At 44.1% G+C, this 144,179-nt stretch overlaps 2 protein-coding genes and 1 pseudogene across 3 annotated transcripts in view; all 3 read left to right on the top strand.

Annotated features, from left to right (window-relative positions):
* The first annotated feature begins 44,980 nt into the window (after positions 1–44,980).
* Positions 44,981–45,141, top strand: LOC149440395 (U2 spliceosomal RNA; annotated as a pseudogene).
* Positions 45,142–47,919: 2,778 nt separating this feature from the next.
* Positions 47,920–101,935, top strand: PPP2R2A (protein phosphatase 2 regulatory subunit Balpha). Of its 2 annotated transcripts, none has more exons than XM_089658736.1 (10): positions 47,920–48,062; positions 69,372–69,446; positions 81,579–81,670; positions 88,515–88,677; positions 91,793–91,905; positions 92,055–92,232; positions 94,587–94,751; positions 97,363–97,532; positions 97,855–97,946; positions 100,844–101,935. In XM_089658736.1, exons 1-10 carry the CDS (start codon positions 48,056–48,058, stop codon positions 101,121–101,123), a joined length of 1,335 nt encoding a protein of 444 aa, XP_089514862.1. In that variant the 5' UTR covers positions 47,920–48,055; the 3' UTR covers positions 101,124–101,935. The 2 variants fall into 2 exon arrangements, with proteins under 2 accessions (XP_089514862.1, XP_089514861.1); XM_089658735.1 differs by lacking the exon at positions 47,920–48,062 and adding an exon at positions 63,171–63,246.
* Positions 101,936–120,942: 19,007 nt separating this feature from the next.
* The window catches only part of BNIP3L (BCL2 interacting protein 3 like), a 74,405-nt gene continuing 51,168 nt past the window's right edge, over positions 120,943–144,179 (top strand). Inside the window, exon 1 of the mRNA XM_089658734.1 lies at positions 120,943–121,068. Within this exon, the coding sequence (XP_089514860.1) occupies positions 121,029–121,068 (40 nt within the window). The 5' untranslated portion in view covers positions 120,943–121,028. The remainder of the gene's footprint in view (positions 121,069–144,179) is intronic.

The raw sequence follows: 144,179 nt of genomic DNA, 5'->3' as shown, positions 1-144,179 counted from the left end.
GGAGGCCAAAATAACGTACTATAAAAACCACCTATGTAGTCAGTTGGTCTCTGCCTTTGTGCGCCAACGTCCATCCTCAGACACTGTGGGCCCTGTGCGCTCGCGTTCCGCTGCCATGGCAGCAGGGGAGGGGTGGGGTGGTAGGAGCAGTGGCAGCTCCACCAGCAGCGGCTGCCTCAGTCTGCAGTCGATGATGAGTAGCTTTCTTCACCAGCGCAGTGAGGAAACTACTAACCAGCCGCAGCAGCAGCAGCAGCAGCAGCAGCAGCATCAGGTGGACCTGGAGCAGGACCTCAAACAACAGGCTTGGGCCTACTTGGACAGCACCCTGCCAACCGAGGTAGACAATCCCCTTGACTACTGGGCAACGAAACTTGACCTTTGGCCCCAACTAGCTGAATTTGCCCTTGAAAGGCTGTCATGCCCGGCCAGTAGCGTGGCATCGGAGCGCGTGTTTAGTGCGGCAGGAGGTATTGTAACTCCGCGGAGGACACGACTGTCCACCCAAAGTGTGGAGAGACTCACGTTTGTGAAAATGAATCAGGCGTGGATTAGTCTGGATTTCAAACCACCAGTTCCTGACACAACTGACTAAATCCGCCATGAATCATGCCTCAAACATGTGCCACTTTCAGGTCTCCTCACACACTGCTGGTGTGTTCCATTTTTTGTCATAGGGTGCTGGCAGATTACGGGCCTCCCATAGCTGCTGCCAGGCCCCTAATCTGCCATGGGCCCCTATACCGCCTCCTCATGCTGCTGCCAGGTCCACAGTCTCTTATGCCATGTGCCACTTTCAGGTCTCCTCACACTGCTGGTGTGTTCAATTTTTTGACATAGGGTGCTGGCAGATTACGGGCCTCCCATAGCTGCTGCCAGGCCCCTAATCTGCCATGGGCCCCTATATACCGCCTCCTCATGCTTCTGCCAAGTCCAGAGTCTGTCATGGGTCCCTGTACGGCCTCCCATTGCTGCTGTCTCCATCGCCACACTCTGCCATGTACCACTTTCAGGTCTCCTCACACACTGCTGGTGTGTTTAATTTTTTGACATAGGGTGCTGGCAGATTACGGGCCTCCCATAGCTGCTGCCAGGCCCCTAATCTGCCATGGGCTCCTATATACCGCCTCCTCATGCTGCTGCCAAGTCCAGAGTCTGTCATGGGTCCCTGTACGGCCTCCCATTGCTGCTGTCTCCATCGCCACACTCTGCCATGTGCCACTTTCAGGTCTCCTCACACACTGCTGGTGTGTTCAATTTTTTGACATAGGGTGCTGGCAGATTACGGGCCTCCTATAGCTGCTGCCAGGCCCCTAATCTGCCATAGGCCCCTATATACCGCCTCCTCATGCTGCTGCCAGGTCCAGAGTCTCTCATGGGTCCCTGTACGGCCTCCCATTGCTGCTGTCTCCATCGCCACACTCTGCCATGTGCCACTTTCAGGTCTCCTCACACACTGCTGGTGTGTTGAATTTTTTGACATAGGGTGCTGGCAGATTACGGGCCTCCCATAGCTGCTGCCAGGCCCCTAATCTGCCATGGGCCCCTATATACCGCCTCCTCATGCTGCTGCCAAGTCCAGAGTCTGTCATGGGTCCCTGTACGGCCTCCCATTGCTGCTGTCTCCATCGCCACACTCTGCCATGTGCCACTTTCAGGTCTCCTCACACTGCTGGTGTGTTGAATTTTTTGACATAGGGTGCTGGCAGATTACGGGCCTCCTATAGCTGCTGCCAGGCCCCTAATCTGCCATAGGCCCCTATATACCGCCTCCTCATGCTGCTGCCAGGTCCAGAGTCTCTCATGGGTCCTTGTACGGCCTCCCATTGCTGCTGTCTCCATCGCCACACTCTGCCATGTGTCACTTTCAGGTCTCCTCACACTGCTGGTGTGTTGAATTTTTTGACATAGGGTGCTGGCAGATTACGGGCCTCCTATAGCTGCTGCCAGGCCCCTAATCTGCCATAGGCCCCTATATACCGCCTCCTCATGCTGCTGCCAGGTCCAGAGTCTGTCATGGGTCCCTGTACGGCCTCCCATTGCTGCTGTCTCCATCGCCACACTCTGCCATGTGCCACTTTCAGGTCTCCTCACACACTGCTGGTGTGTTCAATTTTTTGACATAGGGTGCTGGCAGATTACGGGCCTCCTATAGCTGCTGCCAGGCCCCTAATCTGCCATAGGCCCCTATATACCGCCTCCTCATGCTGCTGCCAGGTCCAGAGTCTCTCATGGGTCCCTGTACGGCCTCCCATTGCTGCTGTCTCCATCGCCACACTCTGCCATGTGCCACTTTCAGGTCTCCTCACACTGCTGGTGTGTTGAATTTTTTGACATAGGGTGCTGGCAGATTACGGGCCTCCTATAGCTGCTGCCAGGCCCCTAATCTGCCATAGGCCCCTATATACCGCCTCCTCATGCTGCTGCCAAGTCCAGAGTCTGTCATGGGTCCCTGTACGGCCTCCCATTGCTGCTGTCTCCATCGCCACACTCTGCCATGTGCCACTTTCAGGTCTCCTCACACACTGCTGGTGTGTTGAATTTTTTGACATAGGGTGCTGGCAGATTACGGGCCTCCTATAGCTGCTGCCAGGCCCCTAATCTGCCATAGGCCCCTATATACCGCCTCCTCATGCTGCTGCCAAGTCCAGAGTCTGTCATGGGTCCCTGTACGGCCTCCCATTGCTGCTGTCTCCATCGCCACACTCTGCCATGTGCCACTTTCAGGTCTCCTCACACTGCTGGTGTGTTGAATTTTTTGACATAGGGTGCTGGCAGATTACGGGCCTCCTATAGCTGCTGCCAGGCCCCTAATCTGCCATAGGCCCCTATATACCACCTCCTCATGCTGCTGCCAAGTCCAGAGTCTGTCATGGGTCCCTGTACGGCCTCCCATTGCTGCTGTCTCCATCGCCACACTCTGCCATGTGCCACTTTCAGGTCTCCTCACACTGCTGGTGTGTTGAATTTTTTGACATAGGGTGCTGGCAGATTACGGGCCTCCTATAGCTGCTGCCAGGCCCCTAATCTGCCATGGGCCCCTATATACCGCCTCCTCATGCTGCTGCCAAGTCCAGAGTCTGTCATGGGTCCCTGTACGGCCTCCCATTGCTGCTGTCTCCATCGCCACACTCTGCCATGTGCCACTTTCAGGTCTCCTCACACTGCTGGTGTGTTGAATTTTTTGACATAGGGTGCTGGCAGATTACGGGCCTCCTATAGCTGCTGCCAGGCCCCTAATCTGCCATAGGCCCCTATATACCGCCTCCTCATGCTGCTGCCAAGTCCAGGGTCTGTCATGGGTCCCTGTACGGCCTTCCATTGCTGCTGTCTCCATCACCACACTCTGCCATGTGCCACTTTCAGGTCTCCTCACACTGCTGGTGTGTTGAATTTTTTGACATAGGGTGCTGGCAGATTACGGGCCTCCTATAGCTGCTGCCAGGCCCCTAATCTGCCATAGGCCCCTATATACCGCCTCCTCATGCTGCTGCCAAGTCCAGAGTCTGTCATGGGTCCCTGTACGGCCTCCCATTGCTGCTGTCTCCATCGCCACACTCTGCCATGTGCCACTTTCAGGTCTCCTCACACACTGCTGGTGTGTTGAATTTTTTGACATAGGGTGCTGGCAGATTACGGGCCTCCTATAGCTGCTGCCAGGCCCCTAATCTGCCATGGGCCCCTATATACCGCCTCCTCATGCTGCTGCCAAGTCCAGAGTCTGTCATGGGTCCCTGTACGGCCTCCCATTGCTGCTGTCTCCATCGCCACACTCTGCCATGTGCCACTTTCAGGTCTCCTCACACTGCTGGTGTGTTCCATTTTTTGTCATAGGGTGCTGGCAGATTACGGGCCTCCCATAGCTGCTGCCAGGCCCCTAATCTGCCATGGGCCCCTATACCGCCTCCTCATGCTGCTGCCAGGTCCAGAGTCTCTCATGGGTCCCTGTACGGCCTCCCATTGCTGCTGTCTCCATCGCCACACTCTGCCATGTGCCACTTTCAGGTCTCCTCACACTGCCGGTGTGTTCCATTTTTTGTCATAGGGTGCTGGCAGATTACGGGCCTCCCATAGCTGCTGCCAGGCCCCTAATCTGCCATGGGCCCCTGTACCGCCTCCTCATGCTGCTGCCAGGTCCAGAGTCTCTCATGGGTCCCTGTACGGCCTCCCATTGCTGCTGTCTCCATCGCCACACTCTGCCATGTGCCACTTTCAGGTCTCCTCACACTGCTGGTGTGTTCCATTTTTTGTCATAGGGTGCTGGCAGATTACGGGCCTCCCATAGCTGCTGCCAGGCCCCTAATCTGCCATAGGCCCCTATATACCGCCTCCTCATGCTGCTGCCAAGTCCAGAGTCTGTCATGGGTCCCTGTACGGCCTCCCATTGCTGCTGTCTCCATCGCCACACTCTGCCATGTGCCACTTTCAGGTCTCCTCACACTGCTGGTGTGTTGAATTTTTTGACATAGGGTGCTGGCAGATTACGGGCCTCCTATAGCTGCTGCCAGGCCCCTAATCTGCCATAGGCCCCTATATACCGCCTCCTCATGCTGCTGCCAAGTCCAGAGTCTGTCATGGGTCCCTGTACGGCCTCCCATTGCTGCTGTCTCCATCGCCACACTCTGCCATGTGCCACTTTCAGGTCTCTTCACACTGCTGGTGTGTTGAATTTTTTGACATAGGGTGCTGGCAGATTACGGGCCTCCTATAGCTGCTGCCAGGCCCCTAATCTGCCATGGGCCCCTATACTGCCTCCTCATGCTGCTGCCAAGTCCAGAGTCTCTCATGGGTCCCTGTACGGCTTCCCATTGCTGCTGTCTCCATCGCCACACTCTGCCATGTGCCACTTTCAGGTCTCCTCACACTGCTGGTGTGTTCCATTTTTTGTCATAGGGTGCTGGCAGATTACGGGCCTACCATAGCTGCTGCCAGGCCCCTAATCTGCCATGGGCCCCTATACCGCCTCCTCATGCTGCTGCCAGGTCCAGAGTCTCTCATGGGTCCCTGTACGGCCTCCCATTGCTGCTGTCTCCATCGCCACACTCTGCCATGTGCCACTTTCAGGTCTCCTCACACTGCTGGTGTGTTCCATTTTTTGTCATAGGGTGCTGGCAGATTACGGGCCTCCCATAGCTGCTGCCAGGCCCCTAATCTGCCATGGGCCCCTATACCGCCTCCTCATGCTGCTGCCAGGTCCAGAGTCTCTCATGGGTCCCTGTACGGCCTCCCATTGCTGCTGTCTCCATCGCCACACTCTGCCATCTGCCACTTTCAGGTATCCTCACACTGCTGGTGGGTTCCATTTTTTGTCATAGGGTGCTGGCAGATTACGGGCCTCCCATAGCTGCTGCCAGGCCCCTAATCTGCCATGGGCCCCCGTACCGACTCCTCATGCTGCTGCCAGGCCCGTAATCTGTCATGGGCCCCTGTTGTCGCTTGTTGGCATATTCCGCTCGTTCAGATGCTCCTTCTCCTGCTACTCCTCTTCACGGATTCCGTCAGCAGTCTTTCTTGGAATCCGTTTCCAAGAGACAACAGTTTGCGAGCACGCACCCGACGGTGCAGAAGCTGAACGTCCTCCTGTCCAAGTTGCTGCTGCCAGGCTCGGAATCTGTCATGCGCCCCTGTACCGCCTCCTCATGCTGCTGCCAGGTCCAGAGTGTGTCATGGGCCCCCGTACCGACTCCTCATGCTGCTGCAAGGCCCGTAATCTGTCATGGGCCCCTGTACCGCCTCCCCATGCTGCTGCCAGGTCCAGAGTGTGTCATGGGTCCCTGTACGGCCTCCCATTGCTGCTGCCAGGCCCGTAATCTGCCATGGGCCCCCGTACCGACTCCTCATGCTGCTGCCAGGCCCGTAATCTGTCATGGGCCCCTGTACCGCCTCCTCATGCTGCTGCCAGGTCCAGAGTGTGTCATGGGTCCCTGTACGGCCTCCCATTGCTGCTGTCTCTATCGCCACACTCTGCCATGTGCCACTTTCAGGTCTCCTCACACTGCTGGTGGTTTCCATTTTTGTCATAGGGTGCTGTATGGCCTCCCATTGCTGCTGCCTCCACCGCCACACTGTGGCTCCACACTCTGGTTTTGGCCCCGTGACTGCCCAAATGAGTGAAGTGTGCGGCGATTCTAAGATCGACGGCATTCATCTGCATGTCATACTGACTGACAGTATTATTTCTCTTCCCCAGCAGACTCCAAGGGCATTTAAATTAAAGGTACAGTGTTCTGCACTAATATTAAGTCTCTCTGAAGCCTAGAAACACCCTTTTTTAAGTTAAATTCACAGCGAATATATTCGACTCGAATCGAAATTTTTCCACGAATTCGCCGAATCAGTCGAATCGAATTTTTGAATACTTCGCTCATCTCTACTCAGAATTATGAGCATGCACATAAGTATGAGCATGTGCCAGCCTTCTTGTTCCAACATACACTGAGGTTTTTGTACAAGATGGCTCCCTACTCAACACAATGATGATATACAGAACAATGGTGAGCTAGGCTGCTTTACTTTTCATACTGGATTTTCTGAGTAAACAGTAGTATAAAAAACAGTGGAGTCTTGATAAAAAATGCAAACAATATTTGGAAATTAAGGTCAACTGGCATCTATGCAAATCTTGCAATGACATTTGCAAAAGCAAACTTTTCAGAAATATTAAAGCAGACCTATGCTGCATCTGAACATCACAAACCAAAAACACTATTTAATTCATTTTTAATATTCAGAGAAAACTCAACAATCCATCCATACCTGTCTCCATGTTTTATTTTGCTGAGAAATAACTTTGAAATACATCCCCCTAGCATTTCTGGCCATGGCCATCTTGAGCAAGGGCATTCATGTAGCATTTACGTCCTGGACTCCATCTGCCCTTAGCTCATGCATACAGACAGGAGGGTGTGCTTAGCTGAGAAAACCCCTCCTCCCTCTTGAAAACCCCTGGGATGTATGAAATAATTTGCCTAGATCAGGAAGTAACTTGAGAAAAGTAAAAAAAAAAAAATCTTTAAAACATGTAAACATAATTTACGTTCCTATTTATTTATTAATGCTCTTAGCATAAAGATTACAAATAGTCAAAATAGTAAAAGTTGATTGAGAGAGTGCAGTTCCGCTTAAAACTGGAGCCCAGACTCTACAGGAGCCATCTGTGTGCAGCTTTAGTTTTTTTCAAAGATACACTGGAACCCTCAAATCTATTATACAGAGCTCAGAAGTTTGGGCAATGATCCACCCCTTAGCTCTCTATCAAGGTCGGACTGACAACTCATGGGGCCCCCGGGCAATAGGGGATCATGGGGCCCGTGTCCTTGCCCAAACTCAAAAAAGCCTATGAAAAAGGTACCAGGGGCATCTCATGGGGCCCCCTACTGACCCCGGGCCCTCAGGCAGTGCCAGAGTTTCCAAATGGTCAGTCCGCCCCTGCTCTCTATCGATTAGTAAGCTTCCGAGTTGTCATTACAATTTGCATAATAGAGCACACCAGGTTCACTACAGTATTTGTAAACTAAGGAGCTTACTTTATAATCCCGGGACCTTCTCTGAAGGAGCATAACTACAGATCATGGGGCTCTATGGCAAAATTTTGATGGAACCTTAAGTGACCTCTCTCTGGCAACTGGCAATGTGAACTGAGACAATACTGTCACTGACCCTAGCATAAAGTATACCTAAATCAGGGAAAGGCAGGAGGACAGCTATCAGCATAGTCAGTACAACATTAGGGAGTAGTGCTGCGAATAGAATTGGTAAGAGAACAACAACAGTGTATGGCATTCACTTTTTATATTTTATTAGTAGCAATAATAACCATCAGGATATTTCATATGATTACACAATTGTCAGGTCTCCTGCGCATATTGCTTTCATACCCTAATACAAACATGTTTGCAGAGCTACAAACCTCAGCTGTCGTTTAAGGCTTTAAAGTGGTTCAAAAGCAGAAAGTATTTTACTTTAATTCATTCTATTAAGAATAGGAGGATTGGAGATATTCTGTGCAATATCATTGCACAGAGCAGGTAAGCTTGTCTGTCACGTACCTGGTTAGTAAGCATGACGTGAAGAAGGCCTCTTGTACAGCTCCAGCTCGGGGCCACTGATAGTGGAATAGTAGTTGCGAGAGCACGGCGAGGTATGAGTGCCCATGGTCAGTCCAGTAGTCTGTGCTGGTATTATTATTATTAATATTCTTATACAGGATTTATATAGCGCCAAGCCAACAGTTTGTGCAGCGCTTTCCAAAATGAAGGCAGACATTACAGTTACAATACAATTTGGTACAAGAGGAAACAGAGGGCCCTGCTCGTTAGAGCTTACAATCTAGGAGGAAGGGTTGAGTGATACAAAAGGTAATAGCTGTGGGGGGATGAGCTGAGGGAGCAAATAAATGGCGGTTTATTAGGTAGAAGCAGGATAGACTTCTTTAAAGAGAAAGGTTTTCAGGGATCGTCTAAAGGTGGATAGATTAGGAGACAGCTAGACAGATTGGGGTAGGGAGTTCCATAGGATGGGAGAAGCTTGTAAGAAGTCTTGGAGGCGAGCATGGGAGGAGGTGACATGGGAACTAGAGAGCAAAAGGTCTTCAGAGGATTGAAGAGAGCGGTTTGGTTGCTATTTTGAGACCAGGTTGGTGATGTAGCTGGGGGCAGAATTGTGGATGGCTTTGTAAGTTGTTGTTAGTATTTTGAATTTTATTCGTTGAGCGAGTTGAAGCCAATGGAGGGATTGGCAGAGAGGGGTAGCAGACACTGAACGGTTTGTAAGGTGGATCAGCCTGGCAGCAGTATTCATGAAGGACTGGAGGGGGGATAGCCTATGTAAAGGTAAGCCAATGAGGAGGGAGTTGCCGTAGTCGAGGCGAGAGATTACCAGGAAGTGAATTAGGAGCTTTTCATTGGTTAAAAAGGGGCGTATTCTGGAGATGTTGCGGAGCTTGAGTTGGCATGATTTGGAAAGGGATTGGATGTGGGCCAATACTTCACTGGGAGGATACCAGGAAACTGGAGCAGCTGACAGCAGCCAGATGAAGCAGGCGGGACAAGCTAGTAACAGACAGGCTGGAATATTGCTTTGCTGGCGAAGCAGAAGCCAGATGAAAGCATGCTGGACTGGAGGAACTGTAGCAGGCTGGATGAGTAGGATGCAGAGTCAGACAAGCTGGGTCATAACAGGCGGGCAGATCAGGCATAAACAGCAGGCAGAAGAGTAGTTGAGTCACAGGCTAGTGTCAGCAATGGTGAAGCAGATCAGGCAAGAACAGCCTCATAAATTCTAGACTGCAAACTTTGCCTCAAAAACCTCCCTTATGGGGCCCTCTCCCTCCCCTGGACCCCATAGCAGTTGGGTGGGCTGCCATAGCTATAGTTACTTTGCTGGTTCTTTTGTTTGGGTCTCATAAAGAAGTTCAAACTCATCCAAAAGCCTGTACCCACTGCATTTAATCAGGCCTTCTCTTCAATTCGACACTGCATTATCAGACTTCTCTGACCAGAGATGACCAAGCACGCCACTTCCTTGCAGCTATGATGTGACTATTAACCAAATCAAAGCTCTGTGATCGAAATGAGACTGCTTCTCTTCATGTAAAAAAAAAGCTTTATTTCCTAAAAGCAGCTTAAAATTGCAATTATGACATAGAAATATGGGGGTAACAGGGGTTAAAAGGCACCATTCTCTGCTTATTTTGGATATCCACTTGAAGACCGCAATACGTTCATTGGAACTTCAAGTGGTTACATCGGGATGATGCCTGCAGCTACAGGCAGCATCCCGGTATTGTTTTTTTTCAGCCAGTGACCGGCTTTTATGTAAAACCTATCCTAGTGGCTAATTAGCCACTGAATTGCTTTTACAGGTGGCAGGAGGGGTCATTCCCCCACTTCCTGTAGCCCGCCACTGCCTCTCCAGGTTCTCCATTCCACTGAAAAACCTGGAATTGATGGCGCCGCTTCTGCCGGCTTATCGTCCCCGATCATCTCTATGGTCTAGGACAGGGGTCTCCAAAATTTCTAAACAAAGGGCCGGTTTATTACCCATCAGACTTTAGAAAGGCCGGACTGTGGCCAGCTGGAGTAGAAAATTCCCCAGTGTCAGTGGGAGTAAACAATGCCTCAGTCTTGATGCTCATTGGGAGAAAATAAAATTATATAGACACTGTGGTCAGTAGGAGGCGGAACAGTGTCCCATCACTGGTGTCAGTGGAAGGAATGCTGCCCCATCTTTATTGTTATTGGAAGATTCAATGTCCCGTCGCTGGTGTCAGAGGGAATACTTGTGCCCCATTGCTGATGTAGGTGGGAGGATCAGTGCCCTATCATTGTTCACAGTGGAAGGAAATGTACCCCATCTTTGTTGTCTGTCGGAGAAATAGTGCCTTGTGTCAGTGTGAGAAACACTGTGCCCCAAGGGCCACATCCAGGGAAGCAAAGGACCGCATTCAGCCCACGGGCCACAGTTTGGAGACCACTGGTCTAGAAAACTGGAAGCAATGAGCGTTCAGTCACATCCGGTTAGGGGAAATGTAAACACAGACATTTTTATTCTGGAAAGCATAACATCAATTTTTTTTTTTCAATTTCATTCTTTTAAGGGTAGAAGAGAGATATGGGGCCTTATAGACCCCGGATTTCTCCATAAAGAGAGTTCCTGCCTATTGTTATCACAAAGGATGTTTACATTCCTTGTGATAACAATGAAGGTGATCAAAAACAAATTTTTAAAGAGACACTGTAAAAAAAAAATGAAAGGGCCCCATTCCACCATGCTTGCGTGCAAAGAGCGAACACATGCATTGGTCCCACACACTTACGTAAACAGTGATCGTACCACACATGTGAGGTAATACTATGAATGTCAGAGCAATAATTCTAGTACCAGATCTCCTCTGTAACTCTAAGCTGGTATCCTGTAAAGCAGCGGTTCTCAACCTGGGGGTCGCGACCCCTTTGGGGGTCGAACGACCATTTCCCAGGGGTCGCCTAAGACCATCGGAAAACACATATTTCCGATGGTCTTAGGAACCGAGACACCGCTCCTCTCTCCGGCGATGTGTGGGCGGGATGATACGCTGCTCCTGTCACCTGGCCACACCTCCGGGATCGCTCAGCAGCTCCGCCTCCTCGCCGCTGATTGGCCACCGGAACTGTAGCTCAGGAGAGGCACACAGGCGGCCAATCACCGGTGAGGAGGTGGAGCTTGGAGAGGAGGAGCCGAGCGGCAGCGCGCGTACATCAAAGAAGATCGAGGGAGCTGCCGGAGCGAGTGAAGAGGAGAGCGGCCAGAGAAGGAAGACAGCTGACAGGTAAGTGAGAGAGCGAGCCCAGGCTGTCACTAATACCAACGATGGGGCACTATTCCTCCCCCCACTGACACCAACGATGGGGCACTATTCCTCCCCCCACTGACACCAACGATGGGGCACTATTCCTCCCCCCACTGACACCAACGATGGGGCACTATTCCTCCCCACACTGACACCAACGATGGGGCACTATTCCTCCCCCCACTGACACCAACGATGGGACACTATTTCCCCCCCCACTGACACCAACGATGGGACACTATTCCCCCCCCCCTGACCCCAATGATGGGGCACTATTCTCCCCTCCACCACACTGACATCAATGATGGGGCACTATTCCTCCCACTGACACCAATGATGGGGCACTATTCCTCCCCCCACTGACACCAACGATGGGACACTATTTCCCCCCCCCTGACCCCAATGATGGGGCACTATTCTCCCCTCCACCACACTGACATCAATGATGGGGCACTATTCCTCCCACTGACACCAATGATGGGGCACTATTCCTCCCCCCACTGACACCAACGATGGGACACTATTTCCCCCCCCCGACCCCAATGATGGGGCACTATTCTCCCCTCCACCACACTGACATCAATGATGGGGCACTATTCCTCCCACTGACACCAATGATGGGACACTATTCCTCCCACTGACACCAATGATGGGGCACTATTCCTCCCACTGACACCAATGATGTGGCACTATTCCTCCCACTGACACCAGTGATGGGGCACTACTCCCCCCACTGACACCAGTGATGGGGCACTACTCCCCCCACTGACACCAGTGATGGGGCACTACTCCCCCCACTGACACCAGTGATGGAGCACTATTCCTCCCACTGACACCAATGATGGGGCACTACTCCCCCCACTGACACCAATGATGGGGCACTACTCCCCCCACTGACACCAATGATGGGGCACTACTCCCCCCACTGACACCAATGATGGGGCACTACTCCTCCCACTGACACCAGTGATGGGGCACTACTCCCCCCACTGACACCAGTGATGGGGCACTACTCCCCCCACTGACACCAATGATGGGGCACTACTCCCCCCACTGACACCAATGATGGGGCACTATTCCTCCCACTGACAGCAATGATGGGGCACTATTCCTCCCACTGACACCAATGATGGGGCACTATTCCTCCCACTGATACCAACGATGGGGCACTATTCCTCCCACTGATACCAACGATGGGGCACTATTCCTCCCACTGACACCAACGATGGGGCACTATTCCTCCCACTGACACCAGTGATGGGGCACTATTCCTCCCACTGACACCAGTGATGGGGCACTATTCCTCCCACTGACACCAGTGATGGGGCACTATTCCTCCCACTGACACCAGTGATGGGGCACTATTCCTCCCACTGATACCAACGATGGGGCACTATTCCTCCCACTGATACCAATGACGGGGCAGTATTCCTCCCACTGACATCAGTGATGGGGCACTACTCCTTCCACTGACACCAATGACATGGCACTACTCCTCCCACTGCAAAATTACAGTTATGAAGTAGCAACGAAAATAATTTTATGGTTGGGGGTCACCACAACATGAGGAACTGTATTAAGGGGTCGCGGCATTAGAAAGGTTGAGAACCACTGCTGTAAAGGCTTTTAAAGCTTTGCCTATGGAGATTTTTAAATATTGTAGTTTAGGCCATTACATAAGCGTGTGCAATTTGAAAATGTGACATGTTAGGTATCTAATTACTTGGCATAACACCATCTTCTATATTTTACAAAAATAATTTGTATTTTATTGTGTTTGTGTGCAATAAAATTCATTGAAGTGTATTTTTTCCCCAAAAACTCCATTTGAAAAATTGCTACTCAAAATCCACAATTTTATTCTCCAGGGCCTCTGCTTAAAAAATACATAATGTTTGGAGGTTATAAGTAATTTTCTAGCAAAAAATACAAATTTTTACATGTAAACAAAAAGTGTCAGAAAAGGTATGGTCTAATGTCCTTCATCAAAAAAAAAAAGGTGAGCATTGACAGATTCAGATGTGACTTGAAATCTGGTTAGTGATGCACTGTGCTCTTTTTTGGAAGGACCCAGAAATTTTCATTAGAATGCAATTAGGATCCATTCAGTTGTAAGTAAGGGGAGACACATTCCTAGTGTGTCACATTTTTATCAGGGAAATGCAAGGCAGGGAATGCTCCTTGTCCCAGCAATTGTGCGGAGGTCACAACACAGCAACTCTGAGTCAGCCAGATGAAAAAATAGTGCTCAGCTTCTTTTAGTGCAGTGCAGCTGGTCTTTAGAAGCTCATTGATTTTCGTGGGCTTGCAAGGCTAGAACTGTGATAAAGGTGGATGAAGTAGCAGACAGAAATAGCAGTGATAGTACAGGCTACAAACCAAAGTGCATTTATTATACTGTAATTCAGAAATGTAAGTCTTCATGCACACTTGACGTTTTTACAGTGGCTGTTTTTGGCTTTTGATGTTTTTTTTCTACAGCCAGTAAACCCCCCAGCATGTTATCCAATGTGTCCATGCACACATAGACTGTAATCGATGTTTTTTGGCTGGGATGGTTTTTGGCTGGGAAAAAAAGCCAGAACTAGTGGGTTTCTAGAGCAGTTTTTTAGCTGTGAAAACACTCTAACGCTGAAAAACGTGGTAAAATGCCACAAACTGGTGTTATTGGACTATTTTTTACCCAAAAATGCGTTTTCTTGGTAAAAAAAAATGCGGAAAAACGCCGCTAAACACTAATGCAAAAATGCATGAGGACTGAGGACTAGAGTTGTGACGGACTCTATGTCTACCACATACACAATATAACAGGGAAGTCACTCACTAAAAAACATGGAGGCAGTTGGGGAAGTTCATCTCTATTGCCACAACTGCATTTTGCACAATATGTTACATATGCTGTATTGGGTTAGACAAATGTAGCGCTACCCTCTTGAGAGACGCTGTTTTTAGGTCCCCCTATTTTCCTGCACAGCCAGGCAACACGCATTTTCCGGACACAAGAAACAATCCATGGGCTTGTTTTTTTTTTTGTTTATTAGGGAGTTCCACTGTCAGAATACAATGTCCTGGGGGGGGGGGGGGGGATTTCTCTATTCGCCTTCCCTTTGTGTATGAAGGAAATCTGTTTCTATTTCGTTTAGCAAAGAAAAAAAATGACCTGTGTATGGCCAGCTTTAGTGAGACTGAAAACCCTCTGCTCTGCTGAATATTGCCAGCTGTTAAACCTCTCCTCAAATTTGGTGCATATACATTAGCCACTAAGAAACAACATACCCAGCCATCTCCATTGAATTGTGTTTTATGTCCATTCAGATTAGCAGTTAAGAAACAGCAGACACCAATGTCAATGCTGCAGCTGCATTTCTTGGGAGAACATCAGGTTATTTAAAAGAAATTAAAGCACTGAGTTTAACCTTGGCTTTAGTGAAGTGATTTTATGTAATACATCCTGCTAAGGACTATGGACATCATCTCATTTGGTTATTGCAAGGCATTTCACAACCTGAAAAGCTCTTATAATAATTTAACTAAGAAATTGTCCTGTTTACACTCCAGCACGCCAACAGTTTATACAATAACATTGTACTACCAAGGAGAAATCTATAAATTCAATGAAGGGATCTGGTTATCTGTAAATGAAAGATCGGATGAGCAGACAACTGTCATTCAGTATATATTACGTAACATGCAGATTGCTCTTCAGAGAGCAACACTAATGTAAACTAGCCAAACAGTTTAGAGTACCTGCTATGTGTTTACATAGGAGTGCAGGCAGGCTGCCAAGATCTGTTCTTCATAGGAAACAGCAAAGACTTCAAGTCATGTTTTGTAAATTTTCACAATTCATTCCTCCACAATGCCTATATATACAAATGTAACTGAGGGCTAGTGTTAACCAATTTTGTACTGCTGTACATTTTGAGCCATTAAGTAGTGGGCATTTTTTTCTGCAGTTCTGTTTATATGACTTACGTAAATCATGTATGTTGCGAGGTAGGGAATCCATGGATAGGACTTTTTTTTCCAGTACATCCCACAGATGCTCAATGGGATTGAGATCTGGAAAATTTTGGAGGCCAAGCCAACATATCAAATTTGTTGTGTTCCTCAAACCATTCTTGAACCATTTTTTCAGCATAGCAGGATGCTTTATCTTGTTGAAAGAGGCCACTGCTATGAGAGAATACTGTTTTCATGAAGGGGTGTAGTTGGCCAGCAACAATGTTTAGGTGGGCTGGCACATTTCAAGAAACATCAGGGGCATATTTGCCGCGAAGCAAACAATGCACTTTTCAGGGGGGCAGCACCGCGCCTCGGAAGAAGGGACATCAGTGATGTCACCTACTACAGCAGAGGAATAAAAGTGAGGAGTGGGAGTATCAGGCCTCCCCTGGACACTGCCGTCATCAAGGATCATCACTCAATCCTTTTTTCCCACCACCATCCACTGCAGAGAGCTCTGGAAGATCTGACCCTCAGGCCAGTCTACATCCTGGCCGGGTGCACTGCATGCTGGGAGTTGCAGCCCTTTCCCCACCTCCGACCTGTCGCCTCCATAGGAGCGAACTACAATCCCAGCATACAACTAACTGACACCTTCCTAGAAAGATGTGGCCGACCACTAAGTTCCGCTCAGCAAACGTTGATGCACTAGAGACAGTGGGGGTGCACTGGGGAGTGGGGGGGGGGGGCACCGATTTTTGTGTTGCCTAGAGCAGCACAAAACCTAAATACACCACTGAGAAACATCCATATGAATGGAAGGACCCAAGGTTTCCCAGCAGAACATTGCCCAGCACACTGATTCTGCTAGCTTGCCTTCTTCCCATACTGCATCCTAGTGCCATCTCTTCCTCAGGTAAGCAACGCACACACCCAGCCATCCACATAATGTAAAAAAAAATAAAAAATGAAACTTCAGACCAGGCCACCTTCTTCCATCGCTCTGTGGTCCAGTTCTGATGTTCATATGCCTATTGTAGGTGCTTTTGGCTGTGGACATGGGTCAGCATGTGAACCCTGACTGGTCTGACAAAAGGCAATGCCTATATTTTCTGCTTTCAACACATCATCTTTGGGAACAACATGTTTACTTGCTGCCTAACTTATCCAACTGACTTTCAGATAATCAATGTTACTCACTTAACCTGTCAGAGGTCATACAGTTATGGATGATTGGTGTATGTATATATACTTGGTATATTGAGGTTGAAGGGTTGTTCACTTATCAGCCTATAATAATAGCTATTGATGGGTGCCCATTGATGGAAGTCTTGCTGTGCAGGAGCCACCTCGCCAGAGCTATTGAGCTTGTTTAAAGTTTTCTTCCATCTGACTACACTTGCAAGTCGAAAAGTTCCCAGCTTCTCTTTGAGTATGTTGTTCTGGGGACATTTTGTAGGACCAAGTTTCTGAGCACTTTGGTATCTTTACAAGGTTTCAACCAATCACCTAAATCTGAACCATAAACAGCAAGCCACATTGAAGCGTTTTAGCACATTCACATAATGGCCGAATGAATACTGTACAGCTGGAGTGGTGGACACCCCTTGGAGCTGCTTAGCATTGTAGATTTGTCCGTATAACAAAGTGAGACTATTGCACTACTGCATACAAACATCTGTGAGATGTGATACTATAATTAAATTAGTTTGAGATGAATCATAATTAGTTCCTGTGGATTACAGCACTACTTCATTACATTATACATTACTATTTGAACCAGAGTATAACATTTCCTTACTTTACCTTGTGGAATACATTTGCAAACTACACCTAACATACATTATTCCCTTAAAGGAGATCTATGGTCACAGCATAAACTTTAATTTAATTATGTTAACATCAACATAACAACACAAAAAATATTTATTTTTGACAATCCAATATAGACTTACTTGAAAATTCTCCTTTCGTGTTTTGAGTGCTGACTGCCTGTTGGCCGTCTCTTTCCACAACCTCCTGGAATCCCTACATGCTTTGCAGTTTCTCCTCTGCGGTTTACTTTCCATTTATTAGGACAACATACCCCATAGTACCTTTCTGACTACAAGCAGTGATTCCTGTACTGACTCCCCCCCTGAAACTTCTATTCTCAGCTCCTCTGTAGTTCAGAAGGAAGGCTCTGTCAAAAGTATGACACAGGCACTTAGCATCACAAAATAAACAATGAGTGTGTTTTTGCATAGTGAGGATGGTAAAAGCATATAGCTTAGCAACATAACTAACAAACCGGTGTGAACAGTCCCTAATTTTGGAGTGATAGAGCAGGCACTCATTTTATACCAGGAAACTGTATATCAGTGTCTTTGTTTTAGATAGAAACAGCATACATCTTTGCAACACAATTTTGCATTCCCAGCATTAAGATAAAAAAATGTTTAGGTGAAAATATCGCCCCCTCACCACCCCATATACTTATCTGTGCCCTCACTCGATCCAGCGCTGTACCTGTCTGCAGTGGCTCTCACCTCTCACTTCCTGGTCTCACAGGCTATGCTGAGGTAATAGGAGCCATTGGCTCCCACTGCTGTCAGTTAAATCATGTGATGAGGAAGTGGGGAGGTGGGGCCACGTTGTATTTATTTTTGGACACAGGTAGCGCAGCTCAGGATCAAGCCCACAGGTGTGCTATGATAGGAAGCAGCTTCCTATGGTGGCACAAAAAAAAAGAGGATGTGCCAGGAGCACCAACAGGGGACCCAAGAAGAGGAGGATCAGTGCTGCTCTGTGTAATTCTATTGCAGAGAGCAGGTAAGTATAAACCTTTTTGTTATTTAAAAAAAAAAAAAAAACTGAGTTTATAATCACTTTAAATAATGAAATTAGACGGTACTGTATGTTTGCGAGATATGATTTAAATATTAACAATGTGTAACAATCTGCGCAATCCCAGTAATAGAAATGAATCAAAGTGTAAACCAATAAGTAATGCCAAAAATTAAATAAGTGGGTGCTCTGCTAAACACTAAAGGTCTTTCACATAACCTTAAATAAACATAAAGAAACAGTGTAGCGCAACCACAAAAAGTGATCATATAAATAAAGTGTCCATCATTTCTTCACGTGTTAAACAAAAGTCTCAGAAGTCCAGAAAAATAAACTATAAAAAATCATGAAAATCTTCTTACAAAATCACCAATTGTGCCTGAATCACTACCACACAAATTGGCCTCTCACCTCAATTTAACGGCATATACTAACAATAAGTCATCAGAGCTTTCCCTTTAAGGGCAAATGATGATCTAATAAGTGTTTTTCCTCCACTTGTTACTTCTTCTGTTATTTAGTTTACAACACTCATGCAAAAATACAAGAAAGACAGAACATAGTGTGTGTAGGCCTACTGAGGAAGCCTCAAGTCAACGCAGAATTGACCCAGCCCAAAAAGCTGAGCTAATTATATGCCTGTAAAAGAAGCTTTGTAAAAATTAGGTTTCAGGTATTAATAGAGACAAGTTTCCATTACTCAACATGAATATTCTTGAAGAGGAGAGGACCGACCCTAGCCAATAGTTGTATATTTTGTGCTACATCACACAGCCGTGAACAAATTGTGTTTGAATACCATAACCCTACAGATGAAAATCTGCAGAGCTCACTGTGGATCTTGCTTTAGCAAAACATTCATGGTATCTGCAACTGTCACAGCTGTGAAAAAAATTAGTTTTGGAAGTTGGTGGTATCCAAAAACTGAAACCCCACAGATAAAATTCTTCAGAGCACATGATGGACATTTTAAACAAAATTAACAGAATGTGCACCTATGAAAACACAGCTAAAAACTTGGGGTGAACATTAAAATTGCTTTTGCAAAAAACAACAGCTATCACCCCAATTTTAAACAGTTATGGTAACAGTCCTGAAACAGTGGCAGGATATGTTAACAGTGGCAGGTGGAGGGATGAGCTAGCAGTGGCTGGGTATGCTCAAGGAGACCAGACATGGCAATGGTGGCAGCATGTGATATTATTGTTGTGGTTTATGGTGGTGAAAGGAGAAGCTTGGGATGAAGCAAAAAAAAAAAATGTCCAAAATATTTAACCACTTCAAGTCCGGACACTTTTACCCCCTTCCTGTCCAGGCCAATTTTCAGCTTTCAGTGCTATCACACTTTGAATGAGAATTGTGCAGTCATGTAACACTGTACCCATATTCATTTTTTAGCATTTTTTTGAGACAGATAAAACTTTATTTTGGTGGGGTTTTTTTTTAACATACTGTCACCGTAGCAGTACAGTGTCACCATAGTGACACTGTACTACTTGTGGGGAGTGATGAAGATTTTTTTATTTTACAGATTGCTTTTACACCCATAAAGGCTGTAAAAGCAATCAATTCTCCTTCTCTCTGCCATTCTTCCAGCCATTGAGAAATACTGCGTGAGCTGTGATTGGTTACAGCTTGTCACATGGTACATGGCTGTTGTGAATAGCCTTGTACCATGTGATCTCTTTGATCATTCACAGATTTCACACATAGTAAGCAATGATTCAGAAGTGACACCTTGCTTACTACTCTACATGTGATCACTGATTGGCCAATTAATGATACCTCACACAGATGTCCCGTACAACGCTCCAAGGGAGCACGTACAAGCAGGGAGGACGTTTATAAACAGCCACCCACCCCTGCACTGCTCTCATCCGGCCGTTTATATACATGGGCCGGACGGGAAGTGGTTAAGAAGCAGCAGGGGTTGGTAGCTGCTGTTGATCCAAGACTAGCAGGCAATCAGCAGTGTCTACACAGCGGTGTCCATAGACAGAAGCCCATTCCTCTTTTGTCTATCGCAAAGACCCCCGCAGTGCTGAATGCAAATTCAAAAAGCACACTGGCTACAGAGATGCCCAGCAGCTCATCTGCATACTGGGCATGCTCTGGCTAGAACGTTTTCTGTGTGATCCAGTAGTTGAGGGGGTCATTTGTTTAGAGGGTCTCTACATCAACTCTTGCACCTGGGATAATCAACCATAATGTGAAGCGAAACAAACAGGGAGGGAAGGCCATAGAGTGCACTTTATAGGCACTGCAACAATGTTCATTAAAATTGTTACTATTGTTACAATTTTAATGAACATTGTTGCAGTGCCTATAAAGTCCACTCTATGGCCTTCCCTCTCGGTTTGTTTATCTCATTAGCTTTATTAGGACATGGCACTTGGGAGCATTGTTTATATCCTCACAGTCACCACTCGTGTTTGATACTGTAATTCTTAACATAATGTGAAGTGGACTCTGCCGATAAGTACTGGCAACAGGGAGCCCTGGGCCCTGAGGACTGAAACATTTTTTAAAGGCATCACTCAAGCAGCCAATTTCGCTCCTCATTTCACCAACAGGAGGCTTAGACACACCTTGCCAGTGAGAAGTTATCCTGCCAGCCTCTGGAAATGAGTGACACAGATCCCTCCATAGCACATCATCCAGATGTTTCATCCTCAAAGAGGTCAGGATGCTCCATGACTTTCCCCTTGTAACATGGAAAAACAAGGACTGCCAATCAGTAATGGTCTATCTAATTGCCACAAATCCTAGGGTCCTTTCAGAGGCTCTGTAGCATGAAGGAACTGCACATTACTGGAGATGGGGGAACCCGAGTGTCAGGAATGGACTCAGCACTGGTGGTGGGACTCACCTGCCGTGTGGGCTGCAGTACCAGGGCTGACCAGCGGGTGCTCTCAGCAGCCAGAAGCTCACTCCTGCAATCAGCCAACACCTGGGGCTGATTGCAGGAGGTGTATTTAAGGAATGGCCAGACCTGCAGTCAGTGCCCTGGTGTATGTTTCCCATGAGCCCCTGTACCTGGTATCCTGTGTTCCTGCCTATCTGCCTAGTTGCTGACCCTGCTTTGATCCTGACCTCTGCTGACCGTCTCCTGTTGAACCCCTGGCTTGCCTGACCATCCTTCTGCCTGATCCTCTGTACCGCGCTGCCCATGAGTTACTGAACCCGGCTTGTGACCCTGACTATTCTCTGCCTGCTCCTCCGGTACCTCACTGCCCGCACGTTGCTGACCTGGCCTGCCTGACTACGCCTGACGCTACCCAGATGATCCATCCATCCCGCACGGATCCAGTCACTACTGTCCAAACCTGCCAGCACCTTCACATCAGGTTTTCCCCCGGTACATACCCTCGGCGTACCCCTCTACCACAGTTGGGTGCACTCAGAGGCCGCGACCTGGTCTCAGTCCTGCGCCAAGTTCATCCCCACCATCAGGGGCTCTGGTGAAAAGGCAGACTGGGGCTTAGACTCCGCGTCCTGGGGAATCTTGGTCTGTGGGTCACTAGAGATCCCGCCGGGCGATGCCTGACAGTACCTTACGGCCCGCCTGACCATTCCACCTCTCCAGCCCTGACTACGCCTGTGTTCCTGAAGCCTGCTACTTCCCTGTGTCAGTCCACACATTTCTGGTCACACCCTGATCCCTGACACCGAGTCTTATGGTCTCTGTGGAAAACATTTTCCTGAGCTACAGGGGTTGGACATAAAAATCCAAACATTATATGATTTGCAGGTGTGAAAGTGATGACATGTTTTGCATTGAAAGCGGAAGTAATGTAACATTCTTTTGCTTCCACTGTGTGATGAGACACCTAGCTAACAGCCAAAAATAATGCAAAAAATTTGTATTGTTTGTAAGTACAGAGCAGTTTCAGATTTACAAAAAAATAAAGATTTTTGCCTTATTTTTGACAGCCACACTTTGGATGCATTCAGCTCTTGCTGTTATGTGGTGGTCTCAGTAGTGGGAGATTGGAGCTCTGCCCGGGATTGTTCCCCCATCTGTGGGATATGTAAAATGGCAACAGCATGTACATTATCTGTATTTTAATCTATGCGGCTTTACGTATTTGACCATTTTTTACAAGTTAGGTCAGTAATGCTCTGTTTATAGGAAATCTATTTACTCTATAGTATATTGTGACACTAATATGCAATGATATTTTTTCCTCATATATTACTCTTGAACCTAATGTATGGGCAACCCTGAAGAAGAAATATAAAGCCCTACTTCAAAACATGTCTGGTGCCTAGGCATCCTTATCAATATGGTCAAGGTTTTCTAGCCATTCATAAATGTAATCAAGTTGTTTGAGCCATGATTTGTTCTGATGTTATTGTTTTTTGTGTATTTTGTACTGATAAAGCTATTGTAATTACTATTTTACTAAATGGAAGCTCCCTAATGTTTATTTGTTGAACAATAGTCCCAATTTGTTGAAGGAATTTCTTGTGTCTACAACAAAAAGTATGATGGCAATGCCATAGCACTCTGTCATAGTCTTTAATAATATTATTTGTTTGCTAGGTGCATTGGAAGAAGAATCTTTAACCCCACATGCCCATGTGGTGGTTCTATGCTTACTGTACACCTCTTGTAAATTGATTGTCCATTAATGGATAACTCCTCATGTGCCAATCAAGAAACAATGGGTGAAACAAGTGAATAATAAGCTCACACTTAAAAAAAAATAACAAAATGTTCCCTGCAAATTTTACTCTATGTGGCAACCTTGGCTGGACGTGCTGGGTCTAGCATGACATCAGCTGGTAATGGATAGACTTCTTCAAGGTTAAGTCCCCATAGCGGGTTTGCAATTTGTTGTGGCTGACTTATTTGAAGATGATCTACTTTGTAATCCTTCTGATGATATATATATCCTTTTGGAGGTTGTTTTTGCTGCTGTGAGATTTTATTACTTTGGTTATTTCTTTATTGGTCGATTTTGTATTTCAAGTAAGATTACCTTGTATACTTCCATTAATTTGACATTGTCCTATGCCCACTTTACCATATGTGTCTCTATTCTTGATCTATATTGGTACTACGTGCCTTATTTGATATCTGTATACCTGCTGTGACGTGTCTACTGGCTTTTACAATAAACATTTTTCTGATTTAAAAAAAAAAAAAATCCATTGATTAACACACAGCAGGATCTCCTTTAACCAGCTCAATACAGGGCACTTTTACCCCCTTCCTGCCCAGACCAATTTTCAGCTTTCAGCACTCTCACACTTTGAATGATAATTACTCAGTCATGCAACACTGTACCCAAAATACATTTTTGTCCTTTTTTCACACAAATAGAGCTTTCTTTTGGTGGTATTTAGCACTGGTTTTTTTTATTATTTGCGCTATAAATTAGAAAAGACCGGAAAGTTTGAAAAACAAAAACGCATTTCTCTTTGTTTCTGTTATAAAATCTTGCAAATAATTAATTTTTCTTCATAAATTTAGGCCAATCTGTATACTGCTACATTGCTTTGGTAAAAAATAATCCAAATTGGAGTGTATTATTTAGTCTGTGTGAAAGTTATAGAGTCTACAAGCTATGGTACCAATCATTGAAAATTGATCACACATGATCAAACCTGATGTACTGATGGCCTATCTCATTCCTTGAGACACTAACAAGCCAGGACAGTACAAATACCCCCCAAATAACCCCTTTTTGGAAAGCAGGCATTCCAAGGTATTTAGTAAGATGCATGGTGAGTTTTTTGAACCTGTAATTTTTTCCCACAATTTTTTTGAAAATGAAGTAAATAAATCTTTTTTTTCCCACACAATTGTTATATTAACAGGTTATTCCTCTCACACGGCATATGCATACTTGCAGCTTCATCCCAAAACACATTCTGCTGCTCCTCCTGAGTATGGGGATACCACATGTGTAAGACTGTTCCACAGCCTGTCCACATACAAAGGCCCAACATCCAAGTAGTACCTACAGGCGTTCTGGAGGCATACATTAGACATCTCATTTCCTGACTACCTATTACATTTTTTAAGTCAATGGAGCATTAGGATAATGGAATTACCCACAAAATGACCCATTTTTGAAAGCAAACACCCCAATGTATATTCTATGAGGCATAATGAGTCTTTTGAACATGTTGTTTTTTTCCAAAAGTTATTTGAAAATGCGGAAGTAAAATGAAAATTTTCTTTTTTACAAAAGGTGTCCATTTATAAGATATTTCTAACACATAGGGGTTTATTTACTAAAGCTAGAAAGTGCAAAATCAGGTTCACTTCTGAATATCAACCAATCAGACAAAGCTTAATTCAACAAATTGAGGTTAGAAGCTGGTTGGCTACCATACACAGCTGCACCAGATTCAGAGTGAACCAACTTTAGTAAATCTCCCCCATAGCATGTACATACCAAAAATTACACCCCAAAATACATTCTGCTTCTTCTCCTGAGTATGGCGATGTTACACGTGTAAGACTTTTCCACAGCCTGACCACATACAGAGGTCCAACATCCAAGTAGTACCTACAGGTGTTCTGGAGGCAAAAAATTGCATATCTCATTTCCGGACTGCCTACCACATTTTTTAAAGCCCTGGAGCACCAGGACAATGAAATTACCCACTTTGGAAAGCAAACACCCCGATGTATATTTTCTGAGGCATAATGAGTCTTTTGAACGTGACATTTTTTTCCACAAGTTTTCAGAAAATGTAGAAAGCAAATTAAAATGTATTTTTTTTACACAACGTTGTAAATTTTTAAGATATTGCTAACACATAGCATGTACATACCAAAAATTACACCCCAAAATTTATTCTGCTGTTCCTCCTGAGTATTGGGATATCACATGTGTAAGACTTTTCCATCGCCTGGCCACATACAGAGGCCCAACATCCAAGTAGCACCTTCAGGCTTCTAACACATAGCATATACATACCAAGAATTATACCCCAAAAATACATTCTGCTGAGCAAAGGGTAAACAAAAATATTACCTGTGGTTTTAGTAGTGCGTAGAGGAGAGCATTGGTCCAGGCAGCAAGCAGGGACGTGGTCAGCGACAACAAAAGGAATCGCTCAGGTATCAGGAAGGAATACTGTCCATAGTCACTACAGGCAGCAGGCAGAGATATTGCCAGCACAGCCAAAGCATTGGTCCAGGAAGAAGGAAGACACGTGGTCAGCAACAGCCAAATGAGTTGCCCAGGCAGAGACATGGTCAGCACAGCCAAATGATCAGTCCTGGTACTAGGCAGGAACACGGTCCATAGTACAGGTAGCAGGCAGAGGTGTGGTCAGTTCATGTGGCAGGCAGAGGTATGATGGCAGTAAGTTGGCAGCGGGCAGAAATATCAGGCATAGGGCCTTGGTCAGGTAAGACCTGGGCCCGGGGGTAGAGGCTTCATCTCACCCAATCTCTTCAAAGCCTCTGGACTAACATACCCTTTTCTGGGAATTGCAAAACCCGGAGAAAACCAAAACCTTTGTTTTCTGCACTTGGAAATCTATTCTGGAGCCCCAGGAGACCCTGGGGGGTCGCATACATGAGACTCCTGGGGGGTCGCATACATGAGACCCCTGGGGGGTCGCATACATGAGACCCCTGTGTTGTCTTGAATCCAACTAATACAGTGGCAGGGTATCAGATCAGTTCAGGAGACAGGCAAAAAGTATGGTCGATTAACAGGCCAAGGTCAATTCATGTGGAAGGCAGAAATGTGGTTGATAATTCAAGCGGCAGGCAGAGGCATCATCAATAAACAGTCCAAGGTCAGTTCAGGCAGCAAGCAGAGGCATTGTTGATAAACAGTCCAGGTCATACAGGTAAATAGCAGATAGTGGACACTGGAAAAATATCTTGACTAATAGTATAGTGATGTGTGATAGATCCGGAAGCACTCTTCAATACAGAGTCCTGGCTGGGGAGAACATTGGGGACAGTAGTATCGGGTGTCACAGCGAATTTGGCTACTGAAACATACACATTTTTTGCAGCCTGTTTGGGTACGAGAGAGAATATTGGGGAAATGCTTCTCATGGAGTCTGGTCACTGAATCAGAGCGAATTTGTTCAGGGGCATGGCCATGCGAATAGAGAAGGGCTGTAACAATATCCTCTTGATACCTCAGGTAGGTTAGGGATCTTTGTCTGCACTTAGAAAAGATGATATACGAATTGTACAGGGCTAACTGAAACAAGTAGATGGCAACCTTTTTTTACCAATAGATTGATCTCCTGGTGGCTAATTATGGCTGTAACATCTGGTCATTCATATCCACCCCCTCCCCCCCATGAACTGGTTATAGTCATATATGCATCTTGGTTTCTGGACGGGACCTTGTCTTCTTTGAAGTTCTACCAAGGTGTCATCATCAATTGAGGAAAGGATATACACATCTCTTTTTTCTTTCCACTTTAGAGCTAGGATCTCTTCATTCCACAAACTGGCTGTTTCTCATTTTAATTTTGTAGTGACCAATCGTTGTGGGAAGCCCTTGCAACTGTCCCGTAGGCCACAGTTTTCTTCAAATAGAGATGGCAGAATAATGGGAGATTTGTGTAGAAATTATCTACATACAAATGGTAACCCTTTTTGAACAGTGGTTCTATAAGCTGCCAAACAATTTTGCCACTTATGCACATATAGGTAGGGCATGGGGGGGGGGGGGGCTAGCTGGCTGTCCTTTCCCTCATAAATCTTGAAGATGTAGGTATATTCCAAGGCCCTGTCACATCCCTTGTAGAATTTTACTCCATATTTAGCCTGTTTACTGGGGATGTACTGTTTGATGTCAAGCCTTCCAGTAAAGTGGACTAGGGATTCATCCACACAAATATTTTTGTTGGTGGTAAACATTTCCTTGAAGGTACAGCAAAAAACGTTGATTAGTGGCTGAATTTTGAATAGTTTGTCATAATCAGGATGATTTTGAGGAGGGAACTGGGTATTATTATTATTGAAATGTAAAAATCTCATTATCATATCATAGCATGTCCTGGGCATACAAGATGAATAGACTGGCATATGATGTATAGGCTGGGTAGACCATTAGGAATAGATGTCATTTTTTTTTGTCAGTCCCACGGTCAGATTAAGCCCAAGAAAAATTTTTAATTCTTCCACGGTGAGGGGCTTCCACACAAATGGGCGAGTGTATGACAAATTGGGATTGCTGGCTATATATTGGCTGGCATACGGGTTACACTGCTCCACTATGTAATTTAGCAGATCATTAGTAAAAAATAAATGATAAAAAACAAATTGGGGTATAATTTTCTGCTTATATCTGAGGGCCTGGCTGTGCTGTAAAAGGGGGAATTGTAGGTTCTGCTGAATTAGCAGGCAGCCACATGGGATATAAAAGTACGTCTAGAAGACTAGTATTTGTCCTACCTCGTTGTGGATAGGAAACCCTGCTACTAGTACCTGGCCTATCATTTGGGAATGTGGCCCTGCTTGTACTTGTCACGGCACCAGGATTTGTAGCGCTACTAGTGGATGCCTGCCTATCTTCTGGGAGTGCAGCACTGCTTGTACTCACCACTGCACTACTGGTGGATGCCTGCTCCTCCTCAGATCTCCTGAACCTCTTTGGACTCTCTCCTCCTCAGAATCCATTGCTGACCCACTATTTCTACTGGCTCATACTCCGAGCTACTCTCGTCCATTATACTCAGTATCTGGAAAGCCTCCTCGCTGGTGTATCATTTTTTAGACATTTTGATGTTCAATGGTACAGATGTGGATTTGACACTGATACTCTGTGACAAATATTGATCACTGGTACTGATGTGGATTTGAGACTGGTACATTGTGACAGATATTAATCACTGGTACAGGTGTGGATTTTACTCTGGTACACTGTGACAGATGTTATTCACTTGTACTGATGTGGATTTTACACTAGTACTGTGTGACAGATATTGAGCACTGGTAAACTGTTACAGATGTGGATTTGACACTGGTAGGCAGTGACAGATGTTGATCCCTGGTACAGATGTGAATGTTACACGGGTACACTGTGACAGATGTGGATCACTAGTACAGATGTGAATTTTACACTGGTACACCATGATAGATGTGGATCACTGGTACAGAAGTGGATTTTACACTGGTACGCTGTGACAGATGTGGATCACTGGTACAGATGTGGAATTTACACTGGTACGCTGTGACAGATGTGGATCACTGGTACAGATGTGGAATTTACACTGGTACGCTGTGACAGATGTGGATCACTGGTACAGATGTGGAATTTACACTGGTACGCTGTGACAGATGTGGATCACTGGTACAGATGTGAAATTTATACTGGTACGCCATGACAGATGTGGATCACTGGGACAGATGTGGATTTTACACTGGTATGCCATGAAAGATATAAATCACTGGTACAGTGGATGACCACTGGTACTATGTGATAGGTGTTGATCACTGGTACTGTGTGACAGGTGTGGATCACTGGTACTGTGTGACAGATGTGGATCACTGGTGTACTGACAGCTGTGTGGGGGACACTATGGGGTGATGTGTGTGTAACTCACAGTTTTACATAAATCGGCTCTGTTTCTCCTCATTAGCAGGCTCTGTGTGAGGAGAGGAAGACTGGCGGCTTTGTTGACATTACATGATGGCTGTGATTGAACACAGCCATCACGTGATCAGAAGGGCCAATTAGAGAACCCTTCTGCTGTGCGGCGTTGTGCTGCATCCAGGAGACACAGGCACACCGAGAATGCATAGCTGCGTGGCCACGAGGCTGTGTGTGCCCATGTTCTGAGGGACGTTCAGGAACATCCACTTAGAATAGTGAAGATCCCACCTGGCCATTTATATGCAGTGGCCAGGTGGGAAGCGGTTAAATAGGCAGCTTGGCACCAATGTGCAAGAACGTGCACGTGGATTAGCTGGATATTAGCCAGAGCTTGTCTGTGTGCTGGTATATGTGCATGAGCATTAGCGGAAATGAGCACTAGTTGCACAAGAATAAGCACTAGTTGTATTATTTTCCTGACAGTGCCCCCCCCCCCCCTCAATGGGCAGCCTCTAGATGCCCATTCTAGCCATCTTCACTGGGAACCTGTGGGCAAAGTCCTGGAGTAACTCAGGAGCATGAATATTCTCTTCTGGTTCCCAAAATTGTATGATATACGGAGTTTGACCTCCTTGCCTTCTGCAGTTCAGGATAGATTCAACTTCAAACTCCAATTCACAATCTACAGTTACAGGTGGAGGTGGTGGCACACTTATTCCAGGAAAGGGATCAGGCACATCTGGCTTTAGCAACAAGACATGAAAAACTAGGTGAATTTTGTAAGCACTGGGTAACACCAGCTCATAAGCCACAGGATTGATTTTCCTTTTTACCTCAAAGGGCCCAATATATCTTGGACCCAAACTCCGTAAAGGGCAAGCAAGATTCAGGTTAGCTGGGGAGAGCCAGATTTTGTCTTTTTTTTTTAACCTACTCCCCTCTCTGCTTTCTTTCATAGTATTTTTTGCTGTGTTCCTGAGCTTTCTGTATAACTTCTTGGAGTAGCTGAGAGTTAGAATGAAGAAAGGCTAGCTTATCTTGGATAGCAGGCAACTCTGTTTCCGGCATGATGTCTGATAGGAAGGTAGGGTGGAACCCATAGCCAAAAACGGAGCCCGGTCTGTGGGAGAATGAACTGCATTGTTAAATGCAAATTCTGCAAGGGCAAGCAGAGCAGCCCAGTCATCCTGTGAAAAGGACAAAAAACATCTGTGGTGTTGCTTCTGTTCTGCTTTTGCCTACAGTCCATGCACTTACAAGACAGTTAGTTAAAACTTTCTTTACATGAATGTGATGCATTTCCAGGGAGGGAGAACAGATAAGGAAATCATACAACTTGAAAGAGATCTATATACTCTCAGAAGATGTTGTTTACAAAATGTTGAAATCTGTCAGGGGCACTGCACAGGCCAAAAAGCATCACCTGGTACTCAAAATGCCCAAAGCAAGTTTGAAATGCTGTCTTTCACGTGTTCCCTCCCTGATGCATACCAAGTTATAGGCCCCCGCAAGTCAAGCTTAGTGAATATCCGGGCTGTCGGAATGTTTGAAAGAGTTCAGAATGGGTAGTGGTTTTTAACGGTAATTTTGAGCTCCCAATAGTCCACACAAGGTTGGAGTGAGTAGTCTTTTTTCAAATTCTCATTGATGTTTTGCCAAAGAGCCTCTAGTTCAGACAAAGGGAATATGCGACCAAAAGGAACCTCTGTCTCGGGAAGCAACTCAATGGGACAGTTGTAAGACCAATGTGGTGGAAGAGTGTTCACTCCTTTCTTGACAAAAACATTGAGAAAGTTACTGTATACCGGTGGTATGAGCAAGCACAGGTTGGAGTCCAGGTGGCTGCTAAGGCCCAATGTAGGGTTACCAGGGTTTGTACTGAAGCAGTTCTGCTGGCAATAAGCTGACTTGAAAATTATAGTCCCTGTACCCCAATTCACAAGGGGGTTTTGAGCTTGTAACTAGGGTATTCCAAGGATTACTGGAAACATGGGAGAACTCAAGATGCCAAATTGTAGAAGTTCTTGGTGACCCAAACTGGTGGTGGTTAAAACAGCCACAGTCTCTTGGGTAATGGGCTCATATTTTGGACGTGTTACATCTGCAACATGAATCATGACCCCTGGGCATTAGAGAAATTCCTACGTTTTTTGCCAGGTTAACGTCCATAAAGCCTGAAATTTGTTTTCCTTTCCAGTCACCTGTAGAGAAATAGGAAGGACAACATGAGCTGACCGGATTTCTGAAACCTGAAAGTAAGTAGAATGTCTCTGTTCAACCTCAGAGGTGGTTTCTGGCTGGACTGGTGGATTAGTAGACAAGGTGGATTGGATCTTGGGCAATATCCATGTGGGCCTAAAGGAGCAATATTTCTATGACCATCATTCCCGGAGACAACAATCTAATTGGATGGTAAGTTGCACCAGGTCCTCCAAAGAGTCAGGCTTGTCTACCAGGGCAAGTTAATCTTTCAAAGTCTATGATAAGCCCCAGCGATCCTGATACTTTAGAGCAGCGTCATTCCAGTCTGTGTCAGCTGCCCATTTGTGAAATGGTGTAGTCTGCCACCAGCCACCGATTCTGTTGAAGTATATGCAGTGCAGCCTCTGTGCATTGAGGATCATCATAAAGTTGAGCCATGGATTCAAAGAATGTCTTTACTGAATTAAGAACAGGACTGCATCGTTCCAGGAGGTGGTGCGCCCCCTACCTTTGCTGATTTCAATGAGAAAATCTGAGGTTGCAGAACAAAGAACAGTCTGCATGCACTTTTAAACGCACATTTCCTGCGATTGCCTGAAAAGCTTTTAGGGGTTGGCACCCAAGGTTCTTGTGGTAGTATAACCACAGCAGGAGTCACAGGTTGAAATTTCCCAAAAGGGGAGGATGGCGCAGTTGCACATGCAGCTGAGCCAGAGGCTGAGGTGGTGGTAGTGGCAGACAGGTTTTATATCCGTCACTCGAGCTGGAAGTATCCCTCCTGCAGATTCTTCACATCTTGGGTTAAAAGCCACAATTTGCTAGCACAGATTCACCTATTTTGGCCTCAGACATGGTTGGATGTTTCTATCACCTTGGTTGGAGGCCAAGATGATGAGAGGGCTTCCCCTGCTGCTCTGGTCCTAACACCCCTGAATGTGGTGACAGAGGTACAAGGCTCAAGGAAACACGGGTGCCGGTGGCTTCATAGCAGGTGATTACCACGGTCAGGGATGTAGTCAAGGTAAGCCCGGGTTATAAACAGTGAGACAGCAGCATGGTCAGGCCGGGGTTAGTACCAGGAAAATGAGCAGAGCAAGGTCCAGTAGCTAGCCAAGGTCAGCACCATGAAATCAGGTAAAGCAAGATGCTGTAGCCATCCGAAGTCAGCACCAAGAGATCAGGCAGAGCAAGGTCCAGTAGCATGCCGAGTTCAGCACCAGGGAAGAAGGTTGAGACTAGTCAGAGGCAAGAATCCATAATCCACAGAGCGAGTTCATGAACAAGCAGGGTCAGCAATGGAAGATCAGGCAGCAAAAGCAGAAATACGGATCGGGGAGCTGAAGGACATCCAGCAATCAGCACACAGCAGGATATCCTTTATATAGGCCACTTTATTAGGTACACCTGTTCAGTTGCTTGGTAACACAAATTGATAATCAGCCAATCACATGGCAGTTCACATCACAAAAACGTACTCTGGATGCATTTCAAATATGTTTTTGCTTACAATTCACACCACACTCTGTTCCGGTGCAGTTTTGATGCAGTTTGCTATGTTCCAGTATGGTTCTGTGCAGAAAAAATGCTGCATGTTCTACTTTTTTTTCTGCACCACAAACTGACTGAAACTGACTGCACTGGTGTGAACTGGGGCCATTGGAATACATGGAAAACACTGTGCATACATTTTTTATGCAGAAAACAAATGCACTGGACTGCATTTACTGTGAACTAGTGCTTAGGCATGTAAATGTGGTGATGATGACTTGCTGAAGTTTAAACCGAGCATCAGAATGGAGAAGAAAGGAGATTAAAGTGACTTTGAACATGGCATGGGTGTTGGTGCCAGACGGGCTGGTCTAAATACTCCAAAAACTGCTGATCTACTGGGATTTTCATACACAACCATCTTTATCATTTATAGACATTGATCCGAAAAAGAGAAAATATCCAGTGAGCGGCAGATGTGAGGACGCAAAATGCCTTTTCGATGTCCAAGGTCAGAGAAGAATGGGCAGACTTGGTTGCTGAGACATTCAGATTAATTTTCTGGTGTTTTTAGCAACATGTTACACCCATATTTAGAGTGTAACATGTTGCTAAGCACACGCCTCTTTACCTTCCTGACAGCATGCAAATCACTTCCTCCAGTCTGCAGGAGCCTGGCTTTGCACCTGCGATCCACTGATGTCTCCTTTGAAAAAAAAAAAAAAAAAAGTTACACTTACGGTAACGCCTTTTCCAGGTGTCTTTCAGGACAGCACCCTTGAGAGACCTCTGTCCCTCCCCACCTGAGGAAACACCACCTCCACCCATATTAAAGTGTGGCCTCCGCACTCGGAGCTCAGTTCATGACTTAGCACCTCCGGTCACCTGGGAAGACACAAAAAAACTGCACCATATAAACAGCAAAAAAATTATAAAAGGGTGGATAACTAGCACTGTCCTGAAAGACTCCTGGAAAAGGCGTTACCATAAGTTTAACTTTGCTTTTTCCCCTCCCCGTCTTTCAGAACAGCACCCATGAGAGGAAAAGCGAGCACTTACCCCTAGGGTGGGACCACCAGGGAAGTTCGCTCAGACCTGAATTTTCTCAGAACCACCGGCAACAAAGACACTGGGGGGAAGGCTTAACACAGGGGAAAGTCCCACCATTGCATTAGTGCATCCACCTCCACAGCCCCATTCCAGGACCTTGGCATTGTGGTCTGATGCAAAAAGGTCTATGGACGGAGACCCCCACTCCCCTATGATGTTCTGGAAAATCTCCCAACTGAGAACCCACTCTGATTCCCTTAGCTGCCTTCTGCTGAGAAAGTCTGCCACTTTCCCCTTTCAGGTGGATGGCGGATAGGGAGGATACATTGGCCTCGGTCCAGGCGAGAAGTCCCGAGGCAAGGGACCACAGAGTTCTACTTTGTGTCCCCCTGTCTGCTGACGTACGCCATGACCGAGTTGTCCGAGAGCACCTGCATGTGTTGCCCTCGCAGCTGCTCCTGGAAGGCCACAAAGGCCTGTGACACTGCTTTCAGTTCCTTCCAGTTTGAGGATCTGCCCTCCTCTTCTGGTAGCCAACAACCTTGCCCCATGTAACCCTAGGTGAGCTCCCCAACCTCTGGTACTTGCGTCCGTTGTAACCTCTCTAGAGATGAGAAAGACCCATAACAGCCCCTGAGCTAAACTGGTTGACCTCCTCCACCACCAGAGTTGTTCTTTTCACCCGGGTGGGTACCTGTACCAAGGAGTCCAGAGACTTCTGATGGCGATCCCAGATGTCCAAAATGAACAGCTGGAGGGGCCGCAAATGCAGCCCTGCCCACAGCACCGCCAGGATGGATGAGGTTAGTAGGCCTAACACCAACATGGATTCTCTTAGGTACATGGCCAGATTACCTAGCAACCGCCTGATTCCCCTGTCCAACTTCAGAATTTTCTCCTGGGGTAGGAAGGTTTTCTGAAGGGTGGAATCTAGCTCATAGCCCAGGTAACCATCCTTTGGGCAAGGACCAAATTTGACTTTGGCTAGGTTTAGTAGCCAACCTAAACTATCCAGGTGTCTCATCACTAAGGCTACGTTCCGTCAGCTGTTTCTCTGAATCTGCAAACAGGAGATCATCCAGGTATACCACCAGTGAGACTCCCCTTAGACCAGTGTTTCTCAACTCCAGTCCTCATGGACCCCCAACAGGTCATGTTTTCAGGATTTCCCTCAGATGAAACAGCTGTGGTAATTACTAAGGCAGTGAAACTGATCAAATCACCTGTGCAAAATAATGGAAATCCTGAAAACATGACCTGTTGGGGGTCCATGAGGACTGGAGTTGAGAAACACTGCCTTAGACAAAGAGATACCAGGGTCTCGGCCATGATTTTTGTGAAAATCTTGGTGAGGAGGAAAGCCCAAATGGCAAGGCTCAGAACTGCAGGTAAAGTATTCCCCTGGGGCCCCCCCATTGCCAACCTTAGGAATCTCTGAAAGGGCTCCGCAATTGGGACATGTAAGTAGGCGTCCCTTAGGTCTATTAAAGCCAGAAAGGAGTTGGGGGGAAGAACAGACTGAAAATATGGAATCCATCCGGAACCTCTTGTATTTTATGGACTCGTTCAAGGGTCTGAGGTCCGGGTTGAGCCTGTACTTCCCTGAGGGCTTTCTTACCACAAAGACATGGGAATAAAAGCCCTCGCTGATCTCTGCGGAGGGAACCCTGATGACAACCCTCTGCTCCCCCAAATCCTGTAAAGAAGAAAGTAAGGCTGACGCCTTCTCTGCACATTTTCGGATTCCGTCACTAACAGCCTCTGCGTAGGCGGTTTCCGGAATTCTAAGCTGTACCCCCTCTTCACTGTACCTAGGATAAAGGGACTGGAGGACACCACTTCCCACTGTGGGAGGAAGACCCTCAATCTTCCTCCCACTGGGGGAATACCGTCATTGAGACTTTTGGGGCTGCTCCGGACGGAAAATCACTCCTCCCCTTCTGCCCCCAGGGTCTCTTCTGCTCCTCTGGCCTGTTCCTGCTTCTGGGGGCAAAACATCTTCCTTCCCTGTGCCTAAAGTTTTTTCTTAAGTGGAAAGGCCTTTTTCTTGTCAGCGGTGCAGTCCAACACCGTTTCAAGATCGGGCCCAAAAAAATGATCCCCTGTGAATGGGATGCCACAAAGCTTAACTGTGGAGGCATCGTCCCCTTGCCAGGTCTTAAGCCACAGGACTCTGCAGGCCGAGTTAATCAGGGCCGCTGACCTTGCCGTCATCCTCACTGACTCTGCTGAGGCGTCTGCAATATAACCAACCCACTGTAATAAGGTCTGGAAAGAGGCTAGTATCTTATCTTTCAGGGAACCTGCAACAATATGGGCCTGTAGCTGCATGAGCCAGTATTCCATGTTCCGAGCTACCACTGTAGTGGACATGACAGGCTTTAGGTTGGACAGTGGGGAATCCCAGGACTTCTTAAGAAGGGAATCTGTGCATGAGTGCCTGGTAGGACTTCTACGGATGGATGTTGACGTATGTCAGGAATGCAGGAGCGGCTGAAGGATCTCACACTGGCAGGAGTGCAGAAGCAGCTGCAGATGGCACACTGGCAGAAGTGCAGAAAAAGGCTTGGCAGATGACACTCTGGCAGAGGAGCAGGAGGAGATGGCACACAGGCAGAAGTGTAGGAGCAGGATTCTGGCAAAGATAAGCCAGTTCAGGTGTGGGAGCAGAGCAAGGCAAGGTCAGGTGGTCCAGGTCGGCAACTAGCAGGCAGAGTAAGCATAAACAGCAGGCAGGAGAATAGTCAAAGGGCAGGCCAGGGGTCGGTACAGGCAGCGTTCAAGCAGGGTCAATAACAGATCAGATCAGCAATGGATTCACAGATAACAGGATGCACGGGTGCTCAAAAGTAATAGAACAAACAGCACTAATGCAAGGCACTAGCCCAGCTTAAATAGCCCGCCTGGCACCAATGCGCCATCACACATGCGCACATTTGCTAATTGGCTATGAGCAGGGCTAACAGGGGTTCTGTGCCTGCGCATAGATATGCGCATTCCCTGACATTGCCCCCTCCTTATGGGCAGCCTCTGGATGCTCAACTGGGCACGTTTCTCAGGATGTCTGCAGAAAAATGCTTGAATTCATTCTTTGGCATGGACATTAGTCTCTGGTTCCCAAGAGTTCTATTCTGCCCCATACCGCTTCCACTTAATCAAGTATTGTACCTGATTTCTTCTTTACCTGCAGTCCAGGATAGTCTACACCTCATATTCCTCCTCCCCATCCACGATTACTGGTTCTGGGGGACCTGTATTGAGACCTAGAAAAGGATCAGGGACCATGGGTTTCAGCAAGGAGACATGAAATGCAGGATGAATCTTTAAAGAGTCAGGCAGTACAAGTTCATAAGAGACATCATTGATTCATTTCTTGACAGGGAAAGGTCGCAATGAACCTAGGTCCCAACTTCTTCATTGGGCATGCCAACCTTAGATTGGCTGTGGATAACCAGACCTGTTCTCCAGGCTCCAGAAAAAATTCACCCCTTCGTCTTCTGTCAAAGGCCCTTTTATTGTCCTCCTGTACTTTGGCTATAGTTTTTGCAGGATCCTATTGTTCTATTGGAAAAAATTCAGGGAGTCTTGTACAGCTGGAATTGCAGATTCTGGTAGCTCATTGGAAAGAAATGATGGGTGAAATCCATAATTTGCAAAAACGGGGATTGCTTAGTTGTTGAGCGAATGGCATTATTGTAGGCAAACTCGGCCAAGGGCAATAAGGATACCAATTCATCCAGAGAGAAAGATGTGAAGCAGCGGATATATTGTTCCAGAGTCTGATTTGTTCTCTCTGTCTGCCCTTTGGTTTGTGGGTGATATGCAGATGAGAATGAATCTGGATGTGAACTGGACGCCTCAATCTGATATGATATTGATAGGAGTACCATGCAGTTGCATGTAGTTGCACATCTCCTTAACAAAAACCATTGCTGTTTCCAATGCAGAGGGTTTACCCTTCATCGGCAGAAAATGGGCTATCTTGGAGAATTGGTCGACCACAAAAATAGTAGTGAATCCCTCAGAAGATGGAAGTTCCACGATAAAATCCATAGCAATTATCTTCCATGGTCTGTCAGCGATTGGAAGGGGCCTGAGCAAACCCCAAACCTTGTTTCTGCTGCTCTTGCTAAAGGCACACTTGACACAGGAATTCACATATGACTTACAATCCTTGGACAGTTCAGGCCACCAGAACAGTCATTGAACCAAATCAGTGTTCTCGTGGATTCCAAAGTGCTCTACTAGTGGGTGGTCATGGCACAATTCCAGCACCACTAAACGGAGTTCTTCAGGCACAAAGATTTTTTCCTCCCACCATAGCAATTCTTCTTTGGCCAATAAGGAAACTCCCGAAGATGAGGAGGCTCCTACAGAAGCCTACTTAATCTGAGTGTATTGACGTCTGCCTGCAACAATAAAAAGTTCCCAGCTGACAGGATGATATCTGAGGAAGGTGACTACTTAGGGTCGTCAAACATGCGTGACAACGCATCTGGTTTAGTGTTTTTAGCCCCAGGTCTGTAGGTAATATGGAACACAAATCTAGAGAAAAACAGTGCCCAACTGGCCTGACGGGGTCTCAGTCTTTTGGCTGTCTTCAGGTATTCCAGATTATTTTGATCGGTGTAGATCAGAATAGAGTGAGCTGATCCTTCCAGAAGATATCGTCATTCTTCTAGAGCAGACTTGATTGTCAGCAATTCACGGTCACCAACATCATAATTCTTCTCAGCAGATGAGAGTTTACGTGAGAAGAATGCAATGGAATGTAGAAAAGTGACAGAACCGCCCCAAGTGTATTTTCAGAGGCATCTGCCTCCAAGATATATGGTAGTGCTGGATCAGGGCGACTCAAAATGGGTGCGGAAGTAAATAGGCCTTTCAAATTCTCAAAAGCAGCTTGCGCCTCTGGGGACCAGCAGAAACGTGCACCTTGCTTGGTTAGCCGTGTAATTGGGGCAATAATAGCAGAAAACCCCTTGATGAATTTTTGATACAAGTTTGCAAAGCCAATAAAGCGCTGGATTCCTTTCTTATCTGTAGGAGCAGGTGTCAAGGTCCTACCTTTTCCCAGAGGTTATGTTACTCTATGTGCTGGCATCCATCTTGGATTTCTGCAGAGCATGGTGGGAATCTTTTATGCCTTCAGGTCTCTGAGGTCCATCCCCCAGAGGGGTGTGGCTGATTACATATAAGCCTGTGGTCCGCACATGCCCTTTGCACTTGTGTCTTGTGTCTTTGTGTTGCTACAGCTCTGTTCTGATTCTCGTGACTCTCCTGGAATCTAACTCGGCTTGTGACTCGACCATTCTTTGTGTTCTCCTTTGATCTGACCCTCCGTTGCTGAACCCGGCCCGTGACCTGTGATTCTCGTCTGCTGTATTGTACCGTTTTGTCCCGTTGTTGTCGACCCGGCCTGCCCGACTCTATTGTCCTTTCCACCAGCTACACGCCATTGGCAGCGGCCATTACCGCAACTGGGGTGTCTCGGGGGCCGCGACCTGGTTCCTGACTGCGTCAAGTCCATCCCCACCATCAGGGGCCCTGGTGAAGGGCAGCCTGGGACTTAGACTCCGCGCTCTGAGGGACTTTGGTCTGTGGGTGGTGGTTGTCGTCAGCCAGTGCGTTACATTGTTAATAGGCCTGCCTGCCCATTCCAGCGTTCCTGTCCTGACAGCAGGCCAGTCCAAGATGGCAGAAACTTTCTGGGGGTCCATTTTAATTCTCTCTGTGGAGATGATCAATCCCAGGAACTGGATGCTGTGTTGCTCAAACTCGCATTTCTCTGGTTTGGCATATAATCTATGTTGGCGAAGCCGGCCCAAAACCTTTTTAACATGAACATGGTGTAGTTCCAGAGAAACAGAAAAGACCAGCATATTGTCAAGATAGACAATGACAAAAATGTCCAGGAAGTCTCAAAAATGTCATTGACAAAGTACTGAAACATTGCTGGTGCGTTGTACAAGCCAAAGGGCATCACTAGGTATTCAAAAGTGGCTGAATCAGTTGCAGAATGCCGTTTTCTATTCACCCCTTTCCCTAATTCGTACAAGGTTATAAGCCCCTTGCAAGTCTAATTTGGCAAAGGCTGTGGCAGCTCTAAGTCTCTGGAATAGCTCGGGGATTAGGGGAAGGAGGTATCGATTCTTTACCGTGATTTTATTTAATTCTCTATAATCCACACAGGGGCGAAGAGAATGATCTTTTTTCTCCACAAAGAAAATCCCTGCTCCAGCAGGAGAGGTAGATGGCTAGATAAATCCTTTGCTGAGACTGTCATCCAGGTATTCTTTCAGGGACTCTTGTTCAAGTTCAGACAGGGGAAAAATTTGACCAAAAGGAATTTCTGCCCCAGGTGATAGTTCGATGGGACATTCATAGGATCTGTGTCAGTTCCTTTCTTGTTAAATACACCCAAGAATTCATGATATACTTCAGGGACCATCGGGTAAAGTTAATTATCAGAGTCCATACATAGCAGCGTGGAAGTCTGAACTGTATTCCTTGTCAGGCAATGCTCCTGACAATAGGCATATTGGAAGTACACTTCCCCTGTGGCCCAGTTGATATTAGGATTATGTGCCTGAAGCCAAGGCATTCCCAACATGACAGGGTATAAAGGTGAGGAGATGATATCCAGGTGTAACAGTTCTTTATGGGCAGGGAAGGAAGTGGATACTGGTAGTAATACTATTTCCTATGTTACAGTCCAGGATTTAATATTGGATCTATCAGCCAGATAAACAGAGGAGTCCTTGAGCTTTAGGTTGTAAAGGAATCTGATGTTGTGCTGTGAAGGACTGGTCTATGAAGCAGCTGCAGGACCCAGAGTCAATAATGGCAGATACTGGAAGGACTCTCCCCGGGAGCTGGAAAGAGTTACTTGAGCTGAAGCAAGCAGTGCAGATGGTCTACTGGTGGAAATGATGGACAGGCATCTCCGTAGTTTGGCCAGGCAATTCCGCACATAGTGGCCTGCTTCTCCACAGTAAAGGCACAAGTTGTTCAGTCACCGCTGCTGGCGTTCCTCTGGTGATAGTGACGGACACAGGAGGCCCAACTGCATAGGCTCAGGCTCATCTGATACAGGCATTGCCGAAGGTGCTGCTGAAGGTGCTGGACTGGCTGAAGATGGTACCCTAGGTAGCATCCATACAGGCCGGGCCTGGCCAGTGGATCTCTCTCACCGTCGCTCTCTGAGCCTCCGGTCAATCAGTCCTTCTAGACAACTTGGCACCCCCACTCTGGCTAGTTCATCTTTCAGGGGTTCATAGAGTCCCAGGCAAAATTGGTAATGCAGGGCAGCATCATTCCAGCTTGTGTCAGAGCTCCAGCGTCTAAATTCAGTCACATAGTCCTCTATTCATGAAGAGCATGAAAAGCTGCCTCTGCCGAAGCTGAACATTGAGGGTCATCATACAGATGTGCCATTGCATCGAAGAAACTCTTTAGGGTAGTCAACTTGGCGTCTTCCTTTTCCAAGAGATGATGAGCCCAGGTTTGGGGTTCCCCTTGTAATAGAGAGATTACAAATCCCACTTTGGTTGCTTCTAGTGAAAAGGTGCGGGGCTGCAATGCAAAATATAACTGACATGCGTTGTGGAATGCACAAAATTTAGTCCGATCCCTGAAAAATCTCTCTAGCGTGGGAACCCTTGGTTCAGGAGGAAGCATCATAATGGTAGAGGATGCTGGAGCAGCGGCATGGGATGTAGGAGCTGAGGTAGAGCTGATGGAAGCTGTAGTGGTCAAGGTTGTGGGTTTATGCAGGGCTTGGAGGCGACTCTCGAGCTGGGTATAACCTTCCTGAAGATTCTTGACAGCCTGAGTCAGTGCAGCGATATGTTGGCAGATTTCATCAACCGGGAAGACCCCTTTCAGGTTCCGACATGACCGTTAGGTACTGTAACGTACCTGGTGGTAGAACCTGAAATACAGAGGAGGGCCTCCCTTGAAGCTCTGGCTAAGGGGCCCTGGTAGAGTAACAGGGAGTGCCGGCACACAGAGGTGCACGAGTGCCTGGTAGGACATCTGCGGATGGACGTTATTGTGCATCAGGAATGCAGGAGTAACTGAAGGATGGCACACTGGCAGGAGTGCAGAAGCAGCTGGCAGAAGAGCAGGAACGGTTTGGCAGAGGTGCAGGAGCAGACTGGCAGATGGCATGCAGGCAGAAGTGCAGGAGCAGGTTTCTGGCAAGGATAAGCCGGTTCAGGTGTGGGAGCAGAGCAAGGCAAGGTCAGGCCGGCAACTAGCAGGCAAAGTAAGCATAAACAGCAGGCAGAAGAATAGTCAAAGGGCAGGGGTCGGTACAGGCAGCGTTCAATCAAGGTCAATAACAGATCAGATCAGATCAGCAACGAAATCACAGGTAACAGGATGCACGGGTTCTCAAAAGTAATAGATCAAACAGCACTAATGCAAAGCACTAGCCCAGCTTAAATAGTCTGCCTAGCGCCAATGCGTTGTCGCGCATGCAAACCTGTACGCACCTGTGTGTGTGATGGAGCACACGCAATTGCTAATGGGCCATAAGCAGAGCTAACGGGTTCTGTGCCTGCGCATAGATATGCGGATTTCCTGACAGCTGCATCAAGCTTGGGGCTCTTATTCCACACTGCGGACGAAAAGGGAACCTGTGTTTGAGAGATTTATCAAAGAAAAGCTCTCTCTCCAGGTCCTGCCACTCCTTTATGGATTCTACTAGAACCTTGTGGACTGGGAAGACCCTATGCTTTTGTTCCCCCATACCCTGATACATCTGATCATGCAATGTGAGAGGCTTCCTATCCTCCTTAATCTGCAAGGCACTATAAATGGCTCCTAGTAAGTCATTAACCTCCTCTAGAGATAACTTATACCTAGAGGTGCCTCTAGACTTGCTAGTGGGACCCTCCCCTTCAGTTTGCCTGGGAATCTAAGTCCAAAGACGGATCCTCCTCTTCCAACTCAGCCCTCGGACCCCCCGCCTCCCTACTGGTTGCTGGGGAAGCCTGAAGGGCCACTGCCTCAGTCTGTTGGGGGGGAGGGATGAATCTCTGTGTTTGGGGCAGAGATAAGTTCTCTACATGGGACCTAAAGGAATCAAAAGTGCCCATCAGCTCCCTGACTTAACCAGGTCCCCCTGGGAAGGGGCTTTCTCCTTAATAAGGCCCTCTATACAAGACCCACACAGCACCTTCATCCAGGAGTCTTTGAGTGTCACCCTGCATGAGGGGCACTTCTTTTTAATCCCATGATATGGCTTAGTTTTCTCCGTGGTTTTCACCTAAACACAGAACACACAGAAACAGGCCTCCTATTATACCAAAGCCAACCTGACCCCTCACCTCTGCAGCGCCTGGCAGGGTGTGGGAATCTCCTAAGCTGAGACCCCCCCTCCTCCTGCCCTGGCACTCAGACCACCAGGAGGACCGAGGACACCCCCTGGAGCTAGGGGCCAAACAGGTAGGGGAAGAGGCTCCTCTGAGCCACCTACCTGAGACTGGTTGGTGCCGGCGTAACCTGATCCAGGTGCCTCTGCTCCGGACATGACCCGTAATGGTGGTCCGCATAGCCTGCCTCTGCAGGGTGCAGCTCCCCGCACCAGTCCAACTCAGGTGTACACTTCACATGAAGCTGCGTCCCAGGAGGAAGTCCCGCCCCTCAACTGGAAGTGATGTCCCCCGTAATCCTGCAAAAAGCTCCACTGCCGCAATCAGTCGTGGAGTGGCGGTACCACTCTCTGGGCGAAATGCGGACACCTAGCACCCCTCTCCTCCCCTGGCGGGGGCCGGAGGGCAGGGGGTAAGGGAAACCCCCCTTGCATCCAGAGGACTGACCGGGTCCCTACCTCCCCACCTATGGGGGGAACAGCACATGGACTGCACCCAGTCCTTTCCCCCCCCCCCCACTCGTCTTACAGGCACAATGCAGCCCCCTGGCCCCACTAGAAGGGCTTCCAAAAACGTGTCACCCCATCAGAGGAAACACCATTTTTTTTTTTTTTTTTTAAGTCCGCAAACGTGCAACTATAAACGTAAAAACCCGTAAGTGTATCACAAAAAAAGTGCAAGTGCAAAACACCACACGAAAAAGTGCACTTAGGGGTGTGCTGTGTCCTACCCCTAAAGGGGCTTGGACCGCTTACCCTGATCCCCCGGGGCACGAAGCTCCTGACGGGGACAAGGTTCCCAATTGGTCCTCCTGGCCAAAAGGCCTGGTGGACCACCGTTCCTTGTGTCCAGCCGAAGCCAGACACACAGTACTTGGTCAGGGGACTCTCCCGAAGAAAAGCCCCCTAGGGATCAGGGGAGGAAGGAACCAAAAGGCCACACATCCTCCCCCTAGACTTCAGGGTAGGCCCGAGGACCCACACCCTCCATCCGTGAAAACACACACATAAGCGAAAGAAAAAGTGACAAACGTGGGAGGTGAAATAAATTAAATAAATAGAAAATAAAAAAGTGGTACCGTGCCAAATTGTGCACAGACCAGGCCCTGAGGCCCATAGCAAAAATTGCCCTGGACTTGGATCAGAGGAAACACCATTACTGAGGACTGAGTGGGGAGGCTGCATTTTACTCTGGTGGGCTTTCCTCAGGTGGGGAGGAACTGAGGTTTCTCAAGGGTGCTGTCCTGAAAGTCGGGGAGAGGAAAATAAATGTAATTTTGTTTCCTGCAGCTGGGTGCAACACTGGGTGTGACTTGGCATGCATATGACTTGCAAATCGCATGGCAAGTCACACCCTATTGTCCCCAATTACAGCAGTCATGCCGGAGCCACACCGATTTCTATAGTGCATGCACTACTTTAGGTGCGATTTGCATAGGCATCTGTCTCAGATATCTTGCAAATCGCACCTCAGATTGGCATCTCATCCGACTTTGAAATCGTGCAACTTCACTGTAAGTTGCACGATTTCAAAGTCGGGATTGGTGTGACCGGGGTGTAAAGGATACATTAGTGACACTGCAGCCGGCAGATGAAATAAGAGCACATACACAGTGGGTACACAGGCTGATAATGTTGGTGATGCATTTAGCTCTTCAAGATAGGAAAGATTCCATTCAGGGAAATGCTAATTGAAAGAACAGTAAATTTATTCTCGGCCTCAGGGCCTGGTCTGTGCACAATTCGGCACGGAACCACTTTTTTATTTTTTCTTTATCTTTATTTATTATGCACTCCCACGTTTGTCACTTTTTTTGCTCTTATGTGTGTGTTTTTCACGGATGGAGGGTGTGGGTCCTCGGGCCTACCCTGAAGTCTAGGGGGAGGATGTGTGGCCCTACGGTTCCTTCCTCCCCTGATCCCTAGGGGACTCTTCTTCGGGAGAGTCCCCTTGCCTAGTACTGGATGTCCGGCTTCGGCTGGGCATAGGGAACGGTGGTCCACCAGGCCTTTTGGCCAGGAGGACCAATTGGGAACCTTGTCCCCGTCAGGAGCTTCGTGCCCCGGGGGATCAGGGTAAGCGGTCCAAGCCCCTCTAGGGGTAGGACACAGCACACCCCTAAGTGCACTTTTTCGTGTGGTGTTTTGCACTTGCACTTTTTTTGTGAACACTTACGGGTTTTTTCGTTATAGTTGCACGTTTGCGGACTTAAAAAAAAAAAAAAAATGTATTCTCGGCCTTTTGGCTAAGATCAAGTGTAGTATCTGTTCTTATCAATGTCCAGTAGGGGTGCTCCACGGTCATTCTAGCTTTGCAGGGATGACTGGTTGTATAGTACTCCTGCTGGTATGATAGGGTCCTGATGGTTAATAAGGGGGGAACAGAAACCGTGGTGCCCATAGAGAGTAGGGGCCCGGGAGTAATTCCCCTTTGGAATGCCAGAGGGGCCCAGTACCTCCTGATTTGAGCGGATCTACCTCGGTCTGGCCAGGGGCCGGGAGGGCAGAAAGTCCGTGAACCAGTGCCCCGAGTGGTCGCCTCAGGGGTGCTCTTAGTAACACTTGGGTGTGGGACCCCAGCTTGTGAAAAGGCACATGGTCACTGCGTTCAAACACTTTTTCTGCACAGCGCCTTTAGGACCAGGCCTTTTGGCTAAGTTCGGGGCAATTTTTGCTACAAGCCTCAGGGCCTGGTCTGTGCACATTTCGCATGACCACTTTGAATTTATTAATTTATTATTTCTCCCACTGTTTGTCACTTTCACTCTTATGTGTGTTTTATTTCCTCACAGGATGGAGGGTGTGGGTCCTCGGGCCTGCCCTGAAGTCTAGGGGGAGGATGTGTGGCCTTTTGGTTCCTTCCTCCCCTGTCCCTAGGGGGTTTTCTCTCCGGGAGAGCCCCCTGGCCAAGTACTGTGTGGCTGGCTTCGGCTGGCCACAAGGAACGGTGGTCCGCCAGGCCTTTTGGCTAGGTGGACCAAATGGGAACCTTGTCCCTGTCAGGAGCTTCATGCCCCGGGGGATCAGGGTAGAGGTCCATCCCCTTCCGGGGAAGGACAAAGCACACCCCTAAGTGTACTTTATCGTGTGGTGTTTTACACTTGCACTTTTTTTGTGATTCACAAAAAAAAACCCATGTATTTGAAAGGGACACGGTCATTATGATACATGTATCCCACTACAAGCATACCTTGGTTTACAAATTTAATTCATTCTGCAGGACTTTTTGTATTTCGAAAAATTAATAAACCAAAACGCCATTTCCCATAGGAATGCATTGAAAACCAATTAATCTGTTCCGGAGGTCAGAAAAAAGTAAACGCTACTAAAATACCACAAGTTATTTTATCAAGTCATGCGGTATTTTAGTAGTGACAACCATGTGTTAATGTTTCAGCTGTCAGAGAGGTTCCCCACTGACAGCTAAATGTAAAAGATTTACCGGCAATTAAAAAAATAAATTAAAACATATTGTGGGGTCTGCCCTCCCATCCATACCAAGCCCTTCGGGTCTGTTATGGATTTTGAGGGGAACTCCCACACCAAAATTAAAAAAAAAACCATACCAGACCCTTATCTGAGCATGTAACCCGGCAGGTCAGGAAAAGGGGGGGGAATGAGTGAGCACCCCCCTCCTGAACTATACCAGGCCACATGCCCTCAACATGGGGGGTGCTTTGGGGCAGGGGGGCTCCCCCCCAAAGCACCTTGTCCCCATGTTGATGGGGACACGGGGCCTCTTCTCCTCAATCCTGGCCGGTGGTTGCGGAGGTCTGCAGGCAGGAGGCATTATTTTCAATGGACTTTCATTCGTAAACCAAAAATTACATTAACTTAGGCGTTGTTAAACCGAGGTACGCCTGTAATGTCTTCTCAGCCTGATGGGCAGATGGTGGATTGAGATTGGTTACTGTACTCTAGACTGATTGAGACCACATGGTATAGAGAGAGACAGAGCTTCCCACAGCCCATGTCCACCGTACCCACCACACATCCAGAGCCCCAGTCCTCGCCGTACTCCCCTCACATCCAGAGTCCCAGTCCCAGCCGTACTCCCCACACATCCAGAGCCGCAATTTCCACCATACACCCCACACATCCAGAACCCCAGTTTCCACCATACGCCCCACACATCCAAAACCCAAGTCCCTGCCATAAGCCCCACACATCCAGACCCCCAGTTCCTGCCGCACTCCCCACAAATCCAGAGCCCCAGTCTCCGCTGTATGCCCCACACATCCAGAGTCCCAGTCCTCGCCATACTCCCCTCATATCCAGAGTCCCTGTCCCTGCCGTACTCCCCTCATATCCAGAGTCCCTGTCCCTGCCGTACTCCCCTCATATCCAGAGTCCCTGTCCCTGCCGTACTCCCCTCATATCCAGAGTCCCAGTCCCTGCCGTACTCCCCTCATATCCAGAGTCCCAGTCCCTGCCGCACTCCCCACACATCCAGAGCCGCAGTTTCCACCGTATGCCCCACACATCCAGAACCCCAGTTCCCGCCGTACTCCTCACACATCCAGAACCCCAGTTCCCGCCGTACTCCTCACACATCCAGAGCCCCAGTATCCGCTGTACTCCCCACACATCCAGATCCCGCCGTACTCCTCACACATCCAGAACCCCAGTTTCTGCCGTACTCCTCAAACATCCAGAACCCCAGCATCCGCTGTACTCCCCACACATCCAGAACCCCAGTTTCCACCGTATGCCCCACATATCCAGAACCCCAATCCCCATTGTACCCTCCACACATCCAGAGCCCCAGTATCCGCCGTACTCCACACATCCAGAGCCCCAGTTTCCGCTGTACCCTCCACACATCTAGAGCCCCAGTATCCACCGTACTCCCCACATATCTAGAGCCCCTCCTCTCAACATGCGTCAACACATCCAGAACCCTCACCCATAATTCTACACATCCAGAGCCTTTCTCCTTGCCATGCTCACACACACATCCACTGCTCCCCTTCATACTTGCACACATGCAGGCTCCTTTCCCCTCCACACATCTCCTCCTCTCCCCTCCATGCTCCCACACACCCAGCTTTCCTCTCCTCTACCACCTATGCTCCCACACATCGAAAACTCTCATTCTTCTTCCAGCAGCGCTGACGTAATCGCCCGTCTCCCGCCCATCCCACCTAGCTCCTCCTCCGGTCCTTGCCCAGTGACGCAACCGTTCTAGTGGCCTCCATCTTGAAGCCGCGGCGTCAGAGTCCGGTCCTCCCGCCCCGGGCAGCGGCCTCCCCGGTATCCGCCTCCATCTGGAGCCCGGGACCTGCACTGGCCAGGGGCAGCATGGCGGGTGAGAGACGGGGACAGGGCGGGGAACATGGCGGATGAATGGAGGGGGATAATAGGTGTGTGCGGGCAGGCAGCTGGACCTCTACACCGGGCAATGGAGCCGGGCCGCCGGCTGTGTGTGTGAGGTAACCGGGGTGGGGGAGGGGGGCAGTGATTGAATGGATGTGTATGGAGGGAAGGGGGGGGGGGGGTGCTGGGAGTCTGTGATGTACAAACCTGTCCTATGCAATGTATATGAGGGAACTTTATATATATATAATGTATATAGAGGAGAGGCAGGGAGGGAGCACACATTCCATGGATCACCCACAGATTGAGAGCCATGTTCCTCCAGCCCCCCATCACCTGGAGGATGCTCCCCTGCTCTCTCCTCATCACCAGGCCGGCGCCTTGTCGCTCCCTCACCAGTAGCTGACATTCTGCAGCATTCATGAGGCCAGCAAGGGCCATAATGTCCCCTTAGAAGCTGCCCTGCTGACCATCCTGGACCCAGGAAGAATGGGAGGATTCCGCCGTATCCTTAGTCACCAGTACCCCAGATAAATGCGTTTCATGTCATTAACCTAGGTGGAAATCTGTGCGTTTGAATGAGCAGAGCATGCTGTACCTACGGGAAACACTGAGAAATCTCCCCGACCCTTTCCTGGCACCACACCATTCCACGCACAGTAACTTGGGTCATGTTTTTCCATCAGTGGGGGTGCCATTAAAATGTAGTGGCACCCCCGCTCATCGGCTGAACAGTAGTACAATTTGGGTGCGGGAACATGTATAAATTGCATGCGTTCCCACACCCAAAATGTGCTGCTGTTTAGCTGGTGTGTGTTGCTGTTCCATGCATGGGAAAATGGGTCGTGCTTTTTGATGTGTTGGGGGTGACATCAAAATTAAGTGGATGTAAAGGCTGAAGGTTTTTACCTTCATTCGTTCAATGCATGAGGGTAAAAAAAAAAACCTTCAGTGTGCTACCCCCCCCCCCACTCACTTGAGCCCTATCCAGTGATATGCACAGGAGCTTCGGCTCTCCCGGTCTCTCTCACCTCATTGGCTGAGATGTGGCTCCCTCCGATGTCAATCACAGCCAGAGGGAGAAGGGGCTGAGCCGAGCCATACTTTGCATGTCTTATAAACACACAGAGGCAGCTTGGGAGCGAGCACACACAAGTGCTGCCATGGTAATAGTCCTCTATGTGATAGCATATGAGTGACAGGCCATCGTTGTAGGGGGGAGGCAGGAAAGGAGCAGTGTATGCAGTGAGGGAGCAGTGTATACAGAGAGGCTTCCTCACTGGCTGTCACTGTATTTCAGTTGTTTTTTAAATGCAATTGCCGGCTTTTTTTCTTCTTCACTATAGCTCAGATAATGAGCTGTCACTTTCCCTGGAGCTAAAGGAAACTTTGTTTCTTTTAGCTCGGGAAAGAAACAAAAAAGAAACTTTTCTTTTAGCTCGTGAAAGAAACAAAAAAGAAACTTTTCTTTTAGCTCGGGAAAGAAACTAAAAAGAAACTGTTTCTTTTAGCTCGGGGAAAGTGACAGGTCATTCTTAGCTATAGTGAAGAAAACAAACCCAGGCAATTGCATTTAAAAACCGGCACTGACATTTAGAGACAGCCAGTGAGGGAGCCTCTCTGTATACACTGCTCCTCTCCTGCTCCCTCCTTGCACTTGCTGCCGTTCACATCTGCAGTACACACAGTCTTCTGTATCGGCACCTTCATCGACTAAATTTTTCCTATCAGCAAAATGCCGATAGAGCTATTTTCGGTCGATATGTTTTGGTGGCCGAAATTTTGGTGCATCCCTAGACAAGGGCTAAGGTGGCAGCTTCCTTGGCTGAAAAGGATAAAAGGGTTTAGTTCCCCTTTAAGGATTAATGGCATCCCCACGTCTGCTAAGGAGCAGCACATTTTGCCACGTGGGATTTTGCAAGCATTCCCAACCCACACAAGTGTGAATCTAGGCTTAGGGCTCTTGCACTTGAATACATTGGAGCATACACCTAAAGAAATACAGATATTTCCACGACTAGGAGTTACGGGTGTTGGCATACAGCTGCAACGAGCACAGATCAATGGCCATATACGTTTGGGTGCTGCTTGTGCACAGCGATGGACAAGAAGCCCCATACATAAACTGATTGAGCTAAGTACTGCACACCCATCTCTGTAGGTTTACAACTACTTAGATGTGTGGCTACAGATGTACAGCCATGGAAACTGACAGCCTGACATTGATGTGTGCTGACTCTAGTGACTTCACAATGTGGTAATACCATGAATTCTTTGTGTGCCCACATGCCTCTGTGTGCATGAGCCCTTGTTTTAGAAACAGCTCTCATAAGTCGGAAGATGTCTTTGTTTCAGAGCCTCAAAGGGTCCCTTCTTCAAGGTGACAGATGGATATTGTTTTTTCTTTAAAGAAAGGGTGCTTGTGATGCCCCAAAATGTCCATCTAATGACTTGTGTAACATTGTCATCACAACTAAACCTCAGTGGCACCTGGCATACCTATTTCCATATACTTGTGTGAGGGTCCCACCGCTCATTGGGTTTAAAAAAAAAGTGGCAGTTTGGGTTAGAGATCGAGTTTACAGGATTTAAAGCTTAGCTTTAAGGTCTCGTTCACATGGGCGTAACCATCTATAAACGTTTGTGAACGGCTGTCTTTGCCCACATAGGATGTGTTCTATACGTTAGCATGGAGGCAGTCCCATTCACTCTGTTGGTACTCAGTGGCTGCACAGATTCAGCTTTTGTGTGTCCACGAATGCAGATGGTGTGCGTTCGAGGGCATACACACACCCATGTGCCTGTCAAATTGGGACCAGCAGCTGTGTCCATGTAGCCACTGCATCCCATTAGACATGAATAGGATTGCACTGGAATTCATAGAACACCTGTGCATCACGTGGGGGTAAATGTAAGGCCGTACTGATCTGTAAAAAGGGCCACAACAGGTACACACAGGAAATTTTTTTTTTTTTTTCTCTCCATTCAATGCAGCAGGACGAACTAAAAAAAAAACCGTACAGTTCTCTGTACTAACACATCTTAGGTTAGTGCAGCAATCCCCCCTCCAAGCTATTGTGTTCTGACAGGAGGACTGTGTCCCCCACCATATTTTGTTTCTTAACTGGCTAGATGAGAGAGGCATTACTCCTTAGCAAGTGTTTGTCAGCAAGCGTATGAAACCTTTCACCCAACCAGCCCCTAGCGGAGCGACAGCTGAAAAAAGGTGAGGATTATCCACACAATTTAAAGGATAGGTTCACTTTGTGTAACATGTTAAATCTGTATACATGTTACTGTGCTCTAATCCCTACACATCACCCTTCCCCTGGGGTTTCTTGCCCCGCACCCACTGACACATTTTAAAAATAGTGCATCTGTATGGGACTTCACCCACACAGCAGCATCATTCATTTACAGATATCTGAATGAATGAGCTACAAGTCCTGTCTGCCACCGCAGCAGATGGCTTGTAGTTTCAAACTGTAAGGGCATTACATTACATTACATTGAGTTTATATAGCGCCAAAGGGTTTGCTCAGCGCTGTACAATAGAGGGGGGGACAATACATGAAACATTACAGCAACTACAAACAGCACACGAGGGGTTATAGGGCCCTACTCTTTCGAGCTTACAATCTAGGAATTGGCATTGGTGAGCACTTTTGTAGTTCATTGATTCTTCCTGCATTTCAGTAACGTTTATGAGAGGTACTGGCAGACAGCTGTACTCAGATTCTGCAGGAGCATGACATTGCACCTATAATCCACTGATTGTGGGACAATGCTTCACAGGCTGTGGTGTAAAAGTGTGCATTATATATATATATATATATATATATATATATATATATATATATATATTTTCCCTTTAAAATGTAAGAAAAGCCTAGGTCTCAGTAGTCTTAAAATCATTCCTCCTACCTTCCCGGCCTAACGTAAAAAAAAAATCTCTGGATGCTTTTTTTTTTTTCTTTTTTTCTTCTGCTCTGCTCTGGTCACATGATCCTCTAGCTCAGGGGACGCTTGACAAAGGCTGGGAATTTGGGAGCCGTGACATCACCCATAGGCTTCTTTGACCCATCCATTGTTGGCACTCCCACTTTTTCCCTGCAGCAGGTACTCCCTGACAAAGGGAAGCCAGGGCTGTGGGATCACATGACTGGAGTGGATTAAAATTGGGTAAGTGCACACATCCCTTTTTTTCCCCCAAAGTGTCTTCCAGGACAGCTACATGAGAGATGATTGGCTCCCCTCTTTACAGGTAACACAATCACAGAAACCGTTAAAAGGCACCTTGCATCCCCTTTGATCTCAGTTGTGTTTTTGACCCTCCGAGAAGATACATCGTAACCTTTTTGTTTTGTTAGTTGGGTAATTGTGGTTGCCTGCCTCTCTCAGGTGAACTAGGCTACCTGTGTGGTCAGTTCTGGCACCTTACACAAGATTGTTTTCCTTCTCTCTTCCCTGACGTCTGGCAGTAGGGCGTGGCTTCCAGCTTATGGATGCTGTGCTAGAATATCTGAACCCCTGCACATTACTGGCTATGCTACCTGTGATGGACTTGTTGGCAGTCGCGGTGGGGGTTTACAGTGTTCCCGATCCAGGCTGCTGTTACGGAGGTCCTTCCATGCCTGGGGTATACTAAGAGTGTGGCTGGGTCTCACTTCCAGTGGAGGAGGTGACTCATTTGTGGAGGTGTTTTTACACACACCGAACATTTTTAAGAGAGGGTGTTGGGATTATGTCCAGTTTATCAAGAGTGATAATCCAATCACGCGAAGCAAGGGACAAGATCACTAGTATGCCATGGTTCTTAGAGTAAGGGATTCCCTCACTTGGGTGAGGTACCATTTGTTTCAACATTGCCCATCTGACACTGCTTTAAAACTTTCCATACTCCTCTCAAATTTCTGCTGATTCCTGCGACATCGGCTTAAACTGGAGCCATGGGTGGTCCTTATAGTACCACTTGGTTGCACAAAAGTTGCTTGAAAAATTGAAGGAGCCGGGTGGAAAATTATCAGCCGAGTACAGACTGCAGCCAATCATATAGCGAGACGTGGAGGTTTCTCAATCCATGCTGTTTATCAAGGATGGGGGAATGTATCGATTTCTCTTGTTCAGCACAAGGGGCTGAACGAGAGAAATCTTAAACTGTGTATGGCTAGCCTAAGGCTTCCTGTAAACCTTAACCTGCTTAGCACTTGATGTGGAAACATTATTTCTTCTTTGGCCACATCATCGGTAACTCCGATTTGATTGCTTTAGTAATTATTCTTTTCAAGATAAGTATGCCTGCAGAGTGCATAAATGGGCCTCCTGGATTGAAAGAGCGCACGCACACTCACTTAAAGCATGATCATTCTAAATAACATTTGCGCTGTGGTCACATTTCCAAATAACCACTTTGTGTCAGTGCTAGGGGCTGTGTCAGACTGGCGATTTTGTAGCAGCGATTAATCACTGCTATAAATTATTGCTAGCGATGTAATTGGTGGTGTTTTGTCACGCTATGCTCCTGCCACATCGTTGTGTTGACATTTGCTGCTGAAGATCGCTCTCCTTCAGTGTTTGTAGCAAAGTCGTGGAGCTGATTTCAGAGTGATTGCTGTTAGCCAACTTATCACTGACTTATCACTGACATGAAATGCTGCACAATCCTAATTGCTGAGCTACAAACCGTTGTAAAATTAGTGAGTTAGAGATTCCATTAAAAAAAAACCAAATTATTGCTGCAAATAAACTACTAGATGGCCATGGCTCTAAGGACTTGCTGGCAACGACCTTGCCAGAGTGGGCAAGCAAACCACCACCTGTTCCTGCCATGTTTCTTCTTTCCCGGCAAGGGAAACTGCAATATTTCAGACACCAAGAGTACAAATAGATTTTTTTTTTCGCCCCGTGACAGAATCGCTGGTGTGACATTGGCTTAAAGTTGAAGGAAAGGCTAAGCAATAAATCCTTCTTTAACCACTTTCCATCCGGCCCATGTGTATAAACATCCAGACAGAAGCATTGCAGGAGTGGGTGGCCGTTTATAAATGTCCTCCCCATTCCCCACCTGTGCGTGCTCCCTGGGAGCGCGCAGCACCGCGATCTGGTGCCAACGATCACTGTATGGGACCTCTGTGTGAGGTCCCGATCATGTGATCACTGATTGGCCAATCGGTGATCACATGAATAGTAGTAAGCAAGAGGTCACTTGCTTACTATGTGTGAAATCTGTGAATGATCGAAGAGGTCACATGGTACAAGGCTATTTACAACTGTTTTGTACCATGTGACAAGCTGTGACCAATCACAGCTCGCACGGTATTTCTCAATGGCTGCAAGAATGCAGCCAGAGAGAAGGAGAAATGATTGCTTTTACACCCATAAAGGCTGTAAATGCAATCAGTGTACAAAAAAAAAGTCATCACCCCCCCACAAGTAGTACAGTGTCACTATGGTGACACTGTACTGCTAGGATGACAGTATGTTAAAAAAAAACCATAAAAATGTCAAAAAATGTTTTGAAAAATGTATAATTTTTGGTTATAAACTAATTTGGGTTATTTATTTTTTACTATAAAGATAGATGAATACATTTTGGCCAAGATGTATGAAGGTTATTTATTTGCAAAATGTTTTAAGAAAAACACTTTTTTTTTTTTTTTTGTCAAAATGTTTGGACTTTTTCATTTTATATAGCAAAAAAATAAAAATCCCAGTGGTGAATAAACACCGCCAAAATAAAGTTTTATCTCTCTCAAAAAAATGCTAAAAAATTCATGTGGTTACAGTGTTGCATGACTATGCAATTGTCAAAGTGTGATAGCACTGAAAGCTGAAAATTGGACTAGACAGGAAGGGGGGTACAAGTGTCTGGACTTGAAGTGGTTAAAATACTGCCTCTTTTTTTTTTTTTCCTTTTTTCTAAACAATCACATGGCCACAAAGCTTTGGCACCTCTGTGGGCCAGCAACTGGGCTGAATCACTTAGAGCAGTGACATCATCATTGTCGGAGGAGGAGACAGTTGACTGTCATCAGCCACATCCTTACACAGAGGAGCTGGAGCATTGTTATCAAATGACTGCATTTAAAAACTTGGGGGTGGGTGCAGTATTTACATTGTTGTTGATGGAACAAATGGGTCCCTGGGTAAAATATTTTGTGTTACTAACCCAAGCACCCTGCATTTACTATATCTGGTCTCCCACAGTACACAGAACATGGAATTATTTTAGTAAATAAACTGCTAAATACCTTGTTCTCATCAGCAGTTAGCAGTCTTGTGACTTATATCAGTGGTCAGCAGAGCACTGGTTAAAGCTTATTTTGTCTATGATGATGCAGAACCCCTGACCTCTCTCTAGATTGGCTGATTGGCCTTGTGCTGATCACATGCACTCTCCCAAGAAGAAGAAAACAAACTAGCAATACGATATGTCTTCTCAGGAGATAAGAGGAGAGCACTGGAAGAAGGGGAGTATCATAAAAGTCAGGATCAAACAGCCTTTTTACACAATGCAGAGGATTAACCCCCTTAGGTTCCACAGTGAGTATAACAAGCATGCGTTACTGCATATACAGACTGATTTTACTGTCGTGGGTTTAGTAACACTTTAAAGTGGTTGTAAAGACTTTTTTTTTTTTTTTTTTTTAACGTTTGTGTGTTTTTGCCTTTGTGTTCCCCTCCCCCATTACTTACCTGAGCCCCATCACGATCTAGCGATCTGCACAAGAGCCTTGGCTCTCCGGGGACTCTTTATCCTCATTGACTGAGAGCAGCGGGAGCCATTGATCCCTGCTTCTGTCAGTCAGTGAGCCAATGGGAAGAAAGAGGGGGTGGGGCCAAGCCGCAGCTGTGTGTGTGAATGGACATGTAGAGTAGTGGTTCAGAATTGAGCCTGCGTGGGTGCCCCAGAGCAAGCTGCTTGCTATGGGAGCAGGAGAGAGGGGCCAGGAGCACTGACGGGGGACCCGAGAAGAGGGGGATTGAGGCTGCCCTGTGCAAAACCACTGCACAGAGCAGGTAAGTATAAATAGTTTGTTATATAAAAAAAAAGCCTTTTAATATTACTTTAAGTAGCATGTACTCTTGTGTGATTATTGCTACATTGTGTAGCTTACACCAGAAATAGCCATTTGTTCCATTTTCTGCTTAGAGGTGATTTGCTAGTTTTTGTAATAGGATAGTTGAGCTTCCAAAAATTCCCCTTGTGGCTGTAGCCTTATGCTTGCTGTATGTGGTATGATGAAAGCAAAGGATACCACTGACTGCATTGCTTGTGACAGGATGGCTTCACACGTGTGTATTAAAGTAGCACAGTTCCTCTGTAACGAAGCCTGTAATGGTAAAATGGGACGGGGTGGCCTGCAGCCAGGGATTTGCAGCATGTACTTTTCATCTGAATAATGGTTGTTGGGGGAGGTACGTTGCAGCACCTTGCTTTTGCATTGTTTCCACAGAGCGGGGACAGGCTCCTGTAACAGGTACACAGTGTGCCCAAAATGGAGGAAAATCATTGGAGCTTTGGGAGCAATGAGGCTGTTGGCGATCAACAAACTATAAAGGGTTTTACGTTCTGTAGAATAGCACCCCAAATCACTGGAGTGCACCACAACAAGTGTACTGTGCTTTGTGATGGGCTGTGAGTTGGCAGCAAATTCTAAATAAATATCCAAATTGGGAAGATGATCGTGGTAGGTGTTGCCATTTTGCTGCTTGTTTTTCTCAATAATACATGTGCAGCCTATGGCCATCCTGAAGACCATATTATTGAGTAATTGTAACGTTTCTCCTACAAGCAATTGTTAGGAATAGCGCAGTTCAGTAGAAGGGCTGTCTTATAGCAATTCCAGCTATTTTTTTATTTTAGTTGTTCAGCAGTCCAGTTTTAGCTTAATTTGTGAACTTTTCAGTACATTATCATGTTTAGATGTCAGTCCAGCACAGCCCAGGGTTCTTTTGTTGTGCCTATGTAACAAATGACCTTCTCATAGTCAGTATTTGCATATCCAGAGCACTCCCACCCCTCACATGGCCATACTCAGGATCTTTGATAGGTTGTTCTGGCTTTAAGCACTGTAGTGTATGCAGTCAATGGCTGAGATGTTCAGGCCCATTAGGAGGACTTCTGGATGCACTAGAGTAGATTGTTTAAAATAATAGAAAAAAAATAAAGTTTTGCTACCATCATAGTGCTATTCCTGCTAGTTTACTGGTTCCATTTTAATGATATATTTAAGTGCGTAGTACAACGTGCACTTCTGGTTCTGTCAGATGACGTGCATTTTTGAAATGTGGCCAGCTATGTAATACTGAGATGCAGTCTTAAAATTGCATTTCTGTCACAGGCCTCTTTTTTTTTTTTTTTTTGGTGCAGGTAGAGTGTGTTTCCACCATCATTGCCCATTTCCAAATATTACATAAAGCAAGGTTGAACTAATCCCTTTAACTAGGTAGCTAGCGGTTTGGAATGATGGTTTGGACCTAATGTTTCTGAGCTGTTTTCTGTTGCTCTATGCATGCTCTATGTAAGCTAATGCTTACATAGAGCATGCATAGACTTTATATGCAACTGCCTAGTGAATTCAGAATCCATGTACAAATATCAATGATACGAAGGCAGCAGCACAGGTGTAGAATGACCTCGACATTCAGTCATTCTAACGTAGAATGTACATAAGTGGGTGTACAGAGATCAGTACAGCCATGTACGTGAGGCCTAATACTTCTTGTATACAATGGATCAGGTGTACATCACTACCGTATGTACAGTTGGCAACCTGTACTGCATTTTCTGTTCCATAGATTAGAGATGGAGATGTATTCTCCATGGATCTTACCTACCCTCCTCCTTTGTGTGTGTGTTCTCTGTCATAATGACATTCAGTATGACAGTCCATCTAAATAGGCAAAGAAGTCTTCAGTGTGTGTATGTGTGGGTTTTTTTTTTTCTAGAGCTGATGCGTGGCTTCATGTTCAGACAGGTCCACACATCTGTCGAGTTTTATAACAAACAATGCAAATACTGCTTTAATTTTTTCTTGACTCATAATGTCACACAGGGTTCTTCCCTTCTCTCCAAATGTGTGTCTGTTTATAGCTGCTCAGCAACAGACCTGGAAAAAATATCACATTGGATCCTGTGTAAGAAGGGACAGTTGTTCGGTTCATCGTGCCACTGCATCACAGCAATAATGTGCCTTGGCCTTTTTTTTTTTTTGTCTTCACAGTGGAATTTTCCAGGCTGCTGATCCTAGTTTTGAGTGTGATCAGAATGTCACTGATGTTTGATTCATGCGTAGTGATGTTCGCTTTATTTACTGTTCGTTACTTGTACATGAGGTTGGCTGTAAGGCTTTAGTCACACCAGAAGTGCAAAAAAATTATGGAAACTGACATGCAGATTTCATTTTCAGAGACACTGGTTTTCATGCACGCTTCAAGGAGTTTTGTACACGCTGCAGATATCTGCGCAGAAAAAAATTGCACTTGATACTAGTGTTGTGGTGTAAACAGGGCACATAGAGAACAATTGATATTGTTGTGCCCTTGCAGAACAGGTGCAGAAAAATTGACTTCTCTGCACCATGGTGTGAACAAACCCTAAGTCATGTTCATATGTGTGATAACTGGCTTCTCCCTCAAATTTGGTAGTGAAGCAAGAGAGCAAGTGGTCTGGTTTCCATTTATTTTATAGTTAAAAAGCCATGTATAAACGGTTTCCTGCTGAATTGTAAAACTAGCCCAATAAAGCTCACAATCGGCCAAATCTAGGGAAGACCTCTTTGAAAGTTGGTAAAAAGTTGTAAACACCTAACAGTGGTACATATGTATCTGTTTACACTTAAGATTTGTAAATGGTGTGAAATATATAAAGTTTTTACAATAGTTAGAAACTGTATAAAAAAAGGGCTCATTGACAATGGCATCAAAAACGCTGTCTGCTGATCTGTATAGTTTTGTATGCAGCAGTACGTAGTGGTATCTAAAAGTTTCGAGACTAGCCCTGTTTACAACAAAGTACTTTACGTTTACACACTATCCGCTTCAAACTGGTCTCCTTGCACAGCAATACAGCACTCCCAGTTGGTCAGAATAGCACCAGTGGCACAGCTCCCGATGCACCCAGTACAATGTCTTTTGGCACACTGACTTATGAAGAATGATGCTCCTGTGACTGTGCATGGAGGCTTGAGCTGCCATCTATTGGCGTTTTACAAAACGCATCTTTAAACTTTTTGATACCACCTCATTTATAAGGCTATGTGCCCAATCACCCAGCTACATTTGGCAGCAAAATGTTGAGCAGGATTAAAAAAAAAAAAAGTTGGCGCTTTTCAGCAGTGTGTAGCACATGGGGTCAATCAATGGGGGCTTGTGCATTAAGATTTAAAGAATTGGTGGTCTGTGCAGCAGTAAGTTCTGTTTTAGGCTTTGTGCACAAGGAGCTTGAAAAATACATCTTGTATAGGTGTTCAGATTTTTTTATTTTTTATGCACCTCTGTCAGCCTATTCGGCCATGCACACATAGGCGTTTACAGGCAGAAAAAGAAACGCACAAAAGGCGCATTCTGAGAGGAGCTTGTGAACAGAAAAAAATGTGCGTACGTACATAAACGTGTCTAAATATATTACAATGGCCACATTAAATTAATATTCTCGCCAGTAGACTGCATTTACACTGATGCCATATGTGTATAAGCATACATACGTATTGTAACATTAGAGGCCTTTCTGCCAAATTCTCACAGAAAAAATGCTGCTTACTTTCATAAGACTGAGTGCATGAGGCTTTATTGTTCTAGGTGGGTAGAAAGCAACACATTCTATTATCTCTGTGTTTTAAATTTAAAGATGCACTGTTTGGATATGTTCGTAGCAGTGCTGAGGAAGTCCCTTATGTCAAATGACAGATGTGTCTAATGGTGGCCATACTCTTAATTATCTGATTGAACAGTTCTTCACAGAATCAAATATAGTCGAATCTTTGAATTATCATAAAGAGCCATGCCATGCCATGCCATCACTTGCGTTCAAGCAAAAATTATTTCATTGAAAATTGTTCCGATTAGTCTGGACTGAAAATCCGATCATAGGAGAGTAAATAGATCAATATGTTAAGTGTTTGGCACATTTAAATCTTTTTGATCTTCAGTTGTATTTTTTTTCTCTGACAGCGAATCGATTAACAATATATACATATTGAAAATATATAAATATTGATATTATATAAAATAAATATAACATGTATAAAATCATTCTTTGTATGGAAACCGGTAGTTACATCTGGTCCTAACTTTTCTGAAGCTTTTCTATGTCAGTGGAAGCATTGAAAAGAAAGAAAATTCCCTTTGGAGAATGTTCCTTTGTGTGCAGAGATTGACCAATTTTTGGCTCCTGATTTCAACATTACATTGCATGCTCATTGATTTTTTTTTTTTTCTGTTATCCTATCTAAACTCTAGGATTTTTGCTAATCGGCACTAAAGCCTATTACACATTAGCAGTGTTTTTCAACCTAGCTGGCTGAAGCAAAAAAAAAACCAAAAAGCTGCAGAGCTCAAGAGGAAACACTGCACTAATAATCCGATGTTAGTACAGCAATGTCCCCCACTGAGCTATTGTGTTGACAGGGAGATGCCCCCCCCCCCCCACATAACACACTGGTCAGTATGTGATCAAGGATTCCGATCAGATCTTTTTCGGTCATGCCCCTTCGACAGAAGCTGGCCGAATGGCCGCCTTCTGTCAGACTGGCTGCAGTACACATGGGCTGAATGTCATCCAGTTTTTATTGATGCTGCCTGACATTCAGCCCGTGTGTACTAGGCTTTTAGTGTTTTGGATATAGCTAGGGTGGTTTCCTACATGGCAGTATTCTACAGCACAACAGCATTTCTTTTACAGAGCCTGCCTTGATTCCAAATCACAAGGGAAAGACTTTGAGGGGGATTTACTAAGATGGAGACATCCAGAATCTGGAGCAGCTGTGCATGGCAACCAATTATCTACTAGGTCAAGCATCCTAAAATGGTAGACCGCCATCTGAATACGGCCTGAGTCACTGTCCCATCCAGACTGCCGCGGTCTTGCTGTTTAGAAGCCAGCTCTTCTGCTCAGCCACCAACACTGCTGTCATCCTCATAGAGCTAACATCAGAGGCAAGTCAGGTCCAGATGGAGAGCGGGAGCTGCCGGGCTAACATTTCACGGTAACCAGCTGGTGATTGGTTGCTTGGACGCAGGGCATTCTTAGCAACTAATCACAAGCTGGTTACCGGGAAAAGTTGTGCAGCTCCAGCCCTCCATGTGGAACTGTCTTGTCTCCCATGTCGGCTCTAAACCTACTGTGCCTCCCGTCCTCCACCTTGTGTAAGGTAGGATAGGGAAGAGGGCTATGTTACTGATGTGGGGGAAGCCGGGGATGATATTAAGGGTGTCTGAGGACAGGAATCTGGAAGAGGGGCTGATTTAAAGGGGGACAGGGGATGAGGATGGGAATGTTAAGGTGGGGTTGAGGACGAGAATGTGAAAGGGGGTTGAAGTCACTGCTGTGAGGGGGGGACTGATGTTAAAGGGGGGGGCATACTACGATTGCGATGCTTTGTGCCTGCCACAAAAACATACCACACTCTGCAGACAGCAAGCCTGCTAAATGCAACCCATTCAAATGAACGAGGAAGTGCCTTGAACGTCCTGCAATCATATGCAATGTACATGGTTGCAGTGCATTTGTGCGCCAAATATGGGGTTAAAACAGGCTTTGCATTGCCTCTTCACCACCTGTCCAGCTGAAAAGTGATTTGAGTGCTCTTCAGAGGAGCACCAGTTTAGACGCAGCTCTAAACCTAGCCTAAGGCTAAGTTCTAACCTATGCAGTTTTCATTTGATCCGTTTCTGCAGTGCGTTTAGCATTTGTGCACATGCGTTTTTGATGTGTTTTTGTTTTTTCTTGTTGCTAGGCAGATTTAAAACGCAGCAAAAATGCACTACATGCTTTTCTGCAGCATGTCCATTGAAGTCTACAGAACCAAAAATGCAACTTTTTGCATTTAAAAAGTCCCTGACCCTTTCCAGAAAACACACCAGGTGAAAATGCAGAAACGTGAACTTGTCCCATAGGAAATCATGTTAAATGGACTGTAGTGCATGTCTGCAAAATGCTGTGGAAAACGCTTAGGTGTGAACCTTGGATTAGGCCTCAAGCATAAAATCTCTGGCATTTTCCCACGACCAGGGTGCCATGTACAGCCATCGATGGTGTGTTTTGGGAAATAAGCTGTATGTGCATGTGAGGGTAAACGGGCAAAGTGAAATGTTCTGCACTTACATGACTGGCTGCTTACAGCAGGTCACTTGTATTGGCTGCCGCACTTACAGGTCCCTGGGCACGGGAAAGCATGGGGCATTTAACATTTGAGGAGTATTCGGCTAATAAACGTCTGTGTGCACGAGGCCTCATACTTCCTTTCATCTGTGGCTTTGTGTCGTAGTGAGAGCGAGCCCTTCTTCAGTGATATGTATTATCTGAGTTTGCTCCTATTAATGCAGATTGTCCTTTCCCCATTTATGTGAATAGTCAGGAATTCTCACATCCTCTGTGACCTCTTCCATCCAGACAAATCTAGGGATTTCTATCTCATCCAAATATGAAAAAAAGCCGAGAGCCTTCTCTGGACCGGATGTGTGCTTCCACCACCCCCAGCAATTTCTTCCTGTGGGGAGGTCCTCCTTTTCTTAGCAAGTACATTGTGCTTGAATTTTTAGCCCTCTACCCCACCCCCCTCCAGTAGCATCACTGCATCCTTTCAGCACATCCTCTCCTTGTGAAGGATCTGACAAAGCACATCAGTCACCAGGGCTTAACCCTTTCGTGGACCAGACGGTGCTTGCCTGATGTGCCGTACAGTAAATTCAGCGCTCTTCTCGATCCTTCAAATGTTGTATGATCATCCGAGAAATGACGTTGTCCCGGGCATGTTGTTACATGGTTGATTTCGGATTGTGCCCAGGGTGAAAAGATTGAGACACGGCTCCTTCCTGTTTCAGCGGAACTAAGAACTCTGGGAGGGAGGTGCAGGATTTCGGTGAATGGCAGCTGTGTTCACGCACGCAGTCGATGTTCCTGAAGTTTTCTCCGAGAGCTATTTTTCTGGGTAGCTTTTCTCACATGAAGTCAGGTGCTTGCTATGATGTATTTCATTGCTAATGTTTGCCTTCAGTGAAACTCTCTGTCTATCTTTTCTCAAGCATCTGTTTTTGATAGGAAGGTGTTTAGATGCATGTGTTGGAGATCTTCAGAGGAGTTATGGTATTGTAATGACTGGGGTGGGGGTATTGTTCTTGGCCTTTTGTCATCCTGGCTTTTCTTTATAACCAGTCTGATGTGTTATGTTGGAGGATTGAGCTATTTGAAGATAATTACTTATTTTTCTGTACGTATCATTGGCTGAAGTGTACTTTGTGGCATTTTGGGACAATTGACTGTAGTTAAGAATCACAAAAAGCCATGAGGATCATCATGTGATATCTGTCATTTTACATTTCTGGTGTGTTGGTGCTTTCCTTCTTATGACTCAGTCCATCAGGTTTATTCAGTGAAAGCAAAGAGCAACCGATCAGAATTCATTTTTCACTGATCAGACCCTGGTAAAACACCAATCTGTTTTTTTGCGATTTATGGCACTTTGCTATTTCTCTTTATTCTTTATTCAAAAAACCTGAATATCTTTCAACACACTAGACAAATGTCTAGTTTGTAGGGAATGGACCATGAAAAGTCTGATGGTCCTCTGCTTTTCATGGCTAACAAGGCAAACCGTGTGAAAGTGTTCATTGTTTAGTGTAGACAAAGGAAATTTTTTGTATGTACCAAGTGACATTCTCAAGTGAGTCTACATTGCTCTATTAGGTTTGTTTACATTTTTTGTTAAAAAAAATATATTTTTCTCCCATATAATGCAGCACCTTTTTAAAAGAAATGTAGGAGCCATTTTGCTTGTTTTTTTTTTGTTTGTTTGTTTTATTATTACTTTCCAGAGGCAGAAACCTGCTTTTTTTTTTTTTTTTTTTTTTTGTGTAGCTACAAAAAAACAAGCACAAATTTAAAGCAAACTTGTCAGTTGAGAGGAAGAGAGAACCTCGATTTTGTTTTTTGTTTTTTTTTCCCCCATGGTGTTCTATATGCCTTCCAGTACCTTAAATAACCCTTGGCACAGTTTTTTACTGGCCCAATCCAGACTGCTCTGTTTAACCCTTTTGCTGCGTTTTTTTTTTTTTTTTTTTTTTGCACGTTAAAATGCATATTTTAGGCCTGACTATTGCTAGCCAAAATATTATGTATTTTCTCAAAGCACAGACCCTGTAGAAAAAAATGGCATCTATTACTTCACGCTAGATTAGTGTATTTTCAAAGTACATTGAAATAGTTTGTGCTCTCAAACACAATATAACCCTTATTATTAAAATATAATTATTTTTTTTTTGTAAAATATACAGGCTGAGGTTGTTTTAATTAAATTTACAGTCAATAGGGAATAATGACTGTAAAATTGATTGCTTTTGCTCCAGCATGCGCAGCAATACCAAATGTGTGGCGTAGTTGTTGCTTCATACATTGGTGTACCTGATGCATGCATTTGTGTATACGTGGGGGCAGGGAACTTTTTGTTTTATCTATTTTATTAAACCTGAATTTTTCCAACTTTTTTGCTTATTGCAATCATAAGGGGGCTGTCAAGCCCCCTATTTAATAGCATGGTGCAGGTGACAGGTTCTTTTTAAGAGACCTCCGATATCTATTAGATTCCTAATGTCAAGCTCAGATTGTGCTCACTTAGCTTCTTCCTTGGCCTCTGTGACTGAACCCGGATGTGATCAGGGCTGATTACTTCCGGTGTCATTCCTCACATCTGGTCTTCTGATGCTCTGGCATGATTGCCCCAGGCACCCAGGAGGAACAGCTGCTTGATTCACGTCCACAGGGAAAATGGAAACAGCTGATTGCTGTAGCGGGCAGGAGTCGGATTATAGGTTGGTGCTGCTTCTGACGTATGCGTTACATCAGTGGCAGCAAAAGAGTTAACGTCCTGATCTATCTCGGTGTGGGGGAAAACTGGAACTTCTCCTGCCCTCCCACAACATAGTTCTGTCATGAGCAATACTACATGGGGGGAGTGAGTATTCAAATACCACCCATATCTGGTACAGTTTGAATGTTCTGGGTATGTTCTCGGGAATGGGTGGTGGAAGCATGAATGAGAACAGATGGTAGTATCAGTTGTAATTTAAAGGATAAGTTCACCTTTGGGAGCATGTTACATGTTTGACCTGTTTTTAGGGTGGAACATGTAACATTTTCCAATAGCAGCAGCAGCCATTGCCCCCCCCCCCCTACTGACAGATTTTACGGGGAGAAGTCTCCCCGTACTATCTGTCTAAATTTTGAAAACCACGTGGCCTTGTGTGGCTCTGCCCACACGGCCCCGTCATTCATTCACGGACTTCCGTGAACTTATCCTTTGAAGTGAAACTGTGCCTTCCCATAAAAACATGCTGTAGCCCTTAATTATAGGTTCATCTGCACTTACAGTTGCATGGGATTTAGGTGCAGAAAAGTTCACCAAAAGTGTAATTCTAGCTTTAGAAATTTTTGGTGTGCGTGTTTTTGTTCTTTTTGTTTTGTCTTGCAAAAATTAGGAAAAAATAATTTAGTTTTCCATTGTCCTTGGCCATTTGCTGTATTACAGCTGTCAGTCAGGATTGCATTAATTTAGGTCCTCATTCTCCTTTATGGAGCGGCGGGTATAAACGGACATGTCTGTTTACACCCGCCAACATCTGATCCAATCCACCAAAAAGGGACAGATGGGGATCCAATTCCCCTTTCTTCGGGTCGGATGACAACGGACAGGCGGTCCTTTCTCATCCGACCTCCCATTAAGGAGAGCAAGCAGCTCTGTGTCTGCTCTGCAGCACCAGAATGGACACAGAGCTGTGATCTGCTTGCTGAGCGGATCACCAGAGAGAGCAAGCGGATCCTCTAAATGAGTCCACTCCATGTGAAAGGACCCTTACTGGGCTGAGATTCTTAGAAGCTTAATCCAACACCGATTAATGTTTTGGTTGGATGGTGGACAGTTAAAGTGGATTCTAAAGGCAGGTTTTTTTTTTTTTTTTTTACCTTGATATATACCCTGCATTAAGGTAAAAAAAACAACTCTGGAAATTGTATAGCTGTCATTTGAATCCTGTGTGGTGGGGCCATACCGCACTGTGTGTGTCTTGGACACACACAGCCCGGCTCAGAAGCAATACCTGTGTTCACTTAGCAGGCGGCTTTCTCTGGGTACACACAGCAGAGGAGGAGCTGTTGTGGTGTGCTGTTAGAAAAAATTGGTCATGTCTGAATTTCACTGCGTTGCAGTGTGTCAGCTGCATATTAAGTGAATGGGCTACCTTAACTATGTGTAAGTTAACGTACTACACTGTGTTAATGCACCTCAGCGCTAAAGTGTGAATGGGCCCTGAATCTCACTTTGGCTTCTTGTATTTCTCATGATTCCAGCTGCTGTTCCAGGGAAATGAGACCAGAATACAGGTGTGATGTGCTCGTACCTATGATCCTGAGTGGTGAAGAAGCCTAATGCTGATCTGGCCTGTAGATGTTGTTTCAAAACTAAAATCTGTTTTAGGTGAACTAGATCCGTTGTGGCAAACCTATGGCACACGTGCTGCAGTGGGCACTCACAGCCGTCTGTTGGCACGTGAGCCAAGTCACCTCAGCAGCTGAGAATTGGATAATAACGCACATAGGGGCCATGCGCATGCTTGGAAAGGAGTTGTGACGCCAGACGATGACATCACGAGCCGCGACTCCTCCGAACTTTCGCATGGCCGGTCAGTGCGCTGCCAAGGATATATATATATTGGGCTGGCTTTGAGTTTTATTACATTCGTTTTTATTAACAGAAGGTTTTAGATTGTGCTGGTGGTCAGTGGAACTTTTCCCCCTTGTGCTGGTGGTCACTGGGTTGTTTTTTCTAAACTAAAATCTCAGTATTCAGGTATAATTGCACTGTTGGCACTTAATGATAAGTGGGTTTTGGGTTGCAGTTTGGGCACTCGGTCTTTAAAAGGTTTGCCATCATTGGACTTAAACTTTTGAGGAGGAATATAGCCTCAGAAATGAGGTACGATCTGCCATTAAATTTGGGTCAAGCATCTTATTCATTGTGCCAGCCAGATTTCAGAAATTCCCTATTAAATATTTTTCTTTGCAAGTGGGAAGTGTGAAAGTAGAATTCATGCTATTAGCTGCACAGCAGAATGTTCATGTGATCGTATGCCATATGTACTCTCGCATAATATCAAATGTAGGTTAACACAAATCTCCAAAAGGTTATAAGCTGCCTGCCTGTTCACATATTTCAAAAAATTCAACCTTATATCATTGTAGAACTCTTTTGATTTATAAGTGTGTTTTTGTTTTTTTTTATTGCTTTAGTTCTTCTTTATAGTCCTCAATGCAGAGTCCACAGGCACCCTTAATGCTTACAGTCAAAAATGCATTTTGAAGGGATATGATAGCCTTTTTACAGTGTGTGTGTATGTATATGTTTGAATGTGACCAGTGCATGTAATTGTTCTCATTGAAAAGTGGTTTTGAAAACCTTGTTTGTACGGTATAGGTTACAAACATACATGTGCATGGTGGTAATCATATTTGGTCATTACACACAAAGATTTGGCTCCTGTTTAGTAGTACTGCACAGTGGTTGTGTATCACTGCCACTTTGTCTCAATCCAGGTCTATAGGTTTGTCCTTGATGGAAAATGTTTTAAGGTGGGCTGTAATTGGCCCCACCTAACATCAAACCGGTTAGGGCCCTTTCATACTGATGCTCTTTTCTGCAATTTAAGGGCCCTTTCACACTGATGCGCTTTTGATGCATTCCAATTGACTTGCAATGGAAGGTGTCTTTTTGGTGCACTTTGAAAAACTGCACCAAAGATAGAGAATGCAGGACTTTTCAAAGTGCAGAGCACCTGCAGTGTGAACAGTTACTTAGGACGTAATGGGGAATAGTTTTCATGTGCTTTTGTTGCTTTCCTAAAGTGCTGCAAAAGTGCACTAGCGTGAAAGGGGCCTTGTGCATTTGAGTGAGGATTGGATTATTTAGGGTTATTGTCAGGAGTCTATAGCAAACACCTCTGTCATTTTGAAGTGTTTGCTTTGCTCTCAAGAAATCAAGTTGTTGGGTGGGGGGGAAATCCATCTGCTACCTAGTTATTAGTGTGTGTAATCCTCTTCAGTCCATTGGGTGAGTTGCTTAAAGCCAAAGTCTGGGTTGCCTGTCACTTTAAATAGTTTGTTTGGACCAAGCTAGCCAAAAGGAACTATATTGATGACTAAGTGGTTCAGCCACTGCAAATACTGTATTATTCTATTGTAGCATCAGCTACATACCGTAAGTACAAAGCTTTCTCTGGCTGAGAAGTACTGTACACTGCCCAACTCAATTTGGTATACCAGCAGATGGAAGGTCTCCTGTTCTGCAACGAAAGATGGCGCTAATCAGTCTACTATATGCAGATGGCAACTGGAGGGAGCATATTGTAAATCTATATGTATAACTTAGTGTTACTAAACCCAGGACCCTGCATTTACTATATCTGGTCTCCCACAGTACACAGAATAAGAAAGTGCAATTATTTTAGTAAATATAAACTGCTAAATACCTTTTCTCATCAGTAGTTAGAGCAGTCTTGTGACTTCTATCAGTGTCCAGCTGAGCACATTAAAGCTTGTAGGAGGAGTTGTCATTCTACTCCAGGCCCCCTGGCCTCTGGACAGAGCTGATTGGTCCTGTGCTGATCACATGCACAGAAAAAGAAAAATCTCTCTAGCAATACACACCAAACTAAGCATGTGCAGAGTGACTCCACAGGATATGTCTTATCAGGAGATAAGAGGGGGGCGCACTGGAAGAAGGGGAGGATTAGAGAAGTCAGGAACAAACAGCATTTTTACACAATGCATAGAATTAACCCCTTAGGTTACACAGCGTATAACCAGCATTGTTTACTGCATATACAGACTGCTTTTACTGTTGTGGATTTAGTAATACTTTAATAACACATTTGGAACAGCAAGCCATTATGTGCAAATCAAGATCAAAAATAAATTTCAGAAGAATTAGAACTAAAAACGAAAAAAAAACTGTATTGAAACTCTAAATATATATATTTTTTTGCTGTTCTTGTTTCTTTTTTACTAATTGTTTTATTAATATTTGCTTTTAAGGAGCTGGTGGAGGCAATGATATTCAGTGGTGTTTTTCTCAGGTGAAAGGAGCGGTAGAAGACGATGTTTCAGAAGGTAGGTGCTTCTACATTTCCAATTACTTTATGAAGATCAATTGCTTGGATTTCTGAGATATAAAAAAAAGTTCCAAAATGAATCTGTTCCGTTATAAATTTATTTTGTGTCCTTAATGTCAACAGAATCCTCAAAAAGTATTACGCCTAAACTGGATTGACTAGCTTTTGAGTGATGTATTTGTGCCCCCTTGGAATAAGATAATTTTCTAGAATACATATTCGGAGAAAATGTACGTATTGTATGATCATATTTAAAGTAGAACACGTAATCCTGAAAGTGCTCCACCTCCTTATAACACCTTTACTAAGTGGGCTCACACTCCCCAGCCTGCATGTGCTGCCTTACTCTAAGAGGAACGCTGCCCCTGCTCACTGAGGCGCCATTTTCCAGTTGCCCGCGCTCCTGGAACGTGAGTGCAGTGAAGTTTTTATGTTTTAAATAAAGATGATTTTACGCTACTGAAGTGCTTCCCTTTTTCTCTTTTTGTACACTTTTTCTTCTTTTATATCCTAACTATACCAACTACCATGTAGAAGAAAGATGCAATTACCTATTCTCAGTGTGCTCTGGTCTGGTCACGTGATATGATCTCCTCTGTCTGAGCCAGCAACAGGGGAGAGGAGAGCGCACTCAGACAACATATGGAATTCCTGATTGGTTACGCCACCCATAGGCTTACTATGGGCCATCCGTTTTCGGCTCTCCTTCTTCCCTAAAGCTGCTGCTAGCTGAGTAAGACCGGATCTGATCGCCTTTAGAATAGGTAAGTAAAAGCATCTTTTTTTTCTACAGGGTAGATGGTATTGATGTTAGAAGGGAGGTTGTAGAAGTTTAAGATACTTTTAGCCTCAAATTCTACATTAAGGCATCTATGGACATGAAGTGGTCATGTGCTGTCTTCCTGCCCTTGACCATCTAAATCACAGGTGTCAAATACAAGGCCTGCGGGCCGAATCCGACCCTCCAGGCCATTTCATGTGGCCTTTGCACCTCTCCTGCAGGTACCCCTTGTCTCCGCAGTACTTTCTGCTTTCCAGCTCTGCCCCTAAAGGGAGTGCACAGTGATGTTAGGGAGGGTGAGGGATTTTTGATATCTGATGTAATGGGGGGGTGGGGTGCTCTGGACATCTAGTCTTGCAGATACAACCGGCCCTTTGAGGGTAATCATAATGCTGATACGGCCCGCAATGAAATGGAGCAGTTTTGAGCGACCATTCTCGCTTAGTCGGCAAGTGTGTCCTCTATTTCCATTGTTGCTGGAGGTGTCTGCTTGTGCAGTATAGATGGAGGTTGTCATATAATCTGTATGCATCATTTTTTTTCACTTTGATTTTCAGGTGTCTTTGAATTTGGTCCTTTGTTAGGTTGGTAATTTTTTATTTCCATCAAACGATAGGCATCCTTACGTTCCTAACACCTTACCCAGTCAAAATCCGTATAGATATTCAGCATGATATTTTTCCTCATTGAGATCTGATGTTTTCAAAGTGTTCCTTTTATTTTTTTTGAGCAGTGTGTAAGGTCAATGGCTTCAAGTAATCAAGAATAAATGGGTTGACCGTGGATCTTACTTTTTTTTTTTAAAACTAAAGTCAACAGTAGCAGCTCTTATGTTTGAATCCTGAAATGTACTCTTAAATTTTTTGGTGATCATTTCTCTACATGGTGGGTTATTGGCCAGTAATGTGAAATGTTATGACACCTAGTAAGCACAATTTTGTTTATGGTCAAAGCATTGAAAAAAAGATCAGGATGACAGCCTGGCATGTGCACCTTCAAAATAGTAGTTGCTGTTCCTGTATTTCTATCATGACGGATTGGCCATGGGTGTTCCTGTAAAGTGAACTAGGGTGTTTATTTAAACTTGTTTGGTGACATTTCCTCTCATACATTGTGCAAGCCTATTTATATTGGGAATGTTTCTCCATGCCCACTTCCCAGGGCAATGAATGGGTGGGGGTTCTGTGTTACTCAGTTATCCTGAATCTGTCTGCAGAAAAAATATTTGCTTTTAGTTCTGTTTGAGAATTGCAATACAAGATTTATAGTATAATCATATTAAAATATTAGAACTTGTTAAACGATTACAGAGACTTCTTTCTAATCTTAGACAAAATTACCTTAAATTTTTGCTTTGAGGCATTTCATGTGTTTTTCAGTAGCTTTGTCTATTGTCTGTGACTTGTGTGTGTTTTTGAAACTGGCAGCCATGGTTTCAAAAATCTTTTGGGTAGCTTGCCGTATTGGGTACCCCCATCGTATTTTCTAATGTAGAGGACTGCTCGCAGGGTGCCTACTGATGGTGCGGATGTATGCAGTCTGGAGTCATGTTGTCCTCTGCTGTTGAAGTCTTTCCCGTCCTCAGACCTTCTTGACTCTGTCAGGTGTAGCTGGGTCATCTGCCCTCTCAGCTGTGGTTTTTACTACAAGCTTGCAGCACTTCATGGCCCAAATTACCCAGTTATTTGTTGAGACTGATCACAGAGGCCATATGTATGCCCCTGTGCAGTTCTGTATCTGATTTAACTGCATCCTTAGTACTGAGGTACCCACCACAGAGACTTTGTGACTAACTGGTGCTGCGTGCACCACCCTGAAACTAGTGGATTGACCTGTTTCTACCAGTGCTGTTTCCAGCCTTGGGTCATACAGGGTATCTAAAGGAGCAAAGCATTTTCCTTTTCTACCCTATTATTTTTTTTTGTATTTGTCTCTCCACAGAATGGCAGATCTCCATCAGGTTCTTCTCCTGTGTCTTCTGAACTGATTTTATTTATTTTTTTGTTTTTGTAGCTGTGTTCTCTGCTGCAATACTGTTCCAGGGATTTTTTTCCAACCTTTTTACAGTCCCATAACCCAAAGGGGGGTATTCACCCCATCCTGGACCACAAAGCCTTAAATGTCTACATTTGGGTCCACAAATTAGGGATGCAGTCAACTAGGTCTGTTATTACCTTCACTCTCTTGCCCATCTTTTCAGCGTATCGGATTTTGGTATTTTTTCTTCTGAGGTTTGCTGTAGGGGCTCTGCTCTACCAGTTTGTGGACCTGCCAGTTCAGTCTGACCTCGGTACCTAAGGTTTTTACAAAGGTGCTGACTCCAAGGTTAGCCCTGTTGCACTTTTGTGGCATCCCCATTGTGGAATACTTGGAAAACCGCCTTTTGAGGTAACAGACAGCAAAGGTTATGTCAGACAGCAGATCATGAACTTTTGGATATGGACACTGGATCTGAATAATCGCTTGCAGTATCTGGGTCTTGTCCTGGACATGTCTCGGATTGGGAGCATTCCCTCCCCAGGACAAGGCAATCGAGGAATTTGGTTCTGGAGATTTTTTGGAGGAATCTCATGACAGACACCAGCCTGTCAAGCTGGGGGAAGGGGTCAAGTCATGGGTACCTTGTTGGTGCAAGGGACTTGGTAGTCAGAGGAATCTTGTCTCCTTATTAAACATCTTGGAGCTTCGGGCAAGATGGCTGTCCATTCAGTATTGGGCCCACCTCTTAGAGGGCCATCGGGTCCAGATTGAGTTGGGCAATACTATGGTTGTAGTGTACATCAACCATCTGGGAGGACAGAAGTCTCACTGCAGCAAGAGAGGTGGAATGGATCCTGTCCTGGGGAAAACTACATGTTGCAACCTTGTCAATTGTGTACATTCCAGGTTTAGACAGTTGGCAAGCAAATGTTCAGCTGGCAACGTTTGGACCTGTGAAAGTGGCCTTTTTTCCAAGAGGTTTTCCAAGGCCTGTGTCATAGATGGGGTATGCTGAATGTGGACCTCCTGTTTTCCAAGATCAAATCAACATCAGGTTTGTATCCAGGTGCAGGGATCTGCTGACAGGAGTGGTGGATGCTGGTTGCTCTGCTGGATCAGTACACAAGATAGAGATGAAGTGCGTTCCAATAATCCTCATTAGCCTACGTGGATGAGGTATGCCAACCTAGTAAGACCTCTAGCAGGTGCACTGTGAACCCTACTAGACCATCCGGATCTACTATTCCAAGAGTCAGTTGGCAATCTCTCCCTGGCTTTAACAACATGGCTATTAAAGCCCTGGCTTTGAGGGTCAGGGGCATCTTTCAGTTTGTCTAGGCACAAAAAAACAAAACAATGAATGCAGTACTCTGCAGAAAAGTACCAGTGTACAGCATACTTGCACATTATGAAACACTTACAGTACTTCACACAGTGCCCTCTTCCTGCGATGACCCATTCAGTCACCACTCTGTCACTGCCTCTGCTTCCGAGTCCTATAGATGTTCAGTAATCTCCCTAGGGCTGTTTTGCTTGGCATATGCAAAGCTTTACGAGCTGTTGAAAAAAAACATGCGAGGAATGTGTGGTGGTGAGAAAAAGAAAGTGTCCACATCAATGGACTCTGGCAGCCGGCTTACTAGGACCTGTCTTTTGAATTGTATATGGACTTTTTTATTTTATTACAGGTTCTTGTATAGCGCTGTCAATTTACGCAGCGCTTACATATATATACACGTGTGTGTGTGTGTATATATATATATATATATATATATATATTGCATTCGCACCAGTCTCTAATCCTCAAGGGGCATACAATTTAAGGTCCCTAACTCACATTCATACATACACATAGTAGGGCCAATTTAGACAGGATCCAATTAACCTACCAGCATGTTTTTGGTGTGTGGAAGGAAACTGGAGTACCCGGAGGAAACCCACGCAGGCACAGGGAGAACATGCAAACTCCACACAAGTGATGCAGTGGTTGGGATTCAAACCAATGACCCTAGTACTGCCAGGTGGAAGTGCTAACAATTTATCCACTGCCCATTTTCCATTGCTTTGTCATTTTCAGGTTCTTGAAAGTTTTAAGAAAAACTGACTTGATCCAATCAGCCAGTTGTCACACCGTCACTGCTTCCTAGCTGACCAGTAAAATTCTGTAGTGTTTTAGCTAGAAAGGAAGTGATGCCATATTTGCAGGTGAGCAGTATGTAGGATTTGTTTCATCTCTGGGTATCACCTGAGGTCAATCACTTCACCAAGTAATATGTAAGGGTTTACCACCACTTTAAACTAAAGACAGATGTATAAACTGGTGTAAACAGTTGTTAAAAGGATTAATTTTTTTTTTTTATTTCCTTTTTGTTTTTGGATCTGTTTTTTTTTGACACTCGTGAAAGGACCTTAATGGCGAAGGCCAGGTACAGCGACCAGCCCTGCAGCCTGTCAGTCTGACATGTTGAAATAGGTTGTGGCTGGATGGGGCTGACTGCTGTACCAAGTAGAACTTGTGTTTACGGCCCTATGTGTTCAGGACACAATGCCTGTAATGCAGCATAGCTATGTGCTGGCCATATGTACATATGGCACTAGAGTTTTGCTCAATACAGTTTTAAGCCCTGTCCAGCTGCAGCATATTTCAGCCTACTTTTATAACCACCTGAGCAATTCTCATTGTTCTAATGAGAAAAGCTGTAGTTCACTTTAGGCCAGGGCTTAAAATTTCGAGTCCAGACCTACTAGCCAGGCACAAACCTTACTGTCTACCAGTTGCCCTGCCCCCAACCACGCCCCCTTAAAGCTTATGAAATTACATTTTTCTTTTGAATAAAGAGTCCAAAATATAAAAAACTGCAATTATAACATAGATTTATTATGTCAATTTAAACATCACAGTAATAGCTTAATAGCAATAGGGTGCAATCAAAATATCACGTTTTACAGCTTTAAACCTGTAGTGAATATTTTGTATTTTTTTGTTTATCTTCTGCATCTTTAAAAAGACTTTAGTAACTAAAGTCTCTTTTAAAAGATGTAAGTTTAGTTTACAGAAGTATAGCATACGAATAAGTGCTTATTTTGATGCCCAAAAACATGGAATAATAATTACTGTAAACACGTTGTATTTTTTATCTCCAGCAGAGACCTTAGAGAAGTGTTATGGCCAAAAAACATTGCATAAAATAAACAAAAGTAAACAATTTTTGTCTCCAGGATCTTATTAAAAGAGAGCTTAGAGAAGTAGTGCATTAAGAAAAAACAAAAAAGTGCTTATTTAGATGCCAAAAAAACATGGCCTAACAATAGCATAACAACAGTAAACATTTTAACAAAGATGTGCTAATAGAGCAGCCATGGTTTGTGTTGTACAGCAGGACCAAGACTTGTGTAATATCCTTTTTCTGATGCAAAATACCACTTCAATGGGTGTGTGTGGATTGCATTCTATTCAGTTAAGAAAAAAAAAAAGCCAAAAAAATCATTTTTTGGATGACAAAAAGCAGTAGGAAGCCAGTTTCACATCAAGATTTGCAATGGTTTTCGTCGTACAGCAGGACAAAGACTTGTGTAATACCCTTTTTCTGATACAAAATACCACTTCAATGGCTGTGTGTGGATTGCAATCTATTCCATGAAGAAAAAACACATCAAAAAATGCTTGTGTTTCCTCTCAGCGGAGGAGATTGGGCTTGTCCTGTGCCTGTCCCCTCAGCGGTGCTGCCAGTGTAATGGTGGTGCCAAAGAAGTCGGAAACCGGAACTCGGCTTCACAATGAGGCTTGGAGCGCAGGTGCAGCCTCTCCATCATCTGTGCTCGCCACACAAGAATTTCTCCTCGCATTTGGCAAGCGGCTTTTTCAAGCCCTGCTTTAGGCCATACTCACAATAGGCGTTTAACTTGTGTGCATTCAATCCCAGTGTTTCTGTGCACTTGGAAGATGGAGGTGGAGCATCCAGCCCTGCAGCCTATAAACATTTATGGCAGGCTGAAATATGCTACAGCTGGACAGGGCTGAGTGCTGCATCCAGTGGTACTTGAATTGTTACTGCAGGATATTGCACTAAATTTAGATCACAAATAACTGCATTTTCAAGCAATCATCTGGGAAGTGCCCCGTTGCTTGCTTAAATACCAGCCAACATCCTACTGATGACCTTAGATGACATGCTAACAGGGTCCAGAAGTTGCAGCCTACTGCTGGGCCAAGAACCACTTCTGCCCTCCAGAGTTGTCATACTGCCCATGTGCAGCTTTTTGTATTACAGACTTCTATGGAGGGCCTGAATTCAGTATATTTAGTGGAATTTCCAGCTTTAGCATTGCCACGTTTTTCATGGAAAGCAAAAGTAGTTTGATTATACAAAGTAGTAATCTGGCATAAAGAATTGAATAGAGGTGAACATATTTAACCAAAACGTCAAAGAATACTGATTAAACTTGGGTACTTTAGTCCTGTCACTGACATTTGTGAGGTGCTCCCGATACCAGTGGCAGAAACATTGTAGTATACTGTCCAGGGCAGTAACCAGCAAAGTCTCTGGTTCACTTTCTGTGTGGTGCTGATTGTAGGATCTAGTTTGACACCACTATTGCCTACAGTGCATCCCTGACACTGCAGGGATTTTACAAGGACACTGGATGCTACCACTTTATATAACAGCCAGTGGCATCACTCAGTACACTAATTTTAGTTGATCTTGCAATTGTTTGGCTTTGTAAATGATCACATTTTATGTGTAGGTTTTTATTTTTTAATCATCTCAGCTGGCTATTACTTTGAATCTTTGCTGGATAAGTCACTAGTTTCCACCCATTTGGGAACTCCCAGACCAGTTTTCCCAGACCTGCCTCCACAAGAAAAATGCTCACCTTCGTTAAAGACAGGTTAGGCCGTGTGTTGCACAGTATACAGCTGTGTTACACACTTTTGTGTTTTTATATTAACCACTTTCTGTCCATGGGCTGTTTATAATCACCCTGGAATTCAGGTAGTTAAAACAAGCTTACTGCTGCAGCCACGAGTTTGGTATCATATTTTTTGTTCTTTTTTTAGCTGGAAACCAACTTTTCAGTAAAAGTGATCTGGGTAGCTGTGGAGCTACCCAATCACTTTTTTTGCTGCAGCAGTACCACTGCTATTTGCCATGGTTTCTGGTTTCTTTCTTCCATGGGGCCTTGGGACCACTGTATGCGGTGTCAGGATGCTGTATAGGAGGAGCTTGGAACATCCATTCCCTAATCTCCTCTATGACGAAGTCTGAAAATCAATACACTTCATCACTTGAGTTCAGAGCAATGAACCAACAGCTACAGTGGGCAGGGAAGCGGCTAATCAAACATACAGTGGGTATTTAAAATAATCATCCCCATTTTAAAATGACATGTTGCTTTCTAGCCTGAAATGAAGACACCGTGTTTTGTTTTATCCAACTTTATTTACTCAGTGCAACCTATAACATAGAAGTGATAGGTGTAACACCAACATGTCAGGAAAAAATAAAATCTTCAAAAACAGAATCACTGAGTTAGAAAAAGGATCACCCCCCCCCCCTCCTAAAAATGACTTGTAAACTCAATTTGGTGTAGCTAATCACCTTCTCAATGGCACATAAAGCCATTTGACTTTCAACTGATCAGCTGTGGTCATTTTGATTACCTCAGCATGAAAAGAGCTTTCCTGGAGCATTTTAGTCCCTGGTAGTACAACTGAAGCAAACAATCAACTGTGGTTGGCAAGGCACTGTCAAAAGATCTTCGGGATAAACTTGTGGACAGGCACAAGTCAGGAGGTGGATACAAAAAAATTTCAAAGGCTTTATCAATGCATAGAAGCACAGTGAAGGTTATTAATAAGAAGTGGAAGGTATTTGGTACAACAAAGACCTTCCCAGGATCAGGACGTCGCTCCAAACTGGATGAAAGAGTCAGTCAGGAGGAAACTGATCAGAGAGGCTACCGTGAGGTCTACAGCAACTCTGAAGCAATTGCAGGCATTTGACAGAGAAATCATTGTGTGCATGTGACAACAATATCACAGATTCTCCACAAATGTGGCTTTTATGGGAGGGTTGCAAGAAAAAAGCCACTCCTCAAGAAAGGCCACATTCAGTCACAAATGAGCTTTGCCAAAACACACCTTCCACACGGAAAAAGGTGTTCTGGTCAGATGAGACTAAAATTGCATTATATGGCCTCAACACTAAACGATATGTCTGACGGAAATCCACTACAGCTCACCATCCAAATAACACATCCCTACAATAAAGCATGGTGGTAATATCTTGTTATGGGGCGTTTTTCTGCAGCAAGGACTGGAGCATTTGTCAGGATAGAAGGATAAATGGATGGGGCAAAATACTGTCAAATTATTGAGGAAAATCTGCTGCCCTCTGCCAGAAAATTGTCACTGGGAAGGTTTACCCTCCAACATGACAATGACCCAAAGTACACAGCAAAAATAACCACACAGTGCTTGAAGGAGAAAAGAAGGTGAATGTCCTTGCATGGCCTAGTCAGAGCCCAGAATTAAACCTGTGAAATGACTTGAAGACTGCAGCCTACAAACGGCCACCGTCCAATCTAACTGAATTTGTGCAGTTCTGCAAAGAAGAGTGGGCAAATATTGAAACGTCTAGATGTGCAAAATTAGTAAAGACGTATTCCAACAGACAAAAGGCTGTAATAAAAGCAAAAGGTGGTTCAACAAAATACTGATACCAGGGGGTGATCCTTTTTCCAACTCTGTGATTCTGCTTTTGAATTTTTTGTTTTTTCTGTTTTGCTGACATGTTGGTGTCATGCTTTTCACTTGGATGTTATAAGTTGCATTAACATCCCAGTAGATCAGCAGTTTTTGAAATACTCAAACCAGCCACGTTCAAAATCACTTAAATCCCTTTTCTTTCCCATTCTCATGCTCTGTTTGAACCTTAGCAAGTCCTCTTCACAACATCTAGATGCCTAAATGCAGTACGTTGCTGCTATTTGGTTGGCTGATATGCAATTTGTGTTACCAAGCAGTTGAACAGGTGATGTTGGAACAGTAACAGAGGGGAAATCTTCCAATGGGGATACTAGTTCTGGTGCTGCACCAGGATTCCCTCACTTTGTTGGATTTTCATTCACTTCCTTTTTCTGGTATGGAAATCTCCCTAAAGGGACACAGATGGCAAACATACCGACGGGTTATAACCCTCCCATACTCTATTTAAAAAAGAAAAAAAATGCCTTTTGCAACACTTTAAACTGGCTATAGGCTGATAGAAATTCATCCTATTCTGTGTGACAGTTCCTGCTGTCCAGGGACATGCTGGAAAACTTGTTGATCAGCAGCTGCAGTCACTGATCAGTGTTTTCTGAAAGCGGGCAAGTACCAAAGCAGTTTTTAATCCAGCCATTATGTACCATTGAGTTGATTTTCTTATGATGGGATCAAAATTCACCACTGCTTTTTTGACTGATTAGAAGCTTTACCAGAAAAGCATGTGAATGTGACCTCCACAATTTGCAGGAATCCTCAACAATCAAAGCATAGCGTGTTGTTTTTTTCGTTACAGTTTTTCCCTGGCCCTTGTGATGCACGTTGTAGTTTGCATTCTGTTTGTAAGCCTGAAGAAGCTGGAATGTAATGGCCATTTTTTTAAGCACTAAAACAACGTTGTCGGATTTTTCATGGTTGTACCAGAGTGATGCCTGCAGAGCCGGCGGTCGGCTCTCTTGTACAATCTGCGGGAGGGGACGTCGCCCCCACCCCCTCCGCCTCCTTTGGGGATTTCCCATCCCACTGGGAATCCCGAGCAAGCAGCCGGCCTGTCCACTGGACAGATGAACAAAGCCGGAATCGGCTCCCCTTTACTGTCAAGCGGAAGAGGTGACCTGACATCACTGTATCGGTGCGATCGTCAGATCATGGGCAGTAATTCTAGCACTAGACCACCTCTGTAAATCTAAAGTGGTAACCTGTAAAGGCTTTCAAAGTGTCGCCGATGAATAGTAAGATGTATGCCGCTTGGCACCGTTGCATGGGCTTGCACAATTTCAAAGCATGACATGTTTGGTATCTGTTTATTTGGCATAACATTATCCTTTATATTTTACAAAAAAAAATTGGTGGGTTTTTTTTTTTTTTCCCCAATAAAATTAAAAAAAAGTGTATTCCCAAAAATTGCATTTGAAAAACGGCTGCAAATGCCGTGAGACATTAAAACCCCCCCCCCCCCCCAAAAAACAAAAAACACCAATTTTGTTCTCTAGTGCCTCTTCTTTAAAAAATGTTAGAGGATTCTAAGGCATTTTTTAGCAAAAAAAATACTCATTTTAAAATGTAAATAAAGTGTGCCAGGAATAGCTTAGGGCTAACGTAGTTAACTGCTTCCTGTCCGCCCTATAGCAGTAATACTGCTACAGGGCGGTACAGGTGCCCAAAATCACGTGTATACATGATTTTGCATTTCTGGGTAAGCCACACGCTGCTATTCAATCACTGGGTCCTGGCCGGTGTTTGAGGAGCATTATTGACGGAGGGAGAGCACGAAGTAAACAATACAGTTCTCTCCCCTGTCAGCTCCTGCACACTGCTATGCATGGCTTTGCAAAGCGGTGTGCTTACAGTGAAGCGCACACAGTTAACCCTTTGATCGCCCCACATGTTAACCCCTTCTTGTCCAGTGCTATTAGTACAGTGTCATTGTTTTTTTTATTAGTACTGATCACTGTATTGGTGTCACTGGGGATGTCAGTGACACAGTCTGTTTCCCCCCAGTGTCAGAATACCCGCTGCAGTCTCGCTATAAGTCGCTGATTGCCGCCATTACTAGTAAAAATAAAAATCCCAGTGTATATATATCTCCATTTTAAACGCTATGACTTTCACGTGAACCAATTCATTTACATGTATTGGGAATTTTTTTTTTTTTTTTTTTAGCAAAGATGTGTAGCAATATACATTTTGGCCTATAATTTGTAAAAACGTGTTTTTTTTTCTGGACATGTTGTTTAATAGCAAAAAGTCAAAAATATATATTTTTTTCTTAAAATTGTGTTTTTTTTGTTTTAGTTTTTTTTTTTTTTTTTTAATTTTATAGCACAAAAAATAAAAACCGCACAGGTGATACCACCATTAGAAAGCTCTATTTGTGGGGGGGGGAGGAGAGGACATAAATTTCATTTGGGTGCAGCGTTGCATGACCGCTCATTTGTCAAGTACCGCAGCACCATAATGCTAAAAATGGCCTGGTCAAGAAGGGGGGTAAATCCTCTGGAGGGCAAATGGTTAAGAGAGGGGCTTTTCTATTACTCTAAACACTGCTGCTGTGGTGCTGGGCAATGTATGTGTTTGTAACCTGTGCTTTCTTTTCATTACAGCTGATATTATATCTACAGTAGAATTTAACCATTCTGGAGAGTTGTTAGCCACAGGAGATAAAGGAGGACGTGTGGTCATTTTCCAGCAGGAGGTTAGTGCTGCAAATATTTCTAATACAGGATTTAGGAAGAATGTCTGAGGGGAATACAGAGGGTAATACTGCTGATCACTTTAGGAACATGCCAGTTGCTTAGCAGTCATACAATCCCTGAATTTCAACACTTTGGGTTACTAACCTGGAACATGCAAAATGATCAGGGGACATAGTCTGTAGACTTGGGACAGAGTGATAACTCATACGATTTAAGGCAATTAGAATAACAGCCAGGCAATTGACATATTTTAGTCATACAGTACAGGACACAGGCTTGATATTCATAGACCCTGGGTTTATAGACTGGTACCTTCATGTGATTTAGATGCTTTGAAGAACATGCCCCCTTCGCGTCCTCCCTATCACCCTTACTAGAGTCCCAAGGTGATGGACCCCTTCTCCCCTCTGGAAAAATCAGTCTTGGCTTACCTAAATATATTCTTTGGATTAATTACCTCTTCAGTCAACTTTTCACTAATCCCAAAATAGAAGCAGTGGGGATTGCCTGAAATGTTGCTTCTGGAACTGGATCCTACTTGGGCGCTCACTTCAGTGCTTTGTGCCACATGTGTAGTCAGCCGCAGGATGCAGTACAGGTCCGTGCTCCATCCCTATAGAAACCAGACCCTGAGGACCCCATCAGGGGTATTAGCTGTGGTCCATAGGGACTTGCAGGTGAGTTTGTCCACTTTACAAATTGTCTAAGTGAGAGAGTGGACTTTTTAAATCTGTTTATCAGATGGTCCTCTTGGTCTCTGAGATAACTGTTGCATTTGTGAAGTATTTATTTTATTTTTTGGGCCCTGGCAAAACTATCGCGTAGCTTCCTCTGCATTATTTATAACTGCAGAGACAATGTACACCCTTAGAGTTTGGTATTTGTTTTATGGTTCCTTGCTCAGAAAAAAAGAAAAAGCATGAGGTCCTTCAGAAAAGGGGTGCGGGAAGAGTGCGAGTCCCCTTCTCCTGAGTCATACAAGGCCACATACCCACAACATGGGGTGGGGATGCTTTGCAAGGGGGGATTTCCCTGCCTCCTCCCACTCTTTGGCAAAGCATCGTACCCCCATGTTGATGAGGGTAAGGGCCTCTTCTCCACAACCCTGGCTTGTAGTTTTGGGAGTCCATAGGCGGGGGGGGCTTATTGGAATTTGGCAGCCCCTTCCCCCCCCCCCAATAAGGCCCCTCCCTAAGAACACTAAGCTTATTACTGGTTATGAACTAGTTAGAAAATGTGAAGGTAATCCTTTTTTAGCTTGAATGTTGTGTTAGTTTGCTAGTGATGTTACAATTTGTGTTCTGTTCTTGTGAAGTTACTTTTCTACTGCATTTTGAGTCAGGCTGTATTGCATTACACTTTTGGCATCTGAAAGGAAACCAGTCAGGAATGGGCATTTGTAAAAATCTACTTTCTTAATGTGAATCCTTACCTTGTAAAACAACCCATTTGGTTTAAAAAGGAAATGCAAGGCAAAACTTTTGTATGGTTGAATGAATTGCTCTTGATTGTAGATCTCTCGCTCTCTATAATTATATATACAATCCTGGTCAAAAATATTGGCACCCTGCATTTTTGTCAAATAATGCACCACTTCGTCCAGTAAATTGTTGCAATTACAAATGTTTAGGCATGCTTATGTTTATTTTTTTTTGTTTGTATTGGTATGACACAAAAAAGTGGAGAAACAAAAAGCCAAATCTGACACATTTCCATATAAATCCCCAAAAATGAACTGGACAAAATTATTGGCACCTTCCCAAAATTGTAATAAATAATTGCATTCCAAGTTTGTGATGATCCTGTAATTTGTAATTAAACTCACCTGTATCAATTACCAGGCACTAACAATCTAGAAATCGCACCGGCAACCAGTTAAAATGGTGAAAAATTGACTCAACCTTTCTGTTGTGTCTGTGTGCCACATGGAGCATAGAGAAGAGAGAGAGCGGCAAATAATTGTCTGAGGATTTGAGAACAAAAATTGTGGAAAAGCATGGACATGCTCAAGGTTACAAGTCCATCTCCAGAGATCTTCATGTTCCTGTGTCCACTGTGCACAACATTGTCAAGAAGAAAAAAATATATCAATGATTGCAACAAAGGATTGTTCTAATGGGGGATAAAGAACCTCGGTCAACTTCCAGAAAAATTCAAGCTGACCTTCAGGCACAGGGTACAACTGTCACTATATGTCGCCATCTAAATGAAAACTGACGCTATGGTAGGAGGCCAGCACTACTGATACAGAAACATAAAAAAACCAGATTGGAGTTTGCCAAAACATACATGAGGAAGCCAAAATACTTTGGGACGAATGTGCTGTGGATAGACTAAACAAAATGACAGCTTTTTGGTAAAGCCAATCATTCTACTGTTTTCAGAAAAAGAAATGAGGCCTTTAGAGAAAAGAATACAGTCCCTACAGTCAAACCTGGTGGAGGTTCACTGATGTTTTGGGGATGCTTTGCTGCTTCAGGCACTGGATGTCTTGACTTTGTGCATGGTATTATGAAATCTGAAGACTACCAAAGAATTCTGGAGTGCAGTTGGGTCTCTCCCAGAGGTCATGGGTCTTACAGCAGGACAATGACCCAAAGCACACATAAAAAAGCACAGAGAAATGGTTTAAGGCAAAGCTCTGGAGAGTACTGAACTGGCCAGCAATGAGTTCAAAACTTGATCCCATAGAGCACCTGTAGAGAGATCTCAAAACAGCAGTTGGGAAAAGAAACCCTTCCAATTTGAGAGACCTGGAGCAGTTGGCGAAAGAAGAGTGGTCCAAAATTCCAGTAGAGTCATTTGTGGTTACAGGAAGCAATTGATTTCAGTTATTTTTTCCAAGGGGTGAGCAACCAAATATTAAATTGAGGGTGCCAATAATTTAGTCCAGTCCATATTTGGGGTTGTGCTTGGAATGGGTCAGACTTGGCTTTGTTTCTGCCCTTTTTTCTTGTCCCCCGAATGCAAACAAAAGGAATAAACACGAAAATGCCTAAACATTTGTAAATGCAACAGTTTTCTGGGTGAAGTGGTGCATTATCTGACAGAAATGCAGGGGTGCCAATATGTTTGGCATAGTCCGTATTGGGATACCCCTCCCAAATCGTTTGGATTCAGGTATTCCAATCACCTCCATTGTAACAGGTGTATAAAATCAAGCACCTAGGCAGGCATGCAGTATGCTTCTGCAAATATTTGTGAAAGAATGGGTCCCTCTCAGGAGCTCAGTGAATTCAAGCATGGTACCATGTTAGGTTGCCACCAATAAGTCCATCCTTGAAATTTCCTTGCTACTAAATATTATACGGTCAACTGTTGGTGGTATTGTAACAAAATGGAAGCAACTGGGAACAACAGCAACTCTTGTCATTTTACTTGGCCCACCACTTCATGGCTGAGGGGGGTCAGCGCATGCTGAAGTGCACAGTGCGCAAAAATTGCCAACTCTCTGCAGAGTCAAGAGACATCACCAACTGCAATGCAAAGCATTGGATACAGTGGTGTAAAGCACGCCGTCACTGAACTCTAGAGCAGTGGAGACGTGTTCTCTGGACTGGCGAATCGCGCTTCTCTGTCTGGCAATCCGATTGACGTGTCTGTCTGGCGATTGGCAGGAGAACGGTACTTACCTGACTGTATTGTGTAAAGTTTGGTGGAGGGGGGATTATAGTGTGGGGCTATTTTTTCCAGGGGTTGGGTTTGACCCCTTAGTTCCAGTGAAGGGAACTCTTAAGGCGTCAGCATACCAAGACAATTTGGACAATTTCATGCTCCTAACTTTGTGGGAACAGTTTGAGGATGGCCCCTTCCTGTTCCAACATGACTGCGCACCAGTGCACAAAGCAAGCTTCATAAGACATGCATGAGAGAGTTTTGGGTGGAGGAACTTTACTCGCCTGCAGAGTCCTGACCAAAACCCGATAGAACACCTTTGGTATGAATTAGAGTGGAAACCGAGCCAGGCCTTGTCGTCTGACATCGGTGCCTGACCTCACAAATGTGCTTCTGGAAGAATGGTCAAACATTCCCATAGACACCCTCCTAAACCTTGTGGACAGCCTTCCCAGAAGAGTTGAAGCTGTTATAGCTGCAAAGAGTGGGCCAACTCAATATTGAACCCTACGGACTAAGACTGGGATACCATTAAAGTTCATGTGTGTGTAAAGGCAGGCGTCCCAATACTTTTGGCACTAAAGTGCACGTGTAACTATATTGCCAAAAGTATTGGGACTCCCCTCCAAATCATTGGTTTCAGGTGTTCCAATCACCTCCCATGGCTACAGGTGTATACAATCAAGCACCTAGACATGCAGACTGCTTCTACAAACATTTGTGAAAGAATGTGTCGCTGTCAGGAGCTCAGTGAATTCAAGCATGGTACCATGTTAGGTTGCCACCTGTGCAATAAGTCCATCCGTGATATTTCCTTGCTACTAAATATTCCACAGTCAACTGTTAGTGGTATTATAACAAAGTGGAAGCAACTGGGAACGACAGCAACTCAGCCACAAAGTGGTAGGCCACAAAAAAAGTCAGCGGGGTCAGCGCATGTTGAAGTGCGTAGAAGTCTCCAACTATCTGCAGAGTCAATAGCTAAAGACCTCCAAACGTCATGTGGCCTTCAGGTTAGCACAACAGTGTGTAGAGAGCTTCATGGAATGGGTTTTCATGGCCGAGCAACTTCATCCAAGCCTTACATCACCCAGTGAAATGCAAAGAGTTGGATGCAGTGGTGTAAAGCATTCTGTCGATAGGAAAAATTTAGCCGATACAGGAGACTGTGTGTACTGCAAATGTGAGGGGGCGGCTGAGAGAGGCAGGAGAGGAGCAAGTGTATACAGTGACTGGCTTTCACTATATGTCAGTGCCAGATTAACAGTTTTATTTTTTTTTTTTTTCCCTTCATTCTAGCTCACAGAATTAGCGGTTTCTTTCCCCCCAGCTAAAGGAAACCGTTTCCTTTTAGTTTATTTCCCCAAGTTAAAAGAAATAATCCCTTTTAGTTTCTTTCCTGAGATAAAAGAAACAAAGTTTCCTTTAGCTCTGGGGAAAGTGACCGCTAGTTCTGTGAGCTATAGTGAAGGAAAAAAAAAAGCAGTCAATTGCATTTAAAAATTGGCTCTGACATATAGTGACAGCCAGTGAGGGAGCCTCTCTGTATACACTGCTCCCTCACTGTATACATTTCTCCTCTCCTGCCCCCCACCCCCTCCCCCCTACAGAGAGGACCTGTCACTCATATGCTATCACATGTGGAACTATTGGTCCCCTATGTGATGATATCATAAGTTAAAAATCCATGAAAGTAGAAAACAATACAAAAAAAAAAAAATTGGACCCTCCCCACCCCCACATACGCAGACATTTCAGTTTCGGTTCGATTTTCGACCACATGCATGCTGAATTTTCAGTATCTGCACCAGAATTTTCATTTCGGTTCACCACTACTGATTACAGATATGGTTTTGGCTGCTGGAGGTTTAAACTGTCAATTAACAAAGACTAAGCTCAGGCAGGTTAAAAGATGGCCTTGCAGCTTGACGCTAAATTGACATTCTTGCTCTGATAGTGGGCATACATAAAAATAATAAATTATAAAGTCATTCTGATAGGTGAGGATATGCTATTATAACAGTCCAGTAGAAGACATATAGATTAAAGATGTACCTTTTTTTGACTGGTTTCCTGTTGGCTCAGGCACTGCAGTCATTGTGGATACTTGATCAGCCCTACCTTTCGGATTTCTTCTGCGCTGCTATACTGTGTAAATTGGGAGCCTTTCATAGTCTCACTGCTGGTTGTTTTCCTTTTATTCCTTCTGAAAAGAATGGTGTGTCCAAATCAACTATTGCCATCTAGTGGTGGCTCCTGTTTGAGAAAGTAAATACTTTTCTACAAGAGAACAGACATATTATTATTATATTATTATTATTATTATACAGTATTTATAAAGCGCCAATAGTTCGCTCAGCGCTGTACATTACAAAGGGGGACAGAACATGTGACAGAACAATTCCAATACAATGCAAGACATGAGGGGATCGAGGGCCCTGCTCTTTCGAGCTTACAATCTAGGAGGGAGGGGATGGTGGCACAGGAGGAGATAGCTGTGGGGGATGGAGTGGTAGGAAGAGTGGAGGAGGTCGGCAAGTTAGCAGGGGGCGGGGTAGGCTTCCCTGAAGAGATGGGTTTTCAGGGTGCGCCTAAAGGAGAGGAGAGTAGGTGATAATCTGATGGGTTGGGGCAGGGAGTTCCAGAGGATGGGCGACACCCTGGAGAAGTCCTGGAGGCGGGCATGGGAGGAGGAGACCAGGGAACTAGAGAGAAGGAGGTCTTGTGAGGAGCGGAGTGTGCGTGCTGGGCGGTACTTGGATATTAGGTCAGTGATGTAGTTCGGGGCAGTATGGTGGACAGCTTTGTACGTCAGCGTTAGGATTTTGAATTTGATCCGTTGCGCAATCGGAAGCCAGTGGAGGGATTGGCAGAGGGGGGTGGCGGAAACGGAGCGGTTGGAAAGGTGAATGAGTCTGGCAGCCGTATTCAGGATGGACTGAAGCGGGGATAGCCAGCGGCGAGGCAGGCCAGTGAGGAGGGAGTTGCAGTAGTCGAGACATATCAAGATTACATCAGAAAATTGCCTCTTAGAGCATTGAATTGTGAGATTTCCACTATAATTTCTGTACTTACTTTCTCCTACAAGGCTGTACAAATATATTGATTCCCCCACTTGTTCTGGGGAATCTATTGTGGAACGTAGTAAATATGCAGACCACATATTCTAAATCAGCATTTAATTTTTTGGTCTGAACTTTCTGTAAAGCTATGCCAATTTTATTGCAGAGTAAAAGCCCATATCATAGAGGGGAATACAGTGTGTATAGTACGTTCCAGAGTCACGAGCCAGAATTTGATTACTTGAAGAGTTTAGAAATCGAAGAGAAAATCAACAAGATCCGATGGTTACCACAGAAAAATGCAGCACAGTTCCTGTTGTCTACAAATGGTGAGTTGTCTTTATCGCTTGATTAGGGCAGGTACATAATATCGCATATAAAATGATCTTTTGGGTGTTGAGGGGCCAGTCCTGCCAAATGTTACATTTCACTATTGGTGGATGTTGAGTGGAATCACCTACGATCTACTTATCTTCTGACACTGTGATGGGAAGATCTCTGGATCTGAGTTCCCAGTCTTACCTGCCCCAGAAGATCTGATCTCTGACCTGATTCTTAGGATTCGTTCACACTAGCCCCATTAGGCTGGTTTAGTAGGGGTTGGTTGTCGAACACCACAGCTCACTGGTTTGTGGTGGAAATTTAGCATGTTCTATTTTTGAGCTGCGTGTTCTGACACACTGAAATGCATTGCTGTGTGCAGCTGTACATAGCATTGCATAGGATTAGCAAGACTGGAAGAAAAATGAACATTGCAATGCCTTACAACATCCCAATGCGCAGCATGTGTCCAGGATGCATGTGCACAATAAGGCATGCTGTGTGATGTGAACAGGCCCTTAGATTAAAGCTAGAAAAAGTAGTGTAAACAGTTGCAACAATGTTACTGAATGCTCTCTTGCATAAAAGCCATTGCACATTGTGGCTAAGGCTAGCCATACACTATACAATTTTCTGCCCAATTAACTTTAGATTTACCTTCAACTATGTAAAGGAAAACATAGTTTATAAAGATGGAAAAGGACAGACTTTTTAAATTGCAATTAGTGTCAGTGTGTAAATAGTCAATTAATTTATTAGCTCTTACGTGGAAGCACTGACTAGGCTAGATACTGAGCCATGGGGATCAGAAAAGAGCTGTCAAAAGTCCTGCGTAACAAGGTAATGGAACTTTATAAAGATGGAAAAGGACATAAAAAGATGTCCAAAGCCTTGAATATGCCAATCAGTACTGTTAAATCACTTAAGTAGTGGAAAGTTTGGGGATCTCTTGATAGCAAGCCAAGGACCAAGAAAGATTGCAGCCACAACTGCCAGAAGAATTGTTCTGGATGCAAAGGGAAACCCATAGGTAACAACAAGAAAAATACTGGCTGCTTTGGAAAAAGAAAGTGTAGTTGTTTTTGAAGGAGCACAATAAGATAACACTTGAACAAAAATGAGCTGCATGGTCGAGGTGCCAGAAAGAAGCCTTTACTGCGTCAATGGCACAAAAAGGCCTGGTTAGGCATGTCAAGGTGTTGTCAGGCATATTGTAACTGGGCTTTTTTGTGGCATTGGTGCAGTAAAAGCTTCTTTCTGGCATTTCGACTAAACAGCTCATTTTTGTTCAAGTATCACCGTATTGTACTCCTTAAAAACATCCACACCATCTTTTTCCAGAGCAGCCTGTTTTTCTTTTGAGGTTGCCTGTGGGTTTTTCTTTGAATCCCAGACACTTCTTCTGTCAGTTATGGTTGCAATCTTTCTTGGTCTACCTGACCTTGGATGTCACTATTTCTGCCAGGGTATGTAAACTTTTGAGCACAACTGTACAGTGTCAGCGTACACTATTATCATGGATTACTGTATTTGTCCCTAGCAACGTCAGTTAGTGACCCTTGCGGATGGTGACAGATTGCCTGCCACTATAAGTCGCTGATCATCGCTATTACAGTATAGCATCTATATCTGCGTAAATTCCAGTATACATACCATGGTTTGTAGACTTTCGCACAAACCAATTAATACACACTAATTGGGATTTTTTTTAACCAAAGACATGTAGCAGAATACATTTTGGCCTAAATTTATGAAGATTTTTTTTTTTTTCAGTTGCATGTTTTATAACCGAGGTGTGTATATATTATCAAAAATTAAAAGCCCAGTGGTGATCAAATACCACCAAAAGAAAATTATTTTTGTGTGGAAAGATATAAATTTAATTTGCGTACAGTGTTGCATGAATGCGCACTTGCCAGTTAAAGTAGCACAATGCTGAATAGAAAAGATGCCCTGGTCATGAAGGGGGTAAAACCTTCCAGAGGTCAAATGGTTAAGCAGAACATGCATAAAATGCAAATCGAGTACAAAAAACTGACTGCAGGCCAACACAGAAAATTTTAATACTTTTTTTTTTTTTTTTTGTGTGTGCACATCATTAGTGACTAAGCAAACCAATAAGTACCAGAATAAATCTAACCGCACTCTGCTTGACTTTAGCACAGTCACAGACCCAGAAAAAGTTAGAAAAGTAAATTTTTTTTTTTTTTAATTCTTTACGCTCTTTCAGGTAAGTGACCTAAAGTACTGTCATTGTAATAGACATGTGTACAGAGCGTCTATTTACATCCAGCCTTGAAGTGTTACTAAACCTTGGACCCTTGGACCCTGCATTCACTATATCTGGTCTCCTTCCCACAGTACACAATATATTTTAGTAAATATATATGGTAAATACCTTTTTTCTCATCAGCAGTTAGCAGTCTTGTGACTTCTGTCAGTGTCCAACAGAGCACTGCTAAAGCTTGTAGGAGGACTTTCCATTCTCCTCTCCGTCCTATGAGACAGCATGACCCCTGACCCACTTACCCCCAAGGCTTTGTTCTATCAGGAGATGAGTCTGGAACAGTGGAAGAAGGGGAGGATCAGAGAAGACAGGGATAAGCAAACATCCTTTTTACACAATGCAGAGGGTTAACCCCTTAGATTCCACAGTGAGTATACCAAGAATGCATTACTGCATATACAGATTGATTTTTACTGTTGTGGGTTTGGTAACACTTTAAGGCAGGATTTCTCAACCTGGGTTCTGTAGAACCGTAGGGTTCCTGCAGAGGCTGCCAGGGATTCCTTGAGCAATAGCAATTTTTGACTCTCAGGTAAGTTCCCACTGACACCATTGATCTTTCTAGCAATCTGTAAAAGGGTAATTGTTCCCAATGACCACAAGAGTAAGGAGTATTCTTACCTCTGGCTATCACACTAATGTATCATGAATTGTAGATAGTCCTTTTTAGCAGGGGTTCCCTGAGACCAGAAAGTTCTGTCAAGGGTTCCTCTGTGTTGAAAAGGTTGAGAAAGGTTGCTTTAAGGTTTTTCACAGTTATGCATTTAGATGTTTTCTGTGACATGTCTCGCATATCATTACGTGCAACTCCTCAAATGGCCGTGTGTTTCTCATAGATAAAACTATCAAGCTGTGGAAAATCAGTGAACGTGACAAAAGACCAGAGGGTTACAACCTGAAGGAAGAGAATGGAAGGTATAGGGATCCAACCACTGTGACCACACTCAGGGTAAGTCTTCTGGGTTTCTATCGTTTGATAACAGTCCTGTTTTGCGTTTGTCTTCTAGAGGTGGTGAGGCTGACTCTGTGTTGTTCCACAAATAGATGGATGACTACTCCTTGTTGCAAATGCTCACCATATGTTCCTTACCATTGTAGGTGCCAGTATTCCGCCCCATGGACCTGATGGTTGAAGCAAGTCCTCGTAGGATTTTCGCCAATGCTCACACATATCACATCAATTCCATCTCAGTCAACAGTGACTATGAGACGTACTTGTCTGCAGATGACCTTCGGGTCAATCTTTGGCACTTGGAAATCACAGACAGGAGCTTTAGTATCCTTTTAACTCAGAACTGTTTTGCTTGTTTTAACAGAAGATGGGAACAAATTGCTGTGTATTTTTTACGTGCTTAGTGTAAACCTTCCATATAAAAAATACTTGATGACCATATGGATTTTCATACAGAACTTTTTTCCAGATGGCCTACATTTGAGACGGCACTTTATACTAACATGAAATGATCCTCTCCTAGTTTCTGTGGCCAGTGGATGCAGCCTTATATTTAATCAGTTATTAGGGGCTGAAACTTGTATTGTGTTGTTGTGAAAAGGATATTAAACAGTTACGTAGTTTATAAGATTGAATAAAGACACCGGCCCATTCAAAGATTATATTGTGATTACCCGTTTCAGGCTTCATTCAATCTAGACACTTTAAACAAAAGCTTATTCTGTAAAACATCTTTGTAGGAACAGTTAGGGGTCCAACTGGTAACTTATATGACTGAAGTTGGATTAGTATATATGTATATGTGATTTTGCATTTCTGGGTAGAGGGGGTGTGCGTGCCCTACCTGCGCTGTTATTCGCAGCTGTCAATCACCGGGTCCCGGCCGGTGATTACTCGCCAGTGCCCGGTGATTGCTGAGCATCTCCGATGGGAGGGAGAACAGTTTTCTCCCCTGTCAGTTCCTGCACAGTGCTTTGCATGGCTGTGCAAAGTAGTGTGCTTACAGTGAAGCACACAGACACAGCCTCCAGAAAATCAGCACACTGTTAACCCTTTGATTGCCCCACATGTTAACCCCTTCCCCTGTCATTAGTACAGTGTCAGTGCTTTTTATTAGCACTGATCACTATTGGTTCAATGGAGATGTCAGTGACACCAAGTCAGTTCCCCCCCAGTCATGTGCGACTTGCGTACACATGTGCATCAAGTCACACATGGAATTGAACTAAACTGCGGCTTTGAAATCGCACTACTTAAAGTGAAGTTGTGCAACTTCAAAGTCGCATTCAGAGTGAACCCTGGTTGGAGTACACTGTTTTTTGTTAATTTGTGTGATGGTGTAGAACCATGTTATCATTTCATTTTTTGGCTTCATCTTCTATTACCTTCTCCTGGTGGCATATGACACTATCTCAGCCTTGTTCTTTTCTTCCGTTAAGTTAACTGTGTTTGAGGTCACATGCTCCTCCCATTCACCTTAGTATTTGTGATGGATTTGGATGGAGCAACAGAGCTGGGGGGGGGGCGGATAGCATTAATGGTGTGTTGGCCATTGGGCTAGAAAGAGGCTTGATTTGCTTTGCCCCAAGTTGCCAAAGGGCCATATTTAAAGCAGAACTGTACCCATGATATAAAATATAATGATCTTTAGCAAGGAACATGCATTCCACACTAATATTCATACTACCTAAATTAGTGTGTGCTGTAAATTGCCTTCAGCATTGTTCCCATTTCTTCTTGCCAGACTTACCCTTTTGCTGAAGCCCAGAGCTCTGAAATCAGTAAATCTTTAGGCTGTCAGCAGATCAGCACAGTGCTGAAAAATAGCAACTGAGCATGTACAGAGCAGGGTAAGACAGTATATTACTGGATAGGCACAGGTTTTACATAACTATACGTGCAAAAGAGGCCTGAAGTGACTAATTTCTGACTTAATGTTTCTGACTATCAAAGACTTAATGGTTAATCCATGATTGATTTACTAATACAGTAATGCTGGTTTTCTTGGTTTTCACTGACTGCCATTAGGTATCAGGATGAAATCCTTGGACCCATTGTTTGAACCTGCACTGCTGCAGTGGGTCCTGGGTTCCTCCTGGTGCACGACAATGCCCGGCCTTATGTGGTGAGAGTATGCAGGCAGTTCCTGGAGGATGAAGGAATTGATACCATTGAATGGCCCCCATGCTCGCCTGACCTAAATCCAATAGAATACCTCTGGGATATTGTGTTTCGGTCCATCCGACGCCGCCAGGTTGCACCTCAGGCTGTCCATGAGCTCAGTGATGCCCTGGTCCAGAAATACCCCAAGACACCATCTGCCATCTCATTAGGAGCATGCCCCAATGTTGTCAGGCATGCATACAAGCATTTGGGGGCCATACAAGCGGAGTACCATTTTGAGTTGCTGCAAGGAAATTTCAGCAAAATGGACTATTTCAGCAAAATGGACTAGCCTGCTGCATAATTCTTTTTCAGATTTTCGCGGTGTCTTTGAATTCAGTCCTTTGTAGGTTGATTATTTTAATTTCCATCAAACAATGGGGCATCCTTATGTTCTGAACACATCACCCAGTCCATATCAGTATAGATATCCAGCATGATATTTTGTGTAATTTTTTAATATCTGTTATTTTAACTGCACATATGAATTATTTCCTTCACCTACCTACTACCAGACATTGTAGATATTAAACCTGCCAACATGGAAGAGCTGACAGAGGTGATCACAGCAGCAGAATTTCACCCACATCATTGCAATACTTTTGTATACAGCAGCAGCAAAGGCACCATCCGTCTGTGTGACATGCGAGAATCTGCGCTGTGTGATCGCCACTCTAAATGTACGTCACATATTCTATCATGTCCTAGGGGTTGTGAAAACTATATGCAGAGACTTGCTTTTGTTTTTTGGCACTAGAAATATGCAGGTCTCTGCAAGGGCACACAAAAAAGTATTGTTTTCTATGTGTCCTGACCACACCAAAAAGTCTTGTTTCATGTGAGGTAGTCGTGCAAAAATATGTTTCATGTCTACATTTTTCCACACTGCAGTGTATATAAAAGCATATAAAATTACACAGGAAAAAGGGAGGAAATGCATTTTTTATGTACGTTATGGTGTGAACAAGGCCTAATTGTGTGATTCAAGTGCATGGGAGGTCACTTAGTATGTCATAAATGAACCAGGAGCACAGCTTTAGCTCCTTAGTGTTTTGAAGCTTCCTTGTTTAGTTTGTAGGTTTTGCTGTCACTCAGGCATATAATGGTTGGGCACAGACAAGTTTTCAGTGTGTCGGGTATATGACTGTTCACTGCTTTTCTATTGTAGTTTAAATATTAAAGCAGTGTTAAACCCAAAAGCAAACATTTTATTATATTGCAGTATACCAATTCTAAGATGTGATGGCTACATTAGTTTATTTTTCTTAAGCTTTCTTTCTTCTATTTTCATATGGTGATCCAAGCAGTAAGTCTGTTGTGGTTTTTTTTTTTTTTCTTTCTTTTTGTTTTTTAAAGCTCTCCTGCAGATGTAGCAGCTACAGGTTTGCTGTAACTCATTATAAAATGTGATGGAGTTTGGCTTCAATTTGTTAGTGTATTTAAATCTGCTAGTCCATCTAACACCTCCGCCCTTCCCCCAGATTGACAATACTTCTGTCCAAAGGTGCTCCTTCAGAGTGGAGGCACTCTTAATACAGGAAGTGTGTTACTGGTCAGATCAACAGCTGAAAGAGCGAAAAAAAAAAACTAATGCAGCCACCACCACATGATTGATATGCTGCCATATATTACATTTTGGCTTTGGGTGTAATACTGCTTTAAAGTACAGACATGATTAACATAAATCACTCCTGCCCAAGTAATCAAATATTGATTGGACAGTCTACTAATGCTGGGTACACACAGGCTGAAACGGTTGGTTAGGCAGAAACCAGCCAACTTTTGGCCCTTGTGAACGAATTAATGAATTTGTAGACGTTATAACTTTCACTTAAATTAATTAGTATACAATTATTGAATTTTTGTAGCAAAGACATGTAGCAGAATACATTTTAGCCTAAATTTATGAAGACCTTTTTGATTTTTTTTTTTGTTACTGGACATGTTTTATAGCAAAAAGTCAAAAATGTATATATTATTTTTCAAAATTGTCGGTCTTTGTTTATAGCGCAAAAAATAAAAACCGCAGAGGTGACTAAATACTACCGAAAAAAAGCTCTATTTGTTGGGGGGGGACATAAATTTCATATATGTACAATGTTGCATGACTGCACAATTGTCAGATAAGGTAATGCAGTGCCGTATAGCAGAGAAAAATGGCCTGTTCAGGAAGGGGGGTAAATACTCTGGAGGGCAAATGGTGAAATGAAGCCTTCCAGTGGTGTGCTGTCACTGCTGAGGATGCTTCCATCTTTGCCTGGTCTTCTTTGCAGGTTTGCGGGCTGCAGCCACTTGACTGGCCAAGCCACGATTACATCTTTCCTGTGCATACACACGGGACTCTTGGCCGCAGCACACAACTCTGAAGGAGCAGCACAGGTATGCCATTCCTTCAGAGCGTATGCTCCATTGATGTGTCTGGCTGCTGTTCTCTGGAATATCTCCTAAGCAGTGCAGGTTTAGGAGATATTTATTTTACCTAAAGGTAAGCTTTATTATAAGCTTACCTGTAAAAAATATAAAAAGAAAAAATTTACTACCGTAAACACTTGCCTGTTTACAGTTGTCCTCCAGGTTTGACTGTCACACTGATTTGCTTCGATTTCCGATCCTCTATTGTTTTTGTTCGAGCAAGAGCAGCCAGTGAGTGTTCTGCCTTGCACAGACATTCTCTTTAGCAGCATGGATGTCAAGTAAAAAAAATTCTGAAACTTTGAAATACTATTCCTCCAGGACCCACTTTTGCTAGATACCATGGCAGCTAGTTAAACACATAATATCAGCTGAAAGGAAGAATCCTGGTTTAGTTTGCTGAAAAGAAAGTGTGTGTATGTGTGTGTGGGGGGGAAATCAGCCAAAGAGCAGGTGACTAAATGGTCTAAGCTGTTGACACATGACCAGTTACTGGTCAGAGCAGTGGTTTCTGCGAAGGACTTAACTCCCTGCGTTTGGTAGCTAGCATGATTTTTAGAAAAAAGGGGTATTGTGTTGATGAGACCTGAACTGTAATTAAGTGATTTCTTTTTCTTTTTACAGTTGGAGCTAAAAAAAAATACTTCTCTGGGAATTGTCTTCAATCTTTTAGAGTTGTATCATACTAAACATTTTTTGGAAATGGTATTTGAAATATTTAATTTAGAAATGGTATTTGAAATATTTAATTTACTAGTTTTATCTTGTTCGATGGTCTATAACTTACATTTTTATATTTGACTCGTTAGTTTGCACTTGTTAATTTGCGTTCTTGTTTTTTTCTTTGAGCTATTTAATTTACATTTTTTATCCCTTTAGTGTTTGAAGAACCAGAAGATCCCAGCAATAGGTCATTCTTCTCAGAGATCATCTCTTCCATATCAGATGTGAAGTTCAGCCACAATGGCCGATACATGATGACCAGGGATTACTTGTCCGTCAAAATCTGGGACTTGAACATGGAAAGCCGTCCCGTGGAAACATATCAGGTAAACGGGATGTAACCTGTGCTAGAGGACTTCCGGATTGATTCCATTTAAAGAAAAAGTGGGTTGTGTCCATCCCATTACAAGCAGATAGGTTGATTGCTGTGGACAAACACAGTTTTTGCTTTCTTCCAGTTTTTTATGTTCCAGCATTTTTTTTGGATCAGTTAATAAGGTCTCTCTAGTAATGGAACCTATGTTCTAAATTGAGAAATGAGGGTTTTAAAATATGAGTTCTGATTTAGACATTTGTTGAGAATGATCTATAATCCAGCATAAATATGTATATATCACGATTAGTGATGCAACTGTCTCTCCATCACAGGTACATGAATACCTCAGAAGTAAATTGTGCTCCTTATATGAAAATGACTGCATTTTTGACAAGTTTGAGTGCTGCTGGAATGGACCTGACAAGTAAGTTTTGTTACACTAAACCTTGTGTGTGTTGGCCTAGCACTACTCACCTGAGCTGTGTAGAGTCTGTTTTACATATTAATGAATAACTTCTAAACAATAGATAGATATGGGGCATACCTACATAGTCCCCTCCCAGTGCCTGAACCAGTCTGCAGGCCCAAGAGCGGTCACTTGGTGCCATGGGGCGAACATTGCCCAATGCAGTTATTGACTTTAGAAGGTGAGTATTTAAAAAGTGTGGGATTAAAAAAGAAAACATACATGCTCACATAGGTGAATGCAGCAGCAGTCTGTTCCCACCGCCTCTAAGACTGAGTATTGAACTCACTGGATCACCGGGGAGGTAAGTGGGCAGGAGTGGCTGGCTCAGGCTGTCAGAAGCACACCGAGAGGCTGAGCCAGCTGATGGTCAGGCATCTGGGTGGATCCTGACATTTAGAGTGAAGGAAATAAGTATTTCATCCCCTGCTGATTTTAAATGTTTGCCCACTCACAAAGAAACTATCAGTCTAAAAATTGAATGTTCGGTGTATTGTAACACTGAGAAACAGAATAGCAACAAAAAATTCAAAAGCAATGCATGTCTAACAAATTATACACTGATTTGCATGTTCATGAGGAAAATAAGTATTTGATCCCCAATCATTCAGCAGGATTTCTGGCTACCAGGTGTCTTTCATACAGGTAACAAGCTGAGATTAGAAGCAGTCTCTTAAAGGGAGTGCTGCTAATCTCATTTTGTTACCTGTATAAAAGACACCTGTCCACAGGAGCAATCAAACAATCAGATTCCAAACTCTCCACCATGGCAAAGACCAAAGAGCTGTCCAAGGATGTCAGGGACAAGATTGTAGATCTACACAAGGCTGGACTGGGCTACAAAACGAATGCCAAGCAGCTTGGTGAGAAGGTGACATTTGATGCAATCATTCGCAAATAGAAGAAACACAAAACAACTGTCAACCGTCTCCCTAGGTCTGGTGCACCATGCAAGATCTCACCTCGTGGAGTGTCCATGATCGTGAGAATACTGAGGAATCATCCCAGAACTACACGTGAGGATCTTGTCAATGATCTCCAGGCAGCTGGGAACACAGGCACCAAGAAAACAATTGGTAACACACTACGTCGACAAGGATTGAAATCCTGCAGTGCCCGTAAGGTCCATCTGCTCAAGAAAGCACATGTCCATGCTCGTCTGAAGTTTGCCACTGAACATCTGAATGATGCAGAGGAGGAATGGTTGAAAGTGTTGTGGTCAGTTGAGACCAAAATCGAGCTCTTTGGCATCAACTCAACTCGCCGTGTTTGGAGGAGGAGGAATGCTGCCTATGACCCCAAGAACACCATTCCAACTGTCAAAACATGGTGGTGGAAACATTCTGCTTTGGGGATGTTTTTCTGCTAAGGGGAAAGTCAACTGCGCCGCATCAAAGGGACGATGGTCGGGTCAATGTACTGTCAAATCTTGGGTGAGAACCTTCTTCCCTCAGCTAGGGCATTGAAAATGGGTCGTGGATGGGTGTTCCAGCATGACAATGACCCAAAATACACGGCCAAGGCAACAAAGGAGTGGCTCAAGAAGAAGCACATTAAGGTCCTGGAGTGGCCAAGCCAGTCTCCAGACCTTAATCCGATTGAAAATCTGTGGAGGGAGCTGAAAGTTTGAGTTGCCAAACGTCAGCCACCAAACCTTAATGACTTGGAGAGGATCTGCCAAGAGGAGTGGGCCAAAATCCCTCCTGAGATGTGTGCAAACCTGGTGGTCAACTACGTCTGACCTCTGTGATTGCTAACAAGGGATTTGCCACCAAGTACTAAGTCATGTTTTGTAAAGGGGATCAAATACTTATTTCCCTCATGAACATGTAAATCAGTGCATAATTTGTTAGACATGCATTTCTTTTGAATTTTTTGTTGCTATTTTGTCTCTGTGTTACAAAACACCTACCATTCGATTTTTAGACTGATCATTTCCTTGTGAGTGGGCAAACATTCAAAATCAGCAGGGAATCAAATACTTATTTCCTTCACTGTAAGTCAGTATCTCTTCAGAGTCTTGATTAGGTGACTACAGGTCACAGCAGTGCAGGAACTGTGACCCACATGAGAAGTAGGCCCATGAGAATATTGACCTTATTTCTTTTAGTTGAGATTTCTCCTAGGGCAACAGGCTGGGGAAATGGTCAATTCTGTCCGTGTGGATGCTGGTAATTTAGGTGTCTACTTTAACACTACATGGTTTAGTAGGAAGTAATTAGGGTGATCTTAAAAGTACAACTGTACTTTACTTTATCCCCCCCCCCTCTTTTTCCTTTATCACTACATGATTGAGTAGGAACCAGTTAGGGTCACATTAAAAGTACAACTGTACTTTAAATTTGTTTTCATTGCTCTTGGGAGCATTCTTTAATTTTCATCATTATGCCCCAATGCATCCCAAGAATGAAATTTATAAATATGTAGGGAGTTCATTTCCTCTAAATCCTCCAATAAAAAAGAATGAGAAAAGAAAGGCCCTGAAACTTGTACACAGGTTTGGAGACCTAATAATAAGACTTGCATTTTTGCTGTGGAATATACAGTGTTTTAAACTTTTGTTTACTGCAAAAATCAAATATGGATGACTGCACTGATTAAGAGCCTCTTGGCAAGAAACATATCAACCGTTTCTCTTTTCTTGTGTCGGTGTGATATTGCGGATGTTTTAAATGTTTCAGTAAAGGAGTTGGCATTTAACAGACATCAGTGTGCGGTAATCCATATTTGATTTCTGAAGTTCTGTGGTTGCGAGCTGGACCTGCACGTGACTATTCCTGGGGTTTAAGCTGGGTGGACCGACCTGAAGCGGTGTATGAGTGTTTGTGTTTTAAACTACTATTTTTCTCCTGCAGTGTTGTCATGACTGGGTCCTACAACAACTTTTTCCGAATGTTTGACCGCAGTACCAAGCGTGACATTACTCTGGAAGCCTCACGGGAGAACAGCAAGCCACGCATGGTGCTGAAGCCACGCAAAGTGTGTGCGAGCGGCAAGCGAAAGAAAGATGAGATTACGGTAGACAGTCTGGACTTCAACAAGAAGATCCTGCACACGGCCTGGCATCCTAAAGAGAACATCATTGCTGTGGCCACCACCAATAACCTGTATATATTCCAGGACCGAGTGAATTAGTACTGGCCTTTCTGAGTGGGACAGTCCTTAGTCCACCTAGTTCCAATAGTCAAGCCTAGAATTCGTAAATTCCCTGTTCCAAAACCGAAGAAAAACTTCTGACAGTGCGGGAACTTTGCCAGACCCTCCCCGTCTGACTTTTCCAGTGTTTTTCAGGTGCCATCAAATGTCCTTTTTATAGCTGCGCAGGGGTGGGCCCTGCTCCTGCCGTTTTTCTAACGACAGGGTTTACTGTACTTTTTTTTTTTTTTTGTTTTTCTTTTTAACCATCTTGCCTAATATGTAGATTAACTTTTCTGTTTTTTTATTTTGTAATGTCAATGGCATTGCCAGCCTATCCCCCATAGGGCTCTTTCTGGTGGAGAGTGATCAGGCTGGGTTTATGGTGTAATCATATTTCCCCTTCCAAAGTCAGTCATCTTTTGTTACTTTTTTTATTCACTCTTATTTTTCTCTTCATGGCTTTTTTTTTTTTACTAGCTTCCTACCTATTCTTTACACCTGGCTCTCTTTCTTGGTATTCATCCTTCCCTACTTCCTCTCCCGATTCCTGCTCTTCCTCATCCTGCCCTGCGCTGGTGCAAATCCGACTGCTAGAAAGCACACAGGGAGATGGGTTAACCACGGCAGGGTTGGCGGCATGGGGGAACAAGGCTTTTACTGAGAGTTGTGTCCTGGTCTCTCATTTATGACGACCTGACTGTATTCACTTCTTGCCTTGTCTGGCGCTGAAAAGGGGAAAAAAGGACTTAAAAAATAAAAAAGCCAAAAAAGGATAAAAACTACTGAATAAAAGACAAGTGAAAAAAAAATGCTTTGTGTGGATCAGACATTATTATAAGTGTCAGTTAAGTGACCGTTTCATAGATTTGGGTTTATATCTCATGAATTTGAAGTCTCACCCTAATATTCTCCATTTCAGTGGAAAGGGTGTAATACTTGTATGTTCATTAAAGTGACAATTTAAGTGACACTTTAAAACACAGAGGTGTGCACATGCCTAGGAAGTGCTAGAATCTATGGTACTAAATATACAACTACCAACTTGGCAGTTCTGAAATGTTGGTTGTCACCTTCACAGTGGTAGAGAAACATAATGCATTGCATTGAAAAAATGCATTAATTTATTAAGAGAATGGCAGAGTGTTGACTTCAAGGCTGAAAAATGAAGCACCCAGTCTGCAGGCAGCTCTACATTTCTTTAGGTTTTTGCAATCATCTGAAAGCCTTTTAAGTGGCAGGTTTGCTTTATAGAAGAGCCCTGCCATAGACATTAGTGCAATGAAATTTAAGTACAAAAAAGTACTGTTGTGGAAAGAATGAAATATTTTGTTTATCAAAGTCTACTTCATTTTAATTGCTGTTTGTTTCCCTGCCTGGAGACTTCCTGGTACAAGACACAAGGAGAAATTTCTCCAAAACCATGCATAGACAGCAGTGAAAACGACGTGTGTGCTGCTTTAAAACGCCATTTTCGTTTTTGATAGTGTAGCTCAGCAGGTCTGAACCAGAAAACAAAGGACTGCTTTCAAGATGCAGATGGAGTTTCCCCCTATTCTTTGTGTAACCTCTGTTGTCTTCCATAGTCTTTTAATAGAGGGAAATGGCAATAGTGAACATGTTGAGAAAAAGATGTTAATGATACGTGACTCTATCAACAGCCTCTCCTTTTTAAAGCAGTCTTAAAACCCAAAAGCAAATATTTATAATGCAGCTTCCCAATGCTTATATGATGGCTGAATTAGTTTCCTATAATTAGACTTGTTTCCTTCTAATTTTATCTGGCAAGTCTGTTGTATTTCAAAATCACAAGCTCTCCAGCAGAATTTATCAGTTTACATGGATGATACAGACCACTTAATACTTGCAGGGGTAAATAAAATGACTAGTTTTTATTTGTGTAAAACTTTTATCCCAGAAGAAAAAAAAACTGTAACTGAATATAAATGTGGGCTGTATTTTGGTTTCGGTTTGGTATTGTATTTCAATCTGCTAACGCATTCAACACCCCCTTCCCCAGAAGATGACAGTGCTGCTGCCCCCCCGTGCCTCCTGTGTTCATTCATCCACAGTGGTGTCTTGCTAATACAGGAGTTGTGTTACTGGGCAGATCACCAGGTAAAAACAAAAGGAAAAAGCCAAAAAGAAAACTAATGCAGGCACCACATTTAATGATCATGATCGGTAAGCTGCAATATACAGTGCATTTATAAAGTATTCAGACCCACTTCACTTTTTATCAATTTTTTTTTTTTGCAGCCTTATACAGTTGTTTAAATTCATTTTTTTTCTCAATCTACATTCAGTGCCCCATAATGACAAAATGAAAACAAAAGTTTGTGCATTTTATTAAAAGAAAAATCTGAAATATCACATGTACTTTAAGTATTTAGACCCTTTATTCAGTACTTAGTTGAAGCATGCAGCAATTACAGCCTGGAGTCTTTTTATGTATGACATGACAAGATTTGCACACCTAGATTGGGGAATTTTCTGCCATTCTTTGCAAATCCTCTCGATCTCAGTGAGGTTTGATGGGTACTGTTGGACAGCCATTTTCAGGTCTCTCCAGAGATGTTCAAGTCAGGGCTCTGGCTGGGCCACTCTAGAACATTCACAGAGTTGTCCCTAAGCCACTTCTGTGTTCTCTGTGTGCTTAGGATCATTGCAATGTTGGAAGGTGAACCTTTGGCCCAGTCTGAGGTCCAGAGCACTGTGAAACAGGTTTTCATTGCGGAAATCTCTCTACTTTGCTCCGTTCAGCTTTCCCTCAACCCCAGTTCCTGCTGCTGAAAAACACCCCCATAGCATGATCCTGCCACGATCATGCTTCACTGTTGGGATGGTATTAGGCAGGTGATGAGCGGTGCCTGGTTTCCTCCACACATAACATTTAGAACTGAGGCCAAACAGTTCAATCTTGGTTTCATCAGACCAGAGAATCTTGTTCCTCACAATCTGAGAGTTCTTCAGGTGCTTTTTTGTTTTGCAAATATAAGCAGGCTTTCATGTTTTTCACTGAGGAGTGTCTTATGTCTAGTCACTCTGCCATAATGCCCAGATTGGTGGAGGGACTGCAGTGATGATTGACCTTCTGGAACTTTGTCCCATCTCCACACAAGATCTCTGGAGCTCAGAGTGTCCTTCGGGTTCTTGGTCACCTCTCTTACGAAGGCCCTTCTCCCCCAATTGCTCAGTTTGGCTGGACAACCAGCTCTTGGGAAAAGTCCTGGTTGTGCCAAATGTCTTTCATTTGAGCATTATGGAGGCCACTGTGTTCTTGGAAACCTTCAGTGCAGTGTAGCCTTCCCCAGATCTGTGCCTTGCAATAATCCTGTTCTCTGAGCTCTGCAGGCAATTTCTTTGACCTCATGGCTTTTGCTGTGAAACATTGTTAGCTGTGAGGCCTTTTATAGAGAGGTGTGTGCCTTTCCAAATCATGTCCAATCAATTTAATTTACCACGTGGACTCCAATCAAGGTGTAGAGATTTCTCAGCAATGATCAAGTGAAATGGGAGGCACCTGAGCTAAATTTGAAGTGTTGTTGCAAAGGGTCTGAATACTTATGCCAATGTGATATTTCAGTTTTTCCTTTTTCATACATTTTGCAAACCTTTCTTAAATTGTGTTTTCACTTTGTCATAATGGCGTAGATTAATGAGGAAAGATAAATTATTTTAAACAACTGTAGTATCAGACTGCAACACAACATTGAAGAGTGAAGGCAGTCTGAATACTTTATGAATGCACTGTAATACAATTTTGGTTTTCAGTTTAATGCCTCTTTAATACATCGTGCTTTCTTGTTAGCTTACCTTTTTGTTGACTTAACTTTTTTTTTTTTGTAGTTTCTCTGCCAATTTAGACGTTTTTAATTACTTTTGAAGCCACGTCTATGTGTATGTGCAGCATACTTTAAAAAAAAAAAAGTCTCTTATGCCTCTCTTGATATTTGTCCTAATTAGCAAGTACTAATCCTACCAATCAGGTACTCATTATACCACCCCATAGTACCCTGTGTGTAGTGAAATAATTAATCCTAAACTAGAGATGTAATTCAGAGAGCAGCTGTTTTTTTAGTAATCTTATGCCTTAAATGGTCACTAATGGTTTGGGGTCAGTTTTACCTGGTTTTTTTCTTAAGGTTTTTTTTTTTTTTTTTTTTAAACACGACACAGGATTCCTAGAGCATTATGGAATAGATAAGAAGACAGCCCAGCAGACACTGCCAACTTTAGAACTCTGACTGAAACTTTAAACTAAACTGTCTGATAAGGAATAGGTCACTGTGATGAGTATGTAAATTCCAGCTTGAACTATTGAGTTTTATAAACAAGGGGCTTCTAAATGTGGAAAATGTGAGGGCCCGGTTTAAATGGGTTTTGCTCATCTTAACAACTGCTTCTCCCCCTTATACAAGTTTCTGGGAATACAAAAGGTACTTGAGGCAGGTCAAATGCACCTGTCCATAAATTCCAAATCTTATCAAAGTCTTGACCATGCCAAACAAAGGAATGGTGTCTAAAACCATAATACACTCTCTTTAACTGCCTCCCACCCGCTGTATAAGGAAATGACAGACAGGCGGGAGTGCTCTTGTTCTGGGAGGATGTCAGATGACGTTTTCCCACTCTATCTGCGCATGCGCACTCCGGTGATTGGCAGTGTGCTGTGTCTCTAGGACACAGCGGATCACTGATCGTAGTAAAGAGCCGATTGCGTAGGCTCTACCATGTGATCAGCTGTGTCCAATCACAGCTGATCAGATGTAAACAGAAAATGCTGGTTATCAGCAGTCCTTTCCTCATGCTGACAGTGTGTGAAGAGAGCTAGTAAGCGGCATTCCTTGGAGGGGACATCTATACTGATCATCAGTGCCCTGATTATCAGTGCAGCCACATATCGGTGCACATCAATGATGCCTGTCAGGTGCAGTCTATCAGTGCAGCCTCATCAGCACACATCAGTGAAGGAGAAAAAATACTTACAAAATTTTATAACAGAAATTAAGAAACTTTTTTTTTTTCTTCAAAATTTTGTGTTACTTTAGTTTGTTTAGCAAAAAATAAAAAAACAGTGGTGATTAAATACCACCAAAAGAAAGCTTTGTCTAAAAAAAAAAAAATAAATAAATTTGGTTTGGGTGGTGGTGTATGACCACGCAATTACCATTCAAAGTGCGACAGCACTGAAAATTGACCTGTGCAGGAAGGGGGTGAAAGTGCCCAGTAGGCAAGTGGTTAAGTAGTTACAGATATGTACAGTGGATATAAAAAGTCTACACATCCCTGTTAAAATGTCAGGTTTCTGTGATGTAAAAAAAAAAGAGACAAAGATGAATCATTTCAGAACTGTTACCACCTTTTAATGTAACCTATAAACTGTACAACTCGAACGACAAACTGAAATATTTTAGGTGGAGGGAAGTAAAAAAAAAACTAAAATAATGTTTGCATAAGTGTGTTCACCCTTAAACTAATACTTTGTTGAAGCACCTTTTGATTTTATTACAGCACTCGGTCTTTTTGGGTATGAGTCTCAGCGTGGCACAACTGGATTTGACAATATTTGCCCACTCTTCCTTGCAAAAATGCTCCAAATATGTCAGATTGTGAGGGCATCTCCTGTGCATAGCCCTCTTTAGATCACCCCACAGATTTTCGATCAGATTTAGGTCTGGGCCATTCCAAAACTTTAATTTTCTTCTGGTGAAGCCATTCCTTTGTTGATTTGGATGTATGCTTTGGGTTGTCGTCATGCTGAAAGATGAAGTTCCTCTTCATGTTCAGCTTTCTAGCAGAAGCCTGGTTTTGTACCAATATTGACTGGTATTTAGAAGTGTTCATAATTCCCTCTACCTTGACTAAGGCCCAGGTTACAGCTGAAGAAAAACAGCCCCAAAGCATGATGCTGCCACCACGTTTCACTGTGGGTATGGTGTTTTTTTGGTTATGTGCAGTGTTTTTGCGCCAAATCTTTTTAAAAAATGTCTTCCAGGAGAGCCCCTTGAGATGTTGAGCTCCTCCCTCCAGGACAGGAAACACGTAAGCTCCGAATCTTAAAAGTTGGACCTCCAGGCCTTCCTCTTCAGTATTTGTGCTTCCTCGGAAAGGATAGGTTGCACTTTTCGGAACCTGTGTAGGAGCCCTACTCAAGTGTGGTGCTGGTAGGCTTCTATCTAGGTATGTACCTCCTTACCCGGCATAATACCATCTCAGAGAGGAGTGGGGCTGCGCTTCTCTTGTCTTCCAGTCCTCAGTGGGGGAAGACCGACACAGCAGAGGCTGTGGGTACCACACCATAGGAATATGATGGATGGTGCTGGGGGGGGGGGGGGGTGCTGGTCCCCCCCCCCCCCCCCCCCAGCAGGCGGACCCTGGTTCCTCAGGCACAGGCTCCTCTCAGGTAGATTCCCTCTTGCTGACTCCTGAGGGTGATCTTCCCAGTCTCTGAGTTCAGGTGATGGTGGGGCACACTTCTGGTTTCTCCTCCAGCACAGTGGTGTGAGGGATAGGGAGCCTGGGCTGATTGTCTCCTGTATTGAGGAAGTGTGTAGTTTGTGCAGTGAAATTGTGTTTAGTTTGGGAAAAGCCCTTATTCCGCAATTGTGTGGATAGTCTGGCTAAGGATGAGCCATTTACAGCCTGCCATAAGGTGCTCCCCTCCATTATTTATTTTTTTATATATATATATATATATATATATATATAATTATATATATATATATAATTATATGAAGACTACATTTCAGTAATTTAGATCCTTACTAGATAGAATGCAGATGCCGCTAGGGTCTTGGACCCTGTCTGCGGGTACTGCAGTATCAGAGGCTTTGAGCCGAAGGGAGGAGGATCCTAGGTTCCTTGCCTCTTCCCAAGCAGGGTCTGGCTCAGAGGAGGATGACTGAGAACGTGTCTCCTCCAGGGGTTCCAGGTACAAGTTGACCCTTGATGAGGTAGATGACCTCCTTAAGGCTATCTATGAAACCTTAAGAGACTGAGGAGGAGGAGGAGGATATATGACCTCATGTATTGGGGTTTGCATGCTAAAAAGGCTAGGGTCTTTCTGGTCGAGTGGAAGAAACCTGAAAGCCCTTTTTCTCCAGTAGTCCTAAAAGTAGATTTCCTTTTGAGGACGATGGATCCAAGCCATGGAACAAGGTTCTAAAGTTGGATGCCCCCCTTATCTAAAGTCTCTAAGAAAACGGACCTAACATTTGAAGATATGAGGGCTCTAAGATCTCCTATGGATAAGAGAGGAGAGATTTTAAACCGAAGGCCTGGGATTCTACCTCTATCAGCTTCAAACCGGCTTTATCGTCCACCTGTGTCGCAAGAAATGTAGAATGCTGGTTTACCCAGTTACAAACACGTTTTTCAGCAGGGACCTCCAGACAGCAAATACTAAAGTCCTTTCCTTTGCTGTTTAGAGTGGCAGGTTTCCTTGCTGATGCCTTGGCCGAATCAAACTAGCTGCATGAACATCTGCCCTGGTGAATGCAGCTACAAGGGCATTTTGGTTGGGCAAGGAGACTCAGCGTCCAAAGAGTCCTTTTGTGCCTTACCCTTTTCAGGCGATAACCTTTTCGGTCCAAGTCTCGAGGAGGCCTTGGAGTGTACAGCCGATAAAGAGGGCATTTTCAGAGAGTAAGAAGAGATCTTACTCCGGGAGGGTTTTTCATCAGAAAACGCAGGTCCAGCAAAGCAGGGATGTGCAGCCCAAGAAGCATTGGACAGGCCACAATGGTAAGGGGGGGGAAATCTTATTCAATCCTCAGGGACCCACCAAGTCGCAATGACTCAAGCGTCCCAGTGGGAGGAAGACTGGGGACCTTTCTCCCTCAGTGGGCATCAATCTCCTCAAACCTGTACATCCTGGACTTGATAGAGAATGGGTACAGGTTGGAGTTCGACACTAGTCCCCCCGCTAGGTATCTGGTAACCAACCTTCCCAGGTATCAGGAGAAGTCGTAGGCTCTATGTGGCCTGATTGGAGATCTGGTGGCTAAATGGGTCCTTACTCAGTTTCCCCAGAACGAGCAGGGGTTGGGATTTTATTCCCATGTTTTCTCAGTAAAAAAGCCCTCAGGCACGCCTTATCTTAAACCTGCGCCCTCTCAATCAGTCCTTTAAGATACAAACACTTCAGAATGGAATCTATCTTTGTAAGAAACATCTTTTACCCATATTTTTTCATAGCTACACTATATCTGAGGGATGTGCATCTTCACATCCCCATACATTTTGTGTCAGAAATGCCTAAGGATAGCGGTAAGAATCAGTACAGAGATCCAGCACTGGCAGTGTCGGGCCCTGCCTTTTGGTCTGGCCTCAACACCAATCATTTTTACAAAGGTGCTTGCGGAGGCCTTGGCACCCCTAAGCTTGAGGTCTATTACAATAATTCCCTATCTGGATGATCTCTTCTTGGCCAGGTCTCAGCAACAGTTGACAGAGGATCTGCAGATTGCCCAGGACTTCCTTCAGAGTCTGGGGTGGCTCATAAACAGAGACAAGTCATGTTTAGCTCCCTCCCAGAGAGTCGCCTATCTTGGGTATGAGATTTTTTCGGTAGAAAGGAAGATCTTCCATGGGAGAAGATTCTCAAAATAGATTAGGTGCTGGCGGAGCTGCAGAACAATTTAGCTATTACAGTAAGGGATATCATGAGGGCTGTCCCCTGAGCGAGATTCCACCAGCGCCTACTGCAGCCTTTTCTCCTGAGGGTTTGCAACGGAGACAGGTCTGCACTGGAGCTTCCAGTCCCACTCCTTTCCAGGATCAAGAGATCCCTTTGGTGGTGGCGAAGACAGTACAATCTAGCCAGGGCTCTGGAGTGGACCACACCACATCCGGTTATCCTCACGACCGATGCCAGCAGCTTTGGATGGGGAGCCCACCTAGGCAACCGAGTGACCCAGGAGTCTTGGTCCTTGGAGGAAGCTCGGAGATCCTCAAATCAGAGGGAGCTCCTAGCAGTCCAGCAAGCGCTGCATGCCTTTCAGGCAGATTTTATAGACCGACACCTGCAGATCCATTTGGACAATATGACTACGGTGGCATACATCAACAAACGGGGGTACAAGAAGTTCTCTCCAAGTGACTGCCGACAGCATACTGTCTTGAGTCGAGCAAAACTTGTGTTCAATATCTGCCATCCATCTGAAGGGGGTGCAGAATTCCCTAGCTGACTGCCTAAGTCGGCATCCAGTCACACAACGAATGGTCTCTAGCAACCATCACTATGAGATGGGGCATGCCAGAGGCTGATCTCTTTGCTTCCTGGGAAAACAAGAAGGTCCTCCAGTTCTCCCTGAATCTGTGGGATCAGGCCTTGGGAGTAGATACCCTCACAAACGTGTGGCAATTCAGTCTCTGTTTTGTGTTCCCTCCAGTGAGGCTGATCCCAGCAGTCTTGCAAAAATTTTTGTTAGGAAAGTCATACCTCATTCTGGTGGCCCCGTTTCGGCCGAAGAGAGCATGGTTATCTCTGCTGTGGAGCCTAGCATTGGTTCCCCCATTCCCTCTCCTGGAGAGGGAGGATCTGGTCTCTCAAGGTCCAGTACTGCACCCTCAGGTAAAAACGTTAAAGTTGGCGGCTTGGCTTCTAAAGAATAACTCCTGAAAGCTCAGGGGTTTTCGGACAGGGCATTGAGGACTTTGAACTGCTGCAAGCCAGTAACCAGAGCTATTTATTCTAAGGTATGGAAAAAATTCAACTCCTAGTTGATGGATAAGGGTCGGAGCCCTCCAGATATCCCGATGGTCTTGGACTTCTTACAGGATGGTGCAGATCAGTGCCTTTCCGTTAGTACGTTAAAGGTGCAGGCCTGAGCCCTTAGTGTCTTCTTTTAGGTCCCCCTACAGCAGGATCCCTTTGTAGTGAATTTTTTCAGGGCCCTTTCCAAGTTTCTGCTGGTGATGGTCAAGTCCTGTCCAGTTTGGGATCTGTCTTTGGTCCTTTAGAACCTCTGGAGAAGTCCTCGATAAATTTTTTAACTCTAAACACTGTTTTTGGTAGCAATCACATCGGCCCATAGGGTTAGTGAATTGCGGGCGCTTTCCATCAGGAAGCCCTTTTTTGTCAGTTTTTGAGGATAGAATTGTTCTCAAGATGGATCCTGGGTTTCTTCCCAAAGTTTCCTCCTTTCATAGGTCCCAAGATTTAGTATTGCCGACCTTCTGTTCTGCTCCCGCAATAAGGGAGGAAGAAAGATTGTTTGTTGGATGTTAGAAGGAGCCTTTTGGCTTATCTTAGACTCAGGAAATCAGATTCTCTTTCTGTCCTTTTTGCGGGAGTTCGGAAAGGTTGCAATGCTTCCAAATCCACCATAGCAAGATGGATTAGGATGACTATCGCATATTCATATAAGTTAATAGAGTTTCCGTCCCCCATTTGTTAATGCGTACTCAACCAGATCCTTGTCCGCATCCTGGGCAGAGAAAGCCGGTGCCTCGCCAGAACAGATTTGTAAGGCAATCACCTAGTCCAGTTTCTCTACCTTTGTGAAGCATTATCACCTGGATCTCCTTTCGAGTGAAGATCAGGCATTTGGGCACAAATTCCTCCAGGCGGTAGCCCAGCTCTAGTGGGTAATTTCTTGATTATGGTCTCAAGGGGCTGTCCTGGAAGATGTTTTTGAGAAAACCAGTTACCAATAACTAATTTTCTATAAGGCCCCATGTACACGGGATACGTCTGAACGATGGAAACTGCTGGAAAAGGTAGGTTAAAAAAGTCTGTTTAGCTGCGTTTGCATACCATGATTATGTGCGTTTGCGTTTAGAAGCGTTTTTAAAGACAAGCATGAGAAAACCTCCCAAATGCCCAGAATGCACTGAAAAGTGGTAAATTATTAACTGTTTTAGACTGTTTCACAGAAATAATACAGAGTAGAAGTAGAGACAGCAGTATGTGTTGAGATAATTAGGTGTGAGTTGCTCATTAACATTTATTTTGTTTCCAAGGGTGGGAGAGGTTTGAGGTGTGAATTGGTCATTCCAATGTGTGACAAGCTGGGTAGGAACATCCTGTGTACAGTGTTTTGTCCATCCCAGTACCTTGAAACCACTTTGCATGCATTTTTCATGATGAAAAAAGGCTCTGGACAGCATTGGAAACTGGAAGAGTTAAAAAAAAAATTTCAAAAGCAAACACTTATAAACGCGATTTGCTGCATTTAGCGTTTTAAACGCTGATAAAATTGTCTGCGTTTAAAAAAAACTACTGTAAACTCAAATGCCTGTAAACGAAGATGTGTACATGGACACATAGGAAAACATTAGGGTGAGTTCAGGGGCTGCTGAAAAAAACGCTGAACAGCTCTTAAGTGTGAGTTTATCAGCTGCAGTGTACATGAGCCCTAAGTCTTCCAGGACAGCCGGGATTTCTCACCTTAAGTATTGTATGGTAATGTATGTTTATGCATAAATGGTTATGTCTTTTAGTGCCTTTCTGTGGTTCTTGAAAAAAACTGAAGAGGGAGGCCTGGAGGTCCGCCTTCTAAGGTTCTGGGCTTATGTGTTTCCTGTCCTGAAGGCAGGAGCTCAACGTCTCAAGGGGCTTTCCTGGAAGACTTATAGAAAATGAGTTATCGGTAAGTCTAACTCTGGTTTTTGGAATTATGGCCAAAAAGTTCAACCTTGGTTTCATCAGACCATAACACATTTTCCCACATGCTTTTAGGAGACTTCAGATGTGTTTTTGCAAAATTTAGCCGGGCTTGGATGTTTTTCTTTGTAATTAAAGGCTTCCGTCTTACCACTCTACCCCATAGCCCAGACATAGGAAGAATACGGGAGATTGTTGTCACATGTTCCACACAGCCAGTACTTAACAGATATTCCTGCAGCTCCTTTAATGTTGCTGTAGGCCTCTTGGCAGCCTCCCAGACAAGCTTGCTTGCTCATCTTTTCATCAATTTTGCAGGGACGTCCAGTTCTTGGTAATGTCACTGTTGCGCCATATTTTCTCCACTTGATGATGACTGTGTTCCATGGTATATCTAATGCCTTGGAAATTCTTTTGTACCCTTCTAGCGCCTGATACCTTTTTAGCAATGAGATCACTCTGAAGCTTTGGAAGCTGTCTTCAGACCATGGCTTTTGCTGTAGGATACAACTAAGAAAATGTCAGGAAAGACCTACTAGAACAGCTGAACTTTATTTGGGGTTAATGAGAGGTACTTTATATGATGGCAGGTGTGTACTGATGTTTTATGTTTACTTCTCCCCCCTAAACGATTTCAGTTTGTTTTTCAGTTGAGTTGTACAGTTTATAGGTCACATTAAAGGTAGAATAAGTTCTGAAATGATTTATCTTTGTCTAATTTTTTGCATCACAGAAACCTGACATTTTAACGGGTGTGTAAACTTTTTATATTCACTGTATTTGGCAGCAGTCGGCATTGATGTGTTAGCCAGCTTCTGAAATGCCTTTATAATTGGTAGAACGGCGCTGTCAGACACTGATGACTCTGCACTCGCGTACTATAAGGTCTCTTACACACAGATAAAGTAATTTACTAGAAGATTTTGAGTAAATCTAAAAACAAAATTATGTTCCGTAAAGACAATGCATTTACATGTGCATACATGTGTACACGCTTTGAATTCTTCACCCTTTCCTAGCTGCCAGTGTTTCAATTTACACCTATATGCTATATGTACAAGTTACTGCATACAAGTTTTTTTTATGGCTCTGAACGCATTGTTGCATTACGGATATTTACATCCTATAGACAACAATGCACCTGTGTTCTGAACTAGAAATAAAACTGCACATGGCTATAAGATGTAGAAGTAATAAGCAGGAACTGTCCTGAGTAAGCTTGTACATGGATTTATAGATGTCGTCCGCTTCGATGTACCAGCAGATCACAGGCTTCACTGAGGAGTGGACTGCATACAGTACTTGCTGAAGATACTCTTTATTTACAGAAGTAAAATGTAAATGAAATCTGTACAATCTGAACTTCGTTGAACCAACTAACATTCTTTTTATTTGTAGTCCTTTTTTTTATCCCTTTAGCACAAAAATGAATATGCTATAAAAGCACTGGATGCAGGAAACTAGTGTTCACATACATTTTCTACTATTGGTAGTGTTGAGTAGGTAGAGAATTGTTACTACTGTTGTCAGGGTTTGTCTGGTTTTGCAGGTTGAGCCCTGCACAGCTGCACTGATTTTTACCGCTTGCAGACTGACTGTAGTACATTTACAGGGGGTGGACGCCGCTGCTAAGCTGGATCACTTTCATGTATGTGATCTAGTTCTTCTGTGTATAGGGCGTGTGCGCGGCACCCTCTGCCCCATCTGTGCTGTGATTCGCTACAGTGCACGTTTGGCAGCAGGTCCTGGTCAATCATTTATGGCCAGAACCTGTTGATCAGCTGTCTCTTTACAAACAACACAGGGCTCTGTACACAGTGCAGCAATGTGGCTGTTTCCTCTCCCTGCAAAGCAGAGAGAAAAAGCAGCACATAACTCACATTATTAGACACATACTTACCCTTTGATTGCCACTAGATGTTAACCCCTTCCCAGCTGGTGTCAATACAGTGACGGTGTACAGTATTAGAACTGATCACTTTCACAATTGATGTCTGTGGCAGTGTACCTCCCAGCCAGTGTCAGCTAGCCCGCCACACTATCGCAATCCCTATATAAGTTGCTGATCACTGCCGTTGCAGTAAAGCTTCATAGCTGCATAAATTCCAGTATATATACCATAGTTTGTGGATACTAAAACTTTTGCACAAACCAATCAATATACAATTACTGGGATTTTTTGATGTTTTTACCAAAGATGTAGCAGAATACATTTTGGCCTAACTCTATGAAGAAATTTTTTTTTTTTTCTTTTCTGTAATTGGATGCTTTATAATAGAATTTTTTTTTTTTCAAAATGTTTGCTGTTTTTTCATTTATGTAATAAAAAAACCCAGTGGCAATCAAATATAGCAAAAATGCCCTGGTCATGAAGGAGGTATAACCTTCTGGCGCTCAAGTGGTAAAATGTTGCAGTGGTTACGGGGAAGAACAACTCCTGCCCACTGCACATGTTCAAAAGGTGATCTTAACCTTCATACTTAGTTCACACCTAGGTGTGTTTGCAGGCTGCATTTGCTTGGACACGGCAACCCATTCCACATGGGGCAGGAGCCAGCACTGCAGAGGAGGCACTTGACAGCTCCAACTTTACAAATAGTCCCTCTGCATTGCACTCTGATGCTCTGGGAAGGCGGATCAGCAAGCCCAGACCGTGATCTACTGGTAGATTGCATAAGGCAGGGGTCAGCAACTTGTTTATGATTGAACCACTTCTAGTCCAACTTCATTGTGTGTCTAGAGAGCTTAGATTAATTTTCCCTGAATGATGCAGTCACCATTTAAAGATTTGTAATCACATCATCTCTTAAGTATCTATTCTTCAGGTAGAATACATGTTGTAGTCATTCCTCATAACTGAGATCTTCCAGCCCCCTAATTAGCTTTGTTGCCCTTCTCTGGACTCTCTCTGGTTCAAGGTCATCCATCCTGAGGATTGGTGACCAAAACTAGATCACATACTAGATGTGTCAACCAAAGTTTTGTATAGTGGTAGAATTATTTATCTCTTGAGTAAATACCCTTTTCAATGCATGCTAGTAGCCTGCTAGCATTGCTTGCTTCAGCTTGGCACTACATGCTATTCCCGAGTCTGTGATCTACTAGGACCCCTAGATTCTTTGTTATCTTCGATTTTCCCCTAAAGGTTCTCCCCCTAGCGAATAACGTGCAATCATATTCTTACCTTGTAAGGGCATTACTTTACATTTTTCAGTATTAAACGTCATCTACCATATTGTTGCCCATCCCTCTATTTTAATTAGGTCTTCTCGTAAAGTTGCAGTATCCTGTTGTGCCTTCTTGCTCTGCTTATCTTTGTATCATCAACAGACACATTGATTTTTTTTTTCTACCCTCTATATCATTCATGAACCAGTTAAACAGGATTGAGCTCAAGACAGAGCCCTGGGGCCCCCCCACCTCTAGACCATTCAGAAAATATGCAATTACCACCCTCTGGACATACTTTATAGTTTTCTATCCAGATACTGTACATACAATATCATCAATTCCAAAAGACTTTAATTTGTAAGCTAATGCCTTAGTGAAATCTAGATATTCTACATCCATAGCCCCCCCCAAAGAAATTACAGCTCATCTCATGGAATGATAAATGGTTGATCTGGCAAGTACAGACTTTCATAAATCCAGAGGTGTTTCAGGACCTGTGTCACAGGTAGGGGATGTGGGTCACCAGTCTTTTTTTTCCCCCAAATTCATTTTTGTTTTTATTTTGTCATGTAAGAGTTTACAAAACAGAGTCGGTTGGGCATACCCTGGCTCACTTAATACATTGAAAACTTACAAAGTGTCAAACCATACAGGTGGGCAACCGGGTTTAACCGCTTCCCGACCGCCCTATAGCAGATATACTTGATTATTATATATACGTGATTTTCCCTACCCGTGCTGCCATTTGCAGCCGCAGATGTCAATCACCGGTTCCTGGGCGATGATTACTCTGCATAGCAGAGCAATACAACACAACATGCCTCCCTAGTAAAACACACACACCGCGCACAGTTAACCCTTTGATCGCCCCAGATGTTAACCTCTTCTAGCCTAGTGTCAATACAGTCAGTGCCTTTTATTAGCACTGATAACTTTATTAGTGTCACTGGGGATGTCAGTGACAGTTCCCACCCAGTGTTAGAATGCCCACCGCAGTCTTGCTATAAGTCGCTGATTGCCGCCATTACTAGTATAAAAAAAAAATATTTCCAGTATATATACCTCTATTTGTAAACTCTATAACTATAACGTAAACCAATTTACACGTATTGGGATTTTTTTTTTTTTAACCAAGATGTAGCAGAATACACTTTTGGCTTAAATTTAATTTGAAATTGAAATTTAATTTTTTCACTTTTTTTACTGGATGTGTTTTATAGCAAAAAGTAAAAAATATTGTTTTCTTTTTTTTCAAAATTTTTGGTTTTTTTTGTTCAAATACCACCGAAAAGAAGCTCAATTTTGGGGAAAAAAAAGGACATAAATTGCATTTGGGTGCAGCATTGCATGACTGTGCAATTGTCAGTTAAAGTAACGCAGCGCCGTATTGCAAAAAAATGGCCTGGTTAGGAAGGGGGGTAAATTCTCTGGAGGGCAAGTGGTTAAGCATAGGATCATCTTTAGGAGCATGTTACATTTTGCACCCATATTTAGGGTATAACATGTAACCTGCTCCTATTCACCCACCACCAGGGCCCCCCGCCCTGTGACACTGGTGGAGGTTCCTCTTCCTGCACATACTCGCATTTTGAAAATGGCAGAGCCCCACACAGGTCATTCATTCACAGGAACGAACTCCGGGTCCCGTCTGCTACTGTGGCAAACTGACTTACAGTTTCAATGGAATACAAATGTACTGATTAGCATGGTCATAGTCTATCCTCACTGCCTACAGCCCTGTAACTGAGAGCCTATATGGAGGTATGGGCAACAGAGCTGCAGGCAGTGTGTGCAGGAATCTGACATCGCACCCATGATCCACTGATTGCAGGTGCAATGGTCTGCAGGCTGCTGTGAAAAAAAATAACCACATTTTTTTTTCCTGCAAAAATGTGTACATTTTTATTATTTTAGCCTTTAACTGCAGTATAGAATACAGGGAGGATAGAGTCCTGCCTGCTGACAGGGGTGCCTAAATCAGAACTTGACATGTAAAATAGTATATATTTATAGTCAACTGTGTATTAATCGATTTGAAAAAAAAAAAGAAAAATGAAATACCCAGTACTGTTTCTTGGGATTTGTCTCCTCCATATTTGCCTTCTTTTTTTTTTTTTAAACCAGGATGTAAACAAACTTTCTGCAAACTTGAGAGTACAGAGCTGTCATCCACCCATTGAATCCACACTCCAGTATTGTATTCATGCAACACAAAATCAGAACAATAGACTGTGATCAAAGGTTTAAATAACATCTCTGTGTAAATTAAATGCTCCCACCCATTCAAAATGTTAAAAAAAATGCCCTTCTAATGCCCAATTTTACTCTGTCATGTGACCCATTGTGGCGCATCTGCCTGTTGTGGAGACTAATGGCCCACTGCTGCAGTACATACTGTTGTTGCTGCCCTTTGCATTGTAGCATTATGATCCCACCACTGGAATATTTTTTCAAGACCTTTTTAGGACCTTTCTGATGGGCACTTCCTACTGCCAATGGGAATTTCCCATGTCACCAGGGAGCGATGAAATGTTACACTTGGAACAGGACCTTCCTACACCAAAAACCTGAAGAAAAAAGATTTGGAACCTGAGCTGTCATGTGACAGCAGCTCCAAGTATGAATTCGGGCCATTTGGGGTAGGTTTAAAAAAAATGTAGTCTGGGCTGGTTTTTGTCTTCTAACGACTTGCCCTCCTGAGGATTTACCCCCCTTCTTGACCAGATCATTTTTTGCATTACGCCACTGCGTTACATTAACTGACAATTGCGCGGTCATGCAACACTGCACCCAAATGAAATTTATGTCTTTTTTTCCCCATGAATTGAGGGTTTTTTTTGTGGTATTTGATCACCTGTGCATTTGTTATTCTTTGCGCTATACAAAAAACTGACAATTTTGAGTAAAAAAAACAATATTTTTGACTTTTTGCTATTAAACGTCCAGTAAAAAAAAAAAAAAAATCTAATTTCATCATAAATTTAGGCCAAAATGTATTCTGCTACATGTCTTTGTTAAAAAAAAAAAAAAAAAAAATCCCAATACATGTAAATTAATTGGTTTACGTGAAAGTTATAGTGTTTACAAATGGCAGTATATATACTGGGATTTTTTTTTTAAATTTTTACTAGTAATGGTGGCAATCAGCGACTTATAGCGGGACTGCGGAGAACATTCTGACACTGGGGGGAACTGACTTGGTGTCACTGACATCCCCAGTAACAACAATACAGTGATCAGTGCTGAAAAAAAAAAAAAAATCAGCATGGACACTGTACTAATGGCACTGGGCAGGAAACAGTTAAAATGAGGGGTGATCAAAGGGTTAACTGTGCTGTTTTACTATGTGCTGTGTCTGTGTGTTTCACTGTAAGCACACTGCTTTGCATGGCTGTGCACGTGCTGACAGGGAGGAGAACTGTATTGTTTACAAACAATTCTCCCCAGCGGCGATGCTCTGCAATCACCAGCCAGCACCCGGTGAGTGACAGCCATGGCTGCTAATGGTGGTGCGGGTAGGGCATGCCCCCTAACCAGAAATGCATAATCACATATATATGTGATTTTGTGCACCCGTGCTGCCCTGTACCAGTATATGCGCTATAGGGCACTCGGGAAGTAGTTACGGTAATGCGCTAGGCTGATGCACCCTCTTTTTATTTTATTTATAGGTGAATCTGTTTGGTGCAATAGAGTTTATATACAGCTCTTGTTATTTTAGCTATAGCTAGTTTTAGCTTAGGGCTCAGTAACCAGCAAAGGCTAGAGCCAGGTTGGGCATCTGCTGGCCACTTCTGGTAGTTATAGGTCTGGCTGCATGACAGATTAGTAACTACTAAGCAGAGTAGATAGGCTGAGTTCCAGTGGCACACAACAGTTCCTGTCGGTAAGAAGCTCCATTCCAGGCTCGTTGGACAACAGTTGGAGGATTTCACCATCACCACCGAGCTTGTCTTCAGGTCTCCAAAACAAAGATGGACACCACCTCATCCTTAGGGGCCATTCCAATTGAACTTTGCTGAAACATTCATCTGGAGGTATCTTTAATAATGACTATATGTACTTGGGTATGTGTGCACAATTCCAGGACTTTTGTTGGGCCACTTGCTGATAACACCTGATTGTACATTGGATGTATGTACTATTATTAATCTCTTCTTATATAAAACTCATCTCCTTACTGGTGTGCATCTATGTAGTTACAGTTAATGTGATATGCTGGTTGCAATAGTTCTTCTGCTCCTTAATTACCTTGATAAGAGTGGGTCTGTGCCCGAACTGCATGGGCTAAGGCTGGTCATATACTATACAATTTTCTGTCTAATTTCCTTTACATTTACCTTCAACTATATAGTGCAAGGGATGGCCTAATTGGATACAATTGAAAGTGTTGTTTAGATTTGACCTCATATATTATATAATTTTGGTAAATCTAAAGCAATTTTCTAAAAAAAATTGTATAATGTATGGCCAGCCTAACTGCTCGTTTGTGTCTAGGGGTAATGAGAGCAAAGATATACTTGCCTAATCCACCGGTCCTTCCGCTTCTGCCCCCTTACACGCTAGTGTTCTTGTGAATACATAGTGCCTGATGTCATCACGCCTATATACCAGCTCCAGGCGAGAGGCCAGCAGGAACAGTCCACTGCTGGACTTGGGGGGAATGCCGGTTTTTGGGAAAGTTCTGGTCTTTTTTTTTTTTTTTAACCTACAGATTTAGCACAATATCCTGTATGGGGAGGGTCATTTGACCCCCCCCCCCCCCCCCCAACAAAAAAAGTGGGGCCACACATACAGTGCTGTCACATATATATCCTGTACCTCTGAGAATAATAAACTCTGAAAAGGGCCATTCAACTAGCATATTCAGAAGGGGGTCTGCCATGGCCTCTCCGCTGTAGTTCGCTCATCAGCCTGACAGCCAGGCACTCTGCATTTTCTTCTCAGGCCAGTTCTCCATCCAGCTGCTTAGGTTTCTAATGAGTTAAAATGTTTGTTTGGATAGATCACATGACCCGCTGACTCCTCCCCCGCACCTCAGGTGATGATGTGGAGTGACGTGCGGCGGGGTGTGGCTACGCAGTGCGGCTCCGTCTCCCCAGCAGACACAAGCTGTCGCCGTCATGTCCGACAACAATAACGGGGAAGAGCCCGCGTTGCACGGTGAGTCGGATGCGCTTAACGCCTGTTCCGCCGCCGCCGGTGGTAATGACCGCTGTGTGAGACGGCGGCGGGAAATTCTTCTCTGTTCGGCCTCTGTGCTGGAGAGACGGGGCGGGGCGCCTGGGACAAACATCACCTTGTGCCAATCGGGGATGAGTGTCAAATGTGTGGGCGGGGATTAGAGGAAGAATGTGTCGTGCTGACCAATCAGCGAGCGGGGAGGGTGCTGTGGGGTTGGCTGTGGTTTCAGAAGGATGTATACAGTATTGTTATTGTGATAGCAGGGCTGATACCGGGGATTACAGACTAGAAAAGATATTACCCCCCCATAGTCTATATACCGGGGATTACAGTCTAGAAATACCCCCCATAGTCTATATACCGGGCATTACAGTCTAGATATACCCCCCATAGTCTTTATACCGGGGATTACAGTCTAGATATTACTCCCCCCCCCCCCCCATAGTCTATATACCGGGGATTACAGTCTAGATATTACCCCCCATAGTCTATATACCGGGGATTACAGGCTAGGTAGACACCCATAGTCTAGATATTACTCCCCCCCCCCCCATAGTCTATATACCGGGGATTACAGTCTAGAAATACCCCCCATAGTCTATATACCAGGGATTACAGTCTAGATATTACACCCCCCATAGTCTATATACCGGGGATTACAGTCTAGATATTACCCCTCCCATAGTCTATATACCGGGGATTACAGTCTAGATATACCCCCCATAGTCTTTATACCGGGGATTACAGTCTAGATATTACTCCTCCCCCCCCCCCCATAGTCTATATACTGGGGATTACAGGCTAGATATACCCCCCATAGTCTATATACCGGGGATTACAGGCTAGATATACCCCCCATAGTCTATATACCGGGGATTACAGGCTAGATATACCCCCCATAGTCTATATACCGGGGATTACAGGCTAGATATACCCCCCATAGTCTATATACCGGGGATTACAGGCTAGATATACCCCCCATAGTCTATATACCGGGGATTACAGGCTAGATATACCCCCCATAGTCTATATACCGGGGATTACAGGCTAGATATACCCCCCATAGTCTATATACCGGGGATTACAGTCTAGATATACCCCCCATAGTCTATATACCGGGGATTACAGTCTAGATATTACCCCCCCATAGTCTATATACCGGGGATTACAGGATAGGTAGACACCCATAGTCTATATACTGGGGATTACAGGCTAGATATACCCCCCATAGTCTATATACTGGGGATTACAGGCTAGATATACCCCCCATAGTCTATATACCGGGGATTACAGTCTAGATATTACCCCCCATAGTCTATATACCGGGGATTACAGTCTAGATATACCCCCCATAGTCTTTATACCGGGGATTACAGTCTAGATATTACCCCCCATAGTCTATATACCGGGGATTACAGGATAGGTAGACACCCATAGTCTATATACTGGGGATTACAGGCTAGATATACTCCCCATAGTCTATATACGGGGATTACAGGCTAGATATACCCCCCATAGTCTATATACCGGGGATTACAGGCTATATATACCCCCCATAGTCTTTATACCGGGGATTACAGTCTAGATATTACTCCTCCCCCCCCCATAGTCTATATACCGGGGATTACAGTCTAGATATTACCCCCCATAGTCTATATACCGGGGATTACAGGATAGGTAGACACCCATAGTCTATATGTGGGGATTACAGGCTAGATATACCCCCCCCATAGTCTATATACCGGGGATTACAGGCTAGATATACCCCCCATAGTCTATATACCGGGGATTACAGGCTTGATATACCCCCCATAGTCTATATACCGGGGATTACAGGCTAGATATACCCCCCATAGTCTATATACTGGGGATTACAGGCTAGATATACCCCCCATAGTCTATATACCGGGGATTACAGGCTAGATATACCCCCCATAGTCTATATACCGGGGATTACAGGCTAGATATACCCCCCATAGTCTATATACCGGGGATTACAGTCTAGATATTACCCCCCCATAGTCTATATACCGGGGATTACAGTCTAGATATTACCCCCCCATAGTCTATATACCGGGGATTACAGTCTAGATATACCCCCCATAGTCTATATACCGGGGATTACAGGCTAGATATACCCCCCATAGTCTATATACCGGGGATTACAGGCTAGATATACCCCCCATAGTCTATATACCGGGGATTACAGTCTAGATATACCCCCCATAGTCTATATACCGGGGATTACAGTCTAGATATTACCCCCCATAGTCTATATACCGGGGATTACAGGATAGGTAGACACCCATAGTCTATATACTGGGGATTACAGGCTAGATATACCCCCCATAGTCTATATACCGGGGATTACAGGCTAGATATACCCCCCATAGTCTATATACCGGGGATTACAGTCTAGATATTACCCCCCCCATAGTCTATATACCGGGGATTACAGTCTAGATATACCCCCCATAGTCTTTATACCGGGGATTACAGTCTAGATATTACCCCCCCATAGTCTATATACCGGGGATTACAGGATAGGTAGACACCCATAGTCTATATACTGGGGATTACAGGCTAGATATACTCCCCATAGTCTATATACGGGGATTACAGGCTAGATATACCCCCCATAGTCTATATACCGGGGATTACAGGCTAGATATACCCCCCATAGTCTATATACCGGGGATTACAGGCTAGATATACCTCCCCATAGTCTATATACCGGGGATTACAGGCTAGATATACCCCCCCATAGTCTATATACCGGGGATTACAGGCTAGATATACCCCCCTATAGTCTATATACTGGGGATTACAGGCTAGATATACCCCCCATAGACTGTATACTGGGGATTACAGCATAGGTAGCCACCCATAGTCTATATACCGGGGATTTCAGGATAGGTAGACCCCCTTAGACTATATACCGGGGATGACAGACTAGGTAGACACCCCCCCATAGTCTATATACTGGGAATTACAGGCTAGGTAGACCCCCCCCAGTCTATATACTGGGGATTACAGGATAGGTAGACACCCATAGACTATATATCAGGGATTACAGGACAGGTAGAAACCCATAGTCTATATACCAGGGATTACAGGATAGGTAGACCCACATAAACTATATACCGGGGATTACAGGATGGGTAGACCCCCCCCAGACTATATACCGGGTATTACAGGATGGGTAAACCCCCCCAGACTATATACCGGGTATTACAGGATGGGTAGACACCCCTAGATTACATACTGGGGATTACAGGATGGGTAGATCTCCCTAGACTATATACTGGGGATTACAGGATGGGTAGACCTTCATAGACGATGGGTAGACCTCCGTAGACTATATACCAGGGGTTACAGGATGGGTAGACCTCCATAGACTATATACCGGGGGTTACAGGATGGGTAATCCCCCCCATAGACTATATACCGGGGATTACAGGAAAGGCAGACATTCCCCCCCCCCCATAGACTATATACCGGTGATTACAGGATGGGTAGTAGCCCCCCCACAGACTGTATACCAGGGATTGCATGGATAGGCAGACATTCCCCCCCCCATAGACTATATACCAAGGATTACGGGATATGACAGACATCCCCCCCCCCCCCCATAGACTATATACTGGGGATTACAGGATGGGTAGTAGCCCCCCCCCCCCCATAGACTGTATACCAGGGATTACAGGATAGGCAGACATTCCCTCCCCCCATAGACTATATACTGGGGATTACAGGATGGGTAGTAGCCCCCCATAGACTATTTACCAGGGATTACAGGATGGGCAGACCCCCCATAGACTTTATACCAGGGATTACAGGATGGGCAGACCCCCCATAGACTTTATACCAGGGATTACAGGATGGGTAGAGAGCATATCTGCACCTCATAGACGGGATACAGTGAGGGGAATTTATCAAAACTGGAGCAGCTGTGTATAGCAACCAGTCGGCTGTTTTCATCTTGTTCGGTTAAACTTTGAAGATGGAAGCTAATTGGTTTCCATGCACAGCTGCTCCAGTTTTGATAAACTCCCTTTAATGCATTGCAGTATAACTGGACTGCATAGACTGGAGACAATGTATTACAGTATATCTACACCCCATGGACTGGATACAGTTTATACGACTATAGGTTGATCCCATAGACATGATACAATGTATTACAGTATAACTGGGCTGTCTGAATTAAATACAATGTAGTACAGTATTTCTTCACCACATACACTGGATACTACATACAATACTATAGCTTGTTCCCATAGACTTTATTATTATTATTATACAGGATTTATATAGCACCACAAATTTGTGCAGCTATTTACAATCTAAAAGGAGACAGTACAGTTACAATACAAAATGGTTACAAGGTGCTTATAATCTAATAAGGTGGGGCAAGTGGTACAAAAGGTTATAACTGTGGGGAGATGAGCTAATGGAAGTTCAGTTTGTTGGAAGTGTGATAGGCTTCCTTGAAAAGATGGAGTTTTTAGGGATCATCTAAAGGCAGCCAGAGTAGGAGATAGCTGGACAGATTGAGGTAGAGAGTTCCAGAGGTTGGGAGAGGCTCTAGGTAGGTCCTGGAGACGAGCATGGGAGGAAGAGACAAGGGAGCTTGAGATCAAGAGGTCCTGGGAGAAGTGGAGATGTAGCTAGAGAAGAGAAGGGGTCCAAGAACAGGGCCTTGGGGGACCCCTACAGAAAAAGGAAGTGGAGAGGAGAAAACAGAATTACGGGTAACACTGAAGGAGCGTTGTGATAGGTAGAAGGAGAAGCAGGAAACAGCAGAATCTTGGGGGCCAAGGCAGTGGAGTTTGAGAAGCAGCGGGTGGTCAGGAGTATCAAAGGCCGCAGAGAAGTCTAGTAGTAAGAGTATGGAGTAATGGCCATTGGTTTTACCAGTTAGCAAATTTTTTGTTTTAGTAGGACAGTTTCTGTGGAGTGAGTGAAAGGCCAGACTGTAAGGGGTCAAGAAGGTTGTTTTCAGTGAGGTAAAGGCTTAGAAGGTTGTAGACTAAGCGTTCTAAAAGTGTTTAGAGGTGAATGGGAACAACAAGATAGGTCTTAATTTGTTCAGTTTAGTGGGGGTCCAATGAGGGCTTTTTAAGTATGGGGGTGAGGGGTGATCTGTGCATGCTTTCGGGGGGGAGGGAAAAGGTGCCAGTAGAGAGGGAGAGATTGAAGATGTGAGTGTGAGAGCCTAGGATAGAAGAAGAGGGTGATCATAGTAGTTGTGAGGGAACAGGATCCAGGGGACAATTGGATAGGTGGGCATCTGAGAAAAATTTGGTAACCTCTTAAATAGTAGCCAGTTCAAAAGAGGAAAGTGTTGATTGTGCTGTTAGACAAGGTGGGGTTTATTTACTAAAGCTGGTGAGTCCAAAATCAGACTCACTTCTGCATAGAAACCAATCAGCTTCCAGGTTTCATTGCCAAAGCTTCATTGAACAAGCTGAGGTTAGAAGCTGATTGGTTTCTATGCAGAAGGGAGTCTGATTTTGGACTCTCCAGCTTTAGTAAATAAACCCCGGTGTGTCAAGTGGGGAAGATATCTGTACAGTGGAGGTGTCCTCACGTATTGCATCAGTCTTGTCTTTGAAGTGATTGGCAATCTCTTGATACAATGTATTAAAGTATAACTGGACCCCATAGACTGGAGACAATGTATTATAGTGTATCTACACCCCATAGACTTCTTACAGTATATAAACTCGATCCCATAAACCTGATACTACGTATTACTGTTTATCCAGGCCCCATAGACTGGAGACAATGTATTATAGTGTATCTACACCCCATAGACTTCTTACAGTATATAAGTTCGATCCTATAAACCTGATACTACGTATTACAGTTTATGCAGGCCCCATAGACTTCTTACAGTATATAAGATCGCTCGATCCCATAAACCTGATACTTCGTATTACTGTATATCCAGGCCCCATAGACTGGAGGCAATGTATTATAGTGTATCTACACCCCATAGACTTCTTACAGTATATAAGATTGCTCGATCCCATAAACCTGATACTTCGTATTACTGTATATCCAGGCCCCATAGACTGGAGACAAAGTATTGCATTATAGCTAGATCCCATAGACTGGATATATTTGAGTTTAATATTATAATAATAATGATTTAAATACATATTTACCACATTTTAAATCTAGGAAATGTGAAATATTGTACTTGAATTGTTTTTGTTTGGCATTAAGCGGATGCAGGAGGTGGTCTCTCTGTAAGTTGTCTGATCTCTGAAGGCTCTTAGAGCTGCTGTACTATAAAATGGACCGGCGGTTTCCAAACTGCCCTTTGCTTGCCTTTTATCTGGCCCTTAAGGCATTATTCCTGCCACTGACACCTACAGTAGGGCACTATTCCCTCCACTGACACCAACAATGGGACGTAAGTCCTTCCACTGACCCTAACAATCAGGCTCTATTCCTCCAACTGACACCAACAAGGGGACACTATTCCTCCCCCAATACCAGAGATGGGGCATTGTTTACTCCCACTGGGCAGAGTCCGACCCCCCTAAAGTCTGAACAACAGTAAACTGACTTTTTTGTTAAGAAAGTTTGGACGGCCCTGAAATATACCTACAGTATATGACTTGTAGAGTTGGACATACCTCTTCCCTTTTGTCCCAGCAGAGATGGCAATGATATCAGAAAAGGAATGTTGTTATGCCAATACCAGTATTTATTCTACCAACAAACATGTGGGCAATGTTGCCTTGATAATGAAGCTGGGCATTCTTTGTAAGCTGAGTGCATTGGATGCAGCCTATATATTTGATGAGTTCTTAACACCTGCTATAAGGTAACTGAACTCTACGCAAAAAAAGAAAAGTCCAATAGATACAACACCAGGACCCATTGAGGGTACATCCATATCATTGCACAATGCATTCCCAGACTCACAGTCCTATAGTACTTGGTGTGCTTCCTCGCATCGCAATACATTCATGTGCCCATCTGTGTTCCCTGTGTCCTCCATGCATGTCCATGCACCAAAAAAATGCACATGAGCATATAGTTTTTTTTTTTTTTCATACAGCAATGCAATGCGAAGGGCATTATAATGCCAGGGCATGAGTGTTAAAGGGACAGTACAGTTTAGACCCTTTTCCTCTGAAGGTAAGAATTGCATTTAGTGGTGTATGGTTATTTGGGCAGCACAGTGGCTAAATGGTTAGCACTTCCGCCTGGCAGTATTAGGGTTGTTGGTTCGAATCCCAACCATGGCACCATCTGCCTGGAGTTTGCATGTTCTCCCTGTGCCTGCGTGGGTTTCCTCTGGGTACTCCGGTTTTCTCGCACACTCCAAAGACATGCTGGTAGGTTAATTGGCTCCTGTTTAAATTGGCCTTTGTATGTGTATGTATGAACCCCTTGAGGGTTAGGGACTGATGTGAATGTACAATAAATATGTAAAGAGCTGCGTAAATTGACGGCGCTATATAAGTAACTGAAATAAATAAATCGTAATATTGGGGATGCAGGCAATTCAGCTAGATATTCACAGGACACATTAATGAAGTTTTAAGAGACGTTGTCACATCTATGCTGGGCAAAGTGACAGAATCAGTGTAAAGCTGGACTTGTTCTGTCTCAGCCACTGCTTCTGGGTAAGGGGACCTACCACAATACAAGCACTGTCACATGATGGAGGGGGGGATTTGGCTGCTTCCTTGATTGGCCCATACCAGTGTGTTGGAGGCAGCAGTAGAGGAAAGAGTGAGAGGGGAGCACTGGAGAGGTGAGTATTAGAGGATTGGGGGGGGGGGAGGGGGGCAGCCCTTACACAGGCACTTTAATTTTGCCCTGAATGTCCGAAATGACTGTTTCCAATGTATATCCTTTGTATGTATGCAATTTCTATAAAATTGTTTGTTCTGCACCATGGTATGTTAACCCCTGGTTGCCCCGCACACTTCTCTGTACAGTGAATGACCCCATAAGACCATTGATTTCCTACCTTGAACTGCCGCAAGCAGCACTTCCCTGAAAATTCTGCTGTGTACGTAGTTCTGAGGAGGAGATGAATGGTCATTGTGTCCAGTTATGTAATGCCTGTGTGTTTACACAGCTTGCTATCTGTGGATATTTGGATGTATGCTTTCTAGGAGTGGTGCTTGGCATGTAGCCTGTACTAAAGAAAGGTCTATGGCCTTGTGTGCAGGCATTGCAGGTAGGAGGTCTGTATATTAAGAGGGGACTGAAAATCTCTATTAACCTCCTCGGCGGTATGATTCTTTCCGATTTTTTTTGTGCTGAAAGCGGTACCATTTTTTTGCATGGAAATATGTAGTTTTTTATTGTAGGCTGTAATTTTTAGGAATAACTCACTGAAATCTGTCCGAACAAGAGTCTATTAAACATTCTGGATATGATAAAATTTGAAACATGAAATCATAAATTATAATTTAATAAATAATCATAAAAAATAATATAATAAATTTAATTCAATAATATAATCAAACCAAAAACACTGAAATTTGAAATACAGAGGCAAATTCGCACATCGCTGAGCAAAGTCGCAAAATCGTTTTCAGTGTCTGATGACGAATTTCCCCACGAATCATTATCACTCAATTCTGCAAGTGGTTCTGATTTACTATCGCTGTTCTAAAACCGCTTTTGACGTAAAGGGACGCTTTTTGGATGCCATGGACTTTTCTAAGTTTCCAGGCAGAAAGAACATTCAAAATGCAGGCAGGGCACAGGACAAAGCAGTAGGGACAAAATATATGTGAAATGCATTGAAACAGCAATGACAGCAAAAATGAAATTTTTTAAAAATTTCAAATTTCCCGCTGGTTCCGGCGCCCGTACGTCCCGACGTCACAGGGACCGGAACACAGAAGCCGGATGCCGGAGGAGATGGCCGGGGACGCTGCAGGGGACACATCGCTGGAGCGAAGGACAAGGTAAGTGCTGCAGGGACCCCCAGAGCAGCGCCGCATGGTAAGCCCGAGTGTAGCTCGGGGTTACCGCTCTTGGTATAGAAATTTTACCCCGAGCTACACTCGGGATTACCGCTAAGGAGGTTAAGGGCCCTGGTATTGGAGGCACGCAGATCAACGTCAAGCCAAATCTTTATTCTTTGTTAGAACCTTTTGTTGGGTTTTTATTGCGGTCTTGATTCCTATTGGGGAGTTCCACTTTAATTTAGTGAGTTTTTTAGTTTCTTATCTGTATTCTAAATCCCAGACCCCCTGAAGCTGGCTATATACTGTGGGTTTTTTTTTTTTTTTTCAGCTAGTGGATTCCTTCATCCACACAAGCAAGGTGAACTGATGCAGCTGATTGACTGCCACTGATTAACCACTTTTACCCCCTTCCAGCCCAGGTCGATTTTCAGCTTTCAGTGCTATCACACTTCGAATGACAATTGCGCGGTCATGCGAAACTGTACCCGTATGACTTTTTTATCATTTTTTTGAGACAGATAAAACTTTATTTTGGTGGTATTTATTCACCACTGGGATTTTTTTTGTTATATAAATGAAAAAGTCCAAAAATGTTGAAAATAAATAATCTTTCTTCATAAATCTTGGCCAAAAAGTATTCATCTATCTTTTTAGTAAAACAAAAACAAATTTGTTTATAACCAAAAATTATAATTTTTTTAACTTTTTTTTTTTACATTTTTTTTTTATTTTTTTATATGATTATTTATTTTAACATATTGTCACCCTAGCAGTACAGTGTCACCATAGGCAATGGATGCAGGGGGATGTTTAGAAACGTCGCATCAGCAGCTCTCCCATCCGTTTATCAACATGGACCAGACGGGAAGAGGTTAGGGAAAAATTCTAACACGTACCTTCAACAGAGTGAGGACATGTGTTTTACCATGTAGATAGTGTCAACTCTGGATGGAGGTACCTGGCACTCTTAACGGCATGCCTACCGGGCACTTATACCCCCTTTGTGCCCAGGCCAATTTTCAGCTTTCAGCGCTGTCACACTTTTAATGACAATTGCGCGGTCATGCAACATTGTACCCATATGAAATTTTTATCTTTTTTTCCTCACAAATAGAGCTTTCTTTTGGTGGTATTTAATCACCGCTGGATGTTTTACTTTTTGAACGATAAATAAAAAAAGAGCAAACAATTTGAAAAAAAAAGTTTTTCTTTTTCTATTATAACATTTTGCAAACAGGTAATTTTTCTCTTTCACTGATGTGCATTGATGAGGCGGCATGGATAGGCGGCACTGATATGCAGCAATGATGGGCACTGGTGGGTGGCACGGCTGGGCACTGGTGGGTGGCACTAATGGGCAGCACTGATCATCAGGGCCGATCTGTTCTCGGACAATTGCCAGTTGTCGACAGTACCCTCCTCATACTGTGTCAGCGTGAGGAAAGTGCAGCCGATAACTGGCAACTGTATTTACCCAGTGATCTGCTGTGTCATTGGACACAGCTGATCATGTGGTAAAAGGCTGCTGTGATTGGCCTTTTACCACATTATGGGATCAGCTGTGTCCATAGGACACAGCGATCATTGAGATCGCCAGGTGCGCGACGCTGGGGGCTTGGGGGAGGGTGCGTTCTGGGAGAACTTCATATGACGCCCTCCCAGAACTGGACAACCGCGCTGTAACTGTCATTTGGCTATAGCGTGGTTGCCAAGTAGTTAAAGTGCTGTTAATTTTTTTTTTCTTTTAAACTTTAGTGAAATGTCACAATGTGATGTCTCTTTAGCCACCTACAGACTGCCCGCCCGCAATGTACTGCGGGCGGGCGGCCGGCCTATGCAAGCAAATCCCCCCTCCAACACCTGCTATGATTGTACATAGCAGGAGTCTGTCAGTAGGTCCTAGCCAATGATTCATGACCAGGGCCTGTTTATTGGCTGTGTCCAATCAGAGCCTCTGGGCAATCAACACAGGGTTCTGCACAGAGGGAAAGAAATCTCTTAGTAAAAGCAGCATATAATACACACATTACACATTGTTAGGCACATATTTAACCCCTTGATCACCCTAGATGTTAACCCCTTCCCAGCCAGTGTCAGTACAGTGACAGTGTTATAGTATTATCACTAATCATTGTATTATTGTCACTGGTGATGTCAGTTGGTGTCAGATTGCCTTCCGCACTATCGCAGTCCCATTATAAGTCCCTGATCACAACCAATAGCAGTATAAAAAAAAAAAATTCCAATATATATCCCATAGTTATTACACTTATTGGGATTTATAGTAGAAAGTACAAGGGTTGTACAAAAAAGGGAAACATTACATTTGCAGGTGTGAAAGTGGTAACATGTTTCGCACTGAAAGAGGGAGTGGTGTAATATTCTTTTGCTTCCGCCGTGTGATGAGACACCTAGCTAACAGACGGGAAGCCTCAGTTTCATCATTCACTGCGTGCGCTGCTTGTAATATGGAGTCATGTCAGAGTTTCAAAGAGGGCAAATTGTTTGTGCCCGCTTAGCTGGTGACTCTGTGACTGAAGTTTCCAGTTTATTTGCCGTGTCGTGAGGTACAGTATCAAAGGTTATAACAGCATATACAGTTTCCGTGAAAAAAAAAAATCTGATCAGCATAAGTACAGTTGACATGGTCAACTAAACAAAAGAGACAAAAGGCCATTGCACAGGATTGTGACCTGGAATAAGAAACAACTGCCGTAAAAGTGACTGCAGAGCTCAATCTCAGTCTTCCAAAACACAAGTCCACAAAAACTGTGCGGAGTGAACTTCCTAAGTAGGGTTGCACCAATACCGTTATCATTGCTGATACTAAGCTTTGTACTCGTGCAAATTCTTCAATAGCTAAAGCTGATACCTTTGATTCCTGTCTGTATCACATGTGGTTTCCCCCACCTCTCCTGTGTGAACCCAGGTTTGTCATACTAATAAAAGATGTAAAAGTGAGCGCTATCCAGACAACAGCTAAGCACTCAAGGTAACCAACATAAACATTATAAACAGAATAAGTAAACAGTGTAGTGCTAAAACTATGATTGATAGTATAAAAATGAAATAATCAGAGTTCAATGTAAGCAACAATCTGTGTGACTATAAAGTGCCAGGTGACTGGTTAAATTCAATGGCGGTGCTCCGTGAGAAATGGCAGAATTACGCACTTTTCCGGGTGTGTGAAGCTGCAGCCTGTGGTCTGTTGCCTTACCCAGAGAAGGAAGACATCCTGTAAGCAAGGCAGCCTCTTCTACCCATCCCTTAAAGGGACCTCTGGTTACCTGGATCCGAGTAATTTTGATTCTGGGCATTTGATGACTACTACCCTGAGGGAGGATCGCCATAACCTTGACCAGACCTATATCTGATAAGGAAACCCCTGGATGTGATATTTAATGCGTATAACTATTACGCATCTGGTGAGTGTGTAATTCTGCCATTTCTCACGGAGCACCACCATTGAATTTAACCAGTCACCTGGCACTTTATAGACTGTTGTTTACATTGAACTCTGATTATTTCATTTTTATACTGTCAATCATAGTTTTAGCACTGCACTGTTTACTTGTTCTGTGTATAAGGTTTGTCATACTGACTTCAGCCTGGGTTCACTCAAAAGCCGTGCGGGAAACTGCATGTGATTTGGACAGGAATTGCACTGCATTCTTGTTCGAATCACATTCATTTTCTATGAGCTCAAATTGCACCGCAAAGGTATCGGTAATTGGTATCGGCAAGTACTTGAGCACAAGTATGGGTACATCGCACTCTCTGGTAAAAAACAGGTATCACTGCATCCATATCCATAAACAAAACATTCACGAGTGAGCTGCAGTTACCAAACCACTATTGACCAATATTAATGCTCAGAAAAGGAGAAAGTGGTGCAGCACCCATAAATCGTGGACTATCCATGAATGGAAGACGGTAGTATGGTCTAATAAATCGAGCTTCACACTGTTCCCAACCACCGGGTGTGTTTACATGTGGCAAACACTGTCCCAAGCTTACGACCAGGACTCTTAGGCACATAGACAACAGTTCTCTGTGTGCCCTTGTGGAGAACGTCATTTCCCTGGACTAGATCTCCGCCCGAGTATGAACAAGACCTAAGTCAGATACAGGTACTGTCATGGTTTGCATTATTTGTACAAAAAAAAAAAATTACATATAGGGACTTTCCTGCACGCAATCGCACAACAGACATGATGTAAGTAAGCCCCAATGATGCCTTAAGAACCAGTTCACACTGAAGGCAAGCATTTCAGCATCTGCCCTAATATTTGTTGCGTTAAGTGTGATATTGTGCCATGGTAATGTGTATTATTTCTGATGTATTTGGAGTGTTTTACTTGCAGTTTGAGTGTATTTTTTAAGCTTTTGGTGTGTTGTGTTCCTGTTTCCTGTGACATCACTTCACAGTTGCTGATTGAGGCTCCATGCACACTAGCAATTTTTTAAGCTCCTAGGCGCTGTCATCTGCATTTATTTTTCTGTCGTTCTCTTATGTGTCCATGCACACAATTTTAGGCTAGTAGCTTTTCTCAAGCTTCAGCATTTAGGAGCAGAATAAAATTGTGTTTGTAGAGTTTTTGGGAGCGTTTTTCCAGCAGAAAAAAATGCTACTAAAATGCTCCAAAAAGCTTTTTTTTGTTTTTTTGTTTTCCCCTACATGTAATATAAAAACGCTCCTGAAATGCTACTAGAAACTGTTTACCAGCGATTTTTGAGCTAACACTAGTGTTCTTGGGGCCTGAGTGTAGTGTAGAAAAGCAAGATGATGGCAGGAAGGGGAAACACTTTTTTGTTCAACTTAATTTGTACAGCATAATCATTTGCAGATGCATGGATACAAACAAAAAACACTAGCAATACACACTAAACTGAGCATGTGTAGAGTGACTCCTAGAGCTCTGTAGTATCAGCAGATGGATTAGGGGACAGTAGAATGGGAGAGGACAGGATCAAACAGCTTTTTTACACAATGCAGAGGATTAACCCCTTAGGTTCCACAGTGAGTATAACAAACATGTTTTACTGCACATACAGACTGATTTTACTGTTGTGGGTTTAGTAACACTTTAAGATGGTATTAAACCACAAAGCAAGCATTTTATTGCAGCTTACCATTTCTTAGATGTTAGTTTTCTTTTTTAGGCTTGGGTCTCCTTTCATCTGGTGATCCAGCCTGTTTTTCAAAAGAAGAAATTTGCCAGTAGAATGTATCAGTTTTAGAGACGAGACAAACTAATTCTAGCAAAGATGCTTACAATGATCGACTTTTAGTTATTTATGTAAACCCTTTATCCAAAAAGAAAGAAAAAAGTTTGCTGTAACTACTTATAAAGTGTTAGTTGGACTAGGACAGTGGTCGGCAAGCCGCGGCTCGCGAGCCACATGCGGCTCTTTACACGCTTTAATGCGGCTGTTGTGTTCCGGGCGCCCGCTCCCCTCCCTCTTCTCGGGCGGCAGGGACTCTGCAGCGTGATCCAAAAAAAAACAGCCAAGGCAGCACGCTCAAATGCAATGATTGGCCAGTCTCGCTGCCACTCACATCCTGATAGCCAGTGATTGGCTGTCAGGATGTGTGTAGGTGGGGCAGCGTGACGAACGTGAGAGGAGCTAGGCTCCTCTCACAGTCCGCCCTGAAGACCGGAACGGCGCGGGAACACGGCGAGAGGAACGCGCGGAACAAAGGTAAGTGAATTGACACAGGGGGGACTTGGCTTACTACTTGCTACTTACTTACTACTACTATATGAGGGATGAATTAATATGGGGGATGAATTACTATATGGGGGATGAATTACTATATGGGGGATGAATTACTATATGGGGGATGAATTACTATGGGGGATGAATTACACTATGGGGGATGAATTACTATATGGGGGATGAATTACTATATGGGGGATGAATTACTATATGGGGGCTGAATTACTATATGGGGGATGAATTACTATATGGGGGATGAATTACTATATGGGGGATGAATTACTATATGGGGGATGAATTACTATGGGGGATGAATTACTATGGGGGATGAATTACTATATGGGGGATGAATTACTATATGGGGGCTGAATTACTATATGGGGGATGAATTACTATAAAAACTTATTGAAACTAAAAACAGTGTAACATCCTATGTATTTTCAGTTTTAAAAATGTGGCTCTCAAAATAAATTTCAATCGTGGTTTTGGCGAGATTTGGCTCAGTTGAAAAAAAAGGTTGCCCACCACTGGACTAGGAGAATTAAATACACTAACAAATTGAAGCCAGACTCCAGCTAACACTCCCCTCCCCCCAGACTGACCATGTTAATTTGAAGATGCCACCTGTGCTCCTTCTTCCATAGTGGAGGCACTCTAAGGGCTCGTTCACACTTGACTGTTTTTCCAACTCTTGCCTAAGGCCCCTATAGCGTTTGACAAGCGTTGGTCCAGAGTTTGCGTAGCGTTTTTAACGCTCCGCAAACGCCGCATGCACGGTTTAGCGGTGGTTGCTAGGCATTTGCCAAGTGTTAAAAATGCCCCACAAATGCCTATAATGAAGTTTGAATGGTGTTAACGCTCCGCAAACGCCCTGCAACTGCGTCGCAACCACACCGCAAACACCGGCTGGGCGTTTGCAGAGCGGCACCATAGACTTGAATAGGAGGCTTCAACTCCTGACTTGACCACAGGCGTCCGTTTTGCCGCGACGCTAACGCTCCCGTTTGAACTGCACCATGTGCTGCAATGTGCAGAATTTTACCAGGCGTTTGGGAAACGGTAAAAACGCTTCCCAAACACCTGTCTGCCGCTTGCTAACAAGGCTAGTGTGAACGTAGCCTAATACAGGACGTATTGTACTGACAAGATCACCAGGTGAAAACAGAAGGGGAACCCCCCCCCCCAAAAAAAAAAAACTAATGCAGCCATCACATCTAATGATTGGTGAGCTGCAATATACATTTTTGATTTTGGGTTTAATACCTCTTTACATTTTTTTTCTAAGAAGAGATTTTTTATTGGTATAAAAAGAAAAAGGCAGAGATGGTATAAAGGTGGTCAGTCAATATCAAAAATTCCTAAAAATAATACAGTAACAAATGGCTACAGGTCATATTAGATGATAACCTAAGTGTCTAGATATCTAGTAGTAAGGGATTTTTGGAATGTCAACCAGCCACTTGGCACCATCAGAAACAATGAGGAAGTAGGAGAACAAAAGGCAGAAAGGTGACTCAGGTATTTTTAATTCAGAACTGTCACCCATGTATTATGGAAGCGGTGACATCACTATGCTAAGAGATCCATACAACCAATTTATTTGTCCTGGGACTTTAAATGAGGCACAACACACACGACCAACGAATAACTAGTTTCCAACATTCATTTTTAACAAATGAATAAACTTCTCATTGTATACAAAAAGAGGATAAAGTGGTAAACTGATTTGTTATAAATCCATATTAATGCATTTCATACATAATTGGATATACTATTGACCGTATACAATCCAGATGTCAATACATACAATACATAATTACATTAAAATTGCATCCAAAAACTCGACGCGTTTCGTGACTTTGTTCACTTCTTCAGGAGTAGATGCATGTATAATATAAATTAGATAAAAATACATATGACAGTATTTCCAAATGGTGATCGCCATGAGGAGTGTCACCTGGGAGCTGGGGAAGTGACTCTGTGAGAACCCAAGGGGGAAAACAGAAAGCAAATTCAGGGTAGGTAGGCAATCATGATGGCACTCAAAGTTATTACATGAATCAAGAGCTGTACGTCAAAGTGTTGCTTCTCAGTATCCTCATGGAGCTCTATGAGGATATGGAGAATCAACACTTTGACATACAGCTCTTGATTCATGTAATTACTTTGGGTGCCATCATGATTGCCTACCTACTTTGAATCTGCTTCTGGCTTGTCCCCTTGGGTTCTTGCAGAATCACACTTCCACAGCTCCCTGGTGAGACTCCCCATGGCGATCACCATTTGGAAATCCTGTCATATCTATTTTTAGCTGTTTTATATTATACATGCATGTACTCCTGGACAAAAGCAGACACGGGTGCACTCTCATCGTGCATTACCGTAGTACACCACGTATTTATTAAGAAAACAAATAGATATATACTCACAAACCCAAAAAACGAATAAAACCAGAACAGGTAGTCCACGACAACAGACCTATACAATACTGCACAGGGATAAGCTGATGCGTTTCGGGAGATGAACCCCCTTCTTCAGAGCTAAAGTGTATACCTGCTGATCCAACATATATATACCAAAGTGTGCTAAAGAGGTCCGAAAAAACCACCCCCCGCACACATGACAGCCCAATCACAAAGGGCCAATCAACCTCCAGAAGAGAGAAAAAAAAAAAAACACATCAGTAAATGAATGAGGAATACTCACTTGCAGCACCATCAATGTGTCTTATAATTCTTAGAATGGGGTACATTTTCACAAATTGCAATCAACTGCACAAGATGATGTATGGTGATAAATATGTATATAAATGAATTGTGGATATAACTGTAAAAATTAGAAATGATTAATTATGTGCCACATGAATGTAGCAACCAGCGTGGCGTCTGTGCTGCTCGCCACGCTGGTTTCATGTGGACGTGACCAGAAGACGGATGGACATGTCAGTTCGCTTGCGGACTGTGCTGTGTCCCGTCCGCGCATGCGCACTGCGCCGTGGATGATCTGCGCATGCGCCCGGGAGCCGTGCTGCCTGACACACGCCGAGGAAGTGTGTCAGAATGAGGGCGGAAGGGGGAAGCTGGCTCCATATGTAGTGCTCGATAAGCACTACTAACAAGTACTGTGGCAGATGTAAAATTATTTTTGGATGCATGTACTCCTGAAGAAGTGAACAAAGAGTCATGAAATGTGTTGAGTTTTTGGATGCAATTTTAATGTAATTATGTATCGATATCTGGATGGTATACAGTCCATAGTATATCCAATTATGTATGAAATGCATTATTATAGATTTATTACAAATCAACTTGTTACCATTTTATCCTTTTTTTTTGTATGCAATGGGAAGTTTATTCTTTTAATAAAAATTCATGTTGGAAACTAGTTATTCGTTGGTGATGTGTGTTGTGCCTCACTTAAAGTCTCAGGACAAATAAATTGGTTGTATGGATTAAGGCACGGGTGTCAAACTGGCGGCCCTCCAGCTGTTTCCAAACTACAAGTCCCATGAGGCTTTGCAAGATTGACAGTTACAAGCATTACTCTCAGAGGCATGATGGGACTTGTAGTTTGGCAACAGCTGGAGGGCCGCCAGTTTGGCACCCCTGGATTAAGGGATGGAGGCACATCAATGGGTGCATCAGGTCACATTCTAGTTTTGTCACTATGCTAAGAGGCTCCTCATTTTACATAGACTTTGATTTGGTTCAGTAAACGGAAGTGCCGTATATTAGTGACATTTATACTTTATTTCTGCCACTTCAGACTTCTTTTGCCGACGTCTGTGTTTTTCCATTGTGTCTGTTCGGTAAACATGTCTCATTATTAGAGTGTTTGTGTAGATCCCAGCGGGTCCCACGGCTTTTACAATGAGCGCCTGGGTCTGGTACATTAATGAGAGGATTAGGAGATGTGGAGGGGTGGGTGTCACCAGGTTAGCGGTGTGCGTGCTGCTCTGCACGATGGATCAGCTGGATGTAGCTCTGCACACACCCTGAGGTCTCCGCAGGCTGCTCTCTCCCCCTCCCCCCCTCCTCTCCTCCTTCTCTCATCCATTCACAGCAGAGGAATGGCAGTCTGGGAGTATTTCAGGACAGAGATTTACATGGAAAAGTGGGACAGATTATGTGGAAATAGCTTCTGGCTAGATTGAAGTCAAGGAATGGCTGAGGGTTGACCTAGGGCTGATGGCTGTTGCTGGGGCGGATGGAGACAAGTGACAGGAAGTGTTTACCATCAAGGGAAAATATTTTATATTAGTTCTAGTTAACAATCTCCAGGCTGGATTTCATTTACAAGTCCTGATCCGTTGTCTCCACTGTAACCTGCATAGTTGGGCCCCCGCCGGTAGTCTGTATAATTCGTTTGATGTAATGTCACCTGTAACGCTTCTTTATGTTGGATCTTCACAATCCCATAAACACCAGATGACATTTCAAAGCAGGCTGACAGTGAGGATATTTCTATTAACCACGTGATCTTCAGGTACCAGGCATGGGAGATGGCTGTGGGAACATCATAGGTAAAATCATACAGTCAGAGAACGTGTTTCCTGGCTGCAATGCACAGAGATGAGACTCATTCTCTACCTGTGTGACAGAGATCTCTATGTACAGAGATGGTACATAAACCCAGCAGTCACTCCGGAGAATGGCAAATGTTATATTTGAGAGAATAAAACCTTTAAAGTGGTATTAAAACCAAAACCAAAAATATAATATATTGCAGCTTACCAATCATTCAATGTGGTGGCTGCGTTAGTTTTCTTTTTTAGGCTTTTTTCCCCTCAGTTTTTACATGGTGATCTGGCCAGTAACACATCTCCTGTATTAGAGTGCTCACACTCTGAATGAAGGAGCACAGGGGGCACCTTTGGACAGCATCATTGTCAGTTTGGGGGGAGGGGAGTTTAGATATACTAGTAGATTTAAATACGCCAACAAATTGAAGGCAAACTCCAGCGCATGCTTTATATTCAGTTAGTTTATTTTCTTCTGGAAAAAATGATATACATGTATAACAAAAAGCTGATCATTGTAAGCACCCCTGTCAGTGTTAAATGTTTAGTCTCATCTCTGTAAACTAATACATCAGAAAAAAAAGCTTGTTCTTTTGAGAAACAGATGTACTGGCTAGATCACCAGATGAAAATAAAAGAAAGCCTAAAAAAGAAATCTAATGCAGATATCACATCTAAAAATTGAAGCTGCAATTTAATGAATATTTGCTTTTGGGTTTAATACTGCTTTAAAGGGAAAGCATGATGCCATTTTAATGGGGGCACATTTTTACACCAACCTGTGTGTTGCCAATGCAGAACAAAGCATCAGGTTTTTTTAAATGCCTCTGTCCCCAACAGCACAAATTTTTCCTTTATTCCTGTGTAGCTGCATTTCTCCAGCCAACATGCGTACAGTTCTTACACACACCTTAATGTGAATCTGTGCTCTTCCCAGGTAGGGCAATGCAACAAGTTAAGGTAAATGTCCCCTTGCCAGCAGTTTATTATCACTTTGTTTATACTCTAACACTCCATTCGGCTATGGGGAGTGAAGACAGGAAGCCCTGTGTAAGCTCCAAGTCACAACCCAGACAGAGATGACTCATTCTCTACCTGTGTGACAGCTGGGATCTCAATCAGCCAATCATTCTGCACCAGCGCTGTCATGCGGGAAGTAGGGAAAGACACATTGCTTCCTGTACCCACATGTACCAGCCATTTTCTTCACTCCTGGCAGATGAACAGAGAAGTAGGGATTTGTTCACATTTGTGGCTAGGGGGCAATCAACCCCCCCCCCCACCCGCCTGCTGGAACCCTCGCCATGCAACCATTTAGGGCTGTACACATGTGCTGGCCACAGCAAAAATGTAATTTGACAACTTGCCCTCCTGAGGATTTACCCCCCTTCCTTTTTGCGTTACGGCACTTTGTTACTTTAATAATTGCGCGGTCATGCAACGCTGCACCCAAATGACATTTATGTCCTTTTTTCCCCCCAAATTAAGCTTTCTTTCGGTGGTATTTGATCGCCGGTGCGGTTTTTATTTATTGCGCTATTAAAAAAAAAGAAGACTAACAATTTTGAGGAATAAAAACAATATTTTTGACTGTTTGCTATATGTCCAGTAAAAAATTTAAAAACATTCACATTTTGTCATAAATTTAGGCCAAAATGTATTCTGCTACATGTTTTTGCTAAAAAAAAAAAAAATCACAAAACGTGTAAATGAATTGGTTTACATGAAAGTTATAGCATACACTTAGATTGTAAGCTCCAAGGAGTAGAGCCCTCCTAACCCTCTTGTATTGAACTGTATTGTTGCTGTATTGTCTCCCTTTATATTGTAAAGTGCTGAGCAAAGTGTTGGTGCTATATAAATCCCGTATAATAATAATAATTTACAAATGGCTATATATATACTGGGATTTTTTTTTTTTAACTACTAATAGCGGCGATCAGCGACTTTTAGCGGGACTGAGGCGGACATTCTGACACTGGGGGGGGGGGGGGGGGAACTGACATCCCCATTGACACCAATACAGTGATCAGTGCTAAAAAAGAAGCACTGACACTGTACTAATGGCACTGGGCAGGACAGGGCTAACATGAGGGGCGATCAGAAGGTTAACCGTGTGCTGGGAGTGGTTTACTAGGGGGTGGTGTCAGTGTGCTTCACTGTAATCCCACTGCTTTGGATGGCTGTACTGTGCACAGCCATCCAAAGCAGTGTGCCCAAGCTGACAGGGAAGAGAACTGTTAGTAAACCAAACAGTTCTCCTCCCTTTTGGAGATCCACGGAAATCACCGGGTCCCAGCCGGAGATTCCTCACTGGCACCTGGTGATTTCCGAGGATCTCCGACGGGGAGGAGAACTGTTTTGACAGCTGTATCCGCGAATGGCGGCGAGGGTAGGGCACGTGCCCCTACCCAGATATACAAAATCACATATATATACATACACGATTATACGCACCCGTGCCGCCCTGTAGCAGTATTTCTGCTGTAGGGCGGTCGGCAAGCAGTTAAACAGCATGCTGCATTTGGCAAGCAGTGCTGCCACTGAACGCAACCAGTGCAGGTGTGAGGAACTATTTCTCAACCACCCTGCATTGCACAGAATTGTGGCATGATAGTGCGCAATTTACAGGGTTGTGGGGAGGCAACATAACACCTCACTCACCGTCTATCAAATGTCTTCTAAAGGGCAGTCTAGTGCTGATCACTTTTCAGAGGGCACTGTATGTGTGAACAAGCTCTAAGGGAGCAAAGGGAAGGTATGTGCAGCTGCTGAGGCCCTATTTAGCAGTTTTTTCCATTGTTCTTTATGAGCAATACAGAGATTCACATTGAGTGATAGGGTCCTTTCACTTGGGGCCTCTCTGCTCCATTCAGCATGGGATCTGTGAACAGATCCCCTGCTGAATGGGAAGTTATGTGACATCCGCGCTGTTCCACTTTTTGTTTGTTCACATTTTGACAACAAACTGGCAGACCCGTGATGACTCCATGGGCTGCCAGATGTACAGTAAACAGACTTGTGTCTATTTATATCAGGTTATCTCTTATCCACTATATTTAGCTCCAGAAAACCTTCTTTTTTTTTTCCTTAGTAGGTAGATGTAAACAGACATAGAGGACCTGATGGGTGATCTACTGTAGCAGATGAAATGCTGCCCAGCTGTACTATTCACACTGGATGGTCTGCATCAGGAGTCTTGTGCCAAAAGCTACCAGTACTGAAGACAAATGTATCGTTACATCTGTGTTCAGTTATTTATTCATATGTTTGTAGTTACCATCATCCAACAATATACAAGTTTTAATGAATGTCTTTCCTAGCCCAGAGCATGCTGTAGTGTTTGTAATAGATTTGTAACGAGCTGAATACAAAATTATTGCAATTTTTATTGTAGCATTAGTAGAATGACAAGAGTAAATGGGAAGCCTTTAAAGTGACACTAAACTTTGACTTATAAAAAAAAAAATCTAAGTATGTATTCTTAACTCAGAAAAGATCCATTTCCCCCTCCCCCTTCCTTCAAAGCTCCAATTTCTTTTTTTTTTTTTTTTTTTGCTGCTGTGATCCGACTTCCTGTTAGAGGGTGGCTACATTCATTTTCCATCATCCTATGTGTATAGAAATGTAGCCACCCTCTTCTGCTCACTCCTGAGATGGACTAGAGACTGAGATGTGTAATGTGAATATAGCAGAGTATATCATCACAACCAGGGGCGGACTGACCATTTGGAAACTCAGGCACTGCCCGAGGGCCCGGGGTCAGTAGGGGGCCCCATGAGATGCCCCTGGTACCTTTTTCATAGGCTTTTTTGAGTTTGGGCAAGGACACGGGGCCCCATGATCCCCTATTGCCCAGGGGCCCCATGGGTTGTCAGTCCGCCCCTGATCACAAC

The sequence above is a fragment of the Staurois parvus genome, unplaced genomic scaffold (assembly GCF_062004578.1).
Source record: "Staurois parvus isolate SC_StPar_1 unplaced genomic scaffold, SC_StPar_1.0 ptg001090l, whole genome shotgun sequence".
Classification (NCBI taxonomy): domain Eukaryota; kingdom Metazoa; phylum Chordata; class Amphibia; order Anura; family Ranidae; genus Staurois; species Staurois parvus.
Note: the sequence above shows the minus strand (reverse complement) of the source record. Positions and strands in the feature narration are given on the sequence as shown.

What these genes read in the sequence shown, in the direction of transcription:
- PPP2R2A (XM_089658735.1), top strand. Translation starts at nt 63,186, where the DNA reads ATGTTCCTGAAGTTTTCTCCGAGAGCTATTTTTCTGGGTAGCTTTTCT. An exon ending in CTTTTCTCACATGAAGTCAG is followed by an intron (nt 63,247 to 69,371) that starts GTGCTTGCTATG and finishes TTTGCTTTTAAG; the next exon opens with GAGCTGGTGGAGGCAATGAT. An exon ending in AGAAGACGATGTTTCAGAAG is followed by an intron (nt 69,447 to 81,578) that starts GTAGGTGCTTCT and finishes TTTTCATTACAG; the next exon opens with CTGATATTATATCTACAGTA.